Raw genomic sequence first — 120414 nt, forward strand, 5'->3', positions numbered from 1 at the left:
ATCATGCAGTACAGTATACAGTTAGCAAGCAGTTTAGCAGTTACACTGGCGGGCCTCGGTGGCAATAAATTAATAAAACCAAAAGCTTACCTTGACTTGGAAGAGTTCCAGTGTTGGATAGCCATAGCCAGCTAGGTAACATAGCATCGTGGTCCTCTGTAGCTCAATTGGTAGAGCATGGCGCTTGTAACGCCAGGGTAGTGGGTTCGATCCCCGGGACCACCCATACGTAAAAATGCACACACGACTGTAAGTCGCTTTGGATAAAGGCGTCTGCTAAATGGCATATTATTATTATTATTATTATTATCCCTCTCCGTTTGAGCCGGGTGTTTGAGCAGGCTAAACTAGCTAGCTGCATTCGCTAGTGAAAGTGAACGTGAAAAAATTAACGAAATATAGCTAGCTCTCTCCCTCTCTCTCTCACTTCTCCTTCACTTTTGAAGAAGTCAAAGTAACCAAGAGGAGGACGGAAACTAGCTCTCCTCTGGCTACACAATGGTGTTACCCTACAGAGCGCTGTTGAGGCTACTGTAGACCTTCAATGCAAAAGTGTGTTTTATATTTAGTATAGTTTTATCTAAAAAGGATAACTTTAATGTTTTTCTGAAATTCACTGAGGAGGATGGTCCTCCCCTTCCTCCTCTGATGAGCCTCCACTAGTATACTGTGGCTAAGAAAGTAATACTAAGTATATGTTGTGAAGTTGAATGCACCAATTTGTAAGTCGCTCTGGATAAGAGCGTCTGCTAAATGATGTAAATGTAAATGTAGTAAGCTGTAAGTAGTCCTTGTTTCTCACCCTAAGAATTTAGTCCCTCTCCCCCTCAGAACTTAGCCTACACTGCTTTGACTTGGTGGTGAACATGTATCCTATAGCCAGTTTTAGAGAAATGTCATAATCAAATATTGTAAAAGCTTTCATTGTCTGCTTATATACCCACATTATTTATCCTATACGTTACTGACTTGGTGTACAGGGAGAATATTGTAAGAATGGCCCATGTTCTGAATTGTGTTGCTGTCCATTTCAAAAGTGCTGAACAAATAGGCATATTGTGCATTTTAGCTCGCTCATTAATGTCTTAACCTAAATTACAGCTTGCCACTTATCCGCTAATCGTTCCCTTATGCCATAGTTCGTACATTTCAATTGTTAAAATGCTTATATAGGTATATCTCAGTATCTTACTAATCTTTTTAGGCAAATGTTGGAATTATGAATTTTTTTGTTTTGCTTACTTTGTGTATTCTATTATAATAATCATGTACTTTTCTCTACGAGGAGGGATACTATAATGTTGTTGGGTCTGTAACCATGTTTGCCAGTGAAAATTCATTAATAGACACGTAATTCCAGTTGATATTGCGAGGGTTGTTTTGTTTGCGCAATGCGCTGTCTGTGCGTCGGTATAGGCCTATTGTCTGTAAAAGTGGATCCTCGTGATTGTATTTTCCTTTAATATTTCAAATGGTAAGCTAACCGCCTCTCTCTCTCTCTAAAGAATAGTAAAGTTAAGGCCTCAACATCTTTCTGAATTTATCTGAACTAACACCTACAGTGGGGAGAACAAGTATTTGATACACTGCCGATTTTGCAGGTTTTCCTACTTACAAAGCATGTAGAGGTCTGTAATTTTTATCATAGGTACACTTCAACTGTGAGAGACGGAATCAAAAAATAAATAAAAAATCCAGAAAATCACATTGTATGATTTTTAAGTAATTAATTTGCATTTTCTTGCATGACATAAGTATTTGATCACCTACCAACCAGTAAGAATTCCGGCTCTCACAGACCTGTTAGTTTTTCTTTAAGAAGCCCTCCTGTTCTCCACTCATTACCTGTATTAACTGCACCTGTTTGAACTCGTTACCTGTATAAAAGACACCTGTCCACACACTCAATCAAACAGACTCCAACCTCTCCACAATGGCCAAGACCAGAGAGCTGTGTAAGGACATCAGGGATAAAATTGTAGACCTGCACAAGGCTGGGATGGGCTACAGGACAATAGGCAAGCAGCTTGGTGAGAAGGCAACAACTGTTGGCGCAATTATTAGAAAATGGAAGAAGTTCAAGATGATGGTCAATCACCCTCGGTCTGGGGCTCCATGCAAGATCTCACCTCGTGGGGCATCAATGATCATGAGGAAGGTTAGGGATCAGCCCAGAACTACACGGCAGGACCTGGTCAATGACCTGAAGAGAGCTGGGACCACAGTCTCAAAGAAAACCATTAGTAACACACTACGCCGTCATGGATTAAAATCCTGCAGCGCATGCAAGGTCCCCCTGCTCAAGCCAGCGCATGTCCAGGCCCGTCTGAAGTTTGCCAATGACCATCTGGATGATCCAGAGGAGGAATGGGAGAAGGTCATGTGGTCTGATGAGACAAAAATATAGCTTTTTGGTCTAAACTCCACTCGCCGTGTTTGGAGGAAGAAGAAGGATGAGTACAACCCCAAGAACATCATCCCAACCGTGAAGCATGGAGGTGGAAACAACATTCTTTGGGGATGCTTTTCTGCAAAGGAGACAGGACGACTGCACCGTATTGAGGGGAGGATGGATGGGGCCATGTATCGCGAGATCTTGGCCAACAACCTCCTTCCCTCAGTAAGAGCATTGAAGATGGGTCATGGCTGGATCTTCCAGCATGACAACGACCCGAAACACACAGCCAGGGCAACTAAGGAGTGGCTCCGTAAGAAGCATCTCAAGGTCCTGGAGTGGCCTAGCCAGTCTCCAGACCTCAACCCAATAGAACATCTTTGGAGGGAGCTGAAAGTCCATATTGCCCAGCGACAGCCCCGAAACCTGAAGGATCTGGAGAAGGTCTGTATGGAGGAGTGGGCCAAAATCCCTGCTGCAGTGTGTGCAAACCTGGTCAAGACCTACAGGAAACGTATGATCTCTGTAATTACAAACAAAGGTTTCTCTACCAAATATTAAGTTCTGCTTTTCTGATGTATCAAATACTTATGTCATGCAATAAAATGCAAATTAATTACTTAAAAATCATACAATGTGATTTTCTGCATTTTTGTTTTAGATTCCGTCTCTCACAGTTGAAGTGCACCTATGATAAAAAATTACAGACCTCTACATGCTTTGTAAGTAGGAAAACCTGCAAAATCGGCAGTGTATCAAATACTTGTTCTCCCCACTGTATCTGGATTTCTGTCGGTGTCCATTTTGAAAGTGCTGAACTAAGGCCTACCTCGTCGCAGCTCATTTGCTTGCACTTGCTTATACTTAGAGCTAAGTGTTAATGATAGTGTTTTACATTTACATTTTAGTCATTTAGCAGACGCTCTTATCCAGAGCGACTTACAGTTAGTGAGTGCATACTTGTTTTTTTTCTTTGTTGAATTTTTATTTATTTATTTCATACTGGCCCCCCGTGGGAAACGAACCCACAACCCTGGCGTTGCAAACCCCATGCTCTACCAACTGAGCTACATAAGAACATACATTATGAATTTACTGAACATATATGTAATAATGTTTGTGTATGGTTCAGAGACAGAGCAGGGGTCAATACATAAGTTACCATGGCAATGTTTCCTCCTCTGGCAATTATGAGTGTACGTTTTTCCATTTTCCGACAACAGAATGAATGGTTATGGGGTTAATTTGCATGTGCAACACAGAACCCTTGAGAAACGATTCAGAAAGACATATAATCCTTTTTAATACAACAACTACTAGCCTGCTTTACAGTGCAACCTCGGCAATCATTATTGATGGAAAAAAATCCAGCAACTTAATTTTGCGTCATTGGTATTGGTGCAACAGAATTTGGCACATAGGCATTTCATTTCCTGGGCAGTTCTTCTAAGCATAGAGATCCTATAATTCCTTTTCAATGATGTTGTTCTAGTAGCGGTTTGTGGGTAAAATCACTGGGGAAGCCAAGTCAAGCCAAGCCAGTAAAAAAGCCATAATACAACCTATGTTGTGATAGTGTTGTTTGCTCTATAACCCATTAGTTAATAAGCCACTGTGATAAAAATAAGGCAGAGACAACAAAAAGACTACAGTCACAGAGGCGGAATACATTCAACTACACATATGTTAGTTTCATCACAAAACCAGAGAGCAACATCTGTCCAGTGATGTCCACAAAGCAAATATTGCATTAACAAACAGTTACAGTGGGGAAAAAAAGTATTTAGTCAGCCACCAATTGTGCAAGTTCTCCCACTTAAAAAGATGAGAGAGGCTTGTAATTTTCATCATAGGTACACGTCAACTATGACAGACAAATTGAGAATTTTTTTTCCAGAAAATCACATGTAGGATTTTTAATGAATTTATTTGCAAATTATGGTGGAAAATAAGTATTTGGTCACCTACAAACAAGCAAGATTTCTGGCTCTCACAGACCTGTAACTTCTTCTTTAAGAGGCTCCTCTGTCCTCCACTCGTTACCTGTATTAATGGCACCTGTTTTAACTTGTTATCAGTATAAAAGACACCTGTCCACAACCTCAAACAGTCACACTCCAAACTCCACTTTGGCCAAGACCAAAGAGCTGTCAAAGGACACCAGAAACAAAATTGTAGACCTGCACCAGGCTGGGAAGACTGAATCTGCAATAGGTAAGCAGCTTGGTTTGAAGAAATCAACTGTGGGAGCAATTATTAGGAAATGGAAGACATACAAAACCACTGATAATCTCCCTCGATCTGGGGCTCCACGCAAGATCTCACCCCGTGGGGTCAAAATGATCACAAGAACGGTGAGCACAAATCCCAGAACCACACGGAAATGACCTGCAGAGAGCTGGGACCAAAGTAACAAAGCCTACCATCAGTAACACACTATGCCGCCAGGGACTCAAATCCTGCAGTGCAAGACGTGTCCCCCTGCTTAAGCCAGTACATGTCCAGGCCCGTCTGAAGTTTGCTAGAGTGCATTTGGATGATCCAGAAGAGGATTGGGAGAATGTCATATGGTCAGATGAAACCAAAATATAACTTTTTGGTAAAAACTCAACTCGTCGTGTTTGGAGGACAAAGAATGCTGAGTTGCATCCAAAGAACACCATACCTACTGTGAAGCATGGGGGAGGAAACATCATGCTTTGGGGCTGTTTTTCTGTAAAGGGACCAGGACGACTGATCCGTTTAAAGGAAAGAATGAATGGGGCCATGTATCGTGAGATTTTGAGTGAAAACCTCTTTCCATCAGCAAGGGCATTGAAGATGAAACGTGGCTGGGTCTTTCAGCATGACAATGATCCACCTCATGGTAAATGTAATAAAAGTTTATTTGTTGCTTTACTGGGGAGTCATGAGTTTTTCATGAGGACATGGGTTCCATTGAAGACCAGTACATCACATCATATTATGATGTCGTGGACCCAAACTGCACCACAGGATTAGTTTGACTAATTAATACAAACTTGAGGAAAAATTGGTAAATTCAGATGAATTCAATCACTTTTTGAAAGCACCCTTTTTGATTTGAACGAAATCTTCAATTCGTATTTGCCCATTGTAGAAGTTCTCAGAAAATGACTTTTTGCACATGAATGCCAAAACATTCAAGAAATAAAGGTGCTCAAAGTTGACCTATTTTGCATACCCCACCATACCATGAGACATCCATGTCTTCATCACTGGAAAAGATAAACGGTTGAGATTGAGATAATTTAAAAGCGTACAAACCTTAAACGTCAATTATCTAAAAACGTGTAAAACTCTGTATTCAAGAGCATGTTGTGTCTCAACCGATGGCGGGCACAACACAAAAACCTCAGATGATGTAAAGTAGGGTCTAAGCTACAACATATGCGAATATGAAACAAATCGGAGTTTACGTATTTTTAGATAATTGACGTTAAATGTTTTTAAAAATGACACTTTTCGAAAACATTTTAAAAAATGATTTAAAAAATTGTTTGACAACTCTAAGTTTTAAATGATATCAAACTCCACCATTTATATTTTCCAGTGATGAAGACATGGATGTCTCATGGTATGGTGGGGTATGCAAAATAGTTAACTCTGAGCAACTCTATCTCCAAAAAAACACTTTCTGACCACTTCTTCCATGGGCAAACATGTATGGCAAGTGTTGTTTAAATCACAATGGATGCTGTCGAAAAGCGATTGAATTCATATGGATTTACCCTAAACTCAATTTTCTACTTGGAGTGTTTACACGCAGTCGTACAAATGAGTTGGCCAAAACAAATTAGTATGAAATTAAAACAAAGATTTACTCTCTCTCACACACACACACACACAGACGGAATTGCTATTGTCTCTTGCTAATAGGGGTCAGGGGTTAATCCCTGGAAAGGTCCTTATTAAAGCAGTTTATTAGCCAGATTAGCTTTCTAGCATATTACAACAGTGATAGACAGTAGAATAATGCAGCATTTCATATCCAACATTTGCTGAAAAACAAGAATATCCCAACATTAAAGGGATACTTCGGTATTTGGGGTAATTTCCTATGAGTCAGATGAACTCATGGATATAATTTTTATGTCTCTACGTGCAGTTTGAAGGAAGTTGAAGGTCATCCCAACATTTAAGAGGCTATACTAAACTTTTTCCTCAAAGCCAACAGGGGTCCCTGTAAATGGACAGAAATATTACCCAGAAATGACCTGATTGTACAGAAAGGGGCACACCTCCCAAAAAACACTCAACGGAGTATGATATTCATATTAGATTCTGTCTGTGTTTAGGATTAGGGGGTACCGTCACTGCCATAGTGGAAGCCCCTGCAAGGCGGGGGGCCCACAAGCTCTGGGGGCCCATGTGCTCCCCATCTCACACCTATCTACATTTTATGACTTTAAATAAATAATTGACAGTAACCCTCCTTTTTAATTTCCACATGTAGCAAGTGAAGTGTTTGTGTTGTCCAATCTACATGGGTAGTAGGTGAGGCAGATAAACAATATAGTTGTCATGCGTCTAATTAGCCTATTTCCCAGCGGCAGGCTATAGGCCTACAGGAGTTGTATATTTAAAATAATAATAAGTTACTGATTAGTATGCTGTTGCATCGAAAATCTATTTTACAATCTGCAATGTTTGAATTTCCCACTTTAAATGACTGAACATGTAAATACATTATTGCTGCCAGCCAGCAGTCTAAATACCGTAGGGGAGATTGCCTAGTATAGGGAATTGATCCCATGTAAATATGTAACATCTTTGAACTATCCCTTAAGTGTTGATGTGTAGCCCAAATTTGGCAGTGTTTTGATTTTCACTGACCTTACCTGTACATTTATGGGAAAAATATAAAAAATAACTTGCTGTCGTGATGTACAGAAAAGTAAGAGGATAGTATATTTCCAAATATTTGTTTCTCTCTGTGGGACACTTTGCAAAGTATACCTAGGCCACAGTGCTAATGACTCATCTCCACTAGCTGGTCACACAACACGTCAAACTCATCTACACAGTGTACAAAACATTAGGAACACCTGCTCTTTCTATGACAGACTGGCCAGGTGAATCCAGGTGAAAACTATGATCCCTTATTGATGTCACCTGTTAAATCCATTTCAAATCAGTGTAGGTGAAGGGGAGGAGACAGGTTAAAGAAGGACTTTTAAGCCTTGAAACAATTGAGACATGAATTGTGTATGTGTGCCATTCAGAGGGTGAATTGGCAATACCCAAAAATGTAAGTGCCTTTGAACGGGGTATGGTAGTTGGTGCCAGGCGCACCGGTTTGTATCAAGAACTGCAACGCTGCTGGGTTTTTCACGCGCAACAGTTTCCCGTGTGTATCAAGAATGGTCCACCATGGGCCAGCATCCCTGTGGAACATGGGCCAGCATCCCTGTGGAACGCTTTCGACACCTTGTACAGTCCATGCCCGACGAATTAAGACTGTTCTGATGGTAAAAGGGGGTGGGGGGGTATATATATATATATATATATACTCATTGTAATGACAAGATGCGTGTGTCGCCACCCTAACAATGGGATTCTTCGTCCACAGAGCGGAACGGTGGGTTCTCAAGCACCTGCCTATTCCTCTATTTGGATCCATCTTTGAAAACATTCTATGAGGGGTGTTGATGTCAACTGCCCGTATTCAGTGGAGAGTGAGATGCTATGCTAGCCTCGTAAATAATGTATGTATACTGTAGACCGTCTCGAATATCAACAGGAACAACTCCGATAGGGTTTTTTTTCTCACTGTTGCCGGGATGTCATGTGCATCAAACTTATCAGTACACTCGTAACAACCTTCACAAAACTTCTATTAGCTAAAATAAGCCTCATGTATCAAAATAGCAATTCATTTTTACCTTGACTGAATAGGCTCTATGCACGCATCACTTCCGCATTGGCGTCAGGATGCTTGGGCATTTCCTGTTACCGGAAAAAAAAGCATTACAGTGACAGTAGACCGTTATGATGGCAGAGATTAAGTTTGCAAGGTGTTTGCTGGAATTGCCTAAAGTATCTGTTAATGATATACGGAGGGTCGTCCGGACATTCAGTACGACACCACGTAGAAAACTGGATAAAGGCTTCACATTTTAAGTTTCTTCTTTTCTTTGAAGGTAATATGCTAACGCTAGCTAGCCTGAGCTAGAAGCCTTGCTTTGGTGTTTTAAGTCACGACTCCGTCCTGCTTCAGGTTAATCATGCTTTAAATAAAGTTTAATCATGTGTATATACCTCTCACTTCATGTGTTTGTACTTTTATGAAAGTATCAGGTAAAAACAGGGCTACAAATGAGATCTCTGTGAGAGCCCACTGCTACCGCTCAATTAAGAAACTAAAGCCACTACACCAGCTGAGAGTAGGACTAGATTAAGTGACACGTTCAAAGTTCTGTTGAACTTGTTCAAGGTTCCGTTCAACACATGTTTTACTCATTTAATGTTACCACAGCTTTGATTGCCATTGCTAAGAGAACACTTTAGAACTTTAGTGGTTTTCACGATAGCTGAACAGTGGTAGCCTAATACAGACCAGGGTAGCTGAGTGGGAATTGCCATGCTTTGTTGTCGGGTCTGTTGTAAACCAATTGGAGTTTGGTTTGAAATGTAAACAATAATGAGATTACTACTTTTTCCTGACTTGATGACTGCAATGACAGTAACATATTCCACTCAGCTATTCTTCAAACTGCTGATGTTCTACTCAAAACTGTCCTGTCATCTTTACTTCTTTCTTTATAAACATATGGCCCAACTTCCTTGCTTTTGTACTTGATGTTTCTACTTTTCAAGAGGAATTAGGAGCAAAACCTTCACTCTACTGTTGCTATTGGTACTAGGCTACAATGTTGCACCACTCACCTACTGCTCTGCCAATACTGTTTGAAGGTAGGTAAATGGCACAAGACAATAGGTAAGTGGTGGGAGACAGTATAGCCAAGTGGTGCAAGACAGTAGGAAGGTGATGCAGAAAGCACAAAAGTGACACGAGACAGTAGATAAGTTGCTTACACCAGTAAAAAGAACAAGTTTTGCGCTCGGTCATTTCCCAAACTCCGGGCCGTGGGGCTGGAAGACTGAAATTGTTCCATTGAAACAGCACTGGAACAGCTCCCCTTCTTCAGACGTCTGCGCCCAGCTGGAGTCGGAGGCTCTATCACACCTTCACTTAGAAAGTGTCGGCTGCAGACTCGTGTGTTTGTTGTAAGAAAGTTGACTCGTCGAATGTTAATCACCCACCGTTTATGTAATTCACTGTCTTTGGGAAACACTGTCCATTGCGGCACACAGCAGTGATGGCTGGAAGAGCTGTCATCCCGTTTTTGAAAGGACACTTTCGTACGTTTACACGTCATCGTGTTATAAGTCAAGACGAAGTATTACAAGTAAAAACATTAACATAAACATTAAGATAAACAACAACAACGACGAAAATTAACCGTTTCGGATGTTTTTGACGACAAGCATTCAATGGTAGCACAGCATTCTACGATAACCGGAAGTTTACATCCATCCTGAGATTTAACCGGAAACACGTCATGCTCGCCTGTGCATATCGCCTATTCTACTCTCATTGACCCACATACAAAAACTCCTCACTTGCTTTATAATTGATGATCTGCTTAACGTGGACAGATTTTGGGTGGTCAAATTTGGTCAATAGAACATTTGAAGTTACATTTTATGTGAGGCTTATTTGATCTAATAGAAGTTTCTAAATGGTTAGGTTGTTACAAATGTACTAATAAAATCGGACACGTGGCATCCCGGCAACTTTGAGAAAACCAATGTTATATCATAGTTGTGCCCGTTGTTCACATGCGAATGTTCCCGCCTGCTCCCACCCCGGTTTGCGGACATTAGTATCGTTAGAGCATTGAGTCCTGCATCTTGTCCTTATCTAGATCATCTTTGCTTTAAGTCAGACTCAGCGATATGATGTTGCCACAAGCAGCACCGCAGATGTTACAGATGAGCGCAATGCAAGATGATGCACTCAAGGATTAATCACAGTGTATCTGCGCATGTGCACGGGTTCGCTTCAATAGCTACACATGATGGCTGCGGGACCGGAAACAGCTGAGAAGTTCAGTCTGGCACTTCAATGCTCTTAGTTGTTGCGGAAATAGATCCAAAATTACTGTTTACTTTGTGCATCGCTGACTAGCTTTAAACTTATTTTTTGTTATCTATGCAACAGCCCCTGGTCAACAATGTAGAAAACTTTTGATTAGTCAAAAAGTGATACACAATGCTATTTTTTTTGTCCTGTGCATCCTGAAGATCACGGATAGCCTTGGTTGCAACTGAGATTGTACTAGGTTTAGCTCTGAAACCAGACTGGTTTTGGGATAAGATACAACAAAAATATTATATAAGAGTTGATGTAGCCATTTTGGGTTAACATTATAGAATAATAATTTATAGGACACAGAACACTAGACTAAAAACAAATTACAACTTTATTAGAAAAATACAAAGCATCATGCTAATCTCTGCGTAAGACAACTGTGACACAAAAAATAACGGTAACACTTTACTTGACACCCAGTGTCATAACACATTATGACACCCGTCATAACAGCTGACATAACTGTCATAACTGAACATAAGAAGTTCAGGATGTAAGAGAACGTAGCAGACACTCAGATGGAAGTTTGATTTACATTTATTTCAGTACTGGATCACATAATAAGACGAACGTGCTTTGCCTCTCAGCCTATATAGTGCTCTTCCAGTCTACTTTTATCCTTCCCAGTTGCCTAACTATTACTAGCTGCCACTCACTTCCTACATATCATTCCTCTCCTTGGTGTCATATCCCACCCTAGCCAGTCCATTCCATCACGCACCAATCCTAAGATTAGCACTAGTGGCCCCCCCAATCTATCTTGGCACACTGACCTTCTAGTACTCACTCCTGATACTACGAACATATGGCTTTCCTCGCTCTCTCATACAATTTACAATCTTTATAATATTGGATCAAACACTCTTCATATCAATAACCTGTCATATGGTAATAACCTGTCATAATATGGTCATAACAAATAATTTTATGGAACCTACATGAGTGTTACCACGCTGTGTGTCAAGTAAAGCGTTCCCAAAATAACACCAGGCGTGAAATAAAGCACTTCCCCCCCAAAAAAAATGTTTAATGTACATAGTATCAATTTCAGTTCAGCATTAGCCTAACGCCTCACGGCTATAGGTCACTACTACAAAACACATGACCCAGTATGTAACAACACAAGATGGACAAGTCTGTCTGTGATGTTCTTAACAAGCCAAAGAACATCAACCTGTCATACATTTACATTATATTTTAGTCATTTAGCAGACGCTCTTATCCAGAGCCACTTACAGTTAGTGAGTGCATACATTTTTCACACTGACATGAGACATTAGGGGTGGGATGTGTGTTCTGGGTGACGGGTCCACACAGTGTCAGAACCACAGCATCCCCATGCTGACTAGTGGGTTGGCTGGCTGTGGACACGCTAGTGTATGACATACATGTACATACACTAGCATCATTTGCATAGTCGCTTAGATACCAGATACAAATACAATGCAGTATTATTACCTTTGACCCTCAGAAGTCTGTTTGACATCCTATTTGACATCCTATTTGACATGTTTGATCTGCTTCACAACCTAACACACATTGCTATAGCTACAGTAAATGCCATTTATTAGAAAAATACAAAGCATCATGCTAATCTCTGCGTAAGACAACTGTGACACAAAAAATAACGGTAACACTTTACTTGACACCCAGTGTCATAACACATTATGACACCCATCATAACAGCAAAGCCTATTCCCCCTCAGGAGACTAAAAAGATTTGGCATGGGTCCTCAGATCCTCAAAAAATTCTACAGCTGCACCATCGAGAGCATCCTGACTGGTTGCATCACCGCCTGGTATGGCAACTGCTTGGCCTCTGACCGCAAGGCACTACAGAGGGTAGTGCGTACGGCCCAGTACATCACTGGGGCAAAGCTCCCTGCCATCCAGGACCTCTATACCAGGCGGTGTCAGAGGAAGGCCCTCAAAATTGTCAAAGACTCCAGCCACCCTAGTCATAGACTGTTCTCTCTGCTACCGCACGGCAAGCGGTACCGGAGTGCCAAGTCTAGGTCCAAAAGACTTCTCAACAGCTTCTACCCCCAAGCCATAAGACTCCTGAACAGCTAATCATGGCTACCCGGAATATTTGCACTGCCCCCCCACCCCATCCTTTTTACGCTGCTGCTACTCTGTTAAGTATTTATGCATAGTCACTTTAACTCTACCCACATGTACATATTACCTCAACTACCTCAACTAGCCGGTGCCCCCGCACATTGACTATGCAACGGTACCCCCCTGTATATATAGCCTCCCTACTGTCACTTTATTTTACTGTATATATAGCCTCCCTACTGTCACTATTTTACTTCTGCTCTTTTTTTCTCAACACTTTTTTGTTGTTGTTTTATTCTTACTTTTTTTGTTTAAAATAAATGCACTGTTGGTTAAGGGCTGTAAGTAAGCATTTCACTGTAATGTCTGCACCTGTTGTATTCGGCGCATGTGACCAATAAAATTTGATTTGATTTGATTTGATTTAACAGACGCTTTTATCCAAAGCGACTTACAGTTATGCGTGTATAGCTTGCTTCTGCAGTCCATGTAGTTATATAAACCTGAAATAGCAGCATGCTGTGGCTGAAAACCCCTGGCTGTGCTCAGTAGTTGGAAAACGTTTTGAAACGGTACTACCTGAGCCCGTATCCACAAAGCGTCTCAGAGTAGAACATTGGTCGCAAGTGCTGAAAATAGAGACATTTTACTCCTACTCTGATGGGTCAAAATAAAAGCTTTGCATGAAGCCTCTTTAGTCATAAGAGTTACACCTAGTTGACATATATTTAGGAGACCTCATGAGCTGTCCTGATTAGTTAAGAGTTACCAGCAGGTGTCTTGATTATAGAAAAGGGTAGTGGGTCAGTGGTTCATGCACCATAGATTGTTTTGGAGTTTAAAGAATTTGATATTTCTATACGATCAACCCTTAAATAATCTAGACATTCATGCCACAGTAGGTATCTCTTGCGCCTTTGACAATATTTTACATGAGGCCTAATTAACATGATATGCCTAAACCCTTATAACCACTAGGCTAATAAATTATTAAAATTTCGACCATTTCATTAACCTACATCATGTTATATGCCGTTATCCCTTTGGAGCGCAGTATCCCTAAATTGGCCTATAAGTTGGGCAATTGACAGCATCTAGGAGCTGTGTGTTTGCTGATTAATGACAGACCTTTCAAATACATGTTTTAGGCAACATTATCGGCAAGTGACTTGATGCCTACTGTGCAAAAAGCGGTTTAGAGTTGTTGAAGGGGAGAGACGAGCATGTTGATATAAGAGTAATATTATCAAAATCCAGGTTTTAACAACCAGTATGATTCAGTGCAATATGCCTACAGTGCTATGAAAAAGTATTTGCCCCCTTTCTCATTTTCTCTACTTTTGCATATTTGTGATACTGAATGTTATCAGATCTTTAACCAAAACCTAATATTAGATAAAGTTAACATAAGTGAACAAATAACACAACAATTACATATGTATTTCATAAACAAAGTTATGCAACACCCAATTCCCCTGTGTGAAAAAGTAATTGCCCCCTTACACTCAATAACTGGTTGTGCCACCTTTAGCTGCAATGACTCCAACCAAATGCTTCCTGTAGTTGTTGATCAGTCTCTCATGTCGCTGTGGAGGAATTTTGGCCCACTCTTCCATGCAGAACTGCTTTAACTCAGTGACGTGTGGGTTTTCAAGCATGAACTGCTCGTTTCAAGTCCTGCCACAACATCTCAATTGGGATTAGGTCTAGACTTTGACTAGCCCATTCCAAAACTACCAATTTGCTGCTTTTTAGTAATTTCCATGTAGACTTGATTGTGTGTTTTGGATCATTGTCAACAGTGAAGAGGCGACTCCGGGATGCTGACCTTCTAGGCAGAGTTGTAAAGAAAAAGCCATATCTCAGACTGGCCAATAAAAATAAAATATTAAGATGGGCAGTCTGAGATATGGCTTTTTCTTTGCAACTCTGCCTAGAAGGTCAGCATCCCGGAGTCGCCTCTTCACTGTTGACGTTGAGACTGGTGTTTTGCGGGTACTATTTAATGAAGCTGCCAGGTGAGGCATCTGTTTCTCAAACTAGACACTAATGTATTTGTCCTCTTGCTCAGTTGTGCACCGGGGCCTCCCACTCCTCTTTCTTTTCTGGTTAGAGCCAGTTTGCGCTGTTCTGTGAAGGGAGTAGTACACAGCGTTGTACGAGATCTTCAGTTTCTTGGCAATTTCTCGCATGGAATAGCCTTCATTTCTCAGAACAAGAATAGACTGACGAGTTTCAGAAGAAAGTTCTTTGTTTCTGGCCATTTTGAACCTGTAATCGAACCCACAATTGCGGATGCTCCAGATACTCAACTAGTCTCAAGCAGGCCAGTTGTATTGCTTCTTTAATCAGCACAACAGTTTTCAGTTGTGCTAACATAATTGCAAAAGGGTTTTCTAATGATCAATTGGCGTTTAAAAATGATAAACTTGGATTAGCAAACACAATGTGCCATTGGAACACAGGACTGATGGTTACTGATAATGGGCCTCTGTACACCTATGTAGATATTCCATTAAAAAAATCTGCCGTTTCCAGCTACAATAGCCATTTACAACATTAACAATGTCTACACTGTATTTCTGATCAATTTTATGTTATTTTAATGGACAAGGACATTTCTAAGTGACCCCAAACTTTTGAACGGTAGTGTATATATATTTTTGAATGTGCCGTACTGAACTTCACCCCATCTTAAAGTCTGTGGAGTAGGTTGGAGAACAGGGTCGTATTCACAAGGCACCAAACCAAACAAAACAGACTGAAACAGAGGGATCACCTGAATGTGTAATAAAAAATACTTATTTTCGTTTTTTTGCATTGAACAACATTTTGCTACGTTTTGCCCTTACGAATATGACCCAGGTATGGGAGATTATGGCTCTCTTCCCCATCCTTGCACAACTTGCCTCTGCTCCCATTCTCATTACAGGTCTTTGGGGCAGTACTTCCTCTCGAACTGTGCCACGTCAAACTTGCGGGTGCAGCCTTTGTAGTTCATGTACCGTATCTTTCCGAAGATGGGTCTCTCGGCCCAGCCCTGGTCATGTATCCCACATATGGACCACATACAACCTACAGAGAGGTAGAGAGGGTTGGGGGGAAAACAAATTCATCAGTGTAGAATAGACATGGTAGCAGTCGTAAGAACAAAGATTCAGCACGAGGCAAGCAGGTAGAGGTGCAAATGGATTGTTGGTTTTATTTACACAGCGCTGGTGATGACGGTGATAAATGTACAAGTTGATATATTTAGAAAAGGTCTGACTTCCAAATGTCAGTATTCAAAAGACAAAAAACTCTTATCAGGCAAAACCTGTCTTAACCAGAAAGCGCAGGTGAGGTCTACTAGTTCCCTCTCCATCTCTCCTCTTTAGGCCGCTTCCCAATCCCACACACAGCAAGCCCCGCCCCGTCACTCAAGCAGGCAGTTCCTTGAGTTCCAGATTCACTCTGCATGCATTGACCAAACAACAGCATGCAGTCAACTGATTTTTCCAAACAAGAACAACGTAGCTTTCCACTTTGCTTCTTAATTTAAATCCACGTTCTCTACACCGAGTGTACAAAACATTAAGAACACCTTCCTAATATTGAGTTGCCCTCAATTCGTCGGGGCATGGACTCTACAAGGTGTCGAAAGCGTTCCATAGGGATGCTGTCCCAAGTTGACTCCAATGCTTCCCATAGTTGTGTCAAGTTGGCTGGATGTCCTTTGGGTGGTGGACCATTCTTGACACGTGAAACTATTGAGCGTTAAAAACCCAGCAGCGTTGCAGTTCTTGACACAAACCAGTGCGCCTGGAACCTATTACCATACCCAGTTCAAAAGGCACTTAAATATTTTGTCTTGCCCATTCACCCTCTGAATGGCATACAAACAGTGAGGGAAAAAAGTATTTGATCCCCTGCTGATTTTGTACGTTTGCCCACAGACAAAGACATGATCAGTCTATAATTTTAATGGTAGGTTTATTTGAACAGTGAGACAGAATAACAACAAAAAAATTCAGAAAAACACATGTCAAAAATGTTATAAATTGATTTGCATTTTAATGAGGGAAATAAGTATTTGACCCCTCTGCAAAACATGACTTAGTACTTGGTGGCAAAACCCTTGTTGGCAATCACAGAGGTCAGACGTTTCTTGTAGTTGGCCACCAGGTTTGCACACATCTCAGGAGGGATTTTGTCCCACTCCTCTTTGCAGATCTTCTCCAAGTCATTAAGGTTTCGAGGCTGACGTTTGGCAACTCGAACCTTCAGCTCCCTCCACAGATTTTCTATGGGATTAAGGTCTGGAGACTGGCTAGGCCACTCCACGACCTTAATGTGCTTCTTCTTGAGCCACTCCTTTGTTGCCTTGGCCGTGTGTTTTGGGTCATTGTCATGCTGGAATACCCATCCACGACCCATTTTCAATGCCCTGGCTGAGGGAAGGAGGTTCTCACCCAAGATTTGACGGCATATGGCCCCGTCCATCGTCCCTTTGATGTGGTGAAGTTGTCCTGTCCCCTTAGCAGAAAAACACCCCCAAAGCATAATGTTTCCACCTCCATGTTTGACGGTGGGGGTGGTGTTCTTGGGGTCATAGGCAGCATTCCTCCTCCTCCAAACACTGCGAGTTAAGTTGATGCCAAAGAGCTCGATTTTGGTCTCATCTGACCACAACACTTTCACCCAGTTCTCCTCTGAATCATTCAGATGTTCATTGGCAAACTTCAGACGGCCCTGTATATGTGCTTTCTTGATCAAGGGGACCTTGCGGGCGCTGCAGGATTTCAGTCCTTCAGGGCGTAGTGTGTTACCAATTGTTTTCTTGGTGACTATGGTCCCAGCTGCCTTGAGATCATTGACAAGATCCTCCCGTGTAGTTCTGGGCTGATTCCTCACCGTTCTCATGATCATTGCAACTCCACAAGGTGAGATCTTGCATGGTGCCCCAGGCCGAAGTAGATTGACAGTTATTTTGTGTTTCTTCCATTTGCGAATAATCGCACCAACTGTTGTCACCTTCTCACCAAGCTGCTTGGTGATGGTCTTGTAGCCCATTCCAGCCTTGTGTAGGTCTACAATCTTGTCCCTGACATCCTTGGAGAGCTCTTTGGTCTTGGGAATGGTGGAGAGTTTGGTATCTAATTGATTGATTGCTTCTGTGGACAGGTGTCTTTTATACAGGTAACAAGCTGAGATTAGGAGCACTCCCTTTAAGAGTGTGCTCCTAATCTCAGCTCGTTAGCTGTATAAAAGACACCTGGGAGCCAGAAATCTTTCTGATTGAGAGGGGGTCAAATACTTATTTCCCTCATCAAAATGCAAATCAATTTATAACATTTTTTACATGTGTTTTTCTGGATTTTTGTTGTTGTTGTTCTGTGTCTCACTGTTCAAATAAACCTACCATTTAAATTATAGACTGATCATTTCTTTGTCAGTGGGCAAACGTACAAAATCAGCAGGGGATCAAATACTTTTTTCCCTCACTGTACATAATCAATTTCTCAATTGTCTCAAGGCTTAAAAGTCCTTCTTTAACCGGTCTCCTCCCCTTCATCTACACTGATTGAAGTGGATTTAACAAGTGACATCAATAAGGGATCATTGCGTTCACCTGGATTCAACTGCTCAGTCTGTCATGGAAAGAGCAGGTGTTCTTAATATTTTGTACACTCAGTGTATATTATGCTGTTTGTGTAACTTTCTCTTGCAAAACGCTAGTTGGTGGGTCTTAGCAAGCTGCAAAAGCGCCCAATTTATTTTTTGTTAGCCCCCAATGCTAATCGCTAGCTAACTGGCTAGCTAAATCCACTGAGATAGGAGAAACTCTTGCTAGCAAACTTTTGCGCTAATACAGCTGGTAACAGTGGTGGAGTAAATCAGCATTGTTTGTAGAATAGCTTGCTCTTAAAATCAGATGAAAAGGCGCAGAATATTCTAAAATCTATGTCTGAATGTACCCATCTATTTAAATCTAATTAGGGTCCCCTGGGAAACACTGACCCACTTTGGTTCCTACTCTGTCACAACCATCTCCTCCCTGACTTTTTCATTCGTTGTCATGCCAAACAAAACTGCATTCCAAGTTCCCATTGTACTCCAACCATAAAATTAGAATGATCATTCTATTTCTATGATTCCAACAGTTTACCCAAGTGTTTTGATCTATAATCGCAAGTAAAATCGCTCTATTTGGGACAGAATCGCAATGCAGGCCTACCAAACGGACACTTAAATACAATAAGCCACACCTATCCTGGCGCGCAGGCCAGGTACTTCTGTATGCACGCATTCACAAAACCTTGACAAGACAGAGAAACCGGACACATGCTCGCCAAACAAAGACAATTAAGATATTGACACTAAACTGGTAAATAGAATGAAATAAACCAAAACGTATTTATAATGAGTGTAGCGCAGTTTGTGAGCTTTACAAACAACATTTCCACTTCGGGAATGAGAATGGTTTGAATGTATTAACATAAATTACCGTAGGCCTAGATTACTGGGATTAACGGTAACCTATTTTTTTTGTTTCGCTTTTTGCTTTTTTTTCTCTCAAATTTCGTGGTATCCAATTGGTAGTTTCAGTCCTGTCACATCGCTGCAACTCCCGTACGGACACGGGAGAGGCGAAGGTCGAGAGTTGTGCGTCCTCCGAAACACAACCCAACCTAGCCGCACTGCTTCTTGACACAGTGCCCGCTTAACCCGGAAGCCAGCCGCACCAATGTGCCGGAGGAAACACTGTACACCTGGCGACCTAGTCAGCGTGCACTGCGCCCGGCCCGCCACAGGAGTCGCTAGTGCGCGATTTGACAGGAACATCCCTGGCGGCCAAACCCTCCCCTACCCTGGACGGCGCTAGGCCAATTGTGCGCCGCTGATAAAGTAATGTGTGAGTAAGATATGACTAAAATGTCACACCCTCAGTTAAACTAATAATGTATGACTATTAGAAGACTAGAGATTAGAGAGTTAATCATATGTGCTTATATAAGATGCATATTTGCCCAGCAACAGAGTATGTGTCTTGTAATTAGGCAAATAGAAGTGCAAACGTTGAAACCAATAACAGGAGACCGGTTTCAAAAAACAGAGGTCCCCACACAGGGAGGGGGAGTGAGAGGCTTGCAGGATATTGTGAGAACAGCGATAACTATGTATGGGAATAGAGAGAAAATGCAGCCTGCCCGAGCAAGGAGTAGGCTATGATAAGAACATGAGTGTGTGTGAGAGTATAAAGAGACTGTGCGCCCATTTTGTGGCAGAGCCCTCTCTGAATAAATACTGATCATTGTATGTTGGGACTCTGTCTGATTCATTGAACTGGAGCTTTTACAACCTTCAGGACTATAGTTCAGTTTGAACATTGAGATACAAAATTCTCGTGACAGCCACCCCATGGGTCTCCCGGTCACGGCCGGCTGCAACAGAGCCTGGAATCGATCCAGGATCTCTAGTGGCACAGCTAGCACTGCGATGCAGTGCCTTAGACCACTGCGACACTCGGAAGGCCTAGATACTGTATATTTAACAAGGAATTGACAAACAATGGGCAAATAACTGACACACTGAAACAATGAATGCATACGAATTGGCAGGAGACAGTGCGCATTAGTGGAGAGAGCAGACCTTCCTATTCAGCACAGAACAAACGTGCATTGTAAGTATACATCAGGTATTTGGAGTTGTCTTAAAAACAGACTTTCTTGCATAAATGCATTTATTTGACAAAATTCTGCAACAAAACACTACCTTATAAGATGTATTGACACAGATGCGTCAACGTTACCTTATAAGATGCATTGACTGTTAGACAAGTAGACGTCTCAGCATTATCAATCAAACTTTACAGTCCCCAGAGGGACATTTTGTTTTGCAGGCAGGGGTAATATTATTGATTACCTCCCAGATGCATTGCTGACATTTTTTACAAAAAGTGACAAGCCATCTATTTCTATCTGTATGCTACCTTGCTAGCTCCATTTCTGTCAGGTCAAAGATCACGTGGAGAAATTACAAATTTGAATTGTTATAAGTAAAAAGCTGCGCCTCCGCCAGGTCAAGGCAAATTCAATGGGATGACGCATTGGTTAGGTCTGCCCGTACACCTGTCAATTAACCTTGCCTTCACCTATCCAGTTCTGGCAGATCTAGGAACATTGAAGGGGTGTAGAAAGGGGATAGGTGCAGAAATGGAACCAGGCCTTACACACACCGAAAGAATACGTGCTTCGGGTAAGAATTTAACCAACTAACCACCAGTGTGTCACTTACCTACAAATCCGTTGGGGTCCTGCCCGTCCAGCTCGTATCGGTCGTTGAGGTAGATGGCGATGGAGAGCGCTCCCTCTGGTGAGGAGGTCCACTCCAGGATCTTCTTGGCCCAGTACATCCTTAGGAAGCCATGCATCTTACCCTCAATCACCATCTGGTACTACAGGAGGAAGGAGACAAGATGGAGTACTTATTACAGTGATATAGGGCTGTCCCCGACAAAAACAAATCTTGGTCGACCAAGAGTCGTCTGTTCTTTCGACCAATCGATTAGTAATAAAAAAATTATAAAGACGTATGTTTTCACATTTTCCCACATTTTGATACGTTACAGCCTTATTCTAAAATGGATTAAATTGTTTCCCCCCCCCCCATCTACACACAATACCCCATAATGACAAAGCAAAAACTGGTTTTTAGAAATCTTTGCAAATTTATAAAAATAATTGAAATATCACATTTACATAAGTATTCAGACCCTTTACTCAGTACTTTGTTGAAGCACATTTGGCAGCGATTACAGTCTCAACTCCAAGCGGGCTGTCATGTGCCTTTTACTGAGGAGTGGCTTCTGTCTGGCCACTCTACCATAAAGGCCTGATTGGTGGAGTGCTGCAGAGATGGTTGTCCTTCTGGAAGGTTCTCCCATCTCCACAGAAGAACTCTGGAGCTCTGTCAGAGTGACCATCGGGTTCTTGGTCACCTCCCTGACCAAGGCCCTTCTTCCCCGATTGCTCAGTTTGGGCGGGCGGCCAGCTCTATGAAGAGTCTTGGTGGTTCCAAACTTCTTCCATTTAAGAATGATGGAGGGAACTGTGTTCTTGGGGACCTTCAATAATGCAGAAATGTTTTGGTACCCTTCCCCAGGTTTGTGCCTCGACACAATCCTGTCTCGGAGCTCTACGGACAATTCCTTTGACCTCATGGCTTGGTTTTTGCTCTGATATGCACTGTCAACTGTGGGACCTTATATAGACAGGTGTGTGCCTTTCCAAATCATATCCAATCAATTGAATTTACCACAGGTGGACTCCAATGAAGTTGTAGAAACATCTCAAGGATGATCAATGGAAACAGGATGCACAAGCTCAATTTTGAGTCTCATAGCAAAGGGTCTGAATACTTATGTAAATAAGGTATTTCTGTTGTTAATTTTGAATACATTTGCAAAAATTTCTAAAAACCTGTTTTCGCTTTGTCATTATGGGGTAATGTGTGTAGATTGATGAGATTTTTACTTAATTTTATCCATTTTAGAATAAGGCTGTAACGTAACAAAATGTGGAAAAAGTCAAGGGATCGGAATACTTTCCGAATGCACTGTATAAACACATCCTATGCATCAATTACCGTAATTTTCGGACTATAAGCCGCGCCTTTTTTCCAATGTTTCGACCCTGCGGCTTATATAACGGTGCGGCTAATCTATGGATTTTTACAGCTAACGGCCACTAGAAGACCTCCTAAATCTATGGTTTTTACAGGTTACAGTCCACCAACTTTAACTCTATGGGCTCTATGACCGGTCCGCGCCCTCCACCTTTAAGCGGCGGGCTCCAGCAGGACAAGCTGGAGGCCGGAAAAGAGTGAGACAGGTAGCGCGCAAAAGTAAAAGTGGAACCGAGAGTGGTACGAGAGACAGAACGAGAGACAGAACGAGAGCAAGACAGACAGACATTACGAGAGCGAGACAGTTTGTCTCTTTCCCGATAATCCCCTCTGTGCACGAACCCTTACATATGGTAATTAAACATTAAAACACCTGCGGCTTATAGTCCAGTGCGGCTTATATATGTACACATCATTCAATATCATTGAATTTAGCTGCTGCGGCTTATACTCCGGTGCGCCTTATAGTGCGGAAAATACGGTATATGCACTGAGCTTGTCCGATGCTTTAAGCGCATTGTTTGATGAAATAATTAGACACACAAATGAATTGCATTTCAAATCATGAATGACTCGTATGCTGTGTGATGACATGAACGAATGAATGATTGATACAGAAGCCTATATAAGTATTGAAATATAGGCCTAAGTAAGTTCCGGTATTAGGACTAAACAGGATGCGCTCTTTGGCCTACAGCTCAATGGTGGTTATACAAGGCTGCTATACTAAGCCTACTAATGATAATGACATCACTTATTATAATGATGATCATAATAATAATAATAATAATAATAATAATAATAATAATAATAATAATAATAATAACAACAATAAGAAGGAGATCAAGAAAAAGTTGCGTTATTATTATAATAAATATTTTTGACAATTTGGAACAGTGTAAACACTAAATATATAAGTAATACCAGAGGCTGTTCTAACGAAGAAAATAAAGCGTAAAGCCTTTATTACAGCATAGCAAAGATTTAAAAAATAGCAGAATTTGTGAAATTGTTTATCGACATGTGGTTGCGTGAGGCTTAGTGCTCACGGAATAAGTAGGCTATTAAACATACACTCAAACTGGCAACAGAAGCAGGATCTGTCTTATTTCTGTAGATATAAACTATATATACAAAAGTATGTGGGCACCCCTTCAAATGAGAGGATTTGGCTATTTCCGTTGCTGACAGGTGTATAAAATCAAGCGCACAGCCATGCAATCTCCATAGACAAACATTGGCAGTAGAATGGCCTAACTAAAGAGCTCAGTGACTTTCAACGTGGCACCGTCATAGGATGCCACATTTCCAACAAGTCAGTTTGTCAAATTTCTGCCTTGCTAGAGCTGCCCCGGTCAACTGTAAGTGCTGTTATTGTGAAGTGGAAACGTCTAGGAGCAACAACAGCTCAGCCCTGAAGTGGTAGGCCACACAAGCTCACAGAACGGGACCGCTGAGAGCTGAAGCGCATAAAAATTGTCTGTCCTCAGTTGCAACACTCACTACCGAGTTCCAAACTTCCTCTGGAAGCAACGTCAGCACAAGAACTGTTCATCGGGAGCTTCATGAAATGGGTTTCCATGACCGAGCAGCCGCACACAAGCCTAAGATCACTATGCGCAATGCCAAGCGTCGGCTGGAGTGGTGTAAAGCTCGCTGTCATTGGACTCTGGAGCAGTGGAAATGCGTTCTCTGGAGTGATGACTCACGCTTCACTATCTGGCAGTCCGACGGACGAATCTGGGTTTGGCGGATGCCAGGAGAACGATACCTGCCACATGTGACCTTGTTGGTTTCTGAAGACTATGAGCAGAAGCATATAGGAGAAATTATGACAGAAGCAGAGAAAGCTGTTTTTGTACCAATGAAAGAGAATTTGGCGATTTGGAGGAGTGAAGATCAGCGATTTCTCAAAATCATGATTTCGGCTCAAGGACAAGGACAGCCAACAAGCTGTATGGATGACACATGAATCTATTTGCAGTGCGAAGATGGATTCAGACCCTATGAAAGAGGAGATGTTGCAACAAGTTCCAGAAGGTTTGTGGTCTCAACACAGTGCCGATATTGGACTTGTGAAATCAGCCCAACCGGTGAAAGTTGAACTTCGACCAGGAGCCAGACCTCCTTGGAAGAATCAGTATCCATTGAAAGATGAAGCAATCCACAAGGGATTGAACCACAAATTGAAGGACTTTCGAAAAGCAGGTGTTTTCAGGAAAATAAAAAATCCTCAGAGTAACACACCTTTGTTGCCTTTGAAGAAACCCGATGAGACTTATCGTATGGTTCATGATTTGAGAGCAGTGAATGAAGTAGGGACCTTTGAGAGCTATGGTTAAAGATACTGGGAATGGACAACTCCATTAGCAATCTTTCCTGGACACAATAAGGCCTTGTGGCATTTGAAACGATCAAACAGAGGTTACAGGAGGCACCTGCACTCACACTACTCTAAGAATTTCTTGCTATATGTGTCTACTTCTACTGGAGGTAAATATGCATGTGCAGTTCTTTGTCAGCCGACAGGTACAGGGACAAATCCTCAACCTATTTCCTACTACTCTACTGCCTATTCAGAAGTAGAACTAGGGCTACCACTGTGCTACAGAGCAATGGTGGGAGTATATTCAATGTATGACAAAGCATCATCTGTTACGATGGGTTACCCAGTAACAATTCTTACCCATCATAGTCTCAGAAATCTTCTGAACTATGGAAAATATACATTGACTATGCCTAGGCTCAGAGACTATCATAGGCTCTTAGAGCAGGAAGATGTCACCCTAGTGAGGTGTGATACGGTGAATCCAACCGAGAATTTGCCAACTTCAGAGGATGGTGAGCCACATGATTGTGTTCAAGAAGCAGAGAAATACTCGAGGCTTAGATCAGATTTGCAAGCCTTTCCATTACGTGAGGCAGACCTGGAGTATTGGACTGATGGGTCTTGTTATCGTGTGGGAGATAAATTGTGTGCTAACTATGCAGTAGTTAAAGCCCAAGGAAATTGATTTGTTGTTGAAAAGGCTGAAGTAATAACACAGCCTGCGTCCGCACAACTTGCTGAACTTGTGGGGCTAACAGAAGCGTGTTTGTTAGCAGAAGGAAAGCGAGTGACGATATATACTGATTCTGCATATGCACATAGTGTGTGTCATTTGTTTGGAGCAGTGTGGAAAGGTCGAGGGTTTAAGAAAACGGATGGTTCTCCGATACAACATCATGCGCAAATAATGAAATTGTTGCATGCTATGATGAAGCCTAAAGAGATAGCAATAGCTAAGTGTGCAGCTCATAAAACAGATGTGTCAAAAGTCACACAAGGGAACAAAGCTGCTGATGAAGCTGCAAAAGCCGTCACAGGAGCGGACAAATTGGGAAGGTTTTTCTGGTCACTCATGGAGTGGACTTGGAAGACAAAATTACGCTGAAGGATGTGATTTTGATACAGGAAGCTGCTTCTACGATTGACAAACAGTTATGGCTAGACCGAGGTGCCGTCAAAGATGCTACTGGTCTTTGGAGAAACCATGAGGGGTTGATAGTAGCGCCTCTAGACCTATTAGGCCTGATGATTCAGGAAGCACATGGGTTAGCTCATGTTGCAAGGGGGGAGGTTAGGAGAAAGATCACAAAGGAGTATGGATTTTGGGCACCATATTTGCTTGAACAGGTTGACTATGTCATAGGCAGGTGCACAATCTGTCTGAAAAATAATGTTCGCAGGGGTGTGACTGTTCTTCCTGGTCACATTCCTACACCGAGAGGTCCTATGTGTGAGTTGGTTATCGACTTTGTTGATATGATAAAACCAGTTGAAGGGAAAATATATATGCTGGTGGTTGTGGATAGATTTTCACGATGGCCGGAGGCCTGTCCAACCAAGCGAAAAGACGCTCAATCGGTTGCCAAGTTCTTGTGTAAAGAAGTCATAAGCAGGTGGGGACTTCCTGATCGAATATCCTCAGAAAATGGGAAAGAGTTTTGTGGATAAATCAGTGAAATTGATTTGAAAAAAATTGGGAAAAAAGTCAGACCAAAACGTTATGAAAACTAGGGTTGAAGTAACTCTAGGAAATTTTGAATATCTGATTGTGTGATAATTTTCACATTTCTTTGCATATTATTGTGATATTTAGTATTTTCTTATGAATCAAAGGGGGGAAATGGAATGTGATTCATTTTATATATCAATTTATATATCATTTTTATATTATTTTTGATATTGATGTTTTAATTTGCATGTGTTGCTTTGCAAAAGATACTGGTTGGTGTTTTCTTTTCTTCCAGAAGCATATGGGGGAATGTGTATAGTGGGATTCAAATACTCAAACATGGACAATATGAATGGACTGGAGGAAGTTGAACAAGGAAGATGTGGAAATGTTCAGATTCCATCATCGACGTTACATTGAAAGTCGACACTGCTGAGGAGATGCAGTGTAGTGGACTACATTTCAGTGTCTGCATGTGTAATACATAATTTGTGTCATATTCTTTCTGTATAATTTTTTTTAAGAATCATGTTGTTTTCTGTTGTTGGGTACATGTGGGGACCTCAGATGTTTTGTTTTTTTCGTGGATGCTTAGGGATATTGGGTCTAGGCAGGGACAGAGAGAATGTGGACATTTTTGATTGTATTTTGTTTTCTGAGGTTTTCATGTGTATTCAATTGCATCATAGCTTAAAATGCATTGATAAAAATGTATAAATTAATCTGGAGTACTTAGGTGGTCGCCTGGGGCAGAGGGGCCGTGAGAGAATTTTCCTGTCTTGATTGATTGATGGATATTTGGAATGAAAGCTGCCAGACAGGTTTTTTCGCTCTCACACTCCATAAAAATGTGTTTACACTCCATGAAAATGTGTCTACATAAAAATGTGTTTACTCTCCATAAATTTTGTTTTATTGCTAAAGTTACTCAAGAAGCCTGATGTAATAAAAATTGTTATTTGTCATAATCCTATTATTTTTGTTTTCGAGTCTCGAAGGGGGGAAATATGTAGTATCTGAACAGTTTATAATTTTGGCTGACGTTTGCAAATGGTGTGTTAGAGGAATTTTATTCTGCCTTGCTGAAACATCTGGAAAGCATTACTATAGGGGCCCCCTGAAATAGAGGACACTTGGATATGTGGAGGCCAGGGATTGGTCTATCCAAAAACACCCATCTTATGTTACATAGGATATATACCAGGTTTTGAACAAAGGACGGAGAGAATAATCATATTTGAGATTGGGTTAGTTGTTCTCCAGATTCTGCAGAAATCTGTAAATTGACGCTGAAATCTTTTGATATAATAAACCTTTATAATCAAAGTACAGTGTCAGCGGATTCCTTGTCAACACAGCATATCAGCATCGTTGTTCGGCCACCACAGTACCTTTGCTATTATCGCACATTGCAACATGGTCTAGGAAAAGGCGCCAATTTAACAGTGCATTGATGTTTCAGAACGGCGGCCAGCGACCGCTATCCAAACGTGGGAGAAAGCACATTTGTTATCAAATGATATTTTTATTAGTGTTGCGCCATTGTTCTTATGTAATATAACCATATACAATTTCAGTAGTGAATGTCTTAGCGTGATGAACTGTGCCATCCCCACGGCCTCCACAATGGATTAGTCCACTCAGACAAGCGCGAATCAAGACAGGTGTCTTGTACACCATGATTTATTTTTATTGCTACTGCTCAACTAAAGACATCTCGGTCGACCAACAGCCTATCGACCAAACAATCGTAAATTGGGGTCAGCCTGACAGTGATAGTTCATTTTATTTAAGTTGCTATAGATAAAAGTGTCTGCTAAACGGCATATTTTATTAGATGATTTATGTTAAGAAATAAATACAAGTCTTCTTGTTGTTCTGAGAATTGCTGAATTGGCTGGTTTGCATGTTGATAGTCTATGAGAGGTCAGTTCTGTAGACGATACCTGGGCTGCGTTCCAGAGCTTGTCGTGGGTCTGGGCTTTCTCCAGCTGCTTGCGGGTATAGACGTACGGCCTGATGTCTTTGGCGTGATCCTTCAACGTTTTCTGGGCCCAGTCATTCGCACCTAGATCAAATACAAGGATAATTCATTTTAATTTAGCAAAACAGAACGGAATCATCCCTTCCCCATTAAAAATGTCACAATGGACTTTCTTAAATTGTTGCATTGTCCAAGTGCCTGCACATAATCTACCATATAATACTAATAAAATCAAATGTTATTTGTTATTTGAAATGCTTACTTACGGGCCCTTCCCAACAATGTAGAGAGAAAGAAAATAGAGAAATAAAAGTAATAAAAGTAATAATAAATAAACAATGAGTAACGATAACGTGGCTTTATACACAGGGTACCGGTACCGAATCTTTGTGCAGGGGTACAAGGTAATTGAGGTAGATATGTACATATAACTAGGAATAAATTGACTAGGCAACAGGATAGATAAACAATAGCAGCAGTGAATGTGATGAGTCAAATAAGTTAGTGCATAAAGGGTCAATGCAGACAGATAAATAGTTCACCAAATAGCTACCCGGACTAACTATTTAGAAGCCTTATGGCTTGGGGGTAGAAGCTGTTCAGGATCCTGTTGGTTCCAGACTTGGTGCATCGGTACCACTTGCCATGCGGTAGCAGAGAGAACAGTCTATGACTAGGATGGCTGGAGTCTTGACAATTTTTAGGGCCTTCCTCTGACACCGCCTGGTATAGAGGTCCTGGGTGGCAGGGAGCTCGGCCCTCTGTAGCGCCTTGCAGTCGGATGCCAAACAGTTGCCATACAAAGCAGTGATGCAGCCAGTCAAGATGCTCTCAATGGTGCAGCTGTAGGACTTTTGAGGATCTGAGGACCCATGCCAAATCTTTTCAGAGAATACTTATGTAAATAAGGTATTTCTGTTGTGTTAATACATTTGCAAAAATGTCTAAAAACCTGTTTTCACTTTGTAATTATGGGGTATTGTGTGTAGATTGATGAGGATTTGTATTTATTTAATCCATTTTAGAATAAGGCTGTAACGTAACAAAATGTGGAAAAATGAAAGGGTCTGAACACTTTCCGAAGGCACATGCATACACACGATAACATATGCACTATACACACACGTACACATGGATTTTGTGTTGTACAGTGGGGAAAAAAATTATTTAGTCAGCCACCAATTGTGCAAGTTCTCCCACTTAAAAAGATGAGAGAGGCCTGTAATTGTCATCATAGGTACACGTCAACTATGACAGACAAAATGAGGGAAAAAAAATCCAGAAAATCACATTGTAGGATTTTTAATGAATTTGTTTGCAAATTATGGTGTAAAATAAGTATTTGGTCAATAACAAAAGTTTCTCAATACTTTGTTATATACCCTTTGTTGGCAATGACACAGGTCAAATGTTTTCTGTAAGTCTTCACAAGGTTTTCACACACTGTTGCTGGTATTTTGGCCCATTCCTCCATGCAGATCTCCTCTAGAGCAGTGATGTTTTGGGGCTGTCGCTGGGCAACACAGACTTTCAACTCCCTCCAAAGATTTTCTATGGGGTTGAGATCTGGAGACTGGCTAGGCCACTCCAGGACCTTGAAATGCTTCTTACGAAGCCACTCCTTCGTTGCCCGGGCGGTGTGTTTGGGATCATTGTCATGCTGAAAGACCCAGCCACGTTTCATCTTCAATGCCCTTGCTGATGGAAGGAGGTTTTCACTCAAAATCTCACGATACATGGCCCCATTCATTCTTTCCTTTACACGGATCAGTCGTCCTGGTCCCTTTGCAGAAAAACAGCCCCAAAGCATGATGTTTCCACCCCCATGCTTCACAGTAGGTATGGTGTTCTTTGGATGCAACTCAGCATTCTTTGTCCTCCAAACACGACAAGTTGAGTTTTTACCAAAAAGTTATATTTTGGTTTCATCTGACCATATGACATTCTCCCAATCCTCTTCTGGTTCATCCAAATGCACTCTAGCAAACTTCAGACGGGCCTGGACATGTACTGGCTTAAGCAGGGGGACACGTCTGGCACTGCAGGATTTGAGTCCCTGGCGGCGTAGTGTGTTACTGATGGTAGGCTTTGTTACTTTGGTCCCAGCTCTCTGCAGGTCATTCACTAGGTCCCCCCGTGTGGTTCTGGGATTTTTGCTCACCGTTCTTGTGATCATTTTGACCCCACGGGGTGAGATCTTGCATGGAGCCCCAGATCGAGGGAGATTATCAGTGGTCTTGTATGTCTTCCATTTCCTAATAATTGCTCCCACAGTTGATTTCTTCAAACCAAGCTGCTTACCTATTGCAGATTCAGTCTTCCCAGCCTGGTGCAGGTATACAATTTTGTTTCTGGTGTCCTTTGACAGCTCTTTGGTCTTGGCCATAGTGGAGTTTGGAGTGTGACTGTTTGAGGTTGTGGACAGGTGTCTTTTATACTGATAACAAGTTCAAACAGGTGCCATTAATACAGGTAATGAGTGGAGGACAGAGGAGCCTCTTAAAGAAGAAGTTACAGGTCTGTGAGAGCCAGAAATCTTGCTTGTTTGTAGGTGACCAAATACTTATTTTCCACCATAATTTGCAAATAAATTCATTAAAAATCCTACAATGTGATTTTCTGGATTTTTTCCCCTCAATTTGTCTGTCATAGTTGACGTGTACCTATGATGAAAATTACAGGCCTCTCTCATCTTTTGAAGAGGGAGAACTTGCACAATTGGTGGCTGACTAAATACTTTTTATCCCCACTGTATGGTAGGGGCCTGAGGGCACACACTTAATGTGTTTTGAAATCTGTTATGAATGTATTGTAATGTTTTTAAAATTGTATAACTGCCTTAATTTTGCTGGACCCCAGGAAGAGTAGCTGATGCCTTGGCAGCAGCTAATGGGAATCCATAATAAATAAATACAAATACATACGGTCACTATGGGAACGACGTCGTCGATGCACTTGTTAATGAAGCCGGTGACTGATGTGGTATACCCCTCAATGCCATCGGATGAATCCCGGAACATATTCCAGTCTGTGCTAGCCAACGTCCTGTAGCTTAGCATCCGCTTCATCGGACCACTTCCGTATTGAGCGAGTCACTGGTACTTCCTGTTTGAGTTTTTGCTTGTAAGCAGGAATCAGGAGGATAGAGTTATGGTCAGAGTTCCCAAACGGAGGGCGAGGGAGAGCTTTGTATGCCTTTCTGTGTACGGAGTAAAGGTGATCTAGAGTGGTCTCCTCTAGTTGCACAGGTGACATGCTGGTAGAAGTGAGGTAGAACGGATCTGTTTCCCTGCATTAAAATCACCGACCATTAGGAGCGCCGCCTCTGGATGAGCATTTTCTTGTTTGCTTATGGCCAACACACCTCGTTGAATGTGGTCTTAGTGCCAGCATCGATTTGTAGTGGTAAATAGACGGCTACGAATAATATATATGAAAACTCTCTTAGTAGATAGTGGTTTGATATTTGGTCTACAGCTTATCATGAGGTATTCTAGCTCGGGCACCAGCTGTTGTTAAAGAGAAACACACCTCTCCCTTGAGCTTTACTCGAGTCTTCCGTTCGATCCTGCAGATGCATACAGTGAGGTAAAAAAGTATTTGATCCCCTGCTGATTTTGTACATTTGCCCACTGACAAAAGAAATGATCAGTCTATAATTTTAAATGGTAGGTTTATTTGAACAGTGAGAGACAGAATAACAACAAAAAAATCCAGAAAAACACATGTAAATAATGTTATAAATTGATTTGCATTTTAATGAGGGAAATAAGTAATTCACCCCCTCTCAGTCAGAAAGATTTCTGGCTCCCAGGTGTCTTTTATACAGGTAACGAGCTGAGATTAGGAGCACACTCTTAAAGGGAGTGCTCCTAATCTCAGTTTGTTACCTGTATAAAAAGACACCTGTCCACAGAATCAATCAATCAGATTCCAAACTCTCCACCATGGCCAAGACCAAAGAGCTCTCCAAGGATGTCAGGGACAAGATTGTAGACCTACACAAGGCTGGAATGGGCTACAAGACCATCGCCAAGCAGCTTGGTGAGAAGGTGACAACAGTTGGTGCGATTATTCGCAAATGGAAGAAACACAAAAGGACTGTCAATCTCCCTCGGCCTGGGGCTCCATGCAAGATCTCACCTTGTGGAGTTGCAATGATCATGAGAACGGTGAGGAATCAGCCCAGAACTACACAGGAGGATCTTGTCAATGATCTCAAGGCAGCTGGGACCATAGTCACCAAGAAAACAATTGGTAACACACTACGCCGTGAAGGACTGAAATCCTGCAGCGCCCGCAAGGTCCCCCTGCTCAAGAAAACATATATACAGGCCCGTCTGTAGTTTGCCTATGAACATCTGAATGATTCAGAGGAGAACTGGGTGAAAGTGTTGTGGTCAGATGAGACCAAAATCGAGCTCTTTGGCATCAACTCAACTCGCCGTGTTTGGAGGAGGAGGAATGCTGCCTATGACCCCAAGAACACCATCCCCACCGTCAAACATGGAGGTGGAAACATTATGCTTTGGGGGTGTTTTTCTGCTAAGGGGACAGGACAACTTCACCGCATCAAAGGGACGATGGACGGGGCCATGTACTGTCAAATCTTGGGTGAGATCTTCCCTCAGCCAGGGCATTGAAAATGGGTCGTGGATGGGTATTCCAGCATGACAATGATCCAAAACACACGGCCAAGGCAACAAAGAAGTGGCACAAGAAGTAGCACATTAAGGTCCTGGAGTGGCCTAGCCAGTCTCCAGACCTTAATCCCATAGAAAATCTGACCTCTGTGATTGCCAACAAGGGTTTTGCCACCAAGTACTAAGTCATGTTTTGCAGAGGGGTCAAATACTTATTTCCCTCATTAAAATGCAAATCAATTTATAACATTTTTGACATGCGTTTTTCTGGATTTGTTTGTTGTTATTCTGTCTCTCACTGTTCAAATAAACCTACCATTAAAATTATAGACTGATCATGTCTTTGTCAGTGGGCAAACGTACAAAATCAGTAGAGAATAAAATACTTTTTTCCCCCTCACTGTAGAAAAACCAGCTAGATATATTATCCATGTCCTTGTTTGTTCAGCCACGACTGACTCCGAGAAACATAGGATATTACAGTTCTTCAGGTCCCGTTGATAGGAGTTAGTCCAATTTGTTCTCCAGTGATTGTATGTTCGCCAATAGAACAGAGGGTAAAGGGGGACTATTGCACGTAGGACTCTCTTACGCCGTCTCTTCCTTTTCCGAGTCTCTGGGATTAGGGCCTGGTCCAGGGTGAGCAGTATGTCCTGTTCCGCCGATTCGTTGAAGTAGAAATCTTCATCCAAATCGAGGTTAGTGATCGCTGTTCTGATGTCCAGAAGCTCTCTTCGGTCATAGGAAACGATTACGGAAACATTATGTACAAAAACGTATGCTCAGCACTTAAAACACAAAACAGCAGAATTGGTCATGATCCTGTAAAATTGCAGCTATCTATTGCAGCGCCATTCTAATCAGGTATTTGTTTAGGGCTCTGGTCAAAAGTAGTGCACTACATAGGGAATAGGGTGCCATTTGGGATGCAGATCATGTCTAAACTCAAGAGAACTCAGTCCTCCTCACTCACCCTTCACGCTGTCATAGTTGGGGTTGTAGAAACAGAAGTTATCAGTCAACTCTCTGCGCACCACCAGTTCTTCTGTGAAGGAGGAAACTGACTCGGCGGCACTCTTCCCACTGCGCTTGACCTGCAGCACCACGCGCTGGGCAGACAAGTGACCTGGAGAGACGTAGGGAGAAATGGAGAGAGGTAGGGATGGAGAGAGAGAGAGAGAGAGAGAGAGGTAGGGATGGAGAGAGAGAGTTAGGGATGGAGAGAGAGAGGTAGGGATGGAGAGAGAGAGGGCAGGGAGGGAGGGAGAGAGAGAGGGTAGGGAGAGAGGGTAGGGAGAGAGAGAGAGAGAGGGAGGGAGGGAGAGAGAGGGGGTAGGGAAGGGAGAGAGAGAGAGAGAGGGAGAGAGAGAGAGAGGGAGAGAGAGGTAGGGAGGGCGAGAGGTAGGGAGAGAGAGAGAGAGAGAGAGAGAGAGAGAGAGAGAGAGAGGGAGAGCAGGAGGGGGAGGAGGAGAGACAGCCAGTGGAGGAAAACATGACATAGAAAAATAATTTACCCCAAAGTCCACCTTGAGCTTCAGAAATAAGTTTGAGAAACATTTGCATACATATAACATTGGATACGAGCAGGAGTGCAAAGCCTGTGTTTCTTTTGGTGGGCTGCAGTCTAACACTGCGTGGGTGGGAGTGGGACTTCACACAGTGAGTGCTAGGTGTGTAAGGTCATAGGGTGTGTTTGTAGGCTGGCATTAGGTGAACACTAGGTTTTGAGTTGGCATGTTGAATTTCATAAAACACTTAGAAAGGGGAGAGCTGACTGAGGTGTGTATTGCAGGGTCATAGGGTGTGTGTTTACAGGCTGAAATAACACTAGAGTTTGTGTTGACAGAAATTCCAATAAGTTGCTTCCTCAACTGACCGAAGCGGATCCACGGCGAGAGCTGACTAACAGCAGAAGAATTGGGGTTGTTCCTCTGAGTGGCAAAGTTCTTGAGGCGCAGGTCGATGAAAGACTCCAACATGGCTATGCCTGCTGCAGTGCCAGATTTGGCCCAATCCACCTCCTCTACCGTCCTGTCCACCTCCAGAGAGGACAATACCTCTGCCCAGTCTACTGGCTGGGAGAAGAGAGCTTGATTTTATTCAATGAAAAGGTTGTGGAAAGATAAATATCCATGAGTGGTTGTGGGTAGGCCTACACCAAGACAGGAGGAAAGATGATGGGAAAGTAATGAGGAAGAACTTATGTCCTCTCTAAAAACAACATCAAACTTACTTCCACTTTGGCGTTTCAGGTCTGGAGGGACTTGATAGGTGTAAGCAATACAGCAGAAGCTCCATTGGAAGGCTTTGCAAAGTCATCACCCTATTGCTTACACCTGTCCTGTGCATTCTGGGGGCTATGGGTTGTTTTCTGATCAGGCAAGATATTACCCAACCCAGAGAGAGTTTAGTGGATTGTCTCTATACAAATACCATTTATACCCACCTTCTATAAACAACCTCTTACCTTGGCGGTTCGGACAGCAGGGTGCGGATGTTTGTCCACTAAAGGCATCTCTGTGAGGAACTCGGGCAGAAGCTTGGTGATCTTGGTACGGATCGTCCTGGCAGCATACTCCAGCTTGTCTGATGCCACCCAGCAGGGCACCACGTTATGGGCATCCACCTGCGTTAGTGATGGGAAGACGTGATAGGTGACGGACTTGAAATCCTTTGTAACAAAGCCTGAGAAATTGAAGAAAGCTAAACAGGAATTCAATAGGTGTTCAGTGTTGGTATAGCAGAGTGAGTTCCATCCCTGTCTACCCAACCCGGGACACGAACCTTCTGACACAAATCTTTTGCACAATGATATTCAAGAAGCACCGTCTCTCAATGACACTGACCCAGAAAAAGAAATGCATTTCTGGGTCTAGGTGCGACTTTCACCCAACTTTTACTGCATAATGATTCAATCAAGCCACAACAAACTGTCTGCGCATTTTCGTGATAAATTGGACAAAAATCATTGCAAATTGCCATGCAAAATGTCAGAATTGCAGCAGCAAAATAAAGCATTTTTGCTCGCAACTATCACAAAAACAAAACCGCTGCGAAATCCTGAAGGGACTGATCTGCATACTTGTATGAAGGGGATATCCGATGAAAGACCATTTTTGACCTCCTCCACCCACTGCAGCGGCGTCCTTAGAGGGGAGAAGTCGGTCACCACTGCCCCCAAAATCCAGTCCCGCACAAAACCCGGCAGCAGTTCTCCAGCGGAGCCCTGGAGCAGGTGGAACTGAATATCCAGCGCACTGCAGTCCTGTGAAAATGGGGACAGATAAGTGCGTGGGACAAGCAGGAAGCAGGTATAGAGGAGAATCTCAATTGGATTTCCTCGATTCCTCTCGCCCCCTTGCGTCCACTCGATGAGGAGGAGAGGAAACGTGGAAACAAATGCGCTTGTAAGAAATGAGACTGTCCTCCTCTATCGCTCCATCAGGCAAATTACGTTTACAGAGGTGGAATCTCAAAATTCATGTGTAAAAGTGGTAAAAAAATGACTGTTAACAGTTCTGCTAGACATTTTATAGATAAAAGGATAGGGTAAACCTCCCTATTAAGCCCACCAAATCCACTTTTCAGACATGTTTTATATATACTGCCCCAATTTAAGTGAGAACATTTTAGTTAAAATGAAAGTATAATCTCTCATTTGAAGTGTCAATATTTCATTTATACCTATTTCTAATGTTTTTATTGTTTAATTTGTCAGAATATGTTGAAAGTCTGGCATGGGCTTAATGGGTACCTTATGTAACCTTTAAGCCCATGGGTGTTGCAAATAAGCCCACTTCAGATTTGTTGATAAATAAATATATATATTTAAAAAATCTTAACAATACAAACTTCTTCTATTCAAATCTGTAATCTCTTAGCTCTCAATAGCTATTTTCCTTTTGTCTCCACTCCTATCCTATGGCCTGTAAATGGCTTTTGAAATAGGCGTGACCAGCCTTTTTGCTGTGTTGTCAACGCAGAAAAAGATAAAACTTACAACAGGTCTTCTTTGGAATGTAGCTAAAAACCTATTTATGAAAGAAATCAAAACTATAGTAGAAATTACTCTTCAATACTTCATCTTTCAATATGTGTTGTCATTTAGTCTGCATCTCTATCCGATGGTGTGCTGTTGGCATTTGAAATTGGCCAAAATGTCAGATGTTTTTATGAAGATTTCTGAAGACCGACTGACTAAAAGAAAAACAGTTTGCAGGTTCAATACTAATGTTCTAAGGATAGTAAATGAGTCAATTTCAGGATTTACATTTAAACAATAACTTTAACTGATTTTCAAATGTTAAATCACATTTAGGCTAGTAGTTTGAAAACATTGTAAAAACACATTTTAAAACCATTCAGTACATTGTGGAGTAACATTACAACATACAGTTCATTGTGAGGAGACATCAGTCATAACATCTGGAAGCTCATGTATCATTAGCCTATAACTTAAGCAAAATAAACAAGAAACATTTCTGCAATTTCTACTTTCTCCTAGGCTAAACGTAGGCCTATGCTCTTTGATGTGATTTTATCGTTATTTTAGTGTAACATAACAGGTTATAGGGTGGTCTAAGCTTTATTTTGTTTGTTTGTTTCAATCTTTTGCCCACGTTGTGGTTCTTTGCTTGCCAGTCTTACGCTAACAAGTCTTTGAAGGCTTTCATCTTGTTTTTGTACAGATTTTCAATGACCTCATGATTGCGCAAATAGAATGGTCCAGGTCCCTCCAGCTCTGCTTTGCAGAGGATGAACTTGAACTCTACATCCTCAATCTTGTCCCTGGATGGGAGGAAGAATGTGTTGTTTGGCCCTCTGTCTAGGAACTTCCATCACATACCGTTCACCCTCGGGTACTGACTCGTTAAGTGATGGTGCGATGTAATAAGCCGCTGGTTTGGTGAACATGACAGCATAGTACACGTCTCTCTCCACTGGGAAGGTTGTGGTACAGGTTTCTGTATTCTCATTTTCCTCTTTGCTCACTGCCTCGTTGCCTCCGATGCGTTTGCCTTCTCCAGAGGAGCCTTCTTGCTCTTGCCATCCTTAGGTTGTTTATTTTTTGCTGCCTTCTTTTTTCCACTTTCCCCTAGCCGCAACAAGGCTTGTTCAGATGTTAGAGACGCTCCATATTTTAGAGTGTTGATTCTGTCTTTTGGCAGGATTGCTCTTCTTGGTTGACATGATGCGTTGCAGGAAGACATCTTTGATGCCAATGCCTGATGAGGGTGAAGGGCTTGAAGTTGCAGAGGATGCAGACGTTGATGGCTGGGGTTGTGACATTTCATCATTTGCAGGCATTGCAATCCTCAATATTGGTGATGTTGAGAATGTTGGACCCAGCAAGAGTTTCTACACTGAGGATAATCTGGGACATGGATTCTTCGCCCACAGATGTTGCGCATGGGCGTGGTTGTGCAGGTGGAGATATAGAGGTGGCACGGGGTCCCACTGGAAAGTTTAGTGCTGTTTTCCTGGCTCGGCGAGGTTGTGCAGGTGGAGACAGAGCGATCACATGGGGTCCCAGAGGAGTATCGTTGCTTGTCATAGTTTCTGCCAGAGAATAAACAAAAATTATTGTTAATGTTAGGATAGAATATAGGCCTATCCAGAATGAATTGACCTATGCAATATGACTGATATTTAAATATGGATATTAATAATCTGAATTATGGAGCTGATTTATCAGGTGAGGTCAAAATTAGGGAGGAAAATGGTTAAAAGGTCAAAAGGAAGAAAATCCCCATTGAAACACAGTCAAGTGGGCTTAATGGGAGCAGGTGGGCTTAAAGGGAACATCAGTGAATTTATGGTTAAAAAACTGAATATTTTATTCTACGCACATGACATTAAAAAAACAACTATATGAAATAACCCTATATATGGTGCACTAACATAACATGAAAAGTATACATTTATAATGCAGAGAAGTAATTAGCTACACTCATTTACATCCACCCCAGACAGTGTGATATTTTTGCTAGCGTCCCCTTTAAGCCCACCAGGTAAAAATGTTAATAAAAAAATTAATAAAGATAGACATACACATTTATTGTCTATTTAACAGTATAATAATATAAACTGCATACAAAAATGTTAACTATACCTGCTTATCATGCTTTATGTCATTGCAATGAACCATACTATGCAGCTACTGTATTGATGCAGCATGTGGTCTGTTTCCTAGCATGCTAAAACTCATATTTTGATTTAAAAAGAAACAATATTTATAATTCAAGTAATATTCTAACATATGTCTTATTCAAAACACTAATCACTTAAATGAGTACTTACCAAAAACAGGAGTAGAAATATGCAAAAAAAATTGTCTTCTGAGGGTACCAAAATCACCAACGTTTTTTTGCAACTTCTTCTAGGATCAGCAGGCACATGTCACACATATGCTTTGATAACTCAATATTGACAAATCTTACTGGCTTACAATAATAAGTGACATTTATGTAGCAAGCAGCTTAATTGGAAGAAACGTCACACAGCAAAAAATGCTGATGTATTTTTATTTATTTTTTTACTCAGAAGTTGCAAGTGGGCTTCTATGGTACGTGGGCTTAATAGGGACGTTTACCCTAAGTAGTGTATCGTTTTTAAATGCCTGCATGCTTTTCTCATCCGAGAAAATACAGCTGTTTCGAAGGGGGTGTGGCGCATTTCAAAACTCTTCTGAGGTAGGATACACCTGAGCATCCTACACTGGAGGCGGCAACGAGGAGAGGAGAAAACTCCTCCCTTCACCTATTAACGAACTGACACTCTCCTACATATGGCAACCACGTATAGGTTTCCGGGTCACAGAAGAGAGGAGGATGGAGTTGAGGAGAGGACAGAATTTTTGGCCAATTGAGAATCTCCCTCGTCGACTGATTGGGCCATAAACAAGTGTAAGAACTGTGGAGGATGCCAAGCCGACGACCCAGATGTCATATCCTCACATATATTTGTTTACAATCATAACATGAGTAACCTGCTTAATTGCTAACTTAAAAAGGTCTGAAGTCCACTTGCATCAGATCACACAGGACACAGAATTCTCAGAGGCCTCATGAACTCGTGAGACAGAGTGTAACGATCGTAGGGGGGGATGTAGGAGGAGGCCAGGGCCACCCGGGCCGGATACCAAGACAAAAACCGCACACTAGAAAAGACAAGCACCCGACCTTGACTTTGGTTCAATTTATTTTTTATTTCCTGTGAATCAACAAACAGATTCGCATACAAATTCTTCAGGTTTGTGTTCGTTGATTCACTGAAAATGTAAAATGAATAGAATTTAAGTCAAGGTCGGTCGCCTGTCTTTTCTAGTGTGGTTTTTACACTTGTTTTAGGATACTAGTTGTTTTGGCACTGATTGGCCCAATCAGTTCTTGCACTGGTTGGGCCATCTCCATCTCATAGTCTCTCTAAGTTCTGGTTGGGTAAACAGTTTGAGCCCGTCCCTAGATGCAGATTGTCGTTTTTCATCATGAACCTTGTTCTGGAGGAAGCTCTGCAGTGGTCACTAGCTGGCACAGCCAAAGTCCATAAAATCTGATTTTAAACCTAACCACACTGCTAACCCTAATGCCTCACACACAAGTCATTTTCACCCCATACAAAGATGGGGGGGGGTCTCTCTACCTTAGCAACTTCCTCCAGTCCCCTCAGCATGAAGCCAAAATGGCGGATGGTGGCCAACTCAGAGTCTTGTGGTATCACCAAACAGACACAGATGTGCAGGGGCAGCTTCTCTTCGAGGGCAAGCTGCTGGGCATGGATCAACGCCCAGTTATCTACAGTAAGAGTCAAAGAGAGAAGCAAACAATCTGTTACTGGTGAATATGACTGCAAATACTGAAAATAATCCCCAAAAAACCTTTCACACTACAATGCCAATCCAAACTATACTGGCTTGAATAGTTTATTTTCCCATTGTCCAAGCAACTATGGTGGATGGATAACCAGGCCAGAACAGCACAGTTAGCCTTTGCACACTGCTGAGCCTATAGCTACATTCAATGCACTTTCAATCGGCCATCGTGTTATTGGTAGTATATATACTGGAGATTTTGTCACCTTGGACCCTGTGATCCCGGTTCATCCAGTAGACTACTCCCTCTGAACCTTGCTTTATCTTCTGGGTTTTGGACAGAAAACGGAGGCGCTTCTTGTTGAATTTCAAGTCCTGTTTCTCCTTCCGTTGCTCAGCCACCACACCCTGCAGCCATCCCTTTTCTCTCTCCCTCTCACCCTCTTTTACAGCCTGCAGCTTCTGCTGTTTGGCGTTGTCCATTTTGGCAAAGGTCGCCTTGCGTTTTTTTGCTGGCATTGTGGTTCGATTATTAATAGTGCTTAGGCCTACTAATTTGGTCAAGGAGGAGTAGTAGCAGTGTCTTTGGCTCTCGAGTGTCACAAACTTCCAAATGTGCTTGGATGCTGGAATGAGCAACAAACTGGATAGAGGGAGGCATTGGAGGTCAATTACTAAATAAATATCACTCAGTTCAACAATCATCCTTTTTCATCTTCAATACATTTCTGATAATACAAGCTACATAAAACAGGATGTTATCATGCAGACCAAGGCACAATTTGAAGTCAGCGATGAAATAATTCAATGACAATCGCAAGAAATGACTTACCTGCGATGCATACAGGTTATTGTGAACGTTTATCTCACAGTTAAAATCCTGTTAAACTGAGGTTTCTTGATATGTATCCATTCAAACAACAGCAGAAACGTACACACATACAAGCGTGTTGTTTTCTTTTTGTTTCGTAAGAGCAGACTACGCATGCCATTAGTGTCTCTAGTGCGCGTGCGTAAAGGCGTCCCTAGTTACCACAGCCACAAAGTCATAAACCCCGCCCATTTATACAATTTATCTTCTTAAAATCTGATTTTAAACCTAACCTTAACCACACTGCTAACATTATGCCTAACCCTAAATTAAAATAAAAAAGTAAATGTTTTTTTTCCATGAATTTTTACGAAATAGCCTATTTTGACTTTGTGGCTGTTGTAACTAGTGACAACAGTTTTGACAGGGGGGTATTTTTTGACGTAGCTAGATATCTAGCCTGGCTTGCTAAAGTTTGGAGTTGAGGCGCAGTTTGTAATTTTTATTCAGAAAATGATCCTGTGTGTAGTTACAGATTTCCACAGTATGAGCAACGTTCGGTTTTCGGCTACACGGGGGAGCACTTCAGGCGGACCTGATAAGGTCGACATGTCTTTAGGTAAAGCTGCTCGCGACACTGTTTTGATGTGGTTGGGTCACCAGAAGCTCGAGCTTGGTTGTTGTAGCTAGCTTGCCATTTTGCTAAATGTTCGCACGTAAGGGATCATAATATACATCGCTATATAGCTAACTACATGCATTTATTTTAGATACATTACACTGTCTATTTGAAACTCCAAAAGCCCTTACTACTTAACTACTACTCTTGGCGACTTTGTATGTTAACCGCGTTCATTTAATGCGACCAAGCAAGCTAGCCACTACTAGTCAGCTAACGAACAACAAGCATAACTTGTTGTAATGCAGGTCTATTGTATTGGCCCATCCAAACGTCAGCGAGAATGATGAATGTAGTTAGTTAATGTACAAATTCAGCCAAGACTTCCAAGAGCCAGACAAGCTTGCATTCATAAGCATGGCATACATACATTGACTGAAAAATAGCTCACTGACAAGTCAACTTATTGTTTTGTTCATCTGACTATCCTAGATGATATCATTCGTTTGAACAAGAAAGAGCAACAAGCAAAGAGGCCGGGCATGGGGAACAGCAGGCCACTACAGAAGGGGAAGGGCTTTGTCCAAGAGAGCTAGGGCCAGGGGACAGACCCAAAGAGGTGTGTACAGTAGCTTTGTTTGTGGTGCTCATCACTGCAGCTGGTTCTCTATTGTTGAATAGCTTCATCTAATCATATAATAATAATAATAATAATATGCCATTTAGCAGACGCTTTTATCCAAAGCGACTTACAGTCATGCGTGCATACATTTTTGTGTATGGGTGGTCCCGGGGATCGAACCCACTACCTTGGCGTTACAAGCGCCGTGCTCTACCAGCTGAGCTACAGAGGACCACATGCCTGGGATATTTGAAATGGCAGACATTCTTAGCTCCACTTAAAATGCCAATTAACTATTCTCCACATGAATAAGAAGCTGTGTCATTTCCAGGAGGTGGTGTACCAAGAGGGGGGATAATGAAAGCGGGTGTTGGAAGAGCCCGGAAGATTACCCCTCTGGATGGTCGACGCTGGGGTCAAGGGGTCATCACTGGACTGGCAGCCCGGAAGACTGCAGCGCTACAGAAAGGCATCAGTCCGCTGAACCGACTTGCTATCAACCAGGTACTAAGGGCTCATACATCTGGGACATTTTCATTAGGGCACGCTGTAGCAAAACGTGCATCAGAAAACCAAAATGAGCATCCCTGAGTTTAGATAATACCTCACTGTTTCACTCAGTTTCTAACTGTTTTCCTCTGTTTCATGCCTAGTTAACATGACCCTTGTTGGGATCAAAGAGGAGAGAGTTAGTTTTCAAAGAAGACCTTGCTCCTCTGTTCACTATCTCTATTTACTTTTTCTCTCTCAGAAGTTACGCCCCTTCAACAACCAATCACTGCCTTTTATCCAACCAGCACAATACAGACAGACGCAAGGCCAGAAGAGGGCTTACAGACAGACAGACGTACAGAGAGGCGCCAACTCGACGAGACCCTTTCAGCTGCGGAGACTGTGAGGAAATAACATTTGGAGCATTTACTCCTGGATGACTACCAGGAACCTACCAGGTACAACCCTAAATCCGTAAACATGGGTACCCTCATAGATATCATCCTGACTAACTTACCCTCTAAATACACCTCCGCTGTCTTCAACCAGGATCTCAGCGATCACTGCCTTATTGCCTGCGTCCGTAACGGGTCCGCGGTCAAACGACCACCCCTCATCACTGTCAAACGCTCCCTAAAACACTTTAGCGAGCAGGCCTTCCTAATTGACCTGGCCCAGGTATCCTGGATGGATATAGATCTCATTCCGTCAGTAGAGGATGCCTGGTTGTTCTTTACAAGTAATTTCAAATTAACTTAAATAAACATGCCCCATTCAAAAAATACAGAACTAAGAACAGATATAGCCCCTGGTTCTCCTCAGACTTGACTGCCCTTGACCAGCACAAAAACATCCTGTGGCGTACTGCATTAGCATCAAATAGCCCCCGCGATATGCAACTTTTCAGGGAAGTTAGGAACCAATATACACAAGCAGTCAGGAAAGCAAAGGCTAACTTTTTCAAACAGAAATTTGCATCCTGTAGCACTAACTCCAAAAAGTTTTGGGACACTGTAAAGTCCATGGAGAATAAGAGCACTTCCTCCCAGCTGCCCACTGCACTGAGGCTAGGAAACACTATCACCACCGATAAATCTACAATAATCGAGAATTTCAACAAGCATTTTGCTACAACTTGCCCATGCTCCCCCCCGCTTCTCCTTCACACAAATTCAGACAGCTGATGTTCTGAAAGAGCTGCAAAATCTGGACCCCTACAAATCAGCTGGGCTAGACAATCTGGACCCTTTCTTTCTAAAACTAGCCGCCGAAATTGTCGCAACCCCTATTACTAGCCTGTTCAACCTCTCTTTCGTAACGTCTTGAGATTCCCAGAGATTGGAAAGCTGCCGCGGTCATCCCCCTCTTCAAAGGGGGTGACACTCTAGATCCAAACTGTTACAGACCTATATCCATCCTGCTCTGCCTTTCGAAAGTATTTGAAAGCCAAGTTAACAAACAGATCACCGACCATTTCGAATCCCACCGTACCTTCTCCGCTATGCAATCCGGTTTCCGAGCTGGTCATGGGTGCACTTCAGCCACGCTCAAGGTCCTAAACGATATTATAACCGCGATCGATAATAGACAGTACTGTGCGGCCGTCTTCATCGACCTGGCCAAGGCTTTCGACTCTGTCAACCACCGCAATCTTATTGGCAGACTAAATAGCCTTGGTTTCTCAAATGACTGCCTCGCCTGGTTCACCAACTACTTCTCAGATAGAGTTCAATGTGTCAAATCGGAGAGCCTGTTGTCTGGACCTATGGCAGTCTCTATGGGGGTGCCACAGGGTTCAATTCTTGGGCCGACTCTTTTCTCCGTGTATATCAATGATGTCGCTCTTGCTGCTGGTGACTCTCAGATCCACCTCTACGTAGACGACACCATTTTGTATACATCTGGCCCTTCATTGGACACTGTGTTAACAAACCTCCAAACGAGCTTCAATGCCATACAACACTCCTTCAGTAGCCTCCAACTGCTCTTAAACACTAGTAAAACTAAATGCATGCTCTTCAATCGAACGCTGCTGGCACCCGCCCACCCGACTAGAATCACTACTCTCGACGGGTCTGACCTAGAGTATGTGGACAACTACAAATACCTAGGTGTCTGGTTAGACTGTAAACTCTCCTTCCAGACTCACATTAAGAATCTCCAATCCAAAGTTAAATCTAGAATCGGCTTCCTATTTCGCAACAAAGCCTCCTTCACTCATGCTGCCAAACATGCCCTCGTAAAACTGACTATCCTACTGATCTTTGACTTCGGTGATGTCATTTACAAAATAGCCTCCAACACTCTACTCAGCAAATTGGATGTAGTCTATCACAGTGCCATCCGTTTTGTCTCCAAAGCCCCATACACTACCCACCACTGTGACCTGTACGCTCTTGTTGGCTGGTCCTCACTACATGTTCGTCGTCAAACCCACTGGCTCCAGGCCATCTATAAATCACTGCTAGGCAAATCCCTGCCTTATCTTAGCTCATTGGTCACCATAGCAGCACCCACCCGTAGTCTGCGCTCCAGCAGGTATATCTCACTGGTCATCCCCAAAGCCAACACCTCCTTTGGCCGCCATTCCTTCCAGTTCTCTGCTGCCAATGACTGGAACGAATTGCAAAAATCTCTGAAGCTGGAGACTATTAGCTCCCTCACTAACTTTAAGCATCAGTTGTCAGAGCACCTTACCAATCACTGCACCTGTACACAGCCCATCTGAAATTAGCCCACCCAACTACCTCATCCCTATATTGTTATTTATTTTGCTCTTTTGCACCCCAGTATCTCTATTTGCACATAATCTCTTGCACATCTAGCATTCCAGTGTTAATTCTAATTGTAATTATTTTGCACTATAGCCTATTTATTGCCTTACCTACATAACTTGCTACATTTGCACACACTGTATATATACAGTGGCCAATTTCAAATGCCAGGAGTGGCTTCGTAAGAAGCATTTCAAGGTCCTGGAGTGGCCTAGCCAGTCTCCAGATCTCAACCCCATAGAAAATCTTTGGAGGGAGTTGAAAGTCTGTGTTGCCCAGCGACAGCCCCAAAACATCACTGCTCTAGAGGAGATCTGCATGGAGGAATGGGCCAAAATACCAGCAACAGTGTGTGAAAACCTTGTGAAGACTTACAGAAAACGTTTGACCTGTGTCATTGCCAACAAAGGGTATATAACAAAGTATTGAGAAACTTTTGTTATTGACCAAATACTTATTTTACACCATAATTTGCAAATAAATTCATTAAAAATCCTACAATGTGATTTTCTGGATTTTCTTTTCTCAATTTGTCTGTCATAGTTGACGTGTACCTATGATGAATTACAGGCCTCTCTCATCTTTTTAAGTGGGAGAACTTGCACAATTGGTGGCTGACTAAATACTTTTTTCCCCACTGTATTTTCTGTTGTATTTTTTTGACGTTATGTTTTTTTACCCCATATGTAACTCTGTGTTGTTGTTTTTATCGCACTGCTTTGCTTTATCTTGGCCAGGTCGCAGTTGTAAATGAGAACTTGTTCTCAACTGGCTTACCTGGTTAAATAAAGGTGAAATAAATACAAAAGATGACTCACCTCCATGGAATATCACCACGTCACACTGTCAGCTGGTCCCAATTCGCTATCTACCCCTTCTTCCCTTTGGCCCTAACCCTTGAATGTTTGCAGATATGTATGGTTTAAAGGGCCAATCAGCACTCAATTTGTTTGGATAGCAGTGAGGATTGTGATTTTTCTCAAGTACATCTGATATATATTTGAAACAGTTGAAACAATAACAAAGTGTCCTCCCTGCCACTGTTATTGGTAAACGGATGAGGGATTGGGCTGAAATGTAACCACTCTAAAATTAATACAGCTATGGATGCAAGGACTGACCATCTATGATATCAGAAGTATAGTTTTAACCATGTGTTGAGGCTATACAGTGTTTGTTTAGATTTACTTTGTTTACAAAGATTGGAGTAAAACAAGCTTATATTTTGGGCTCTGATGTGGTACGCCAGTTGAACTAAGCTCATGAGGCATTTATAAGTTATATTCTTCAAGAATCAATGGGTAAATATAATTCATTTACAAGTCCAAAAAGGGATGTAGCAACTGCAGATTTCCTCTTTAAGTAATGTGGTGGAAGCGCCATACACTGCTTATACCTATCTAGGCCTGTAATATCTGCAAATATCGAAGGGTTAACATCAAAGCAAAGGGGTAGGGAAGAAATTGGGACTGGCTCTGTCTAACACTGAGAATCACTGCAGAATTGTTCCAAGTGCTCTCCAATGACATTGCACAAACGAAGGACATCATGGAACATTTCGATCTCCATTCCTAGACCAACCGTCCATCTTGTCTTCTCCTTGTAGGCCCTTGCACCCTGTCCAAACCCAGAGAGAAGCCTGCCAGTCCACATTTCTCTTCCGCAGGGGCCTCAAGGTACGCTCTATTGGCCCGTAGGTGTCTCTGACCGTATGCAGCCTTTTTTTTTGGGGGGGGGGGGGGGCAGTGCATGGAAAGTCCTGTCTTTGTCTCACCTGTACATTCTTCCATACCGCAGGTTCAGAAGCTGCCTTTAACCTCTACACCTCCTGCCCCAGTTAGAACTCGCCAGTGAGTATTTGACCTGTGTGTGGGTGTGGAAGGTTGTGAACACATTCTGACTGTGGCCTCTTGACAGACCACATTCCACTGTATAATATAGAGCACCCTCATCATTCTTGAAGACTATACACATCAAACCTTTGCTCGTCATTATCCACAAGTTGTCTAACCATATGTGTGTCTGTCTGTCCACCAGGTGGCGCACGTCAACAAACAGCAGTGGGATCCTGACCGTTTCCATCGACAACCCCACTACCATGACACCGCCTGAGTGAGTCACATTATGAAGCCACACATACCACTATATGAACAGAGGCTGATTGAATACATAGGGCCAGTAGTTACCATACCATAGAACCTGATCATAACTAAGGACCAGAGTTGTTCCTGGTCAGTTCAAGTGGTATGAGGGTGGCAGGTAGTTAAGAGCGTTGGACCATTAACTGAAAGGTAGCTGGTTCAAATCCCCGAGCTGACTAGGTGAAAAATCTGTATGTGCCATTGAGCAAAGCACTTAACCTTAATTGCTCCTGAAAGTCGCTCTGGGTAAGAGCGTCAGCTAAATGACGACAACATTTAAATACTCCTGGCCCTATATATACACAGTTGTGACCAAATATATTGGCACCCTTGGACTTTTCTTACATAATTCCTTGTTTCTTCTAAAATAAGTTGAAAAAATACAATTGGTCTCCACACCTTGTTATTGGATTTTCGACATTGCGGAACCAATTTTATTTTTGTAAACTTAAGTTTACCATTTTAAGTTAGAAAATAAAGACATTGCATGGACACAATTATTGGCACCCCGTGAGCTAGTACTTGGTTGCACAGCCTTTGGCCAAGATACACTATATATACACAAAAGTATGTGAACACCCCTTCAAATGAGTGAATTCGGCTATTTCAGCCACACCCGTTACTGATAGGTGTATAAAATCAAGCACACCGCCATGCAATCTCCATAGACAAACATTGGCCTTACTGAAGAGCTCAGTGACTTTCAGCGTGGCACTGTCATAGTATCGTCAGTTCGTCAAATTTCTGCCCTGCTAGAACTGCCCCGGTCAACTGTAAGTGTTGTTATTGTGAAGTGGAAACATCTAGGAGCAACAGCGGCTCAGCCGCGAAGTGGTAGGCCACACAAGCTCACAGAACGGGACCTCCGAGTGTTGAAGCGTGTAGCGCAAAAACATTGTCTGTCCTCGGTTGCAACACTCACTACCGAGTTCCAAACTTCCTCTGGAAGCAACGTCAGCACAAGAAGTGTTCGTCGGGAGCTTCATGAAATGGGTTTCCATGGCCGAGCAGCCGCACACAAGCCTAAGATCACCACGCGCAATGCCAAGCAACGGCTGGAGTGGTGTAAAGCTTGCCGCCATTGGATTCTGGAGCAGTGGAAACTCGTTCTCTGGAGTGATGAATCACGCTTTACCATCTGGCAGTCCAACGGACAAATCTGGGTTTGGCGGATGCCAGGAGAACGCTACCTGCCCCAATGCATAGTACCAACTGTAAAGTTTGGTGGAGGAGGAATAATGGTCTGGGACTGTTTTTCACGGTTTGAGCTAGGCCCCTTAGTTCCAGTGGCTGAATGGAAGCAAGTCCCCGCAGCAATGTTCCAACATCTAGTGGAACATCTTTGGACAGTGGATTGAACATTGCACTCCAAAACACCATGATAATCAGCTGTTTTCATGATGTCTTGAACACATTGAAGGCCCCCAGTACCAGAGGCAGCAAAGCAACCCCACAGTATTATCAAACCTCTCCCATGTTTTGATTGTAGGCAGGGTGTTCTTTTCTTTAAATTCTTAATTTTGTCGTCAGTCAACACAGTGCTGATCTGCATTGCCAAAGCACTATCATTTTGTTTCATTGGTCTACAGAACATTCCCCCCAGGATTTAGGCTTGTTAGGTGGGTCTTTGAGAAGTTCAATCAGGCTTTCTTGTCTCTTTCAGTAGTGAGGTCTTCCTATGTTTACCAACAATCAAATTAAGCAGGGTTGCTTTGCTGCCTCTGGTACTGGGAGGCCTTGAATGTGTGCAAGACATCATGAAAACAGCAGATTATCATGGTGTTTTGTAGTGCAATGTTCAACCCACTGTCCAAAAACTGCATCTGTTGAAGGTTGTGGAACTTCCAGCAGGAAAACAATCCCAAACAAACGTCAAAAGCACCCTGGAATGGTTCAAGAAGAAAAGCTGGACTGTTCTGGAGGGGCCAGTGAAGAGTTCTGATCTGAATCACATCCATAACCTATGGCAAGCGCTGACAACTGCAGTTGGTGGAGGGCACTCCTCAAACATTATTAGAGCAGTTTGCTGCTGAAAAGTTAGCCAAATTGCCAGTAGGAAGGTGCAGCAAGCTCATTAATGGCTACAAGAAGCGTTTGTCTGCAGTTCTTGTCCAAAGGCTGTGCTACCAAGTACTAGCTCCGGGGTGCCAATAATTGTGTCCATTTGTCTTTTATTTTCTAAACTTATATTTACAAAAATACAATTGGTTCTGCAATTTAGAAAATCAAATAACAAGGTTCGGGGAACAAACATTATTTTCCAATGTCAACATATTTTAGAATATATAGGGAATTATTTAAGAAAAGTGCATGAGTGCCAATATATCTTCAGCAACTGTACATAACCACTCGCCATATTTTCTTCTCTGTTCCCCCAGGCCACCCTGTGCTTGGCCCCTGCACCCCCCGGCCCCCACCAGCTCTGCCCCAGTCAAGATGGAGGTAGAAGAGGAGAAGAAATCGGAACCGCCTAAAGGAGTCCCCTTGCAGTTTGACATCAACAGCGTGGGGAAACCGGTGAGAATAAGATACAAACTGATATTTTGACACATTTTTGGCAAAAGAGCTGATCTGATTAGGTAAAAGATCAGAATTAGGCTGCCTGTGTAAACGTACCCCAAGTTGTTTCTGATCTTGTCCTCATGAGCCTCAGTGTACAAAAACATTAGCAACACCTGCTCTTTCTATGACAGACTGACCAGGTGACAGCGATGATCCCTTATTGATGTCACCTGTTAAATCCACTTCAATCAGTATAGATGAAGGGGAGGAGACAGGTTAGAGAAGGAATTTTAAGCCTTGAGACATAGATTGTGTATGTGTGCCATTCAGAGGGTGAATGGGCAAGACAAAAGATTTAAGTGCATTTTGAATGGGGTATGGTAGTAGGTGCCAGGTGCACTGGTTTGTGTCAAGAACTGCAACGCTGCTGGGTTTTTAATGCTCAACAGTTTCCCATGTGTATCAAGAATGGTCCACCACCCAAAGGAAATCCAGCCAACTTGACACAACTGTGGGAAGCATTGGAGTCAATATGGGCCAGCATCCCTGTGGAACGCTTTCGACATCTTGTGGAGTCCATGCCCCAACAAATTGAGGCCGTTCTGAGGACAAAAGTGGGTGCAACTCAATATTAGGAAGGTGTTCCTAATGTTTTGGACACTCCGTGTAAATGTTAGGAATGGTTGTTTGAAGTACCGTATTTTCTGCACTATAAGGCGCACTTAAAAGCCTTTAATTTTCTCAAAAAACGACAGTGCGCCTTATAATCCGGAGCGCCTTATATATGGATCAATTGGTTAATTGGTTGATCCATACTGGTTGTACACGGTGCTCAAGGTGCTCTGTCAAAATGTTTCAGTATGAAAAACCAATAAAAACAATTTAATAATAATGAAATGTTTCAGTACGACTTTGATATTCCCGTGAACCGCACTGTGGAGAAAACGGGGACCAGTACGGTGTCTGTACTCACCACAGGGAATGAGAAGTCATCCTTCACTGTAGTTCTCGCCTGCCAGGCTAATGGCCAGAAACTTCCACCCATGGTTATTTTCAAGAGGAAGACCTTGCCAAAAGAAAACTTTCCAGCCGGCGTCGTCATCAAAGCTAGCCCGAAGGGATGGATAGATGAGGAAAAGATGAGTGAGTGGCTGAGAGAAATTTACGTCAAGAGACCGGGTGGCTTTTTCCACACAGCTCCGTCCCTATTGATCTACGACTCCATGCGCGCCCATATCACCGATGCTGTCAAAAAACAAGTGAAGCAAACTAATTCGGAGCTTGCCGTCATTCCGGGTGGATTAACTAAAGAACTCCAGCCACTAGATATTGGTGTCAACAGGGCGTTCAAAGCTAGACTGCGAGCTGCGTGGGAGCAGTGGATGACAGAAGGCGAACACACGTTCACCAAGACGGGGAGACAGCGCCGGGCGACTTACGCCACTATCTGCCAATGGATCGTGGATGCCTGGGCTGATATATCAGTCTCAACTGTGGTCCAAGCTTTCACGAAGGCAGGAATAATCTCTGAACTGCCAGGCAACAGCAGCGACACTGACTCGGATAATGACGAGAGGGAGCCGGGCAGGTTGGATGCCGTAGTCGCCCAACTGTTCAATTCGGACACTGAAGAAGAAGAATTTGAGGGATTCGTGGACGGGAATGAACTGAAAAGTGAGCTTTACGTTTGATTTAGTGGTATCAGACTGTTTCTTTTTACTACGTGTTTACTGAATCAGGGAAAAGTTCCCCTCCACATTTGGGAGAAGAGTGAGCAAGGCTGGGAGATATTGTTAATATGCACATTAACGTTTGAACAATGTTACCATGGGAGTGAACGGAGTTGTCAGAACGCTTAATAAAGTTTGACTTTATTTTGTTGACATTCCCTTTAGCACAGCTCCATCTAGTGGATGCATAACGCAACCCCAGTCAAACGTTTGACTGCAGTATCTTCTATTCTATGCGCCTTATAATCCGGTGCGCCCTATATATGAAAACAGTTCTAAAATAGGCCATTCATTGAAGGTGCGCCTTAGAATCCGGTGCGCCTTATAGTGCGGAAAATACGGTAAATAGTCTAACTCCCCCTAGTGGTTCAAAATCTAAGTTTCCCCCCTGTGAATTGGTGAATAGTGTCATGTTCATTAGGGCACGCTGTAGCAAAAAGGTTTCAAAAACGTCCAAAATTAACATAAACGTATTGAACAAATTCAGATCGTGCCTCCCTGCTTCGGTCAGTTTGCTTCCATTTTGTTTCTAGCACAATTGGCCCAGCGTCGTCCAGGGTAGGGGAGGGAATGGCCGGCAGGGATGTAGCTCAGTTGGTAGAGCATGGCGTTTGCAACGCCAGGCTTGTGGGTTTGATTCCCATGGGGGGCCAGTATGAAAAATTCAAAAATAATGTATGCACTCACTAACTGTAAGTCGCTCTGGATAAGAGCATCTGCTAAATGACTAAAATGTAAAATGTAGTGAACTGGACCCAGTTATACTGTATGTACACCATTATATGTAAATATATATTTATATTCTGGTCTCTGACATTGTTCGTTTTGATATTTCTTTATTTTTCTGAATGGTGTATTTTTTATTATTATTATTGCTAGGTATTACTGCCCTGCTGAAGCTAGACACACGCATTTCGCTGCACCTGCGATAACATCTGTGCACGCGACCAATGCACTTTTATTTTGTGTGAAGTGAATTGGATGTTTTTCTGACAAGCGTTCTCTCTCTCCCAACTGTTGTCACAGCAGACTGCGATGACTTTGAATGAGCGATTCCGCATCCTGAAAGACGAGCGAGTCACCACTGCGCAGACCAGCAAAGGCAGCCGATTCGTCACTGTGGGTTAAGACAATGATATGAAGGCTAGAAGAGTATGGAGGACTAAAAGTGCCACAATTAAATAAATAAATACACCATTAAATAATTACTTAAATGTGTCATTAATTAATTAAAATTAGAATTAAATACATAAATGTGTTATTAAATGTGTCATTAATTAATTCAAATACCGATTCATTTTACGTAAAATACATATATAATAATTTCACTATTTACATTTACATTTCATGGTCCTGCGTTGGAGTGCTTCCTGAATTACTTAAAACTGTCAAACTGACCCATCAAAAGTTGGTAGGCGGAACCTAACGCCTGATTGGTTACCCTCTGCATCAAGCCAAGACAAATCAATTCCGGATAATGTCAGCAGGTCCTGCTTCTACATCCTCTGCTAAGTTTAAAATGTCTCTAACCAACTCCCTGGAAAGTTCACTGAGATCCTCCATTGTCTCTATCCAGGTTGGCCTACTCTACTTCAGACCAAAGCAATGGATCAGACTAGATTCGCGTTAGCCCCGCCCACTGACTTTGATGGGTCAGTTTGACAGTTTTAAGTAATTCATGAATCACTGCAATGCAGGATCATGAAATGTAAATGTAAATAGTGAAATAATTATATATGTATTTTACATAAAATGAATCGGTATTTGAATTAATTAATGATACATTTAATTACACATTTATGTATTTAATTCTAATTTTAATTAATTAATGACACATTTAAGTAATTATTTAATGGTGTATTTATTTATTTAATTGTGGCACTTTTAGTCCTCCATAGAAGAGAAGGGGGGAATCCCCAAAACCTTTGTGTCCCAGACAGACACGCACACTGACCCCCACCTATCTGATGAGATTGAACCGTTTAAAAGGCTCATGAGCTGATCGGAAGCTGATCTTCCTGAGTGACGTTCCCTATGTAGCAGACTTGGGGAGAAAGAGAAACACAAAAGTATATGACAACTATACAGGTGCAATTATCATGGAAGATAGACAATGTTTGTTTTTGTACCACTATAGGACCCTATATCAATATCGTTAACATTGTACTCAGCTGTCGGTGTTCAGGAGCTTCAACATTTTGTCAAGACGATAAGGAAAATACTTTCTCTCAAAGGAGTGTGGGTCTGCGGTAGTTGTACTGAAGACCATTTGGAAGAATGTTTTTCAATAGGGAGGTTGCTTTGTGCCAGTAATGAAGGGTTTTGTTTAGTGTACGTTTTTAAAAATGCTGTTTTTGTTTTAGAATGTTTCAAAGAAATGTGGCACATTGTTTCCCGCTCGATGTTGAAACATGTAGCGTTCAAGTATTTTTGCCCAACACAACCCTTAACCACAGTTCACGACACCTAGACACCAGAGGAGGCTGGTGGGAGGAGCTATAGGAGGACAGGGTCATTGTAATGGCTGGAATGGAATAAATGGAACCTATCGAACATATGGAAACCACATTAATGCCATTCCATCCATTAAAAATGAGCCCCGTCCTCCTATAGCTCGTCCCACCAGCCTCCTATAGCTCCTCCTACTTCGGGATCGCAGTGGCATGAAAAGTGTTTCCCGTTTGACAACAGCTGAGTGGATGCCCTGTACCAAAATTAAGGAATAGTGGGAATCATTGCGCATTGATGACGCATTCTCAGTAGGATGCCTAGTATGCTGATATGTTGCTTTCTGCATTCATTTTTACTAAACCGTAGGCATACGTTCTTAATAGTATGTTGTACGATTAGTTGTTGAATAAATCCCTAATTAACGTACAAGGCTTTAAAAAAGTATTTGTGCGTAATCACGGTAGGCCTGCAGAGTATACCCAGTGTTAAATATATACAATATATTCATTAGGAAAACAATTATACGACTATCTTGTCTGTACCTGCACGGATGCTGTTGCGCTAAGCTAGTCACCTGATATTTGCTACCCAGTTTATTATTTTAGGAGAGTAGTAGCCTATCGATTGTCTCTCTAATATTTGTCATCTGGTGTATTTGCTTCAGTCTCAATTGTTTAATCGAAGTTTTCGCTGCCAGCTCCTGATATCAGTGCATAGAAACTACACTGTCCTGAATTAGCCTAGAGCCCAGCTATAACCTGTCCCGAGCTTGTTTTCCTTGGCTAAACTAGCTGGACTATGCTAGTTTTCGTCCTCATTGTCAAACTTCATAAATACTGCACCCTCAACATCAAAACTCCTTTGCTAGTTATACAATCATGTAACTAAGAAATTCGCTGGAAAGAAACTTAAATAATGTATTGTTTTGTTAAATAGTCATGACTGGTTCGCGCAATCTGTCGTAACGATGTCCTTCCCCCTCATTGCTACTTAACGCAATATAATTTCTACTTCGTTCCCATGGTGCCCTTATGGCAGCCTAGGGTGATTTGCTCTGCTGTTTTTATTGAAATGTATTGTTTTAAGTGTTATGTGCATTGTTTTTGATTAACCTTTTTGTTTTTGGGTAGCTAGCTAATTTTCCCCCAACATCGTACACCCCCTAACCTCGGACACTCTAGCGGTTGATGGACTAAATCACCTCGAGCTCAACATTTAAATGGACTGGGAAAAAACTGTACCTTTTGCGACTAACGACACCCTTCTAGCTAGCTGACCACCGATTTTCAGTGCAATTTATGTAAATTCGGTTAGGTTTTGAGTGTTTTCAAAAAAGTTATATATGTACACATTTTGTGGAACACGCTGCATATTGAAAAATTCGACTGCGCGACAGACCACACATTTAATAGCCACATTTTTACCTCTGAAATATAGCTAATGGATTTTCTAATGTTGCTAGCTTAGTTGCTAAATGTTGATAGAACTGCTAAGAAAGCAAAAAGAAAAGAAAATGTAAGCGTTAGATAATACATATCACGAAAACAGCTGAATGTTGTCAAGCTTTACCGTATCAAAATTGGAGTCCTCTGACCATTAACTTTTTGACACCTATCACTGTTGGCTAAGTTTCATCTTACAACAGCTACATAGACGCAGTATTTAGTCAAATTTTACAATGTATGCATCAATATTAAACTAATTGGGACACTCATTTTCATTACAGATAACAAACAAAATACGTGGGTACACTTTCAGTTAGTGAAAACTTTCATCACCTTTCAATGCCTTAGCTTTGAAATGTAAATGTTTATACATATTCAGATAGAGTTATCTTACTAAAATGTGTATAGTATGCCAAGTTATTTAGCTACATGTATTAACACCACAGCATGGAGAAGGTCAAGAGGAAGCAGTGGAGTGAGGTGGACATGTTCCATTCCATGGAGGACTGTGGGGCAGGAATGGCTATCCGCCAGGCTGCCAAGGTTAGGCATCTTTTGTTTTTAGGAGATTACCATGTGTATGTGAATTTTATCTGCTAGTAACAGTTTTATTTTCTTATCTACCAAGGTGCATGGTGTACCTGCCAGTGCCTCCCAGTGTGCAACACCTGTAGGAGCCGCCGGAGTCCACAGCTGCAGAAGAAGGCCACGCGCCTACTCTACCGGCCACACCATCGTCGGCCCCTCAACCCCACCATTACAAACACCAGCTCCTCCAAGCCATCGTCTGCAGTTTTGTCCACCAATCCCCCCCCTGTCTGTCACCACCAACACGACCTCCTCTGGACAAACTGCCTCCTCCGTCTCCCCTGGTCACACCACCATAGCAGCCTCATCTGATGTCCCTGCCCCCTGTAATTTGAATACCGCCAACAGCAATGTAAAAATAAAAAATCTCTCTTTACATATCTACAGTACATAGCACCAGCCCTCAAGTCATCTCCACCTCCTCCAAAACCTCTGCAGCTTCCTCCAGAGGTATTGATGTAAAAAAAAGTTGAAAAGGGTTTTCATGAAACATGCTCTGTCTAACACTACTTTTTCTCAAACTGCAGCACAGAAAAGGAAGAGAAAAGCTCCACCGGTCACATCTGTCACGCCACCACTCTCAGGTACTTCATCTGTTTTTCTCTCTCTCTCAGTTGTATCAATTACTATTGTTGTTGAAGAACTTCTACATTTTGCAAAACCATATTAATCCATTTTTATTATTATTTTATTTTATATAAAAGAAGACACCTGCTGTGCTCGCTACGGGGAGCATGATCCGCCTGCAAGCTCCTCTCAGGAGTGTAGATCCGAGGTGCCATGGGTGTGCTGTGACTTCTGCCAGCACTGGTTCCACTGCAGGTGTGTGCAGTGGGATCAAGAGGTAGCGGTGGAGCTGGATTTCTATTGTGATTTTTGTGACAATATAGGTCGAGATTTAATTGTTTGTTTTGTTTGTGTTCATATGAAGTTATTTATTTGTACAAAAGTCTAAAATATTATATTTATTGAACCCATCTTGTGTATTTCTTCCTTTACTTTCCAAGTGCACCTCTGCAACAAACTCCAACAGTGTTTTCATTGTTTGTCAATGCACATAACTGAAATTAAAGTTTTATTTGATGTAAATTATTAATACTCATTTTAGTATTCAACTGTTATCTATTTTTTTTTAAACATAAGATTCATCTGTAAAACAAATGAGACATTTGGTTACAACACTGAATATGTTGGTGAAGAACCATTTTTTAAGAGTCCACAGGAGGGCGCACCGGGCTACGCAATGAAAAGCTGACAGGCGAGTCATAATTTTTTACAGGAAGGCTAGCCAACTAGTCAACTATCTAGTAAACACTACGGGTACGTGGTTGGTGTCTCTTCTTTGAACAAAATAGTAAGGTGGCCAATAACAGGGGTCGTATGCCGATAATACGGGACTTATTTTTTTGCTAAACCGCTTATCAAAAAGCTGATAATAGTAGTATTTCCACTGAAATGTCAATCTTGCTAATTGCTAACCCGTTAGCTAACATTTTTACGACACCAATAATCACATAACATTGATGGCTTGATCACAAGATAACACTGTTGAAGGTAATATTTATTAAACGCTGTTGAATATGCCGATAATACGGGGTTCCACTGTAAATAAAAGTATTGATCTAATCATTTTTAACCTCAACGTTGAAATTGGACAATTCATTTTACTTTTCTGTCATCAAGTATATCTAGCCGCTTTTTCTTTTGAATACCTGAATTGAAGAGTTTCACCTATTGGTTGTGTTCGTAAATTCACTCTGGCCATCTACTCCGATTTCAGAGCACCCGTTGAATGTGGCCGGTGTCAGTAAACGTAGGCAAAAAAAAGCGTAGTTAAATTGTTGCCAGCAGCACAATTACAATCACCAACGCTCTTGATAACATGAAAACAGCCTAACTAGCTCTGCTAGGGCGAGTAAACGGTCAGTGAGGTGTTCTCCCATTTGTGTCTGGAAGTAGCTAGCCAACGTTAGCTTGGGTGCTTGACTGCGGTTGTGTGGTCCGAACGCTCGGATCAACCCTACTCCTCGGCCAGCGTCCAGTGTGCGCTCAATTTATGAATGGACAATCTGACAACGCTCTGAATTTATGAATACCCAGAGCGCATTTACGAACACACCCATTATCTCATGGAGGACTAAAGTATCCTGAACAAAAATATAAACGCAACATGAGCTGAAATAAAAAATCAGAGACATTTTCCATTCGTACAAAAAGCTGTGCACAAATTTGTTTAAATCCTTGTTAGTGCGCATTTCTCCTTTGCCAAGATAATCCATCCACTTGACAGGTGTGGCATATAAAAATGCTGATTAAACAGCATGATCATTACATAGGTGTACCTTGTGCTGGGGACAAAAGGCCACTAAAATGTGCAGTTGTCACACAACACAATGCCACAGATGTCTCAAGTTGAGTGTGCAATTGACATGTTGAATGCAGGAATGTCCACCAGAGATTTTGGTAGTACGTCCAACCGACCTCACAATGGCAGACCACATGTAACCACGTCAGCCCAGGACCTCCACATCCGGCTTCTTCACCTGCGGGATCGTCTGAGACCAGTCACCTGGACGATAAAACAAACCCTTAGTAAGGAGCTCAAAAAAGGTATTCAACTTGAATCCTACGGAAAAAGCTTAAACATTAAGGACGGCGGTAGGAAATCCATTCATAAGCTAAGAGAGTCCACACAGAACTGTACGTCTCCCTCTCTGCAGTGCAGATTCTGACTCTGCAGCAAGTTTTTTTTAAGTATATGGTCCGCCTCTCACTCAGGTCCATTTCAGAGTGGCACTGTTTAATGGCAGTCTGACAAACAACACTACTATTACAAGACTTAAATCAGTGACAATGGCCTGGGACTATTATGTTTGAAGGAAATAATCTAAAAAATGAAAACTACCAAATTGTAGGCAATTACTCCTCAAATGGTCAAGTTGTGAGGTTTGCTAGAAGGTAACTAATATAATACTACATTAATTTTGGCATTTATGTAGAGAAACTAATTACACACACAATTGTGACAATTTAAAATGACTTCTCAGTCTCCTGTAGTTTCTAATGGGTAGTAAATTCACACAAAAAAAATTCTGAATATTGCATTTATTTAAATACATTAAATTTGCAATGTAACAAAACTATTGGCATATGAAATTCAAACACCATTTAAATGAACAAAACATGGCTCACTTCATTTTCTGTAGCTACTGCCCGTAACACTTGTTTGTATCGCACTACCAAAACCCTAGCTCTGTCTCCACTTACATTGTTCACAGACTACTATCTTGCAATAAGAGTGCTGAATAAAAATATGAGGTAAGAAAGTGGTTTGAAGATTACAGATCATGCAGAACATGCTAAACAGCAACAAAAATATTTTGTTGTGAAAGTAAGAGAAAAAAAATTACAGAAGTGTGCATTGCAAAATAATAATTGAATTACAGCTTTGCATCTTTGGTTACAAAGTAGGTATGAACGATTTCACAGCTTTTTTCCCCCCACCCCGAAAACACATGTACAAGAAGACATGAGGGTATGACAATACACTTTCCATTTTGGAGACAGAAACTAGCAATTGGATTGGAAGTTTGTCTAAATAGCCTACCGCAGATTCACGTTCAGATTTCCTGTCAGAAGACTTGGTTTTCACCTGTACAAACTTTGCTATGTTCTTAATACTTTACACTATACAAAATGTACATTCAAACTGGATCTTGACTGGTGCGGATAAACAATTCCATTGTAAAACTGCCTGTTTAGTGTTAGACGTATATGTCAGTTTCTTTATTATTGCCTACATATTCAACTGGTTAATGTAATACACAACCCATTGGGTGTACGGCCAATTATTTTAAACACTGATGACAAAAAAAAAAGAAAAAACTTTTTTTGTTTTTTGTGACGTTCCTTTCATGAAAATAGCAGCCCCGTAATAAATAAACACTAACCGTAGAACTTTAGACTGATGCATGGATTGGCGCGGCTCCGAAAATAGATCTCTCCCCCGCTTCTTACTTACAACATGAAACAGCAAGGCTAAAAATAAATCTCTTACAAAAAAAAATAATCTCTTGGACGCTCTGATTCATCCTCTCATGTGAGCTGCACCACTCCTTTGTGGGTGGGGGTCTGGTCCACAGGGTCTGACAGCACTCAACCAGTCCATGCTCCAGCATGGCACCCCATAAGAAAAGCCCCCCCCCTTGCGCGATGATTGCATTAACACTGGGAAGGCCAAACAACAGGCATACAGTACGCACACAGACACTGAAGCACTGCTCTTGGTTGTGGTGGTCAAGCTGGTGGAGAACAAGACAATATTATTTAATTTTTTGCTTCGTATGCTAATTTAGAATAATTGGAGGGTGCTTTTCTACTTTTTCCCCTCCCCCTCCTGTAGCGGAGAGAGGGGGAGGATGTACTTCAAGCGGAGTTAACGTTGGGCTGCGGTTGCGGCGAAGGCTGGCTGGCGTCGAGCTGGGGTTGCTGGGGCTGGAGTTGTTGAGGCTGAGGCTGGGGTTGGAGTTGCTGGGGCTGGAGTTGAGGCTGCTGCGTTTGAGGCTGGGCCTGGGCCTGTGGTGGAGCCTGTAGCTGTAGTTGCAGCTGGCCTTGGCCCACCCCTTGCTGGGGAGGCGTGCTGCAGGAAGAGTTTGTGGCGGCCGGCCGGACGGAGAGCTCAGACAGCTGGTCGCTGTTGGCCAGGGATTTCAGCACAGCGTTCTCCTGCTCCAGCATAGAGTTCCTCTCAAACAGCTCCTTGATCTGCTCCTTCAGCACCTCCACCTCCTCACGCACCGCATACATCAGATGGCTTTTCACCAAGTCCTGAAGAGAGAGAAAACAGGGGACATGCATTTAGCTCGCTAATATCCTCTGTGGGAAGACAGAGCAGAACATGCTATTAGCATTTAGCTCGCTAACATCCTCTGTGGGAGGACAGAGCAGAACATGCTATTAGCATTTAGCTCGCTAACATCCTCTGTGGGAGGACAGAGCAGAACATGCTATTAGCCTTTAGCTCACTACCATCCTCTGTGGGAGGAAAGAGCAGAACAAGCTATTAGTCTTTAGCGCGCTAACAGCCAATGCGAGAGGACAGAGCAGAAAACAACTAGCCTATGTACATTAGCTGAACAAAGCAAACCCTGTAGGCACATGATGATTTGGCAAACAAAAATGTCCCGGAGGGGCAATGAAGTCAGTGATAAGTCAGGCCACAATTTATGCTTGTATTCGTCCTCGTCAGCGACTGGATCAGACCAAGGAAACTAGGTAATGGAGTCTCTAGACGGCAAATTATTTTAATTACTTTCGTTTTTCAGTTAAGTACCAAGGAGGGACCTAAACCAGGGACCTAAAACATGAGGACATGAGTTGAGATTTGTTCCTTGCAATACAGTAGTTCCATTTCAACAATGAGATTTCAACAATACCGTTTAAAACAAAAAATGAAGGCAAATGATACCATAAAATGAATATGGTTAAATAAAACACTTACCATAGCCTGTTCGATTTTATTGTCAATGGCAACAACACTGGCTCCAGAGGCACTGTAAAAAGGAAGAGAGGAGGATATTAGACCGAAGACAATCACAGGGGAATTATTGAACCAATTATTGGTTTATTTATTTATTTTTATTATTACTACTATTACTACTACTACTACTTTTCATGCACTTTAAAAAGGTTTCTTTAACTTCTTTAATTTCTGACAGTAGAAACCTGTGAGATACCATGGGCCAGTTGATCATGAAAGTAAAGTAAAAAGTAGCCCAGCCTGGTCTCATAGACTAGACGTAACATAGTAAATGTAAATCCGAAATGATATGTTTGTTTGGTATGGTTACATTAAGACAAAATGGTTACATAAGGCAAAAACAAAAAGTAGGGGGGTTGGTTGGGGTGGATGTATAACGTGAACGTCTAGCAACCCAAAGGTTGCGAGTTAGACTCATCACGGACAACTCTAGCATTTTAGCAACTTTTCAGCTACTTTGCAACTACTTCCCCTAACCTTAACCCTTTTAGCTAACCCTAACCCTTTAACCTAACTCCTAAACTTAACCCTAACCTAGCTAACATTAGCCAGCTAGCTAGAATTCGTAACATATACGTTTTGCAGATTTAACATATACTAAGTTTAGCAAATTCGTAACGTACAATATGAATTGTAATTCGTAACATATCATACGAAATGGGTGATGGACATCCACAAACTAATATATACTATACGAAACGTAACATATCATACTAAAATGTGGTGTCTCGGATTTAAGTACAGAATAATACGAAATGCTCTGAGACCAAGTTGAGTAGCCATGATTTTTTTTCTATATTATTCCTCAAATATCCTAACTATATCATAAAATCGTAAGTGCTTCAAATGCAGTAAATTGATTAAAGCATTAGTGACAATTATGATAGTAAAAGGGTAGCCTATTAAGATATGAATGTCATGCTACTAAGTACCCACTTTAGTACTACTAGTATGCTAAGTTACTAGTAGTGACGCAGACAACAGTTCAATGTAGGTCACAGCAAAACCTATAGGAGAAAGGCCAGTCATATGGCCGCATTAATGCTACAATATCTAACTTTTTGGGCGACACGACAAAATTCACATAGAAATGTGAGTTATATATTCTCATTGAAAGCAAGTCTTGGAAGCGGGGGATTGGAAGTGATGCAGACAATTACATTGATGGAAGTTACAATCTATCTGCAATATTAAAGCTGATCTAGCAAATAAAAAAAGAAATAATAAGTATTGGAAGAGGTAGATCTGGTCCATGTGTGCCATGTCTATGCTTCCTGTTTTGAAGTTTGGTTTTTGCATATTTTACTTTCTGTTTTGTACACCAGCTTAAAAACAACAATAATTCTCTATACTATACTTCCTTGTCTTGTCACAACCTGAAATTAGGTGAACTATTATAATTTTAGCAACCAGGAAATGGCGGAGCTATTTCTTAATAGTGCATCTTTAAACGCAGACATGACTCACATTCGTCTATACTGTGCGATCAAAATCTAGCACGAGTTCAATGTACAACATAAACTTTGACAAAACTACAGTTAACACATCTTGTTATGAGGACCAGAATGAAAATAAATCGTGACTTTTATTTTGACTCGATAATTTTTTGTGTGCATTGTTGTACTCATGGCTGAGGCAAATCTATATGCATCCCAAAAAAAAAAAATTTACGGAAAAATAACATGCATTCATTCAACGACAGGTGTGATAATTCTGCAACGTTACCTTTTTGGAAATGTAGTCTACATTTATCGAACGTGTGCACAAAACGTATTCCAAACATCTGACTGAAACCACATTTCAAACCAAATTTTGCAATTTCTGAGATACTGGAACCGGCCCGCCTGGCACCGACGATCATCCCACGCTCAAAGTTGTTAAGGTCACTCATTTTGCCCATTCTAACGTTCAATCAAACAGTAACTGAATACATCAATGCCTGTCTGCCTGCCTGCTTTATATAGCACGCCACGGCTACGCGACTGTCTGTAGGAGCGAACCATTTTCGTAAACCGGGTGGTGTACCTAAAACTGGCCATAGTGTGTGTATATATGCAGTATTCACCACCAGATATGATGTGGTAGCCTTTATCAGCAAGGACTGATTGCATGGGTTGACATTCGGTGCCATTCTACAATGGTCATCATACATCGGGGTGTTAACATATTGCACTGTAGTGACTAACACTTTAGAAGGCTAGGAATACATTGAGACAGCTCCTGCTTTTTGACGTCTAACGAGTGCCTGCACACACACACACGCTTAGAGCTTCCGTCAAAATGAGCATTGGATGGCGATGGAGCACGACACAAGACATTCTGTTCGTTCACCATCCAATTGAACTGTCTAGGAGGGGCGGAAGCACAAGCAGATTAACATCAGCAGGCTTCTCCAGGGAGGAATGGCCTCCTAGCTCTGCAGCCAGTCCAGTGACATCATTTGTACCACAAATCTCCTCTCTGAGCTCGCTGACAAGAGGATGATGGATAATGAAGGCAGAGTAAGACACAAACATGTCACATGCAAGGAGGCAGTGGGCACACTCCCCCAAAACCTCAAACACAATGCAAGCTCAGCTCACACATGCGCACAGCACCAGACCTGGGTTCAAATACTATTAGAAATAATTTCAAAAACTATCTGTGCTTGCCTGTTGCAATGGAACTAATAGAAAAGTATTGAAAGTATTTCTCCCTGCCCACCTGGGTCACCAGGCAGCCTAAAGCAACCATATGCGAAGCCAGGCAGGTCCCCACTGCCAAGGAGTCGTTACGTAAGCCACAAAAACCTTGGAGAAAGCAGGCAAAACACAAACTTCACGCAACACGGCCCAAATGTGTGTTTAATTGGGTCCGTTCCAGGCATGCACACAGGCCCTCCTATAGGTTTCCTGCCTGCTGTGAGTTTTCAAAAAGGTCTGACCCGATGGATCCCTCGCTCTGTAAAAAGCACAGACGTCGCCGTGGGCCCCAAGTCCAAATACCTCCAGACTGCTCCCACGCCAGTGAGAGAACAAAAACTATAATCTGTTCAAATTCTTAAAATCAAATGCATGAATGCAATCATGGACTTGCCTAATCATTTGACGTAGGCCTAAACCAAACACTGTTGTCGCCATGGTGTCACTGGTCCTTTGGCACTTTCATTAAAAAATAAATCTTACACAACACTGGGCTAGTAGTGCATGAACAACAAAACAACCAGAATTAAACATGTAAGCTTAGCGGTTAAGAGCGTTGGGGCAGTAACCAAAAGGTAGCTGGTTCAAATCCCCGAGCCGACTAGGTGAAAAATCTGTCGATGTGGCCTTGAGCAAGGCACTTAACCCTAATTGCTCCTGTACGTCGCTCTGGATAAGAGAGTCCGCTAAATGACTAATGTAAACATTGGGCTCTCGCGTGTACAGTATGTAAAGGGTTAATATCAGCATGATGTAGTTAGACGCTGGGACAGACTGAAGGGGAGTTTGTTTATTCATTTGCTCAGAAACGACAAACATGACAGCACACAGGCCCGGTTTACAGGATAAAATACCATGGAGTACAGTAGTGTGGTTCTTCCATGTTTGCTCAAGATGAGCCTGGATAAAACCAGCCACTGGTGGACACTGGCAGGGGTGTGGTGGACGCTGGCAGGGGTGTGGTGGACGCTGGCAGGGGTGTGGTGGACGCTGGCAGGGGTGTGGTGGACCACCCCCCCCCCCCCCACCCCCCCCACCCCCCCACCCCACCATATTTAGGGAGGATGGTAGTCCAACTATGCGACTGTGGCAGAGGTCAATGTGACCACGACGAGGACAGTCTGACACCTCAGTCTGTTCTGGCCATTAAGCACAGTGAATAGAAGAGACTGCTATTCAGTGTAAAGGACCGGGGGATTGCCAAATATAGCTGGTGCTAGATCAGCGCACATGGTGGTATTCAGCACCGGTCAGAGCTGCCACAAACCAGCGGATCATTGATCAGTCTGGGCAGTGTCCACTCAAATTAAGCTACTTTAATACGGTACCTACCGTGTACCGTTTTTCACACCATTCTGGTGGGCCTATGCATCTACATAGGAAAAAACTAACTGTAAAATCCTTCCATTGGCATAATTCTTGCAGTGCGTCCAAGAAGCAAAATGATGCTTGAAAGTTGTGAATTTTGTTGTTGTAAGGCGAAACAAAATGTGGCCAGGTGATGTTACAAGTTTTCCCAAGCCTGTTCTGACACATGATCTTGTTAGGCCAATAGCTTCTAGGTAAAGCCACGTAGGCCTCCCTCTTTGTTCGAGACACTGACTTCGAACATGTACCATCGGTGGTATAAAGCTACTTCTCCGGCTCTACGTGGGTAAAGGTGTCAAACTTCCTCTCTTCGTCAGAGCCCACGGGGGCAGGGCTTAGGGTTGGGCTGAGATCAAACGAAAAGCCGCTGGGGAAAAAAGGGTTCTTATCACCCATCTTACGCAACTCTGTAAAGTTTACCTTGTGCAAGCACCAGACGGAGCTTAATGGAGCTCAAAATGGGGTTTGGTGTTCCAAGCAGCACGACTGAGACGGTTAAAACCTCAAGGGTTCAAGAGAAGAATGTGAATCAAAGATGTATTAGTCGCCGAAGAGTGGACAGTCATGAAGAGCTCCGACGTTGACGAGGACTGAGGGGGGGGGGGGGGGGGGAACTCAGTTGGAACCTGGAATTGTTGTCATACCTTGACACTGTTGCCTCAGTGTCACTGGGATCACTACCGTCGGTGCTTCAGTGCCGAGAGAAGCCCAGTTAGGGCTTTTGGCTCAGCTTGGCTTTCGATAAAACTAGCGCAAAGCTCAAAAGGCGAGGCCAGTCCACATGTTCAGTACCTGCAGGTGGGCTTGACTACCTTGACACCTTTGAGAGTAAATACCTGCTGCTAGCATGAAAGGTTTTTCAAAACAATGTGTGACTATAAGCAGATTCCTTTCGTAACTAGAAGGAAATTAACAGATAAACATTTTCTTCTTGCAAGAGAATTGGCAATGGGGCATCCATCCATCGTAAACTCTTTACAGTAAACATTAGGAGGGAACGGTGAAGCATGATGTTGAGAGACATCGGAACAATCTCTATGGAATCATGTTGAGAGAGCACAATCGGTTTCAAAATGAGGTTGAATAACTTTTTTTTAAAATGTTGTATAATAATTGTCACATGCTTCGTAAACAGGTGTGGAGTAACAGTGAAATGCTTACTTACGGGCCCTTCCTAACAATGCAGAGAAAGAAAAGAGAAATATTAGAAAAGTAAAACGTAGTAATAATAGATACACAATGAGTAACGATAACTTGGCTATATACAAGGAGTACTAGTACCGAGTTGATGTGCAGGGGTACGAGGTAACTGAGGTAGATATGTTCATATAACTAGGAATAAAGTGACAGACAGTAAACCGTAGCAGCAGCGTATGTGATGAGTCAAAAACGTTAGTGCAGAAAGGGTCAATGTAGATAGTTAAATAGTTAACTAAATAGCTACCCGGACTAACTATTTAGCAGTCTTATGGCTTAGTCATAGAAGCTGACTATAGGCCATGGTCAACAGTAGTGCATTATACAGGGAATAGGATGCCATACAGCATATAGGAATAAAGTGACCAGGCAACAGGATAGGAAAAAAAAGTGACAGATAGTAAAACCTATAGTCAGCTTCTATGACTAAGCCATAAGACTGCTAAATAGTTAGTCCGGGTAGCTATTTAGTTAACTATTTAACTATCTACATTGACCCTTTCTGCACTAACGTTTTTGACTCATCACATACGCTGCTGCTACGGTTTACTGTCTGTCACTTTATTCCTAGTTATATGAACATATCTACCTCAGTTACCTCGTACCCCTGCACATCAACTCGGTACTAGTACTCCTTGTATATAGCCAAGTTATCGTTACTCATTGTGTATCTATTATTACTACGTTTTACTTTTCTAATATTTCTCAGCTTCTATGACTAAGCCATAAGACTGCTAAATAGTTAGTCCGGGTAGCTATTTAGTTAACTATTTAACTATCTACATTGACCCTTTCTGCACTAACGTTTTTGACTCATCACATACGCTGCTGCTACGGTTTACTGTCTGTCACTTTATTCCTAGTTATATGAACATATCTACCTCAGTTACCTCGTACCCCTGCACATCAACTCGGTACTAGTACTCCTTGTATATAGCCAAGTTATCGTTACTCATTGTGTATCTATTATTACTACGTTTTACTTTTCTAATATTCGTATGCGAGGAGTCAAAAAAGTTAGTGCAAAAAGGGTCAATGCAGATATTTGGTTAACTATTTAACTATTACCCAGACTAACTATTTAGCAGTCTTGACTTGGGGGTAGAAGCTGTTCAGGGTCTGGTTGGTTCCAGACTTGGTGCATCGTACCGCTTGCCGTGCCGTAGCAGAGAGAACAGTCTATGACGGGTGACAATTTTTAGGGTCTTCCTCAGACACTGCCTGGTATAGAGGTCCTGGATGGCAGGGAGCTCGGCCCCATTGATGTAATGGGTCGTACGCACTACCCTCTGTAGCGCCTTGCAGTCGGATGCCAAGCAATTGCCATACCAAGCAGTGATGCAGCCAGTCAAGATGTTCTGCAGCTGTAGAACTTTGAGGATCTGATGGCGCATGAAATCTTTTCAGCCTCCTGAGGGGGAACTTTGACATGAAATACAGCCTCAGAGCGCCAGGGGCACCATTGAGATCTACAGATGACTTGAGCCTGGCCCGTTTGCGCTTCTGCCATGGAAACGGACACTCATGGAAGTGTGTGCCTACGGAGCACCCTAAATACAGCACCTCTAAACACAGGAAGTGAAGCAGAAAGTGAGGCCGAGGGCACCGATGCTATCCCTCCACCTCGCCATCCTGTGGTGCTGGTGATGTAAACCAACGAGACATTCCAGGTGCATGCAGTAACAGTAAAGTCTCAAAACACAGCACAACTGAAATCCACATGTACTCTTCCAGGCGGAAGAAGTACATGATATTACTGCAGCGTCCCGGTTTAAAAGCACTAAGTCAGTCAGTCAGCCAGCCAATCGATGCTTTAGTGCGAGTGGGGCTCAGGCACACAGCGTTATGGCTGGAGGAGGTCCGGTGTATGAAATGACTGACTATATGAGGTCCGGTGTATGAAATGACTGACTATATGAGGTCCGGTGTATGAAATGACTGACTATATGAGGTCCGGTGTATGAAATGACTGACTATATGAGGTCCGGTGTATGAAATGACTGACTATATGAGGTCCGGTGTATGAAATGACTGACTATATGAGGTCCGGTGTATGAAATGACTGACTATATGAGGTCCGGTGTATGAAATGACTGACTATGTATGTGTGCAGTTCTCCTCCACGGCGTCTGTCAGCCGAGTGCTGCTTTAACGACGCACATTCATTTCCAGTCTGGTGCTGCGCTCTCCTCAGATATGGTTTCATGTACAGTGCCTTCAGAAACTATTCACACCCCTTGACCTTTTCCACATTTTGTTGTGTTACAGCCTGAATTTAAAAATGGATTCAATTGAGATTTTTTCGTCACTGATCTACACACAATACCCCATAATGTCAAAGTAGAATTATGTTTTTCAAATATTTTACAAATTAATTAAATATGAAAAGCTGAAATGTCTTGAGTCAATAAGTACTCAACCTCTTATGGCAAGCCTAAATAAGTTCAGGAGTAAACATTTGCTGAACAAGTCACATAATAAGTTGTATGGACTCACTGTGTGCAATAATAGTGTTTAACATGATTTTGAATGACTACCTTATCTCTGTACCCCACACATACAATTATCTAGAAGTTCCTTCAAATCAAGCAGTGAATTTCAAACACAGATTCAACCACAAAGACCAGGGAGGTTTTCCACTGCCTCGCAAAGAAGGGCACCGATTGGTAGAAATAAAATAAAAAGCAGATCATTAATATCCCTTTGTGCATGGTGAAGTTATTAATTACACTTTGGATGGTGTATCAATACACCCAGTCACTACAAAGATACAGGCGTCCTTCCTAACTCAGTTGCCGGAGAGGAAGGAAACTGCTCAGAGGTTTCACCATGATGCCAATGGTGACTTTAAAACAGTTACAGAGTTTAATGGCTGTGATAGGAGAAAACTGAGGATGGATCAACAACATTGGAGTTACTCCACAATACTAACCTAATTGACAGCATGAAAAGAAGGACGCCTGTACAGAATTACAAATATTCCAAAACATGCATCCTGTTTTCAACAAGGTACTAAAGTAATACTGCAAAGTTTGGCAAAGCAATTAACTTTTTTTCCTGAATACAAAGTGTTATATTTGGGGCAAATCCTATACATTACTGAGTACCACTCGCCATACTTTCAAGCATAGTGGTGGCTGCATCATGTTATGGGTATGTAATCGTTAAGGACTGGGCAGTTTTTCAGGATAAAAAAGAAATGGAGCTAATCACATGCAAAATCCTAGAGGAAAACCTGGTTCAGTCTGCTTTCCACCAGACAGTGGGAGATGAATTCACCTTACAGCAGGACAATAACCTAAAACACAAGGCCAAATCTACACAGTTGCTTACCAAGAGGCCAGTGGATGTTCCTGGGTGGCCAAGTTACAGTTTTGACTTAAATCTGCTTGAAAATCTATGGCAAGACCTGAAAATGGTTGTTTAGCAATGATTTGGACAGAGCTTGAAGAATCTTCAAAAGAATGGGCAAATGTTGCACAATCCAGGTGTGGAAAGCTCTTAGAGACTTACCCAGAAAGACTCACAGCTGTAATCGCTGCCAAAGGTGATTCTAACATGTATTAACTCAGGGGGTTGAAAACGTATCTAATCAAGATAGTGTTACATTTTTCATAATTGTTTTACAAATGTTAGTATTTTGTGTAGATCGTTGACAAAAAAAGGACAAATCCATTTTAATCACACTTTGTAAAACAACAAAATGTGGAAAAAGTCAAGGGGTGTGAATACTTTCTGAAGGCACTGTGTGGTTGCCTTTTCATTTTTATAGAGTCATCTCAAGAATGTCCTGCCTCCTGAATGCACCCTCCGTCTAGCTGTCCGAAAGGTGAGAAGTCATAATATATTGGCAAATCTGCTCTGTACGTAGGAGCGTTAGGGAAAGGTATCGGATGTGTCATGTTCTATTTCATCACTGATTATTCCTATTGATGACTTCATATTATGACAAGAAAAAGTAGTTGGCCCTTTCTAGCACCACTCGGTTCAGTGACATACTGACTAGCGTGAGTCAGTTGAGGGGAGGTTCAGGGAACAACTGTTTATGGGCTTTAGTAGGCCTTAGTGTTACTGAGGAGGCAGGTAGCCTAGCGCTTAAGAGTGTTGGGCCAGTAACTGAAAGGTCACTGGTTCGAATCCCCGAGCTGACTAGGTGAAACATCTGTCGATGTGCCCTTGAGCAAGGCACTTAACCCTAATTGCTCCTGTAAGTCGCTCTGGGTAAGAGCGTCTGCTAAATGACTCAAATGTAAATGTACTGATGTAGGCCTATTGGCTGAGTGTGAGGTTTGGCTGGCCAACATCCCAGCTGCCATGCGGTTTCCATCCATGCACATCCACAAAGGAAAGCTCACTGTTGCCGAGCTGCTATGCACCCATAAACACACACAGGCAGGCCTGTCCCATCCAGTCCAGTCCGGTACGGTACCTATCACTGTGGGCCTTAGAGTCCCGCAGCCTGCTGCCAGACTGGAAGGCCTGGTAGAACGCCATGGAGGGGTTCCTGTGCCAACCAAAGTCAGAGAAAACAGGGGAGAAAGAAGAGAGAGAGGGGATGAATCAGAGAAGAAAGAGTGACAGGAGAAAGCGAGAGACCTGTCTCGTATTGTTAAACGTCTTAAAATCAGAAGAAAGAATACTGTGTGCATAGTTAACTAGCTAGGAGGATAGAGGCTGTGCCTGAAGGCGTTTCACTAAATCGTCTGTCACAAGTTCAAGATGAGCAAACAGTACATAATTCACAAATATTCAAATAAAACTTGCTTAGCTGTAGGTAAAAATCAACATTATACCTACATCTAACCCCACACTCTTAAAAATATTTTGAATGCAGCACAGGCAACTGAGGCTAAAACTGGAAAATCGCCTAAGTGTTGAGTTCTGCAGAGTAGGAAAGGAGTTATTTTGCCAACCGCTGTGTTGATAGGAGGCGAGTTCATATGGCTACCATTCCCTCCCATGTCCCGACTATGGGGCCTTGGAGGCCACAAGCACACCATGTTCTATGAGGACGGAGAAATGCCCTCCCCCCCAAAGCCCCATGTCCATAAACCAAACTACACGTGTGCACCCCCCCCCCCCCACCCCGTACAGCATGTGTGAATATCTGAACATTGAGCCAAGGCTCTTTTCCTAGAAATCTCTGGCACAAACTCCCTTTGTCACATTAGCTCATGACCAAACACTTTTATGGAGCTCCTCCTTCACCCTCTGTCTCGCTTCATACAAAACCCAACATCCATACAAACTCATGCAGTACTAACAGTGTTGAGCAAATAGCGCTTTTTGAGGTCCGTTCCGTTCTATTATAAAAAAATTGAATCACTGTTTTTGATTTTTATATAGTGTTGTACATTAAATGCACTATGCGGGTTCAACGGTGTAACACAGAATAAAACAATGAATAAAAATCCCATGATGGTAGTGTCTGTCCATTACTGCTCATCACTTATTAACATGACTTTACTTCAATCAAATAGTTCAGTTGTGTTGTATATTACATTTGATAACTATTATTTCATTCCAAGTCATCATCTCTATAGAGCTGCTACCTATGCTGTCTGACAAATCACTATTTTAGTAGTTCTTCAAAGTAAATAAGTCGTCCTTTTATAACAGCTGAATAGCAACTATCAATAACTTAGAGCATGTATTTTCAGGTAGAGATCCGCGAAGCAACCGCTCTCTATCCCTTTCCATCAAGCATTCTTCCTCTCTTTACCCCCTCTGTGTCTGCCCCACACTAACCTCTGTGTCTGCCCCACACTAACCTCTGTCTGCCCCACACTAACCTCTGTGTCTGCCCCACACTAACCTCTGTGTCTGCCCCACACTAACCTCTGTGTCTGCCCCACACTAACCTCTGTGTCTGCCCCACACTAACCTCTGTGTCTGCCCCACACTAACCTCTGTGTCTGCCCCACACTAACCTCTGTGTCTGCCCCACACTAACCTCTGTGTCTGCCCCACACTAACCTCTGTGTCTGCCCCACACTAACCTCTGTGTCTGCCCCACACTAACCTCTGTTTCTGCCCCACACTAACCTCTGTGTCTGCCCCACACTAACCTCTGTGTCTGCCCCACACTAACCTCTGTCTGCCCCACACTAACCTCTGTGTCTGCCCCACACTAACCTCTGTGTCTGCCCCACACTAACCTCTGTCTGCCCCACACTAACCTCTGTGTCTGCCCCACACTAACCTCTGTGTCTGCCCCACACTAACCTCTGTCTGCCCCACACTAACCTCTGTGTCTGCCCCACACTAACCTAAAGCATCAGGCGTAAAAGAAACACACAGACCGGACAAGTAGGCGGGCAATGGATTATGATCGTTGTAGTTTATTCCTACGTTTTCTACACTAAACTATGTACAATATTGGCCTGTTGGAAACTACAACTGCATCCTATATCGCACAGTTCGGCCTTGATCTGAAGAAAAAAAAATGAAATGGAATTCAAATAATGAACCGATGCCGGTCAATTAGTTGTTCACACACACTCAGGTAAAAGAGGACATAACATCACCGGTCAAGCTGGCCCTCCTGTAGCTCAGTTGGTAGAGCATGGCGCTTGCAACGCCAGGGTTGTGGGTTCGTTTCCCACGGGGGACCAGTGTGAAAAATGTATGCACTCACTAACTGTAAGTCGCTCTGGATAAGAGCGTCTGCTAAATGACTAAAATGTAAATGTAAGCTTAGGAGAGGGTTGCTGCAGGTCGTCGGTGGGCTCGGCTGGGCTTACATTAGGGTGGGGCGATATCCAGATTGGCATACCTTCATACTGTTCCTGAACGCACAAAACAAATTTAGGCAGCAGGGAGGGGACTGATCCAGGAGGGGATTGATTGTCTCTGCTGTAAGCAAGAAGATTGCTCTTGCAAGCTAGCCACATAGCTAGCAAGTTAGCAAACCAAATGCATAGTTGGAGCCCCGAGCTGGAGATAATTTATTTGGCACATCTTAAGATAGTTAACATTTAGTTAACTTAAGTTGTGGCGTAGCATGCAACCCCGCAAAGCTTTTATTTTGTTGACGATATTGAAAATCATACCGTCGGTATTTCAAAATACCCCAGTATACCGCCCAAGCCTAGCTCACATGATTCTAGGCCACCTTCATCGTCAATGTAACAGATGAACTGGAGCGGTTATCCTATCCTATTTTCAAGTTGGAAATCTCGACTCTGAAAGGACACCTTTGTAACGTTCGCCTAATTATGACTGGTTGTAACGTTCGCCTAATTATGACTGGTTGTAACGTTCGCCTAATTATGACTGGTTGTAACGTTCGCCTAATTATGACTGGTTGTAACGTTCGCCTAAACATGACTGGTTGTAACGTTCGCCTAAACATGACTGGTTGTAACGTTCGCCTAAACATGACTGGTTGTAACGTTCGCCTAAACATGACTGGTTGTAACGTTCGCCTAAACATGACTGGTTGTAACGTTCGCCTAAACATGACTGGTTGTAACGTTCGCCTAAACATGACTGGTTGTAACGTTCGCCTAAACATGACTGGTTATAACGTTCGCCTAAACATGACTGGTTGTAACGTTCGCCTAAACATGACTGGTTGTAACGTTCGCCTAAACATGACTGGTTGTAACGTTCGCCTAAACATGACTGGTTGTAACGTTCGCCTAAACATGACTGGTTGTAACGTTCGCCTAAACATGACTGGTTGTAACGTTCGCCTAAACATGACTGGTTGTAACGTTCGCCTAAACATGACTGGTTGTAACGTTCGCCTAAACATGACTGGTTGTAACGTTCGCCTAATTATGACTAGTTGTAACGTTCGCCTAATTATGACTGGTTGTAACGTTCGCCTAAACTAACAGACCTCAACCCGTGAAGCAACACGCCCATCAGCCCATGACTGAGATAGCCTAGATGACAGCCATATCCATAGGTATGCTGTTCATTCCTAGGCCTAAATTGGTCGAAAATCTACTAGAAAACTTTGCTCCAACATGACTGATAGTTGCATGTTGCCTAACCTAACTCAATGCTGCCCTCAAGCAAAACTAATGACCCCAAAAACCGGTTCAACAAAAATAACCTTTCAGGCATTCTTTTTCGTTGATGTCAACCATTTCTATCTGGGTCAAACGTTGGCTGCGTTCACCCCTGCACACACAGAACAGCCGTGAGTGAGCCTGGCGGCTGGTTGGTTTGCTTGCAGGGTGTTGGACCTCAGAGCAACCTCACTAACTCACTGAGCATGTGAAAAGCCATAGGGGCTTTGTGAATCAATTCAGTTACATAGTGATATTATTTTTGACAATATCGCAATATTTTTGCACTAGTCAGCTGTACCGCCACCAAAACTACAGTATTTTTCCTTCTATAGCTTGTTCTCCATCTTCTTTTGAAAATGGTGAGCCAAGACTGATTATTTCCACGACTGATCAAAACGTAGTCAGATTGCTCTTGTCCCTCTGCAGCAGACATGGTGAGCAATATGTTAGGAAAAATAGAAATCACAGTATCAAATCGCAATACATACAGAATCGTGACAATCGCAGTTCATGTCATATCAGCTCCAAATTATGGTGATATCATCGTATCACGAGGTCCCTGGCAATTGCCAGCCCTAGAAAGAAGATGAGGCCTTCTGTCATCTGCCCAATCCATCAGAGCCTGGGCAGAACTAGGTCAGGACTACTTAGATTCCAGCGCCATGTTGGAGTCCCCCTGCAGCACAGGTTTAGTTCAGTGGGGTGGTGGGGAGTAAGAGAAGGGGGCTCAATGCCCACTCTGTAAATTCATAAATATGGCCACACTTTTATGAATGTTCCCCTGTACTGTAGGCCCCTAATCAGGAAGCAGGGGTGATGGAAAACAAAACTATGGAGAGAGAGTCAGGGAACTGTGGTTTCTTGGACTCACTGTATTTCCTATAGGCCATGTCCTGTTTTCCCATACTCTTGTGAGGATGTGGATAGGACAGGTAGAAAAGTGACGTATATGAAGTTTGTGACATTGCTTTAACCTACCTGGCCAACCAATCAGTCCTTTCAGATTTACGCTGATAAGAAAGTAGATCAAGGGAAAGGTCTAAACACCGCCCACCTAAATACTGTGCATTAATAACATCTCCGCTTGAGCCCTCTGTGACGTACAGTAACAGTACATCCCCATGAAGGAACTGTTAAACTAGTCTATTATCGGCAGTGGCCTGAAGCCGGTGCTGAGGAGCCTTTCTTTCTGAGGCCGGGGCTGAGGAGCCTTTCTTTCTGAGGCCGGGGCTGAGGAGCCTTTCTTTCTGAGGCCGGGGCTGAGGAGCCTTTCTTTCTGAGGCCGGGGCTGAGGAGCCTTTCTTTCTGAGGCCGGGGCTGAGGAGCCTTTCTTTCTGAGGCCGGGGCTGAGGAGCCTTTCTTTCTGAGGCCGGGGCTGACTGAGCATTTCTTTCTGAAGACAGGGCTGACGTGCCTTTCTTTCTGAAGACAGGGCTGACGTGGCTTTCTTTCTGAAGACAGGGCTGACGTGCCTTTCTCTGTACCTTGGGCAGAGGTGATGACTGAGAAAGAACCTAAAGACTGAGAGACCTGCAGAGTGGGTCCGCAGAGAACAATGCACCTTTCTTTAGAATAGCATTAAAAAAGGCAGACAGGACTCGAGAGGCTGATGAGTTCAAAGCAGTGCAAAGATTACTGGTGGTAGGCTAATTCTGTTCACCCGTTTTAGCCAAAAGGGCCCCCTGCCTGCTGAATGGTATGAAAGTGAAGAGCATGGGGCTGGATGCAGATCTTCAGGTACATTATAAATGAGTAGCAGAGGTTGCAGGCGAGTCAGGACACACAGTGATCAGTGATGGTCCAGGCCTGCCCCCTCTTCTCTCTCTCTAGCCAGCAAAACAGGATACAGCAGAACACCCTGGGGTTAAAGGCCAAGTGCCACTCGTTGTCACACATGTCCATCCTGACATTAAATACATATACTTCCCCTAACAGACTATTGTACTCAAAACTTTCAAAGTTCATCCCAACCCCCCCATCCTCTACCCATATTCCACACACATACACACTACTCAAACCAAACACACCACACCCCTCCTCCAGATACACCTCCTTGTCCACCCACAAACCCCTTCCCCAGACACATCTTGTCCACACACTGGCTCATTTCAGTGTCAATCACTCCTTGCCACCTTCTACTGGGCTGCTGTGGAGGAGTCAGGTTGCACAGATCAGCCAACTTGGATCTAGAACACATTCCATCCACCAGGTGATTTACTTTGACTGACACCATAAAGGTCAATTAGGCTACCATTATTCAACATTATTTATTTTTGTATGCAAATAGCGTATTCAGTTCATTATACAAGTCTAACTAGATTAACATCTTCCCCTAAAATGTATTTTACTCTGACAACACCACATAAAGCTGCAAAATGTTCTGCAACAAGTTTTTCGACCATCAGGCAAACATTAAACGTCTCCAAATCTGAAGTAAAAAGCAGATAGATGGCGGGAGAGCAGCTTAATCGTCCATCTTTAGTCTAGCTATGGCTGAGGGGGGAAGCGAGTCAACAGACAGCTAAGCTCTACAGTAATCACTTTCAGGAAGAACTGGCAGGGGGGGACACTGACTTACAGATGAAGCAACAGTTGACTCGAAAAAAACGTTCCCGAACTTGCCATTAGAATAACAGTTTAATGCTTGAGGGGAGGGGACCCGTGTCCCATTACAAATTCTAAAACATATGGGCAGAATGTGCAACACAGATCAAATCAGATCATGACTTAGTCGTCTCATTACAGTAACAGTTGCAGTCACTGCGACAGCAACAAATTAGAAACCCAATATTAGCAACATCTTTGATGACATTTGATTTCTATTGTGAAACAAACCTAAAACTGGTTAGTTGGACGTAGATGTTATAGCCCTGATGTAACCAAGGGAGACAGGCCTACTACATAACTCACATACCTACCTTACACACCAATCTGGAAACATTGTAATAGAATAGGACTCCATGGAACTCTACTCACTCTGCGCCGGCTTCCTAGAGTTCTGGGAATCCCTCAGTCATCGCAATGTCATTCAACACTTATCTGACGAGCAACAACTGCCAGTTTGCCTTGCCTCTCTATGCCTGTCAGTCAGTCAGTCAAGGGGCCTGGCTCTAGACACTGCAACAGAGGATGTTCCCCGCTGGCACAAAAGACACTGGGGTGGTACAGAATGCACAAAACAGATGAGCGTTTCCTCTGGAAAGATTTGTAGCAGAGGAAAAAGGTCACAGGGCCTATTTTTGCAGCCTATATTCGAGTTGTGTAATTGTTTCCCTAAGGCACTCGTAACTTGAATGAGCCTCGAGGGGAATATTTATCTGGCATAGAACACACAACAAGCCGACTAGGTAAATAGATCAACTATTCTACTATGGGGTTGTCAGATTCTTCTATTCATTACTCGTTTTGTTTGCAGAGGAAAAGTAAATGTGGACTGTTACAGCATCTTCAACGTGTGCCCCAGCAGAAATATTTTTTCCATGTTCCATATTTTTTGGCCGTGGAGGAAATGATTTTGCCACAGCTGAAAGACTGCAGTGGAAACGGTCTCGCCAGCCAGGGCCCCAGTGTGGTTTTGGTTGAGGCATTGCACAGTTTCACACGCCACTCAGTTCCTGACAAGTGACGATGGGTGACACCGACGAGTTTCGATTAAGTTTCCGACAGAGAAAAATAAGTATGTATGACAGAAGAACAACATGACAACAACTAGTAGTGACTGACGGCCGACACGCCCCTCTGTAGTACGGGGGCACAGTGGAAAGACCACTGTTCGCCTCCCGATAGGGCTGATGCTATCGTGAGAGACCCCCGCTCTAATCAGTTTGAGAGAGTCTTCGTTCTCACGAGCCTGGGACAAGTGGCTGCTTGCTTCACTCACAACAGCTAAAAGAAGAGAGCCAGTCACTTAGTTGCAAGGAGTGAATCTGATTCTGCATTGCAGTTTTAAACACAGCAACTTGTGAATGGCAAAACTGGGTAACTTACATGTTCAAACACACAACTAAATCCCTTTTTCAAAGGCTAAAATGCAAGTTAAGCTCAGGAATCAACAAAGAGCAGAACCAGTGCCGTCAAAATACAAAACCCCTGTGCTGCAAAAACACACTAAACTATTTTTTTTTAAAGCCTGTAAGGCAAGTTAGGCTCGTAAATCAACAGAAATGGTAAAACTATTGTAGGTATCTAGGACATGTGACCGAATGCAAAATGCCTGCGCTGCTGCATACGTTGCCTGGTCTAGGCTATATTTCAGTCTATAAAACCTGTATAAGGAAACCACCAAGAGATTTGAGGCACTTTACCGTTTCCTCTAATGCTTGCCGACCCTGACGAGCGCTCAACTCAGGAACTGAAACTTGTAGCATATGAACAGGAAGTGTGAGTGACACCTCACAACCCTAACCCCTAACCCTCTCAACCCTAACCCTCTCAACCCTAACCCCTAACCCTCTCAACCCCTACCCTCTCAACCCCTACCCTCTCAACCCCTACCCTCTCAACCCAATCTGTATGATAATTTAGGACGTGATCATCTACTTTGTAGTCTAGTTCCTAAACTGTATACACTAAAATGACTATTTTCAGTCTAAGGTTACCATCTGTAAGGCTCCTACGTCAGACTGTAGTATATCCTTCAATATATCATCCTTATCTGTTTGTAGGCCTATCTTATACCAAAACTTGATAACTCCTGTATCAAATGAATACACATCATACAGCCGAACAACAGTCCTTGAGCAATCCACTTGGCTAGACTTAACCCAAAAAATACCCAGCAGCCTCACTAGCAGCACTGCACCAACTCCTGGCCCATCCTCCCAGAACATTTTCCTAAGTGGGGTCTACTAGCTACGTGAATGGAAATTCTGATAGCATGAAATGTGGCAAAACACAAGCTGCAGCCTCCACCATACTTCAATGAGGAAGCCTTTTTCTATGGCAGGAGCTAACATTTCAAAAAAGGTCAAGCACACAGGAGGACTAAGACAAAAGGAATGTCTAGCCTCTAGTGTAGAAGGTGGCTGGCTATAAGCTTATTTTGCAAGTTGGTTACAGAGGCCATCAACTTAAAAATTGCCTTAAAGGCCCAGTGCAGTCAAAAACGTGATTTTCCTGTGATATATGTTTTTTTTTTGTTGTTTTTTTAAACACACACTATGAGTTTGGAATGATACTGTGAAAATGATGTAAGAGCGGTTTGAAAAAAAAACACCTGAAATGTCTGCCTTTTTTGGGAGGATGGAGTTTTGGCTGGCCCGGTGACATCACCAGGCGATAAAGTGGTTAATAGACCAATAAGAAAGAGAGTTCCAAACCTCTGCCAATAACAGCTAGTTTTCCATTTTCCCCACCCCACTCAGACCACTCCCAGACAGTCCTAGCAAAACTCTTATTTATATTTTACATTTGAGTCATTTAGCAGACGCTCTTATCCAGAGCCACTTACAGTTAGGGAGTGCATACATTTTTCATACTGGCCCCCCGTGGGAATCGAACCTACAACCCTGGTGTTGCAAACACCATGCTCTACCAACTGAGCTACACGGGGCCTTATGAAATTGCTCTTTGCTTAGAAGCTATGTGTTTATTTTTTACCATTTCAATCCAAAAAAATGTCATTAATCACAGTAAGGTACTTAATTGTTACCCAGAAATGATTTGATATTGAGATAAAAACGGCTGCTTTGGACCTTTAACGTGTGATGGCAACAGAGTTAGGATAGCTGGAGATTAGCCTAGGTCAAGTTAGGAACATTGGATTTAGACTAACAACTGAAAACAGACAAGAATACATCAAAGCAACAGGAGTACACACACTACTGTACACCAGTAAGGAGTTAATAATGTATGCTCATTGCTCTCTAACCCAGGTGTTAAGTTGGGGGTGGTGGCCATGGGGGTTGACCTGTAGTGGCCTCCACTCCAGCTCCCTTTGGAGAGTCTGCCTTCTGAGAAACATTCTATTTCCTTCCTGTGTACCCCTCTGCTCCCCTGTATCGCTAGGCTACATCCCAAATGATACCCTATTCCCTACATAGTGCTCTACTTTTAAACAGAGCCCTGGAGGAAAGCCCTTGTCTGTCCAACCACGCCAACCAAACCACTGATAACAAAACATGATTGTGACAAGAGGAAAGACATTTGAGATCTCCTGAACGCACCCGCTGCTCTCCACTCGTCTCCAGTCCATCTACATGTCCAGAGAGCTGGCTGGATGCAACATGCAGCCATGAGTTCAAACACAGACCTTCCCCCTCGTGAACACACACACACACTTCATAAAACCACTCCACAGCTCCAATGTTTTTCCACACTGCTATAAAAGCATGCCAATTGTACTGCTTAAAAAGAGAAACCGTGCCAAAATGATTTAAACCTCAACATAGGAGATTGAGCTATTATTTCGCAATAGCTATTGTTACCTAGGCCTAAGCCATGCGTCTGAATGGCCCTGACCCTGAGAGTCTACAGTATGTGGCCTGACAGCATTTTGTTGACTTTCTAGCCAGGTTATTCCCTTCTCTCTGATCAATGGTAAACTGTGACAGGGTGAAAGGTGGTGGCGGTGGTGGCTTACCTGTCCTCGTCTATTTGTATGGGTATTCCAAACAGGCTGTTCACAGAGGGGTTGTCGGCCAGATGCAGGCTCTCAGGGATCTTCATCAGGTTTTTCTCAGAGAAGGTGGGATGCTGGGCTGCTGCGAGGCCCTCTGCCTTCCTACCGCCCTCCTCCACTTGGCTGAACACGGCCGCCGGGAGGCCCTGCGCCCCCCTGCCATCGCGGGCCATGGGAGCCTGTTGCCCGGGCAACAAGGAGGCAGTCAGGTTTGGCATGGCGGTGGGGGCTGCTGCGGTGGTGGCGCAGGAGGCACTGTGCACGGCGGTGGGGGTGGGCACGCCAGTGATGCCGGTGCTCACTGCTATGATGGCGGTAGGCACGTTTTGTGCGCCGGGAGGCGAAGGGTGGAGGCCAAAGGGTTGAGGAATACCCGTGGGGGCGTACTGACCCACAAGCTGCTGCAGAGTAGAGCCTCCGCCCAGTAGCATGGATGACCCGACACCTCCCCCCATCAGGCTTGAAGCTGGCTGGCTGACAGGTAAAGAACCTCCTCCCCCCGCTGCCGCCATCTCCCCTACCTGCCCCAGCATCGGAGCCCCGGTGGTGGGAGTCATGACCAGCGACGGGCCATGACCCACAGTCTGTCCCACATAGAGGGTCTGGCCAGCCGAGGCCACTGCCTGCATGCCAGGCTGGTTCTGTTGGTGTTGGTAGTAGTCCACCTGGTTCTGGGGCAGGCCTGGGGGCTGGTTGGGTAGGTGGTGTCCCAGTGGAAGCTGCTGTAACATGGCCGGCTGCTGCTGGGGGGGGTAGGCCAGCGGCTGGGTCTGGGCTGCAGGGGGCATGCTAGGGGATTTCTGTATGTGGATGCCAGTTTGAGGCAGACCGTTGAGCCCCACAGGAAGGAGATTCTGGGGGGCAGCGGGTTGGATAGTACTCAGCGTTGGCTGCTGAGCTGGGACAGCCATGGGTTTGTTGGTGGGGAAAGCATTGGGTGTGGCTGTTCCAGGCTGCCCCATGTTGTAGTTTTGGTGGTGGAGCTGCTGCTGATGCTGTTGCAGTGTGTCCACTGGGTGAACGTACAAGGCATTAAGTGCAGCAGCGTCCACTATGGAGTCTAGGCCCTGGCCGGAGAGAGTCAACGGGGCGACCACCGTACCACCCGTCAACCCCAGCCCGCTGTCCCTGTCAGCGCTGGGGTCAAACGCATTGACATGCCTAATGTTATCCGTAGTCCTGTTGACCACTGTGTTACCCTCTGAGTCTTTCTCATAGAACTCTGTGCAAGTCCATCGGCCCCTTCTGAAGGGCTCTCCAGTACCATGATCAAGTTTGATGACCCTGAAACGTGAACTGCAACTTGCTGTCGACGATATAGCAGAAGTAGGGGTTAAACTAGGTACTACTGGCTGGGATGTGCTCACTGACACCGTTGTAGCCCCGCCACTGGCCGCTGGGGCAGGCTGTGGCATGAGCCCGGACAGAGCAATAGGGAGGCCGCTTGACGGACCACTTCCCAGAGTTTGCTGGCTAACATGAGGCGAGCCTGCCACTCCTACCTTTCGAATAGCAAAACCTCCATTTGAAGGCCCCGACATTGCAGGTATCTGCCCAACTTTAGGTCCACTACGCGGCGGGACCATAACGCCAGGTGCCTCTTGCTCCCCTACATGGTTTAGGGTTTCCTCAGACGAACTTCGATCACATACCTCCGGCTCGAAGTCGGCCCGGGACACATCGAATATTTCCGACGACACGTCTTCAGTCCGTGATTCGTCTGGGTCGTCCAGGCTCTCCGTGTCGTCCGTGGCACTGCTGGCCGCAACTTGAGCCTGTGTCACACTTGTGATCTGAAAACAGCTTTTCTTTTTAGCCGGCATTTTAGACATTTTGAGAGCCTGCGTTCACAACTCCCGTCTAAATGTCTCGCGTTAAAAGCAAGTGAGTTAGCTAATATCAGCTGACTATCTGAAACAGCGTATTTGCATCGATGTAAGTTTTTTAAAACTATTATCATGAGGAGTATGACTCATCCTTGTTCCTTCCTCCTCTCGTCTCCTGTTGCATTTTACGACTTCATAACATTGAAGCCCAACCTTTCCAAGTCCAGCGTTTGCCAATAGAAGTAGTAATTCAATAACTGATCCAAAGCTTTGATCCGTCCGTACCGGCCTGCCCAGTAAAGTAATGTCCCGACTCCGTAGTTGTCAGATGGCGGCTGTCGCAGATAGAGTTCCCCAGCTGCGGGAGCTACTTTAGTCCGACTGTGAAGCGGGCCCGTACCTTTCCACTCAACGAGCTAGCTAGCTAGCTACAACACTCCTTTACGTTGGGACAAGTATGTAAGACATCCTGCGGAACAAGTCTCCTCTCCCCTCTTGACTTACGAACTTAAAATGATTCAATACTAACACCTGTTTCAAAGGTATATGTAACACATTTCCAAGCATAAATCGTCTCTATTTCACACTTCAGGGAACTGAAATTCCGAACAGCGGCTACCTCCCTCATTCTTGTCAAGATGGCTAGCTAGCCTAGGCTAGTTATGTACAACCGCACTGCATCGTGGGTAGCGTACGCAACAACATTTACGTACATGATTATTGAGAATTTCAATTACCTTCTATTTCTTTCTCTCTCTCTCTCTCTCTCTCTCTCTCTCTCTCTCTCTCTCTCTCTCTCTCTATCTATCTCTCGTGAAACAGCAGCTTTTTAGACAACTTGTCTCAATTGAAAGGCATTTACAGACTAAATGTTGTATGCATCTCAAGATCTCTCAATTTAAGACAATTTTAAACTTGATTGTTATTTGTTGAGGCATCATTTGAATTAGGCATTTTTATTAATCACTTGGCTGACATCACCCCATCAAAAAAAAATGTGGGGAGGATGTCAGCCAAGTTAGTAATAAACTGCACGCTTACCATCCTGTTCCCCTCAAGGGATGGGTGAATAACACTATTGAAGGGATTGGCAACAATCCAAAGTGAAACCCCTCCATGTACCCCTGGGGGTCTTTGTGTTGAACGGGTTCTCATTCTGCATACCAATGTATGCAAATCTTAAAATATTCAGTCAGTTCAATATAATTATAGATTGGTGTGAATCCCTAGCTAAATAGTTTTCATTAGGATCTGGCAAGTTAGAACCACTGTGCCTAAAGATATTTAGATCTGACTTTGTTCATAGTATAACTAGAGGGACATTCCAAGCACATCATGATGATTTTTGCTTTATTAGTTTGAGGTTATTGGATTGTTCATAATATTACTCAGCTTCTTCAAAATGTTGTCTCTTTTCATTTATTTCTGCTCTAATGTCCCCATGAGACCTCGTTTTCCAGGTGGGACCACGTGAGACACATCTACTGTAGCCTACAGAGTGAACGTTTGACAACAACAATGTCTGCATAGTACTGTAATATTTTCTTTCTTTAGATTATTATTTACTTGCTTTGGGGCACGGCAGCAATATGCAAAGTCTTATGACTGATGATTCTCTGATCACCAGACTTAATCGTACTCATATTCTTTACAAATTGGTCATAGTGCTGTATCGAAGCATTTTCGGCACTTTATGAACAGTCAGCCTCCACTGAAAAACCCATGATTCATTCTCTAGAGTCTAAGAAAAAATATTTGATAAAATATTGAATTTGGCCTTTAGCACCAAATCCCATAGAAATGCAATAAATAACAGATTCATAAATGGCACAAAAAAAGAGAGGTAAAAAATACATAATAAGGAATAAGGTTTAGAAGTGTCTGTCTTATATCTAGGAAATACAAGAAAGTTCAGGAATATATATATATATATATATATATATATATATATATATATATATATATATGTTTGTTTTACACATATTTAACCCCTTTTTTGGGGGTAGGCACAAAACTACCTCTGTACTTCCATTCATTTTTTAAACCAGTAGGGGTTATCTTCAGAGGAGTCACTTGTGGATTGGTCATATTAGTTTGTAGACCAAACCATTCCCGACGCTACAGCCGTTTTCGTGAGACGCTCGATTTTCGGGATGTCTCATGGTCTGACAAACACCACTATAGCTCGGCCACCTTCCACCTCAGCTGCGGAAGGCATCCAAAGGAGGATGTGGTGGATTGAGACGCAGCCCATGCAAAACAATATATCTCTAGTTTAAATTGACTGATTTTGATGGAGATTTTTAAATTCTGTTAGTTATATTGAAGCACCGGTTTCTTATATTTGAAAAAGGAAACTGCGTAACCCTGCATAGTCTGCGTAACATGTCTGACATATTTCTGGCGTTGCATCAGGTAGTGACATATATAGACAGTGTTCTTTGTCACTAGGGAACTTAAGCATTACATTTCGATGGGAATATGCGGTTTAGAAAATGTATATATAATATTGTTAGCAGCACAAAGGGAATGTTGTTATTACATTTCCTCGAAACTCGGTTGTCAGGTTTGAGTTAATAGGGGCTTGCCCTTTTTAGGTAAAACTGCATATATTTAAACATATTACAGACAAACAGGTTTTCTAGTATATTCGTATGCATTCGTTTTCACACAGTAATATCACAGACAAAAGGGGTTAGTTTAAGTATCTTTGGTAATATCTTCAAATCGGCCTGTGTGCAACCAATGGAAATATATAATAATATATAATATAATATAATATATAATAATATTTGCCATTTAGCAGATGCTTTTATCCAAAACGACTTAAAGTCATGCGTGCATCCATTTGACATATGAGTGGCCCTAGGAATCGAACCCATAACCCTGACATAGAGAACCAAACATTTATACAATGTTGATGTAGAAGTTTTAGAGGTTACATCTGCATCAATAACATTAGCTTAGAAATTGTGTCTTCTTTTTTAGGATACAAAAAATCAGTTGCAACATGTTTGGAAATTCATTTCAATATTTCGTACAGTACAGTATACATAGAGGCCTTATTACATTTTACATTTTACATTTTAGTCATTTAGCAGACGCTCTTATCCAGAGCGACTTACAGGAGCAATTAGGGTTAAGTGCCTTGCTCAAGGGCACAGACAGATTTTTCACCTAGTCGGCTCGGGGATTAGAACCAGCGACCTTTCGGTTACTGGCTTTATCTCAATGCTTCTGGTGTAGCTAAATGATACGCATAACGTCATATTTACCCCTCAGGCCTTCACCTATCAGCTGTGATGATACTGATGTGTGGTGACGAGAGTATGTGAGCAGAGCGTGCCCAATTTGACTGAGCGAGATTCCCAAAGGCTGCCTTTGGCGCCCGTTCTAATTTCGCTCCAATAGCGCTCCGGTAGCGCTCACTTCACAAGCTCAGGGCATGCCCGGCCCAGCATGCATTTGTAGTGTACTTGTGTGCTGCTATAGCCCCTTGCTTTAGCTACTGTCATGGAGCTCACTAAATATTTTCAGAAAGAAACTAATAAAACACGCAGGTGCACAATCAAGAAGGACTTACAAAGATGAGGACGAACACAAAGGGAAAAGGGAGTGCGGTGATGTAATGTCCACAACTAAATAATAATTCTGGAATCTGAAAAGACACATATCCAGAAAGCATGATAGTGTACTTACTATATGCACATGCTAAAAGAAAGGAAATAGGTGGGTAGCTAATTAAGTGTGTCATTGTAGCAAAGTATTTATAAACAAAAAATCAAGATATCTTAAAAGTTTCCTTCATTTTTGTTCTATTATCTATACAATAGGTCATAATGGATTTTGTCCCAATAAGCCTGGCATATTACAACTTTCAAGGAGCGTTCAGTTTTGATTTGGTTATTTTGCCTAAAAACCTTTAGGCCTACCAGCCGGGCAAGAGCGGCCAAAAGGGTGTTTAGCATTCCCAGTGGCTCTGCCAGCACAGACAGGATATTCTCCGCTGCTGGCCTGCTCTCCAGGCGCCATCGCCAAACTGGTGTTTCCAAAAATGAATTCAAAGACACTGTAGACTAAGTCTAATAAGGCATTTATTGTTTAATTTGTATTTAATTCTAAGCAATACTTGCACAATGTATAGACTATAGTGATTTAATACAACGAAATGTTGTTTAAATGCTGAGCGCTTAATGTCCATGACTCCCTACCAGCCTAGTGTGTCGCACTCGAAAACGCTTCACAATGTATTTCTTTGTAGGCTATAGCCTTGAAATAATTGAAATAATATAGCCTAAATAATTCATTTTGTTCCTTCTAAGGCTCAGTGTCTGGCTCCTGACCTATTAAGAGTGTTTATATGCTGTTTAATATGACATGTAGCCTATTTGAAATGATGAGCGCTTCTTAAACACACCTTTTCATGTTTATTATAATACTTTTCATTCAAATCATATGGTTTGGTTTCAATACTTCAAAACCAAATGGTAGGTCCAGGTAGTCATAAAAAGTTAGTTAAATTGTGATTTTAATGAATGGAGCGAATTTGGAGCTGCAGTTTTCTTCCTGTGATAGAGGAGCGGATTTTAGTGGAACCGTTGGAAAGGACGTGGAGTGCCAGAGCAGTGCAAGCAATGAGCGAGATTTCCGACTGCTCAACTCTGCTTACATTTACATTTTAGTCATTTAGCAGACACTCTTATCCAGAGCGACTTACAGTTAGTGAGTGCATATATTATTATTTTTTTCATACTGGCCCCCCGTGCGATTCAAACCCCACAAGCCTGGCGTTGCAAACGCCATGCTCTACCAACTGAGCTACATCCCTGCCGGCCATTCCCTCCCCTACCCTGGACGACGCTGGGCCAATTGTGCGCCGCCCCATGGGTCTCCCGGTCGCGGCCAGCTATGACAGAGCCTGGATATGAACCAGGATCTCTAGTGGCACAGCTAGCACTGCGGATGCAGTGCCTTAGACCACTGCATCACAGTGGTGACTGGGAGCGTTCTGGTGCAGAATGGTTGCTGGGTGCAAATAAGTAGCTGTGGTGGTGGATGATATGAGGTTTTTCCTAATAATGCATTCTGAGACCTACAGTATAGTGAAATGCTCTACATACAATTTGTAAGTTCCAAGTTGTATTCGTTTTATGTACAGGATACCTATGGTATACAGTGCCTTCAGAAAGTATTTGGTTATTCCACATTTTGTTGTGTTTACAGCCTGAATTCAAAATTGATTCAAATGTTATTTTTTCTCTCACCCATAATACCCCATAATGACAAAGTGAAAACATGTTTTTAGAAAATGTTGCAAATGTATTGCAAATGAAATACAGAAATGAATAATTTACATAAGTATTCACTCCCCTGAGTCAATGCTTTGTAGAAGCACCTTTGGCAGAAATTACAGCTGTGAATCTTTCTGGGTAAATCTCTAAGAGCTTTGCACACCGGATTGTACAATATTCGCACATTATTCTTAAAAAAATTATTCAAACTGTCAAGTTGGTTGTTGATCATTGCAAGACAACCATTTTCAAGTCTTGCCATAGATTTTCAAGCCAATTTAAGTAAAAGCAGTAACTAGGCCACTCAGGAACATTCAATGTCGTTTTGGTAAGCAACACCAGTGTGGCCTGTGTTTTAGGTTATTGTCATGCTGAAAGGTGAATTTGTCTCCCAGTATCTGTTGGAAAGCAGGTTGAACCAGGTTTTCCTCTAGGATTTTGCCTGTGCCCTGTAAAAAAAACTCTGTAGTCCTTGCCGATGACAAGCATACCCATAACATGATGCAGCCACCAACATGCTTGAAAATATGAAGAGTGGTACTCAGTGATGTGTTGTGTTGAATTTGCCCCAAACATAACACTTTTGTATTCAGGACATAAAGTTCATTTATTTGCCAAATTTTTTGCAGTTTTACTTTAGTACCTTATTGTAAACAGGATGCATGTTTTGGAATATTTTTTATCTGTAAAGGCTTCCGTCTTTTCACTCTGTCATTTAGGTTAGTATTGTGGAGTAACTACAATGTTTTTGATCCATCCTCAGTGTTCTCCTATCACAGCCATTAAACTCTGTAACTGTTTTAAAGTAACCAGGTGGGTAAATCCCTTAGCGGCTTCCTTCCTCTCCGGCATCTGAGTTAGGAAGGAGGTCTGTATCTTTGTAGTGACTGGGTGTATTGATACACCATCCAAAATGTAATTAATAACTTCACCACCTTGGCCTAGAGAGATTTACATGGTTATCAAAACGTCACGCCAGGGTAAGCCTACACAAAACACAGCCCTATTTTAAGTGTTTCTAAAATCCCCTATGGGAAAAATGAATGGTGGAAAATTGATTGGAACAATTTCCCTGTTTGACCGCTACGTTTTATGGGTATTATGACTCAAACTGTGGTACTCTATTACAATGTTGTGTGAAATAATATACAGAGGTCCACAAATCAGGAAGGGTGTTGTTACGTTACTACAGCAACATGCTATAGTCACTCACCCTGTCTATGAATTTCTAAATTTAACTGACAACAAAATATTTTCCAGAAAAATAGATTACACGTAAGGACTACAATCCAATGCTATACAAAACCTTGAAGACACTCCAGAGAACTCTGAAGTGCAGGACGGTTTTATTCTTCCGCCCCTTATGCTAAAGCACCAGTGAGTCCATTGTGCGGAGTGATCTAATGCAGACTACACCCATGCGCTGCCTGATTACATTGGCTTTCTTTACTGCCCGAGCCAAGACGTGTGTGAACGTCGAAGTGGGGGTACAATTGTAGACACTAAATTGATCCGTAAACAGCGCTAAATCGGCTGTAACTATCTTATCCCAGAAACTGCACTTCGGAGTTCATAGGGAGCTGTATATTTCAACAAATTCCAAAATGTCTTGGCAAAGCTACGTGGATAACCTGATGGCCGATGGCAGCTGTCAGGATTCCGCCATTGTTGGGTATACGGACGCCAAATACGTTTGGGCAGCACATGCCGGTGGTACTTTTAGCAACATAACGGTAAGAAATAAAAGGGGAAACAATAACAAATGTAAATCAGAATGAATGTTGGCAGGGATAATCACAACCTCTCCGGACCTAGTTTAGCTAACGAGTTCGCTTGCTAGCTAGCTAATTAGCTCCACCGCCCATTCCGTTTGGCCAGTAAGCTAGGAGCTAAAGCTGGATAAGTTAGCAAGCTAGCTTGCTATTGCTAACGTCAAATATGTACAATGTGACTTGGGCAATAATATTAGGCTAAAACTGTTGTGGATTTATCCTAGCTGCTAACAATGTTAACTAGCTGTCCGGCATTAGCCTGGCTAGCGGGCTAGATGTCATGCTTGCTAGCTAACGTTAACGTTAGACACAATGAATGAGTGTCGTGGTCTGAAGTTAACGTCAGATACCCGCCTAGTAGTTAATTTAGCCAACTAGCTAATGTGGCTAGCTACCTACCTATGCTCGTCTTGCCAACGCGTTACTAGCTAGCGGCCTAATCTGTTTATTCTATACTGGTGTGTTAGCTAGTTATTATGGCTAGCTACCCAATGTTTCCATTTGGAGAACATAGCCAATTTAGCTTATACATTACGACATTTATAATGTTCTAGCTCGGTAACTAAGTATGTGCTTGGTAGTAGTTTGTATTAACTAGTTGCAGAAAGAGTGCTTAAACGTTTTACGCAAGTCAGGACCTAATTTGGCTTGTTGCTTCCCAAGATGGCGGCTCCCCATGCCATCCACAATGGGTGAGCTTACTAATTATACTGAACAAAAATATAAACTCAACCATTTCTAATATTTTACTGAGTTAGTCAATTGAAATAAACCCATTAGTCCCTAATCTATGGATTTCACATGACTGTGACTACAGATATGCATCAGTTGGTCACAGACACCTTTAAAAAAGGTAGGGTTGTGGATAAAATAAAATAAAAGTCAGTATCTGGTGTGACCACCATTTGCCTCATACAGCATGACACATCTCCTTCACATGGAGTTGATCAGGCTGTTGATTGTGTCCTGTGGAATGTTGCACTCCTCTTCAATGGCTGTGCAAAGTTGCTGGATATTGGCGGGAACTGGAACACGTTGTCGTACACGGCGATCAAGAGCATCCCAAACATGCTCAATGTCTGAGTATGCAGGCCATGGACGAACTGGGACATTTTCAGCTTCCAGGAATTGTGTACAGATCCATGCGATGTGGACCCATGCATTATCATGCTGAAACATGAGGTGATGGAGGCGGATGAATGGCACAACAATGGGCCTCAGGATCTGGTCACGGTATCTCTATGCATTCAAATTGCCAACGATAAAATGCAATTGTGTTCGTTGTCCGTAGCTTATGCTTGCCCATACCATAACCCCACTGCCACCATGGGGCACTCTGTTCACAACATTGACGTCAGCAAACTGCTCGCCCACACGACGCCATACACGTGGTCTGCGGTTGTGAGGCCGGTTGGATGTACTGCCAAATTCTCTAAAATGATGCTGGAGGTGGCATATGGTAGGGAAAATAACATTCAATTCTTTGGCAACAGCTTTGGTGGAAATTCTCAGCATGCCAATTGCGCGCTCCCTCAAAATTTCAGACATCTGTGGCATTATGTTATGTGACAAACTGCACATTTTAGTGGCCTTATTGTCCCAGCACAAGGTGCAGCTGTGTAATAGTCATGCTGTTTAATCAGCTTCTTGATATGCCACACCTGACAGGTGGATGGATTATTGTGGCAAAGGAGAAATGTTCACTAACAGGGATGTAAACAAATTTGTGCACAAAAGTTGAGAGAATATTTTTGTGTGTATGGAACATTTCTAGGATGTTTTTCAGCTCATTAAACATGGGACCAACACTTTACATGTTGAGTTTATTTTTGTTCACAAAATTTGTTTGTAGACAAGTGTAGCTCGCCAACTCCACAAATGCATTTTTAAATTAGGCTTAGTGCTTTGGTACTTATTCATTATTCCCTGGGTGTATTCAAACAAACTGCTAATCCAGAATGTGTTCAAAAGTACATTCGTACTCCCCATCAAACTTGATCAACTAACATAATCAATATGGGCGAACATGATTACACCTGTGGTGACCACAGCAGTGTGCGTGGGAGAACAGGGTCAGGGTAGTCACCCCCCCCCAAAAAAAAAGCAAGCTTTGACAAATATTGAAGTTGAAACGCATCAGCATTTAAAAATTAAAATAGCACCTATGCATTACAAAATACTTTTGATGCGGTCTTTTTGGTAGATGCCATACCCTCTTTTTGAAATATGACTTAAAGCATCTGGAATAGGGTGCTCATCTGGATTTTAGTAGTGCTGGCATTTCTAAATGTTACATGTCCACTTTTTAATCTGCATTAACTTTGTGTGCACTTTAACTGTTTTTCAGCCTCAAGAAATTGATGTCCTCATTGGAAAGGACAGGACTAGCTTCTTCACCAATGGCATGACCTTGGGTTCGAAGAAGTGCTCCGTCATCAGAGACAGCCTCCATAGTGAAGGGGACTGGACAATGGACATCAGGACAAAGAGTCAAGGAGGAGAGCCAACATACAACATTACTGTAGGCAAAGCCGGAAAAGGTAAAGGGTGACTACTTTTAGTGGTAAACAAAACATTTCAGTGATTGCAACGTTGTAGGATGGATCTGGGGCTATTAGTTTGCGTTTAGACTGGCAGCCCAATTCAGATCTTTTTCCTACTAATTGGTCTTTTGACCAATCACATCAGATCTTTTTTTAATTTTTAATTTTTTTATATCTTATTGGTCAAAAGACCAATTAGTGAAAAATATCAGAATTGGGCTGCCTTTCTAACGGAGCCCAACATACTCAAGTGTTGCCTTCCAGTCAATGCAAGAATCTTGCGGATTGGTGGTGATGATTAATTCTCTAATGCTCTCTGTTCTCATATTAATACATGCAGCTTTTCTACTATGATACAGAATACAGCACAACCTATATCGGTAGTCTGAGCATGTCAATTGCAAAGGGAAATATGAACATGTGCAATTTGATTGATCAATATAGTCAATGGGTACAGTTTAAGCTAGGACATTGCTGTGACTTTCGGATAGAGATCAAAGAGAACTTGTTGAATTTCATCACCGGTCAGCAAGATGTCCATTGAGGCAAAGTTCATAATGTTACATCCGAAGATCCATGCTTTGTATGAGAAAAATGCTCGTTGTGAATTAGGCTTCAGTCTCATTCAAGTTAGTGTATTGAAATGACATCAGAAATGGCAGAAGTAAAGAAACTAGAAGACAAGATTTGCTCTTAAGTCTCTTAAGTCCATCTGCCTTTGTGGTGCTTACTAACGTCTGTCATTTGAGTCTAATCAACAACCTTCAGGATCTTTACCCTTTTCTGATTCTTCTTCTTGCCCATTTTGGGTAGTTGTCAACCTCACTAACATTTTAGATGCTATCAGGGTAGTCTGTTTAACTTTATTATATCTAAGCTCTGAACAGTAGCCTAAAATGGCTCTCCACAAGCAAAACGAGTCTGTAGCCTACATTTTGATAAACTAGCAGTCCATGGACTTCCATCTTCAAGGCAATGTCACATTTTTCATATGCTACGTGCATTTGTTATTCTGCCTCAAATGTTTTTGGGCAAGATACCGCCAAGTATTATTTATAGAAATGGTAGGTGGCTGTCCAATCTCCCTGTGCCACTCTGCCTCTGCCACCACTTAATACAGGGCTCCACCACTTAATATAGGGCTCTACACTGACGTTTTTTTACAATGAGCACGTGTGCGCCTATTTTGAAAATGTAGAGTCCTTAATTTCTTCTAGGCACACTGGTGCTCCTAAATACAAATTCCAGGTTGCACAGCAAAATATGTAGTCGCCTATGTGAGTAAAATGGTTGCCCTGTAGGACCCTGTTATAACCCTGAGTAAGATTCCAGTGTAGAAGTGGCTTTAAAAACATACCACACACATCTCCCACCCATTACCTTATGTTAGGCACATTCAACTCATTTGACATTTTAGCCATTTAGCAGACACTCTTATCCAGTGCGACTTAAAGTAGTGAGTGCATACATTTTCATACTTTTTTTTTGTACTGGTCCCCTGTGGGAATCGAACCCACAACCCTGGCATTGCAAGCGCCATGCGCTACCCACTGAGCCACACGGGACCCCCACTCCTCAGAGGGAAGGTCCTATATGCATGTAGTGAAACAGGTGCTCTGTAGAGTGGTTATGATGACACTGCAAAAGGTGGCCTAATAAACTAGAGATTATACATGCTGGTGCCTTCATATTGCATACACTCCTAAAGGGTAGACAACTTTTTTTTTGCCATACCAAATTAGAGGTAATTTGGCTTATTCCTGGTTTCTGTAAAGTTGAACAGCTTCTGTTCAGTTACATAATTTATCTGTATGAAAAATGTATCTTAAACATTTGCAAGTGTGTGTTGGAAGTTATTTGCAAGTAGTCAGGGGACTTGTGAAGAATGGGCTCTACTTGCCTTAATGTAAAGCTTCAGACCTTATAGTAATAAAAACAACTCTCAGGCGGTATTCTTCAAGTTAAGGTCAGGTCTGTATAATTCTGTACATTGTTGACATGCTTGAATCCAGGCAATGACATTGATGATTGATAGCGTAGCAATATGCAAAGTGTTGTCCTCCTAAAAAATAATATATTATACTAATAGTTAGCTGTGTTGTAGGTTTTTTGACCACTGGCAAAGTTTTGTGGGGTATTTCCCTCCATTCATGCTCTTCCCTGCAACTGGGGCTGGAAATTGCCATGGACCTCACCGATACGATTTTTCTTGCGATTGTCACGATTCTATATGTATTGTGACTCAATAATATTGTGATTGAGATTCAACGTTCCAAACATATTGCTCACCATATGTCTGTTGCAGAGGGACAAGACAGGGCCATGAGAAGTTTTGATCAGTCAGGGAAATAAGTGCTTAAAACAAATTAGCTCCCTATTTAAAAGAAGATGGAGATCAAGCTATGAAGTTCTTTCGTGCATGTAGAAGCCGACTAGCGCAAAAATTATATTGTGACATTGTCAAAACGATACGATATATTATCAAAAAATATCCCGATATGGAACTATCGATAAAATATCAAATTAACCCCATCACTACCTGTAACACACAACCCATAACTTTAACTTCTGTAATGCCAACTGTACAGTGTTTCCCCTAGGATTTCTTTCAGCAGTGGGAGCAATGACTTGCTAGCTGTTCCCATAGACATCCAGTCATTGAGCCAACAACTATCCATTTAAAAGCGCGTCTCGGGAGAAATGTATACAGTACCAGTCAAAAGTTGACACACCTACTTGTAGAATAATAGTGAAGACATCAAAACTATGAAATAACACATGGAATCATGTAGTAACCAAAAAAGTGTTAAATAATATAATGATAATATGCCATTTAGCAGACGCTTTTATCCAAAGCGACTTACAGTCATGCGTGCATACATTTTCTTTTTTGTGTATGGGTGGTCCCGGGGATCAAACCCACTACCTTGGCGTTACAAGCGCCGTGCTCTACCAATAGCCACCCTTTGCCTTGATGACAGCTTTGCACACTCTTGGCATTCTCTCATCCAGCTTCACGAGGTAGTCACCTGGAATGAATTTCAATTAACAGTTAATTTGTGGAATTTCTTTCCTTAATGCATTTGAGCCAATCAGTTGTGTTGTGACAAGGTAGGGGGGAATATACAGAAGATAGCCTATTATTATTATTATTTGGTAAAATACCAAGTCCATATTATGGCAAGAACAGCTCAAATAAGCATGGCAAGAACAGCTCAAATAAGCAAAGAGATACGACAGTCCATCATTACTTTAAGACATGAAGGTCAGTCAATCTCGAAAATGTATAGAACTTTGAAAGTTTCTTCAAGTGCAGTCGCATAAACCATCAAGCGCTATGATGAAACTGGCTCTCATGAGGACCGCCACAGGAATGGAAGACCCAGAGTTACCTCTGCTGCAGAGGATAAGTTCATTAGCGTTACCAGCCTCAGATATTGCAGCCCAAATAAATGCTTCACAGAGTTCAAGTAACAGACACATCTCAACATCAATTGTTCAGAGGGGACTGTGTGAATCAGGCCTTCATGGTCGAATTGCTGCAAAGAAACCACTACTAAAGGACACCAATAAGAAGAAGAGACCTGCTTGGGCCAAGAAACACGAGCAATGGACATAAGACCGGTGAAAATGTGTCCTTTGGTCTGATGAGTCCAAATTGGAGATTTTTGGTTCCAACCGCCGTGTCTTTGTGAGACGCGGTGTGGGTGAACGGATGATCTCCTCATGTGTATTTCAAACCGTAAAGCGTGGAGGTGTTATGGTGTGTGGGTGCTTTTCTGGTGTGCCTTGAATTCTAAATAAGTCACTTAACCAGCATGGCTACCACAGCATTCTACAGCGATACGCCATCCCATCTGGTTTGGGCTTAGTGGGACTATCATTTTGTTTTTCAACAGGACAATGACCCAACACACCTCCAGGCTGTGTAAGGGCTATTTTACCAAGAAGGAGAGGGATGGAGTGCTGCATCAGATGACCTGGCCTCCACAATCCCTCGACCTAAACCAAATTGAGATGGTTTGGGATGAGTCGGACCGCAGAGTGAAGGAAATGTGGGAACTCCTTCAAGACTGTTGGAAAAGCATTCCAGGTGAAGCTGGTTGAGAGAATGCCAAGAGTGTGCAAAGCTGTCAAGGCAAAGGGTGGCTATTTGAAAAATCTCAAATATAAAATATATTTTGATTTGTTGAACACTTTTTTTTGTTTACTACATGATTCCATATGTGTTATTTCATAGTTTTGATGTCTTCACTATTATTCTACAATGTAAAAATAAAAACCCTTGAAATGACTAGGTGTCCAAACTTTTGACTGGTAGTGTATATATATCTATCATGGGCCACCGCTGCGAAATGAATATAGGGGCAACACTGGTACACTTCCATAGGATCGCTAACCTTCTTTAACTTCTGTTATGCCAGCTGTAAACTTCCATAGGATCACTAACCTTATTTTCCTCACTTGACTCTTTCCCTTTTAACCTTTCACTTCAATTTTCCCTTTCACCTCAACTTTCCCTTTTTCCTTTCTTCTCTTTCAGTCTTGGTTCTTGTAACGGGCAAAGAAGGGGTCCACGGAGGCGGATTGAATAAGAAGGCATACTCAATGGCAAAATACTTGAGGGATTCAGGGTTCTAGTGTCACCAAGCGTGCGTAGTTAATATTGAGGGACAAAAAGACAAAAAAAATATTGCTGTTAAGATTTCTCCTGCAAGCAGTCAAATGTCGTGGAAACTTTAATAGCAATGAAGAGTAATGGTGGTGGTGGTGGTGGTGGTAAGATCCTATGTCACCTTTATCCCCGCTCTTAGCAGGGAAAAAGACTCTTTCTTGTCAATTTGTCATTTTTCCTTTTGTTTCCTTGTGTGCTCCAGCATTGGTTTTAGTCATGGGAAAAGAAGGTGTCCATGGCGGACAGCTCAACAAGAAAGCATTTACTATGGCTGAGCACCTGAGGAAGTCTGGATCTTAAGGCAGCCTCTCTACCCACCTAGCAGTTCCCTCATCCTCATTCTGTTGACAGTACTTCCAGGATTAGTTAGCAGACGCATCTCTCCCCCAGTTCCATTTTTATGTACACCCTTTATTTTTTCCCACATGTTAATTCATGATTTTTGCTCCTATATCCCCGTACTTTCTCAGAGCATTAACACAATGTATTCAACTCTATTTCTGACACTACAATAACAAGTAGTTGAGGTTTATATTTAACAAAAGACAAATGTGCAAAGAAATGAATAAAAATGTAATAAAAAGTGTATACAAAATTTGGACTCCGCTTGTATAAACAAATACTTAGCAATTGGGAAATGACGAGGAAGCACACCTTAAATGGCTGTCATTCATTGGTGCAGATAGTTTTGGATGGGACAATGCCTTCTGAGCATACTAAAGAGATAACCGGCCTGTATGGTTTTCCTTTCCTAAGGGTGGCTTCCATGTCAGGTTTTGAAAGTTGCATGCATATATTTTAGCAGGGTTTGGGTCAATTCCATTTTAATTCCAGACAATTCAGAAAGTTAACCCAATTCCAAATTTTCCTAATTTAAAAGCATTGAAGAGAATTGGAATTTCAGTGTAATTCCTGAATTGACTGGAATTGACCCCAACCCTGTCTTTAACCATACAGAGCTGAACTGTCCTTGCCCTCTGTTTCTTGCTTTGACATTGGATACTACATACATCATAAATCCAGAATAATCCTCTATACATAAACCTTGAAACCCCTGAGTCAGACCACTTTTTTTTATTTTACATTGTCTTCCATCAAATGCTTTTGCTGTTGTAATTTGAATGTGGTCTTACAAGTCATTGTGGTGTTGGAATATTGTAATGGCAGATCAAATCAGTATTGCAGAGTTTTTTTTTGGGGGGGGGGGGGTAGAAATTACACCCATGAACCCTCACTACATCTTGAAGTCTCCATGGACATTCCATCTCTGCAATAGCTCAGGCACTTATCTTCCATCTGCCAGCTCCTGCAATTGTATTTCACGCTGCTGGTATTGCGCAGTGCATCGTCCCGACTCACTACATAACCATGTTTTGTCAAGTTGGCAAGTTATATTTTCCATAGGACCAATTGTTATGTCACAGTTAGGGGGGGGGGCTTTTCAGAATTACTTCAAATCATTGTGAAGGATGATTGTTGGCCTCCTTTGTTTGACTGTAATCATTAGACTCTATACTTCAGATGACTGTAAAACACTTACTGGTTCTTATGATGACTTTAAAACACTAATTGATTTACTGATAATTTGTTGTTAGCAGATTAAATTGCAGTCTCATTTGACATCTGTGGTAACCAGAGTATTCTCACTGAAAGCATTTGACTGTAAACCCAAGCTCTGCTGGGCAACAAAATGTTTGAATTTATTGCCTTGTGCTCTACTTATCATCAACGATGTATCAGCAACTGTCATAGCACGGTACTTAACAGTATATAAAAAAAAATATGAAAAAAAATAGTGATAGTGTGTACACAATTTATGAAAAATGGTGTTGGTTGGAATAAGAACACTAGTAAGTTGTCTTGTGAAAACTTTCTAAGAAAAACTGTATCCTGTGCCATAACATAGATCTGATCTGTTGCTACTGTGAGTTTGATTTTTGTTTAAACTGCTGCCCCAGCAAGGACTAACTTCAATGGCACTTTCCTTCGGGATATTTTGGCATCAACCGATACACACACAAGGCTTTGTGGACTATGTACATAACAAAAAATAATTTATTGTCAATTTCTTCCCCCTTATGCATTTGGATTCAGTCCAAATTATGAAATGTGCATTTTCTAAATTTGGGGAAAATGCTGTAAATTGATAAATCATCTTTCTTTACAGACAGATCAAATAAAAGTTATTCCAACCAGAACTGTAACCCTGTGTTTCCTTGGTTTATTAACTGATTAAATTCTGTAGTTGAGTTATTTGATCAAACTGATCTTTAGGGGACAAATGCTGCAGCATTACAGAGTAGGAGATGTGGGAAAACGTGCAAGACATCCTACAATATACAGTGGGGAGAACAAGTATTTGATGCACTGCCGAATTTGCAGGTTTTCCTACTTACAAAGCATTTTTATCATAGGTACACTTCAACTGTGAGAGACGGAATCTAAAACAAAAATCCAGAAAATCACATTGTATGATTTTAAGTAATTAATTTGCATTTTATTGCATGACATAAGTATTTGATACATCAGAAAAGCAGAACTTAATATTTGGTACAGAAACCTTTGTTTAGCAATTACAGAGATCATACGTTTCCTGTAGGTCTTGACCAGGTTTGAACACACTGCAGCAGGGATTTTGGCCCACTCCTCCATACAGACCTTCTCCAGATCTTTCAGGTTTCGGGGCTGTCGCTGGGCAATACGGACTTTCAGCTCCCTCCAAAGATTGTCTATTGGGTTCAGGTCTGGAGACTGGCTAGGCCACTCCAGGACCTTGAGATGCTTCTTACGGAGCCACTCCTTAGTTGCCCTGGGTGTGTGTTTTGGGTCGTTGTCATGCTGGAAGACCCAGCCATGACCCATCTTCAATGCTCTTACTGAGGGAAGGAGGTTGTTGGCCAAGATCTCGCGATACATGGCCCCATCCATCCTCCCCTCAATACGTTGCAGTCGTCCTGTCCGCTTTGCAGAAAAGCATCCCCAAAGAATGATGTTTCCACCTCCATGCTTCACGGTTGGGATGGTGTTCTTGGGGTTGTACTCATCCTTCTTCTTCCTCCAAACACAGCGAGTGGAGTATAGACCAAAAAGCTCTATTTTTGTCTCATCAGACCACATGACCTTCTCCCATTCCTCCTCTGGATCATCCAGATGGTCATTGGCAAACTTCAGACGGGCCTGGACATGCGCTGGCTTGAGCAGGGGGACCTTGCGTGTGCTGCAGGATTTTAATCCATGACGGCGTAGTGTGTTACTAATGGTTTTCTTTGAGACTGTGGTCCCAGCTCTCTTCAGGTCATTGACCAGGTCCTGCCGTGTAGTTCTGGGCTGATCCCTCACCTTCCTCATGATCATTGATGCCCCACGAGGTGAGATCTTGCATGGAGCCCCAGACGAGGGTAATCTTGAACTTCTTCCATTTTCTAATAATTGCGCCAACAGTTGTTGCCTTCTCACCAAGCTGCTTGCCTATTGTCCTGTAGCCCATCCCAGCCTTGTGCAGGTCTACAATTTTATCCCTGATGTCCTTACACAGCTCTCTGGTCTTGGCCATTGTGGAGAGGTTGGAGTCTGTTTGATTGAGTGTGTGGACAGGTGTCTTTTATACAGGTAATGAGTTCAAACAGGTGCAGTTAATACAGGTAATGAGTGGAGAACAGGAGGGCTTCTTAAAGAAAAACTAACAGGTCTGTGAGAGCCGGAATTCTTACTGGTTGGTAGGCGATCAAATACTTATGTCATGCAATAAAATGCAAATTAATTACTTAAAAATCATACAATGTGATTTTCTGGATTTTTAGATTCTGTCTCTCACAGTTGAAGTGTACCTATGATAAAAATTACAGACCTCTACATGCTTTGTAAGTAGGAAAACCTGCAAAATCGGCAGTTTATCAAATACTTGTTCTCCCCACTGTATGCCATGTTTACACAGGCAGCTCAATTCTGATATTTTCCCACTAATTGGTATTTTACCAATAATTGGGCAAAAGATCAGAATTGGGCTGCCTGTGTAAACGCAGCCATAGGTACAGTGGCTTGCGAAATTATTCACCCCCCCTTGGCATTTTTCCTATTTTGTTGCCTTACAACCTGAAATTAAAATGGATTTTTGGGGGGTTTGTATCATTTGATTTACACAACATGCCTAACACTTTGAATATGCAAAATATTTTTTCTTGTGAAACAAACAAGAAATAACACAATAACAACTTGAGCGTGCATAACTATTCACCCCCCCAAGTCAATACTTTCTAGAGCCACCTTTTGCAGCAAATTACAGCTGCAAGTCTCTTGGGGTATGTCTCTATAAGATTGGCACATCTAGCCACTGGGATTTTTGCCCATTCTTGAAGGCAAAACTGCTCATACTCCTTCAAGTTGAATGGGTTCTGCTGGTGTACAGCAATCTTTAAGTCATACCACAGATTCTCAATTGGATTGAGGTCTGGGCTTTGACTAGGCCATTCCAAGACATTTAAATGTTTCCCCTTAAACCACTCGAGTGTTGCTTTAGCAGTATGCTTAGGGTCATTGTCCTGCTAGAAGGTGAACCTCCGTCCCAGTCTCAAATCTCTGGAAGACAAACAGGTTTCCCTCAAGAATTTCCCTGTATTTAGCGCCATCCATCATTCCTTCAATTCTGACCAGTTTCTCAGTCCCTGCCGATGGAAAAACATCCCCACAGCATGATGCTGCCACCACCATGCTTCACTGTGGGGATGGTGTTCTCTGGGTGATGAGAGGTGTTGGGTTTGCGCCAGACATAGCGTTTTTCCTTGATGGCCAAAAAGCTCAATTTTAGTCTCATCTGACCAGAGTACCTTCTTCCATATGTTTGGGGAGTCTCCCACATGGCTTTTGGCGAACACCAAACGTGTTTGCTTATTTTTTTCTTTAAGTAATGGCATTTTCTGGCCACTCCTCTGTAAAGTCCAGCTCTGTGGAGTGTACGGCTTAAAGTGGTCCTATGGACAGAAACGCCAATCGCTGCTGTGGAGCTTTGCAGCTCCTTCAGGGTTATCTTTGGTCTCTTTGTTGCTTCTGATTAATGCCCTCCTTGCCTGGTCTGTGAGTTTTGGTGGGCGGCCCTCTCTTGGCAGGTTTGTTGTGGTGCCATATTCTTTCAATTTTTTAATAATGGATTTAATGGTGCTCCGTGGGATGGTCAAAGTGTCTGATATTTTTTTATAACCCAACCCTGATCTACTGCTCCACAACTTTGTCCCTGACCTGTTTGGAGAGCTCCTTGGTCTTCATGGTGCTGCTTGCTTGGTGGTGCCCCTTGCTTAGTGGTGTTGCAGACTGTGGGGCCTTTCGGAACAGGTGTGTGTGTATATATACTGAGATCATGTGACAGATCATGTGACACTTAGACTGCACACAGGTGGACTTTATTTAACTAATTATGTGACTTCTGAAGGTAATTGGTTGCACCAGATCTTATTTAGGGGCTTCATAGCAAAAGGGTTGAATACATATGCACGCCCCACTTTTCCGTTATTTCTTTTTTAGAATTTTTTAGAAATAAGTTATTGTTTTAATTTCACTTCATCAATTTGGACTATTTTGTGTATGTCCGTTACATGAAATCCAAATAAAAATCAATTTAAATTACAGGTTGTAATACAACAAAATAGGAAAAACGCCAAGGGGGATGAATACTTCTGCAAGGCACTGTAGCGTTTTCCTGCTCAGATGTTGCATGGATCAACCAATGGTTGCGTGCATTGTCATCAGCTGTTCTGTCGAGCACCACATTGCTGTAACATAATGGGAGCGTTCCGCTGCCCAGGCTTTGCTGACACCTTACCGATCTTACAATGCCTGGATAGGTATTTTACGTATCAGCTAGCCACATGCTTTTGTGTATATATAGTGACACCCATTCAAATGTGTGTATTCGGCTGTTTCAGCCACACCCGTTGCTGACAGGTGTATAAAATTGAGCATACAGCCATGCAATCTCCACAAACATTGGCAGTAGAATGGCCTTACTGAAGAGCTCAGTGACTTTCAACGTGTTACCGTCATAGGATGCATGCCACCTTTCCAACAAGTCAGTTTTCTTCCCTGGTAGAGCTGCCCCGCTCAACTGTAAGTGCTGTTATTGTGAAGTGGAAACGTCTAGGAGCAACAACGGCTCAGCTGTGAAGTGGTAGGCCACACAAGCTCACAGAATGGGACCGTCCTCGTTTGCAACACTCACTACAGAGTTCCAAACTGCCTCTGGAAGCAACGTCAGCACAATAACTTTTCATCGGGAGCTTCATGAATTAGGTTTCCATGGCCGAGCAGCCACACAAGCGTAAGACCACCATGTGCAATGCCAAGCATCTGCTGGAGTGGCGTAAAGCTCACCGCCATTGGACTCTTGAGCAGTGGAAATGTGCTCCGTTCTGGACTTTATTATGAGGCGTTTTCCCCTCAGCAGCCTCCTGTGCACTAGACCAGGGTTTCCCAAACTAGGTGCTGCGTTTACACTGGCAGCCAAATTCTGATATTTTATCACTTATTGGTCGTTTTGACCAATCAGATCAGCTCTTTTGACAATAATTGGGCTGCCTGTGTAAATGCAGCCTGAGAGGATTTTATCTTATAATGCTGCGTTCATAATAAAATGGGAAGGTTGTATTTACCACAAATGACTGGGAAGAATCCACTTGAACGCCCCTACAACTCGTAATTACTAGCGGGAAACTCGTCTTTCATCCCTGAGCTCCGACTTTTCCCACATGCTGACCTCTGACATCACCTACTAAGGAAATGACCTCTTAACAGCGTTTTCGGCAGTTAATTGTATCAAAATATGATATATAAAAAGCAACTTATTGACTGTAATGGGGGATCCTGCTTTCTGAAAACATTGCCTGCAGTACCCCGGTCTGCCTTGAACTTGAAGTCCTCAATGAGAGGGGGCAGTCGTTCTTCCCTGACCTAATGCCGCGTTCAAGACAACTGGGAACTCGGAAAAAAACTAACTCAGACTGGGAGAAATCATTTTGAACGGTCATCCAATTAGGAAACTCTGGAATCACCCTACGGAGCCAACTTGATGATCACTGACATCACAATTTGACCTTGTTTTTTTCAGAGTTGCCAGTTGTCTTGAAAGCACAATACACACATCATATGTTATGGCAATCTGGTGGCCGACAGCACAGTTTTATTTTTTTACCTTTATTTACTAGGCAAGTCAGTTAAGAACAAATTCTTATTTACAATGACGGCCTACACCGGCCAAACCCGGACGACGCTGGGCCAATTGTGCGCCGCCCAATCACATCTGGTTGTGATACAGCCTGGAAATGAACCGAGGGGTCTGTAGTGCCTCAAGCACTGAGATGCAGTGCCTTAGACTGCTGCGCCACTCGGGAGCCAGAGCAGGGCAACATGACCATTGCTTACACCTGTCAATCACTCAGTGCTTTGAGCAGGGGAACATGACCATTGCTTACTCATGTCAATCACTCAATGCTTTGAGCAGGGGAACATGACCATTGCTTACTCATGTCAATCACTCAATGCTTTGAGCAGGGGAACATGACCATTGCTTACTCATGTCAATCACTCAATGCTTTGAGCAGGGGAACATGACCATTGCTTACTCATGTCAATCACTCAATGCTTTGAGCAGGGGAACATGACCATTGCTTACTCATGTAAATCATTCAATGCTTTGAGCAGGGGAACATGACCATTGCTTACACCTGTCAATCACTCAGTGCTTATACATTTACATTTTAGTCATTTAGCAGACGCTCTTATCCAGAGCGACTTACAGTTAGTGAGTGCATACATCATTATTATATTTTTTCATACTGGCCCCCCGTGGGAATCGAACCCACAACCCTGAGCTACCAACTGAGCATCCCTGCCGGCCATTCCCTCCCCTACCCTGGACGACTTGTGCGCCGCCCCATGGGTCTCCCGGTCGCAGCCGGCTACGACAGAGCCTGGATTCGAACCAGGATCTCTAGTGGCACAGCTAGCACTGTGATGCAGTGCCTTAGACCACTGCGCCACTCGGGAGTAGTGGGTACACAGTAAAAAATGGGGTGTTAATATTTCAGAGTAAAGTTATTTTAACCCAGATAGAGTATTTTCAACATTTTTGAGAGTAAAGTTGCTCTATCAGTGGAGTTAAAAGTGAGTGTAAAAATCTGCAGATACGCAGTGACAATTTCAACTCTACAGCAGTGATGAATACCCGCCACTCTGCTTTGCTGAAGTTTGGCACGTACGTTGGTGGAGGAAGATTGCGAAGGAGTAGCTAGGCCACAGATATTGCTAGGTAAGTTACATCCCCGTTTTTTCAACACCAAACCGGTATTTTTTAACTTTACATAATTTTAGAGTTGTGCTGATGTCAAGGTCATATTTTAAGTTACGAGTTCCATGCGGCGGTCCCCCTTGCAGTGACCTCGTCATCAGCCAGCTAAATTAGCTTGTAAGTTCAGATGGTTGACAGTAATAACTGTTATATGATATACCCATGGAATATGTTTGATATTTTTGTGAATGGCTTGCTGTTTCATATGGCTAAAAATAGGTAACGTTAACTTAGCTAATCAGTTCGTTTGAAGGACACCACCGTTTGGCATGAGCGCAGATTGTGCTTGTCATGCGGTTAGCTAGCTTGCAATCAGTATCGGTAACTGTCTTTCTTTGTGTTGCAATATTTTCACGAATGAAGTTTGTCAGAATGGTAAATACGTAAAATAACGTTCGCTAACAACAAAACATTTATACAGATAGTATTGTTAGCTAACGTTATTGTATAGCTTCCCAGGCTTCCTTACACTAACGTTAACTGTTTTTTATAAAGCTATATATAACGGTAATGTTAGCATGCTTCTGATAGTTAGCCAGCTAATGTTGGTGTTATAAAACGATAACTTAGATCACTGATTTGCATGACGGGTTTGTTTAACATTGCTTAACCATTTTAATGGTTAGCTACTGTTCGAACTAAAATGGCTAATGAGCTAGCTAACTTTGACACATAGCTAGTTATTTGGTAGCTAATGGGACAATGTGCCTCTAAACTTGAACTAGCCTACACCCATTTGCTGCAGAAAATGGCAGCTTAACGTTATATTCAACCAGCACAACTTTGTCTACTTCAGCCTTTGTAATTGCAGTGTAACGTCTAAGTAATGCATAGTGCATTGCGTAGCTAGTACTACTGAGATAAATGGATAGTTAGCTAACGCTTAGTTGAACCAGCACTAAATGATGATTTTGAATATATATTTTCTTTGTTAACAGAGGCAAAATGCTGTTGCGTGTTCAGCTCGGGGAAGAGCAGAAATACGTCAAGCTGTCTGAGCTGACATTCAATGCTTTCTTGAAAGAAGGTAGGTATAATAGGTTAAAGCAATACATATCACCCTAATGACAAAATAATACAGCATTAAGCTATTATCTTATGATATCTATTTAGGTCTATAGTCATTTCTGCTGTGCTTTATATTTTCAGTAACATAAAATCAGGTGCAGATCCTTGTCTTTCATCATTTTGTGAACACATGAGGCAACCTTAAGTATGAACTTGGATTCTTGTGAGAAGGGAATGCATGTTTTTCTTTTTTTTCTTCTTTTTTTAACAGTGTGTCTAAAATTCAACATACCAGAAAGCAGAAAGCCAGACATTAAGGTGTATGACCAGTCTGACACAGAAGTTGACTCAGATGTTTTTGAAGAATTAGTAAAGGAGTCACCTGGAACTTTCAGAATCATGCTGGGCAATGGACTTGGTATTCATTCATTCAATTAGTTTTTTAGTTTAAAGGCCAGAATGAGAACCTTTATTGTCTTAAAAATAACAGTTTATTGTAATATGTTTCTATGTTTTGCACACATTTCATAATGAACAGATACCTCTCATTCATCATCATGCTCGGGTACATCTGATGACACCATCATTCTGAATTTCACTGTGTGTGACGATGTTGAAGAAGTAGCGGCTGGCGAAGGAAGCCAGCCTAAAAGGCCATGCCACATAAACTATGAGGCAAAAGCAGTAAGTGGTGAACATTGCTGTTAAGTCCAATCTGAATGTTGTTTCATCATGTGACAGCATTACATATTGTTTTACAATTACGGAAAGCACATTTCTTTCCACCTATAGCTGATTGAAAAAATCCTAACATCAAAGCCTGGTGGTGAACGCATTATGCAAGAGTATGGAAAAACCAAATCTCTGACAGATGCCACCAGAAGACAGATGATCAACATACTTGCTGCTGAGATGACAGAAACACATGGGTAAGCATTAAGCATATAGATGGGCTGTAAAGAAACATTGTTATTATTTTCCGGTTATTAATTATGTAAAATGTGTTGTGCAATATCAATTCAGTGTGATGTTAACTTTGAATTCATATGCTAGGACACCCCCCCCCAAAAGTGTCAGAGTGATGTATGCACAGGGGATAGTAGCTTTGTTTCCCTATCTAGAAGACCCATACTCACAACATGGATATGTAAGTAAATGGGTTATTGCAACATTATGCACATATTCACTCTATGAAATGGGAATAGTACTCCTTTATAATTTATTTATAATAATATAGGATCATTACTACGATCCGGAGAGTGGTTCCGGATACCTTGCATGGCGATTGAAGACCATAAGAAAAACAGCAGAGGAAATAGGTGCCTCAGTCAGCAAATCTCCTAAAGGTATGTTTTCTGATCAGTGACATGTAATTATAATGGTGACCTGTGAATTGTACAGAAAGGATTTCTTAACACTGTATTTTGTCTTAAGTTGGTGGGCCAGGCCGTGATCGTCAGCCCTTCACCTATGACAGAGAGCCATCTGATGAGGATGTGGAAGCAGCTATTGCTGTTTTGAGACACTCTGCTGATGAAAACACTGTCCGTGAGAAGATGAAAATGACCTTCATATATCGGCAAGCAATGGTCAACGATGAAGCCAAATCATCAGATGTCTTCTCGGTCTTCCCAAGATTTCTGGACACACCAGGACTGGTATGACAACTTAATTCACTGCATCACCAAAAATATCCAATGAAGAATAAGGTAACACTCATTATTTCTGTCTTTGTGTGTTACATTGCAGATAGAACAAGATTTCAGACTTCTGTTTGGTGAGGCCACAGCCAACAAATTCTTGGAGAAGTGGCCAACCACTTTCAAAGCAAAAGTAATAAAGGAAAGCCATGGACTTGTATCCACCACAGAACTCTTGGATTTGATGCGCAATGCTGAGTCAGCTGCTGAAGTTGAGAATGGTATGAATGAACTGTTTTACTTTTTATGTGGATAATGTAGGTGTGCATTATATGTCCATAATGGTGCAAGTTGTGAATAAGAATGTTATGCTACGGCACAATGTTAACCAGGTTTTTATTTACTTATTTGTAGGCTGGGACAGTGACATGTCTGCCATCTTGCTGCTGCTACATTTGCTACCACCATCTGCACAAGGTAGAAAGAGGCCGGGAAAAATGTCTGCATATCAAGCTGTAGATCAGCTCATCAGATTTCAAAAGGTATGCTTAACAGTTGTTTAAAATATATATTCCATCATCTCAATCTTGTGCACAGTTTGAGGTGATCTTATCTATTGTCAGAGGTTAGTCACCAAAACAATTCTGTTGAATGTGTTTTTTTTGTAGGTTGGAACCAGTGTGCAGCAGCATCTTGACAACATCACCCAAAGCAGTCAGCCCTACCTTCTCGCCCAGGGATCCACACAGAGCAGCATTCACTCCTACTTCATTGTGGTTGACAAGCATGCTCTTCCATGCAAGGCAACAGGTTCAGTAGGAGCTTTTGACAAAGTCTTTAAAGCCCATTACGTATTTGGTACGTCATACAGTTCTTCCTTGAGCAGCTTTTTCACTTTTGTGCAAACAACCATCTATAACATCGACATGGGGGAAACAAAGGAGACTCCTAGAGTTGCTGAGTTGCGAGCAAGAATGGTGCGTTAGTTGAGATAAAACTATGAAGTGTTTTCTTTGCAAAAGTGACCATGGAAGTCCAAACAACCTTGTTAAGCACCTTAAGATAATTCATGGGCTATGTACAGGCAGGACTCTTTTTCTGAAATGTGGTCAAGAAGGATGCTCACGTTCTTTTGGTAGCTTTTCTGGTTTTAGAAAACATCTTAACAAGTGCCACGGAGAAAGTTTAGTAGATTCTATAGAAGATGATCTTTCAGACCCTCAAAGTACCGTCAACACCAGTAATATTTCTCATGTTGAAGTGTCGACTGAATGTTTAGAGGCTGAGTCAGAGTTATCTTCGCCATACATTGTAAATAGTTGTGCAGCTGTTATTTCTGATCTAAAGGCAGCAGGTGTTGGTCAAAGTACAGTAAATACTGTAGTGATTTCCATGGAAGAGATTGTTCAAGATATTCATCAGCATGCTAAAGAAACAGTGATAAAGCATGTATTTAGTAATGAAAGAGAAACAGAAATGTGCAAGAAAGTTGAGGCGTGTTTTGAGGGGTTAGAGAATCCTTTCACAGTTCTAAATTCGGAATACAAGCGATCAAAATTTATGACTGCCAAGTGGGAAATAGTAGAACCAGTTGAATGTGTGATTGGTTCAAGATTTGACACAAGACGAAATAAAAAGACTGGAACATATGATCAGGTAGTAGTTCAAGATAAATTCATGTATATTCCAATTTTATCTACACTGCAGTCAATATTTAAAAGTCAGTATTTTGCAGAAATGTTGCAAAGCTCAGCTACCAGCAACTCTAGACTGAGAGATATTTGTGATGGATCTTTTTTTAAAAGTCACCCCCTGTTCTCAACTGAGAAGCAGACAATACAGGTCCAGATGTTCTATGATGATTTTGAGGTCGCCAACCCATTGGGTTCCAAGCGAGGTATTCATAAATTGGGTGGAGTATATTTTACTTTAAGAAACTTCTCTCCAAAATGGAATTCTTTTTTGGCTAACATACACCTGTGCGCCTTATTTCATACTCAAGATGTTAAACGATATGGTTTTAGTGAAATTTTTGCTCCCATTGTTCGAGACATTAAAGTGTTAGAGAGCGATGGTATTGAGATTCCATTATACAGTGGTTATGTACGTGGCACTGTAGTACAGGTAACAGGTGATAATTTGGGTTTGCATAGTTTGTTTGGTCTGGTGGAGTCTTTCAGTGCAAGGTACTGTTGCAGGTTCTGTTTATCAGAAAAGGAGGACTTTCAAACAGAATTCTCTGAAGATTCTTCAAAAATAGTTTTACGCACCAAAGATATGCATACTGCTCACTGTCAAGAAATGGCTTGTAATCCATCCCTTCCGTATGTTTTTGGTGTGAAAAGGTCATGCATATTAAATTCATTGAGGTATTTTCACACAACTGAGAACTTCTCAGTTGATGTGATGCATGATGTGTTAGAAGGGGTTGGCCAGTACGAATTGAAGTTATTATTTCTGTATTTGAATGAAAAACATGTTAAATCAGGAGAAATACATTCAAGAATACAAAGTTTTGATTATGGTTTCACAGAGAGAAATAACAGGCCTGTGACTGTTAATTTAAGTGAAGGATCTAATGATCTGGGACTGAATGCAATTCAGTCCTGGTGCTTACTTAGGAATGTTCCTCTTATCTTTGGAGATTTGGTAACTTCTACTGACCAACACTGGGGCCTGCTTCTTTTATTATTGCAAATAATTAACATTATATTCTCGCCCATGTTATCTCAAGGTCTATGTGTATATTTAAAACATTTGATTGTTGATCACCATACACTGTTTAAGAAGTTGTATCCTCAGAAAAAACTTTTACCAAAGCACCATTTTCTTATCCACTATCCCCGCTGCATCCAGAAAATAGGGCCTGTACTTCATAGTTGGTGTATGAGGTATGAAGGCAAACATAATTTTTTCAAAAAACAGCTTAAATCGTTTAAAAATATTACCAAAACGCTGGCAAAAAAGCATCAGAATCATATGGCATATAGTTGGCGAAGATCAACAACTTTTAGTCGGTTAGATATTGGTCCAGGAAAAATGGTGGCTTTAAATATGGTAAAAGGAGGTTCTGAAATTGCTTTGGCAATGCAAGTGCCCAGTAGCATTCAGGTTATGAAGGTTAATTGGGCTAAACATAATGGGTATGTTTATCGCCCACACTTGGTTATCTGTGGCGAAGTTGACTCTGAAGTGCCCTTGTTTTATCAGATTGAGTCAGTTCTGATAATGTGTGAAAAACTGTTACTACTCACAGTGCCTTTAGTTACAGTAACTTTTCAAGAACATTTCCATGCATATGAGGTGATCAGATCAAAGCATGATTTAGTTTTTTTTCATGTCGACAACCTGCACTACCCTAGACCTTTTGACATACAAAGGTCATATGGAGGAAATGACACAGCTCTCCTTGTTGTGCCATATTGCTTTCTCTGGTGAACATTTTTATGATGTTATACTTCTGTCATAGACAAGGCAATGGGTGTACAATGTAAATTCACGGACATTGAAATTATACTTTTTTTTTTCAATAAATGTGGGTGCTCTCATCTTGTATTATTGTGCTTTGTTTTATTTGATAGTATTGATATTTCTATAATTCAGTAACACTACATCATATTATTTAAATAAAAAAAAAAAAAACACTGTAGAGAAATGAAAAGTAAATATCATTACACTTTAAAGTGTCATTTTTTAAAGTAAAATTGTAGTTGACTTAACTCTATACAGTGTAATCATATTACTCTCAACAGTGTGATTAAACTACAGTGTTAAATATTTTGACACATTTCATTGTTATTTTTTACACAATATGGAGTAGAATTAACTCTAAAAGTTTTACACTGACCAAAGAGTACATTTTACACTGATTTTGAGTGGGACCAAATGTTATCTGAAACAGAGTTAAATTCAACTCGATAGGAGTTAAATTAACACTTCTGTTTTTACTGTGTATGTTTCTCTGTCCAGGCATTGCTGATGAATGCCAGAGGGGTACACTACAAAGCAGGATTATGGAGTTAGTAAACTAACTTGTCTAAATATTCTGTTAACTTTTTATTTTGTAGAAAGATAAGCTTGGTCTAATTGATTTAACAAATTTAAGATATTTCTGGTTGCTTATCAAAGTTAGCTGGCTAACTCATTGATCCTACTTTGTATAGGTATTTTTAAGTACCAGCTAACCATATCATATGTTATGGCAATCTGATGCCTGACGGAAAAGTCAATGACGTGGCCAACGTCTAAGCAGGGGAACGGCCTGGGTCTAGGGGTCGATTTGAGGTTGGGCCAATGTCTTCAAGTGGTGACGATAAACCAGGTTCCATCCAACCTTTTTATGCGAGTAAAGTACATGTCGGATAAAAAAAATGTCACAACAGGCCTGATGGAAACAGCAAATTTGTCTGTAAACTTTTCAAATCCCGACAAAACAAAATTCGGTAAAATTCAAATGCAAGAAATGGCAGTGAAAATGCCTTATGTGTGCAAATATGTATAAAATAACCATCATATTGAAATAAACTTGTAATAACGCGATATGTTGTGGCAAAAGTTATTTTTATGTGCACAATGTCATCACGCACAGCTGGAAAGGAGCATCAAGCTCATCACCGTGCACTTTCACCACCCTGTGAATTTCATCATGTAATTTCATCTGTAGCCTAATAAACTGCATGCTTTCCAGCGTCGTAGTGGGAGGTCCACACAACCTATCATCTTGTGACTCGCAAGTTTACTTCGATATGATGGTTATTATATAAATGTTTGCGCATAAAGGCTTTTCCACCGCAATGTCTCGCATAATTACATTTACAGACACAAAAAGATCCTACCTTGTCTAGCGTATTTTGTTTTGTCGATATTTGGAAAGTAAACAAATGTGCTGTTTCCATCAGGCCAGCGACATGTACTTTACTCTCATAAAAAGGTTGGTTGGAAACCTGGTTATAGATGGGAAATATTCTAAGCCTACACATCAATCGACCAAATACCACTAATTGATCACAAGCGCATATAACAGTTGCGTTCTCTCTTGGGTGCAATGTTCAGAATGAAATGTAGGCTGTAATGTAGATTAGACATATGCGTCTCTTAGAATAGGGAATCGCATCAGCTCCATACAAGACATTTCTGTCTGCATCATTCTGAATGTTGCACCCTCCTGAATGTGACACTGGTCATTTGATTTAATCTGCACTCAGGGGTAGACGTGACATAGTAAATGTAAATATGGTACAGTCCAATTAGTATGATGTGTTAAGTTTCTTATGTTATGCATTTAATGTGTAGATGTCCATCATCAATTACGTATGATATGTTATGAATTGCAATTTGTACAGTATGTTACCAAATCCAAAATGAACATATCATACTAATTGGAATATCATGGATTTACATTTACTATGTTACGTATAGACTATGAGACCAGGCTGTGAATGGAAGATCTGAAGTCTGATTGGTTGGTAATCATCTTCAGCCTCTGGCTACAGTGAGTGAAGGAAACTTTTGTGGCACACTGATGTGGTGGTCTGGTGTGTGTGTGAAAAGTTGCTGCCTACCCTACGCCCCAAACTCCAGGCTCCACTGCATCCTCACTACCAATATCCTTATGACCCTCAGCCAGACAAGCCTGTAACTGGCTCGGGTTCCAAAGATCTTCAGCGTCCTTGGTATCCAGATCCCTTCTACACTTATGACCCTCAGCCAGCCAAGCCTGCTACTCATCCTCCTGTGAGTCAAAAGCCTACTCCTGCTATGCTTCCCCCTGCTACTGAAAAGCCAACAGCTCCACTGCATCCTATCTACCCAAAACCTGCTACTTCCCCTCTTGGGAACCCTCAGTATTACTTTTCCTTCTACCCTCAGCCAGCCAAGCCTGTAACTCATCTGAGTTATCCACAGGGTAAAAGCCAATTTATGCTTGATCTGAAAATGTGGTCGGAGGCTTCGTATGGAAGGTGTGACGCAATTGCGGAGCCTCCAGAGGCATGCAGAGGCAAAATCAAACTCCGTACCGCATCGCCGTGCGCCTCTAAAATTTTTTAACAATGTGGAGTGCTCCATATAGCTCCGCATTCACATGATTGGTTGACGATAGGTGGGGTCGGTACGTCCTGTATAAAAACAAACACTTCCTTCACAATAGCTCTGACGTCTGCAGTGGCTGCATCGCACTAAATGCTGTACGGCCACTTCAGACTTCGGATTGACCATGCAGAGGCTTTTACTGTCAACACGTGAGTCTGCAATGGACACTGGAGGTGAAGGAATCTGCATCGTACATATCAATTAGATTTTCATGAACATTAACCCCTAATTCTTCATTTGAGTGGAATGTTTTCACTGTCTCTGGCTCTGCATTATCCACAGATTAACTGTCAACTTGTGAGTCTGAAAATGGACACTGGAGGTGAAGGAATCTGCATAGTAAGTATAAATTTGATCTATAAAGACATTAATTTCAAATACAGATGTTAAGTGCACAGAGGTAATTTGTACATTATATTTTGTCTTTCAGATGCGACCATCCAGTGACTCCCATGCCACAATTGAACAATGGACCAAGTTATTTGAGCAAAAAAATAAAGATAATTGAAAGCGTTCTTTTAGTTGTCATTAATTATTACTTTTGCGAAGTATATCACAGCATGCTATTGTGATTTAGTGCTGAACTTTGTAGTTTTATGCATTGAATTTTTATGCAGCCTAGCTACAGTATGTAGGGTAAAAAGCTACATTCTCCGCTTATTAAATATACACTGAACAAAAATATAAATGCAACAATTTCAAAGATTTTACTGTGTTACAAGTCATATAAGGAAATCAGTCAATTTAAATACATTCATTAGGCCCTAATCTAAGGATTTCACGTGACTGGGAATACAGACATGCATCTGTTGGTCGCAGATACCTTTAAAAAAAGGTAGGGGTGTGGATCAGAAAACCAGTCAGTATCTAGTGTGATCACCATTTGCCTTATGCAGCGCAACACATCTCCTTCGCATAGAATTGATCAGGCTGTGGATTGTGGCCTGTGGAACGTTGTCCCACTTCACTTTAATGGCTGTGCGAAGTTGCTGGATATTGGTGGGAACTGGAACATGCTGTCATATTCGTCGATCCAGAGCATCCCAAACATGCTCAATGGGTGACATGTCTGGTGAGTATGCAGGCCATGGAAGACTGGGACCTTTTAAGCTCCAGGAATTGTGTACAGATCCTTGTGACATGGGGCCGTGCATTATCATGCTGAAACGAGGTGATGGCGGGCGTATGAATGGAACGACAGTGGGCTTCAGGATCTCGTCACAGTATCTCTGTGCATTCAAATTGCCATCGATTAAAATGCAGTTGTGTTCGTTGTCTGTAGCTTATGCCTGCCCATACCATAACCCCACCTCCACCATGGGACATTCTGTTCACAACGTTGACATCAGCATACCGCTCGCCCACACGACGCCATACACGCTGTCTGTCATCTGCCCGGTACAGTTGAAACCAGGATTCCTCCATGAAGAGCACACTTCTCCAGTGTGCCAGTGGCCATTGAAGGTGAGCATTTGCCCACTGAAGTCGGTTACGACGCAGAACTGCAGTCAGGTCAAGACGCTGGTGAGGACAATGAGCACACAGATGAGCTTCCCTGAGACGGTTTCTGACAGTTTGTGCAGAAATGATTCGGTTGTGCAAACCCACAGTTTCATCAGCTGTCTGGGTGGCTGGTCTCAGACAATTCCGCAGGTGAAGAAGCTGGATGTGGAGGTCTTGGGCTGGCGTGGTTACACGTGGTCTGCGGTTGTGAGGCCGGTTGGACGTACTGCCAAATTCTTTAAAACGACATTGGAGGCAGCTTATGGTAAAGAAATAAACATTCAATTCTCTGGCAAACGCTCTGGTGGACATTCCTGCAGTTAGCATGCCAATGGCACACTCTCTCAACTTGATACAGTGGGGAAAAAAAGTATATAGTCAGCCACCAATTGTGCAAGTTCTCCCACTTAAAAAGATGAGAGAGGCCTGTAAGGTCTACAATTTTGTTTCTGGTGTCCTTTGACAGCTCTTTGGTCTTGGCCATAGTGGAGTTTGGAGTGTGACTGTTTGAGGTTGTGGACAGGTGTCTTTTATACTGATTACAAGTTAAAACAGGTGCCATTAATACAGGTAACGAGTGGAGGACAGAGGAGCCTCTTAAAGAAGAAGTTACAGGTCTGTGAGAGCCAGAAATCTTGCTTGTTTGTAGGTGACCAAATACTTATTTTCCACCATAATTTGCAAATAAATTCATAAAAAATCCTACAATGTGATTTTCTGGAATTTTTTTCTCATTTTGTCTGTCATAGTTGACGTGTACCTATGATGAAAATTACAGGCCTCTCTCATCTTTTTAAGTGGGAGAACTTGCACAATTGGTGGCTGACTAAATACTTTTTTCCCCCACTGTACATCTGTGGCATTGTGTTTGTGTGACAAAACTGCACATTTGAGTGGCCTTTTATTGTCCCCAGCACAAGGTGCACCTGTGTAATGATCATGCTGTTTAATCAGCTTCTTGATATGCCACACCTGTCAGGTGGATGGATTATCTTGGCAAAGGAGAAATGCTCACTAACAGGGATGTAAACAAATTTGTGAAAAACATTTGAGCTAAATTGGCTTTTTGAGTGTATGGAAAATTTCGGGGATCTTTTATTTCAGCTTATGAAACATGTGACCAACACTTGACATGTTGCGTTTATATTTTGGTGTATTTTGGAATATATTTTAGTAGCTACCACAGCATGCTGTCAAAATGTATTTCCACAGTGCCTTCGGAAAGTATTCAGACCCCTTTACTTTTTTTGTTACAGTCATTCTAAAATTGATAAAATAAAATCCTCAGCAATCTACACACAATACCCCATAATGACAAAGCAAAAAACGTTTTTTGGAAATGTTTTGCAAATGTATTAAAAATAAAAAACAGAAATACCTTATTTACATAAGTATTCAGACCCTTTGCTATGAGACTCGAAATTGAGCTCAGGTGCATCCTGTTTCCATTGATCATCCTTGATGTTTCTACAACTGGAGTCCACCTGTGGTAAATCCAATTGATTGGATATGATTTGGAAATGCACACACATGTATATATAAGGTCCCACAGTTGACAGTGCATGTCAGAGCAAAAACCAAGCCATGAGGTCGAAGGAATTGTCCATAGAGCTCTGAGACAGGATTGTGTCGAGGCACAGATCTGGGGAAGGGTACCAAAAAATGTCTGCAGCATTGAAGGTCCCCAAGAACACAGTGGCTTCCATCATTCTTAAATGGAAGAAGTTTGGAACCACCAAGACTCTTCCTAGAGCTGGCCACCCGGCCAAACTGAGCAATCGGGGGAGAAGGGCCTTGGTCAGGGAGGTGACCAAGAACCCGATGGTCAGTCTGACAGAGCTCTAGAGTTCCTCTGTGGAGATGGGAGAACCTTCCAGAAGGACAACCATCTCTGCAGCACTCCACCAATCAGGCCTTTATGGTAGAGTGGCCAGACGGAAGCTACTCCTCAGTAAAAGGCACATGACAGCCCGCTTGGAGTTTGCCAAAAGGCACCTAAAGACTCTCAGACCATGAGAAACAAGATTCTCTGGTCTGATGAAACCAAGATTGAACTATTTGGCCTGAATGCCAAGCGTCACAGGAAACCTGGCACCATCCCTATGGTGAAGCATGGTGGTGGTAGCATCATGCCGTGGGGATGTTTTTCAGCGGCAGGGACTGGGAGACTAGTCAGGATCGAGGCAAAGATGAACGGAGCAAAGTACAGAGAGATCCTTGATGAAAACCTGCTCCAGAGCGCTCAGGACCTCAGACTGGGGTGAAGGTTCACCTTTCAACAGGACAACGCAGGAGTGGCTTCGAGACATGTCTCTGAATATCCTTGAGTGGGCCAGCCAGAGGCCGGACCTGAACCCTATCGAACATCTCTGGAGAGACCTGAAAATAGCTGTGCAGCAACGCACCCCATCCAACCTGACAGAGCTTGAGAGGATCTGCAGAGAAGGATGGGAGAAACTCCCCAAATACAGGTGTGCCACGCTTGTAGTGTCATTCCCAAGAAGACACAAGGCTGTAATCGCTGCCAAAGGTGCTTCAACAAAGTACTGAGTAAAGGGTCTGAATACTTATGTAAATTGAATATTTCTGTTTTTATTAGTAATAAATTAGCAAAAATTTCGAATGTCCTGATTTTGCTTTGTCATTATGGGGTATAGTGTTCTAGATTGATGAGTGGAAAAAAACAATTGAATACATTTTAGAATAAGGCTGTAACCTAACAAAATGTGGAAAAACTCAAGGGGTCTGAATACTTTCCGAAGGCACTGTATTTTAAATATATAAACATAGATGTAGAAATTATTGAAAACGGCCAGTTTTGCAATATGTCCATATATTTTGGTGTACATATCAGGCTTAAAAATATATTTAGCAGTGGAGGCTGGTGGGAGGAGCTATAGGAGGATGGGCTCATTTTGATGGCTGGAATGGAATTAAAGGAATGGAGTCAAATGTGGTTTCCATATGTTTGATGTGTTTGATACCATTCCATTAATTGCATTCCAGACATAATAATGAGCCCGTCCTCCTATAGCTCCTCCCACCAGCCTCCTCTGCTATTTAGATATCTGTAATTTACATATGTAAATACATGTACATCCATGTTAAAATATATGTAAATATATGATTTTTCCATTTGGGTGTAGTGACATTTTTTATCTGAGGTACTTTACTCGCATAAAAAATTTGGATGGAAACACAGGAGGCTGCCGAGGGGAGAACGGCTCATAATAATGGCTGGAATGGAGCATTGCGTCCGCTCCAGCCATTACGAGCCCGTTCTCCCCAATTAAGGTGCTACCAAATCCTGTGGATGGAAACCTAGTTATAGATGGGAAATATTCTAAGCGTGCACATCAATCGACCAAATACCACTAATTGATCACAGGTGCATATCA

General features: G+C 42.2%; 4 protein-coding genes and 3 long non-coding RNA genes across 9 annotated transcripts; 5 read left to right on the top strand and 2 right to left on the bottom strand.

Moving 5' to 3' along the window:
- Window positions 1-14960: 14960 nt before the first annotated feature.
- cpdp (CPD photolyase) lies at window positions 14961-41735 on the bottom strand. The gene is made up of 10 exons (XM_084183276.1): window positions 41566-41735; window positions 41000-41376; window positions 40565-40716; window positions 36006-36188; window positions 35391-35549; window positions 34800-34998; window positions 33897-34049; window positions 28243-28364; window positions 20910-21069; window positions 14961-15707 (listed from the first exon to the last, which is right to left on the bottom strand). Exons 1-10 carry the CDS (start codon window positions 41574-41576, stop codon window positions 15559-15561), a joined length of 1665 nt encoding a protein of 554 aa, XP_084039402.1. The 5' UTR covers window positions 41577-41735; the 3' UTR covers window positions 14961-15558.
- Window positions 41736-41994: 259 nt separating this feature from the next.
- LOC311147223 (UAP56-interacting factor-like) lies at window positions 41995-53571 on the top strand. Its single transcript, XM_084183868.1, is given in 10 exon segments — window positions 41995-42163; window positions 42656-42749; window positions 42751-42782; window positions 43117-43289; window positions 43537-43679; window positions 47658-47727; window positions 47849-47901; window positions 48089-48163; window positions 50571-50709; window positions 53454-53571. Coding segments are annotated over 10 exon segments (984 nt in total). The 5' UTR covers window positions 41995-42057; the 3' UTR covers window positions 53553-53571.
- Window positions 53572-54325: 754 nt separating this feature from the next.
- Window positions 54326-57881, top strand: LOC311147224. The gene is made up of 4 exons (XR_014614772.1): window positions 54326-56863; window positions 56949-57358; window positions 57436-57492; window positions 57613-57881. It is a non-coding gene; the product is annotated as an uncharacterized lncRNA (long non-coding RNA).
- A 2117-nt stretch (window positions 57882-59998) lies between these two features.
- LOC311146192 (TSC22 domain family protein 2-like) lies at window positions 59999-84794 on the bottom strand. Of its 2 annotated transcripts, XM_084182692.1 has the most exons (4): window positions 82298-84794; window positions 72123-72197; window positions 62409-62460; window positions 59999-61735 (listed from the first exon to the last, which is right to left on the bottom strand). In XM_084182692.1, the coding sequence occupies exons 1-4, from the start codon at window positions 84166-84168 to the stop codon at window positions 61334-61336; spliced, it is 2400 nt and encodes a 799-aa protein (XP_084038818.1). In that variant the 5' UTR covers window positions 84169-84794; the 3' UTR covers window positions 59999-61333. The 2 variants fall into 2 exon arrangements, with proteins under 2 accessions (XP_084038818.1, XP_084038819.1); XM_084182693.1 differs by lacking the exon at window positions 72123-72197.
- Window positions 84795-90860: 6066 nt separating this feature from the next.
- On the top strand, window positions 90861-100641 carry LOC311146514 (profilin-2-like). Of its 2 annotated transcripts, none has more exons than XM_084183030.1 (3): window positions 90861-91186; window positions 93573-93765; window positions 98646-100641. In XM_084183030.1, the coding sequence occupies exons 1-3, from the start codon at window positions 91058-91060 to the stop codon at window positions 98741-98743; spliced, it is 420 nt and encodes a 139-aa protein (XP_084039156.1). In that variant the 5' UTR covers window positions 90861-91057; the 3' UTR covers window positions 98744-100641. The 2 variants fall into 2 exon arrangements, with proteins under 2 accessions (XP_084039156.1, XP_084039157.1); XM_084183031.1 differs by lacking the exon at window positions 98646-100641 and adding an exon at window positions 98312-98552 and having other exon boundaries at window positions 90881-91186.
- Window positions 100642-106498: 5857 nt separating this feature from the next.
- Window positions 106499-108707, top strand: LOC311147008. Its single transcript, XR_014614728.1, has 5 exons — window positions 106499-106736; window positions 107714-107802; window positions 108055-108201; window positions 108322-108467; window positions 108576-108707. It is a non-coding gene; the product is annotated as an uncharacterized lncRNA (long non-coding RNA).
- A 685-nt stretch (window positions 108708-109392) lies between these two features.
- LOC311147009 lies at window positions 109393-112976 on the top strand. The gene is made up of 4 exons (XR_014614729.1): window positions 109393-109441; window positions 109533-109704; window positions 109838-109965; window positions 110092-112976. It is a non-coding gene; the product is annotated as an uncharacterized lncRNA (long non-coding RNA).
- The last annotated feature ends 7438 nt before the right edge of the window (window positions 112977-120414 follow it).

This window comes from Coregonus lavaretus (genome assembly GCF_964263955.1).
Source record: "Coregonus lavaretus genome assembly, chromosome: 19".
In the NCBI taxonomy this organism is placed as follows: domain Eukaryota; kingdom Metazoa; phylum Chordata; class Actinopteri; order Salmoniformes; family Salmonidae; genus Coregonus; species Coregonus lavaretus.

Coding starts and splice junctions, on each gene's coding strand:
- cpdp (XM_084183276.1), bottom strand. Junction 40,717..40,999: donor CCGGGATCACAGGGTCCAAG/GTGACAAAATCT, acceptor CTCTTACTGTAG/ATAACTGGGCGTTGATCCAT. Junction 34,999..35,390: donor CTGCTGTCCGAACCGCCAAG/GTAAGAGGTTGT, acceptor CTCTTCTCCCAG/CCAGTAGACTGGGCAGAGGT.
- LOC311146192 (XM_084182692.1), bottom strand. CDS start 84,168: ATGTCTAAAATGCCGGCTAAAAAGAAAAGCTGTTTTCAGATCACAAGT. Junction 72,198..82,297: donor ATACAAATAGACGAGGACAG/GTAAGCCACCAC, acceptor TGGTTGGCACAG/GAACCCCTCCATGGCGTTCT. Junction 61,736..62,408: donor ATAAAATCGAACAGGCTATG/GTAAGTGTTTTA, acceptor CTCTCTCTTCAG/GACTTGGTGAAAAGCCATCT.
- LOC311146514 (XM_084183030.1), top strand. CDS start 91,058: ATGTCTTGGCAAAGCTACGTGGATAACCTGATGGCCGATGGCAGCTGT. Junction 91,187..93,572: donor GTACTTTTAGCAACATAACG/GTAAGAAATAAA, acceptor ACTGTTTTTCAG/CCTCAAGAAATTGATGTCCT. Junction 93,766..98,645: donor TGTAGGCAAAGCCGGAAAAG/GTAAAGGGTGAC, acceptor TGTGTGCTCCAG/CATTGGTTTTAGTCATGGGA.